The 144,179-nt window shown below is 43.9% G+C and overlaps 1 protein-coding gene across 3 annotated transcripts; it reads left to right on the top strand.

Annotated features, from left to right (window-relative positions):
* The first annotated feature begins 48,188 nt into the window (after positions 1 to 48,188).
* MARCHF11 (membrane associated ring-CH-type finger 11) lies at positions 48,189 to 134,869 on the top strand. Of its 3 annotated transcripts, XM_088459627.1 has the most exons (5): positions 48,189 to 48,272; positions 48,598 to 48,938; positions 90,732 to 90,887; positions 121,474 to 121,666; positions 134,398 to 134,869. In XM_088459627.1, the coding sequence occupies exons 2-5, from the start codon at positions 48,729 to 48,731 to the stop codon at positions 134,721 to 134,723; spliced, it is 885 nt and encodes a 294-aa protein (XP_088315753.1). In that variant the 5' UTR covers positions 48,189 to 48,272; positions 48,598 to 48,728; the 3' UTR covers positions 134,724 to 134,869. The 3 variants fall into 3 exon arrangements, with proteins under 3 accessions (XP_088315753.1, XP_088315752.1, XP_088315754.1); XM_088459626.1 differs by lacking the exon at positions 48,189 to 48,272 and having other exon boundaries at positions 48,525 to 48,938; XM_088459628.1 differs by lacking the exons at positions 48,189 to 48,272; positions 90,732 to 90,887 and having other exon boundaries at positions 48,525 to 48,938.
* Positions 134,870 to 144,179: the final 9,310 nt, after the last annotated feature.

The raw sequence follows: 144,179 nt of genomic DNA, 5'->3' as shown, positions 1-144,179 counted from the left end.
ATCAGGGGACTGACCCTATCCTTTACATTCCTTAATGAGGGCTACTGGTACTGTGTCGTTGGTAAATATAATGCTGAATTGCTAATTGCTAAAGAAATATTTAAATTCAGGCACACGCTCGTATTTTCGTTCGCATCAAAACATCCACCCCAAACTCAGGCAACCCCTCCTCTAACTAACGAGCGTGCCAAATAGCGAGCGTACATCCCCGAAGTGGTTTGAAGGGAACGCACGCACTAGTACTACCCGGAAGTTGGCCTGAGACATTTCGATTAACTGCTCGTTTATTCTGCCTACCTCCCTCAATCGTAACATGCCAATCAATATATCAATTAGCTTAATTGTTTTTTTTTTTTTTTTTACACAATGCAATAAACTTTATTTATGTCCGTGTTTGTGTTTACCCGCAGAATACGTACGGCTTAAGCATTCGCTTTTATTTGTCAAAATACATGTTAACCCCTATTAAATAATTGGTCTATTTGTTTTTAGCCCCGCATATTTCATGGAGTTCATTTTTTAATGTAAATTTGCTTACGCATGTCACTGCATTAAGCCTATCATAAGTCTCCTCAGATTTCTGGCCCTGTCGAACACATGACTCATACACTAAACAATAGAATTGCTCTTGTTAATATCCTAAATACATTAGACAATCAGAAAATTTTGGAGCACTATCAAAAATGATTTTTTGGAAAAACTCCATTGCCATCATGAGAGCCTCCGCATTCACCAGGCGCGAGCTGCTGGTGCTTACGGAGGTGATGGATCGGCGGATAACCAGCCAGCCTCCACCCATCACCAACCGGGAGAAGCGATCCGCATATGCGGAGGTTCGGGCCCGCCTGCGCTCCTTCGGCTCACGCCGCCATATCGGGCAGCTGGAGCGCAGGTGGTCGGACCTGCAACGGCGGACGCCCCGCTTGCTGGCATGCTTTCGCATGCGGATCGCTGCGAGTAAGTTTAATGGATTGTGGTTTTCCTGTTTGTCTTTGTGGCCCTAACTGCATGGCCATGTTTTCCGTGTCTTTCATCTTTATTCATTCTCCTCCTATCTGCATGACCATGTTTTCCCTGTCTTTCATCTTTATTCATTCTCCTCATATCTGCATGGCCATGTTTTCCGTGTCTTTCAGATTTATTCCTTCTCCTCCTATCTGCATGGCCATGTTTTCCGTGTCTTTCATCTTTATTCCTTCTCCTCCTATCTGCATGGCCATGTTTTCCGTGTCTTTCATCTTTATTCATTCTCCTCATATCTGCATGGCCATGTTTTCCCTGTCTTTCAGATTTAATCCTTCTCCTCCTATCTGCATGGCCATGTTTTACGTGTCTTTCATCTTTATTCCTTCTCCTATCTGCATGGCCATGTTTTCCCTATCTTTCAGATTTATTCTTTCTATTTTTTTTTTTTTGTTTTGTTTGGGGGTGCATTTGAAATTGATTTTGTTTGCGGATTTGTGTTGGATCTAACCACAATTTGTTTACCATCTTTTAGGGGCCCAGCGAAGACTACGCCATCAGCGTCCCGCCAGACGGCGAGCACAGCCACTCTCCCCCACCCCCAGCCAACTCCACTCCTTCCCCTATTCCCCCCTCCTCCCCAGCCTTCCTACACCCTCAGCCAGATTTGTCTGGACTCCTTCCCCTCCATCCCAATTCCCCCTCTCCTCCAACCACCCCTCTTCGAATGACCCCCTCCCCAGAGTCGGTCATTACACCGCCCCGATCTTTGGGGAATGGACCCACCTCCGAGGAGGACGATGGAGGGCCTTCTGTAGCTGGCGTTGGGTCTTCCGGTATGTTTTTTTTTTGCTGTTTATTTTCGACACAAACTGTTTGTTTTTTGTTTATAATTTTATGTTTTTTGTTAGTTTAACCCAAAAATAAGTGGTTTTGGTCGATTGCCGTAACCTGTTACTGCTGTTTTCAACATACACATAGCACACCTGTCTGAATTTGGACATAGGCCTTGTATTTTTGCCCTACACCATTTTAGTGTGATGAATTGTAATGCAGTTTTTTTTTTGTTTTGTTTTTTTGTTTTTAATTGTTTTTTTATGTGGTTTCACTATTGTTGTATTCATCCCCAATTTTTTCTCACCCACAGAGGAACAGAGGCTTCGGGCAAATTTAGCCGGATGTGTGGCCCAGATGCACAGCCAAATCATCGGGGTGCTGGTGGTCCTTGACCGTATGTCGGTCCTCCTTAGGGAGTAGTTTTTTTTTTTTTAAACATTCTGTAAATAAATTGTTTTGTTTGAAGTTACGTTCTGGCTCATTCGTTTTGTCCCAACCACATATTGTTTACCCTGACATAAGTATAGTGTTCCTGCAAGGATTTCACATTTGGGCCAATAAGAGTGTGTGTTGTATTTTTGGCTCAAACAGCCACAAGAAACACCTAACAGTACAAATCTGATTTCCCTTTTTTGGTGTAGTCACAATTAGATATTTCAACATTTTCCAGGTTCCTAGTTGGTGTGCAAGCAGCTTAGGGCAATATTACGAAGCAAAAGGATTGTACAGGCTTCCTTTTGGTGTTGGTTTGGACCCAGAATAAAGGAATCATTTTTGCTCAAATGGCGTCAGTACTGGATTACCCCTTAGTCAAATGTTACGTGTGTGAACCTGGTTACACTTGGTGGTAACATTACAAAAAAGGGACAACATTTCACTCTAAAAACATTTATTACCAACATAACAGAAATTTCAAAGTGGTCACTCACAAACAAAACACACAGTGATAATCTCAAATACAACACATACCAAAAAACAAACACCCAAAAAAAACAATCAAGAACTGGTTGACGAAGGACCATGCCAACATGATTCCACATATATGGCGTGGCAATAAGTGTTCCAGAATATAGCCACAAAATATCCACATACAGGTTTTGTAAGGGTAGCAGGAAGTAGTCATCGTTGGAGTGCCAAAGATTAAGTCAAAAAACAGAAGAGGGAGAAACAAATTAGCAAAAAATTAGATGCTCTCAAACAAACCCAACCACATTAGGTATCAACACTGGTTTTTGGCAAATAATTACCTAAAAAATCTGGCCACCAGATCATCGCGTATGGCCCCCCCACATACTGACCTCCGACCAACCTCGGGGGGGCCATCCTCAGGTAAGGCATCCTCTGGCTGCATTGGGACCCCACTCCTTATGGCGATGTTGTGAAATATCCCACACAGGACCACAATTTTCGAAACCATATCCGGCAAATACATGAGTTCGCCACCAGAGCGGTGGAGGCATCTGAATCGGCCTTTTAAAAGGCCGATACAGCGCTCCACCACTTGCCTGGTGGCAGTAAGTGTGGAATTATACTCACTTTGTGGCCCTGGTGTGGGAGCCAAATAAGGAGTGAGCAGCCAGGGCGTGCAAGGGTAGCCACTGTCTCCTGTGAAAATGAAAAGACAACATCAGGCTCACTCTGTATGAAGCTTAACATTGTTATGTACTAAAGGTCTCCACTTACCCAGAAGCCACGCATCACCAGCTTGTAGGTTGGTTAATTTGTGCCATATCCCTGATTGCCGGATGACGAAGGAGTCATGTGCACTTCCTGGTAATTTAGCATTCAGGGATAGGATCTGGAGGGAGGCATCACATACCACCATTACATTCAGGGAGTGATAGTGTTTACGGTAATTAAAAATATTGCCTCCAGCCGTGCTGGAGGCTGAAGTGGTATGTGAGTACCATCCACAACCCCTATTATGTGTGGGAAGCCAGCTATTTGGTAAAAATTGGCCTTGGCCACACTAAGGGCACCCATATCCAAAGGCATTTGAATAAAATGATGGAGGTGCTTGAAAAGTGCCTCCATCACTGCCCTCAGGATCCGGGAAAAGGAGGATTGTGAGATGCCCGCCACTATTCCCACCGTTGTTTGGAACGATCCTGAGGCACAGAAATGTAACACCGCCATTAATTGCGTAAGTGGTGGAATTGCTGTAGGACTGTCAATTTGCCGCTCAAGATCACTCTCTATTAATGAGAGAGTGTCTATAATGATTTTTGGAGGAAGACGGTATCGTCTTAAATCCTCATCATCTGGCATTCCAAAAAGGGTGACACGTGTTCGAAATATCTGGGGCCTTGCACGCCTACGATGCCTACGCCCGGGACGAGATTGAGGTTGGTCGGCTTCCGGGAGCAGGGCCAGAACAATCCGACCCAAATCAACCTGAAATGACAACATTGGAAGGTCAGCCTTTTTACAACACCCAATAAAAATACATGTAACTTTGCTTTCAAATACCATCCAGTGATGCTTACATGCCGGGGTATTGTCATGATATGTTGTACCTGCAAATAATAACATCAAAAATATACATCATTTTATGCTGGCCATGTCATTATCACAAATTTAAGCAACACAAAACATAAAAGGGGACACACACACATTTGGCCCAAGAGCAAAACGACGTTACGCACACTACGCCAAATAGAGGCCAAATGTAATCAACCAATGCTCCAGGCGACAAAAAACATTATTAAGGGAAGAATACACATTTCACAATGCGCTAATTAGTTCGCAAATACAGGGCACAATAGCAAGTAGTAAAAATGCGCTAATTAGTTCGCAAATACAGGGCACAATAGCAAGTAGTAAAAATGCGCTAATTAGTTCGCCAATACAGGGCACAATAGCAAGTAGTAAAAATGCGCTAATTAGTTTGCCAATACAGGGCACAATAGCAAGTAGTAAAAATGCGCTAATTAGTTCGCAAATACAGGGCACAATAACGCCGCAAAACAAAATTAACAAAAAACACAGAGTTCCATTAGGCCAAAAACAACGTCACATGTGGAAGGCCAACCAAAGTTGCGTACAGACAAACAAGAACATTCCCTAAACAATTTAACACATGAACTTACCAAGAGCTAATATCTAAGAAACCGGACCAAAATGTCTTTGGGGCAGAGCCAAAAAAAAACCTAAGAGAGATGAAATGACGGAAAAAAAATATTAGAAAAATCAACACCACAATGAGCGACAAATTGCCCCGAAGTTATACTTCCCCAAACTTACCAAAACTGGAAACGAGCCAAAAAACCAAAAGTGAAAAAAAAGGAACTGAAAACCAAGAAAAACCGCTAACCCCCCCAAAAAAACAATAAACGCAATCTCCTAAACCAGCCAACAATCAACTCCAACCAACGTAACCTCCAACATTCAATAAACGCCACCTCGAGTCGAAACGCCACAACCCATAAATAGTGTTTAGTTTCCCGCACAAATTAAGGAAGGATCAGAGGAACGCACAATCAATGATGCGCCCGCAAAATAAGGACGCATGTATAAATACGTCACGAGACAAAAACACAATTCTGGTGTATTTCTAGTTGGAACAACACACATGGATACAGACCAGGAAAACAATGGACAACAGTCCCGCGGTAAGTATTTCATGCATTTTGACTCAATGATTAATTTAAAACATATTATTGTGCAAGTTGGGAAGTTGAAATTTCTTCAAATTACCCCAAATAGGTGAGGAGGATGACATGGAAGAGGCTGCTGGGCCCAGTAATCCGGGCAAAGCTGCCAAAAAGAAAAGGCAGCCACAATTCACAAGAAAGGAGATGGAAGTTTTGATTCAGAAGTGTGTGGACATCCTGCCACAGGTAGACAGGAATATGAGTGCAAGTCAGAAGTGGAGAATGTGGGAAGAGGTAGCCGTGGAGGTCAATAGGGTGGGGGATTATGTCCGTCTAGCCCGGGATGTCAAACGGCGGTAAGTAAACACTTGACCACCATAAAACCAACAACCCAATCAAATAAAAAGTAATGCTTCCAATTTAACCCACAGATGGCAAGACTTCAAATATCGGCTGAAACAAAAAATGGCACACAGGGCTAGGCATGCAAGGGGGACAGGTGGAGGTCCCACCCCTGTGTCATTGGAGTTTACAGATTTAGAAGAGCTGGCACAGGGGTGTGTGCAGCCTGTGGAGGTGTTTGGCGTGTCCAACATGGATACGGACATGCCAGACTTTGCGGCTCCTCATGTTGTCCCAGGTAAATGTTGTGATGTCACCAACTGTGAAATGTTATTGTGCCAATATGTAGATTCTAATGTGAGTCTTTTCTCATTTTTCCAACAGAGACACAGGCGGATGAGTCTGCTCCAGAGGGGAGCCTTGGCCGCAGAATTTCTGCTGGCTCTGCAGGGGAGGAACCAGTACATCCGGCTGAGGACCCTGCAGAAGCCAGTCCAGGGCAATCCCCCTCGCAGGCAGTGTCCCTCCTCACAGAACTCAATTTAAAATCGGATTTCCATACGGAGATTCTGCAGAGGATGGATGCCAGTCTGGAACGGGTGGCTGAGGCCCTGGAGCAAAATGCTGCGGCCAACGTGACCATAGGGCAGGCCCTGGCGGAAAATACCAGGGCCAACATCCACATCGCCACTGCCCTGGAGCAGCTCGTTCGCCAGCACATGGTGGAGCCGACCTCCCTTCCTGCCGGAACATCAGGATCCTCCACCTCTGGCACAACATCAGCCAATCCTCCAAATGTGCCTAGCCCTGTGCCTAGTCCAGAGGCCACAACATCTGCCTCTGGACAGGCCAGCCCGATGACATCCCGGACCCGGTCTGGCGCCCTCCCTCCCCCAGCCAAACGGGCGAAAAAACGGTGACACCATTGGCTACTTTTCCCATACTCCTTCTGTGCTTGCCTCATATTCCTTTCTGGACAAAACTTCCCTCTCCTTTCTTGTGAATTGTTTTTAATTTTTACATTTACGTTTAATCAAAAATTATTGTTTGCACAATTAATAAATATTGTGGAACACTGCCCAAAATGTTGTAGTTCAATATGGTTTTTTTTTATGGGTGGGTACAAATAAATTTTGCAGAAATGTACGACTTTGTATTCTGACATTCTTTACAAAATGGGTTACTTTTAATCCGGGCCCACAAGCCAACAACATTCAAAAATAAAAATTACACATTGTAAAAAAAGTGCTCGTTAAGGAACGTTTTAAACATTACCTAAGGAGTAAAAAACACCTTGCAAACACAAAATGAGGGACCAAACCTAAACATGATGACATTATTGTTACAATAGTCCAAAAACGAACACATTGCGGGCAAAATACACCCCCACAAATGTACGCTAATTGATTGTGTAATCCTGACATTAGCAGCTATGATTTCCACCTGCGTTCGGTTTTGTGCTATCCAAAAAAACTGCTTTCCAAACACATACCAAGCCGGTTTTCAATCCAACACTAATTGAGTTTCTGACAAGCCGTGATTAATCGATGCAACATCGTGGAGTGCCGGAACGGAGGAGAAGGCCATCGCCACTGTGGTCGAGTTATCCAGCCCCTAAGCTGTGCGAGCATTTTGAAGGGAAAGAGGATCATCCAGTGAAGTATGAGTTTGTACGAACACATTTGACGTTCGCATTTGTTAATGTATGTACGCCCCAAAAACGCCTCGCCACGCCTGCGTTTTTCCATCTCCACCCCCGTCAACGCCCAAAAACGGCCTGTTCTGTCAATCACATTTGACATGTCACTTCCTGTACGCTATTTGACGAACGAGACAAAAAAAACTCGCAATCAGCCATACGCACATGCGCAGTGTAACACCGGCGCATGCGCGGTTAGTCAACATCGGAACGCAATGAGCGTACTGCCTCTAACGAACGGCTCTGAATCAGGGCCTAAATGTTCTATTAAAGCTGACTGCTGCAGAGTGAGGTAGTGATGATTGATGCTATTGCTCTCATTTACAGACCTCTCCTGTAGTACCAGATCTGATCGTGTGAGAAGCCTGTCAGTGATGTCACTGCTTCCTACAGTCTCTTCCTGTGAGGTAAGGGTCCCAGTGCCGGTCCAGTCTTCTTCATCACCACCTCAGGACTGCCCAACTATCAGCTGGGCAGCTCCTTTTATAACCTCCCTCTGGGTCACATGCTGTACTGCTGTTCCCCAAAGACAGTTGGCCATTAACTCCAGTTCAGACAGGGCTCCCCCATAATGTCCAGTGGGAGAGTCCTTGTCTCACACATCCCTTTTAAAAGCAGTTCAGACCAAGTGGGGAATACCATAACACTCCATGACAATGGGATACAGTCTTTTACATGAAGTAAATCCAATATATTACAACCAAGGCACAGTATAGCATACATGAAATTATCTAATTCAACACCTATACAATAAAGTAAAAATATGACTATCTCAAAGCAATGCAAATGTATTTTAACAGAAAGAATACTAATAAAGGGGTACTCCCAGGCCTGGGGGTATCACAGTAACTACCACTTTTTTGGCACCCGTGCCTTCAGCGCATGCATACAGTGTGTGTGTGTGTGGGGGGGAGCTCCATTTTTCATCTTGTCCTGGCCAAAGACCCTAGTTATGTCACTGCTAGGTATAGATTGTAAGCTTACCTCTTTGTCTGTCTGTTATTACCCAGTCTTGTTTTATTACTATTTTGTTCCCAATTCTAATGCACAACAGAATATGCTGGTACATACATGAGTAACTGTTAATAAATAAATCAATTATAGTACCTAGCATAATTGATTTTAATTTTAATTAGAAAAAAAAATATTTTTAAATGACATTACACTTTAACTACCCAGAGAGGGAACCTTAAGTTCTGGTTTTTGGTGGACTACATACACCGATCAGCCATAAAACCACTGACAGGGCAAGTGAATAACATTAATTTACTCATTACAATGGCACTTGTCAAGGCATATATTAGGCAGCAAGTGAACACTCAGTTCTTGAAGATGATGTGCTGGAAGCAGGAAAATGGGCAAGCGTAAGGATCTGAGCGACTTTGACAAGGGCCAAATTGTGATGGCTAGACAACTGGGTTATAGCATCTCCAAAATTGCAGTTATGCAGTGTTTAGTACCTACCAAAAATGGTCCACTATATATAAGGTACAGGAGTATCAGTCTCTGTGCTCAATTCTTGTAAGTAAATATAAACACATGCATTAACAGACATTCACCCTTTCTATGTATTTGGCCCAAGTGCGCAGCCACCAAAGTAATAGTAGATATACACTATATAAATATATATATATATATATATATATATATATATATATATATATATATATATGCAGTCCAGCGCCCCATATTGCCCATTCTGACAGGGTCTGCTGTACAGGGAATTGCTGTGGTCTTTACACAGTGACTGCTGTTTGTGCAGAACTGTGCTTCTAATAGTTTCCGACTGTACCTGAGTGCTGTGGTGGGTGTGCTTCCTACACACTGAAGTTAGAATTTCCAATAAGTTTGATGCCAAATAAACAGGTAGAATATAAACCCCCAGTTAATGTGATGTCCAGCACTACTATGCAGTAGTGTAGAAGTCTCCTGTACCAACGTCTGTATCCTCAATGCATTCCTCTGCACTGGGCCGCTTTTTAAAGAGGCAGATAAAATCAGTGTTTCGGATGCACCCCCTCAAGAAGCTGCATCTGCAGCACTCAGGTACAGCCAGGAGCTATTAGAGGCCGGCCCACAGATGTCTGATAGCTATTGTCCATGGTGCTTAATGCTGTAGACCAAGTCTATTGCAGCTATAGTCACACTCTATGTTGATGGTTTCATCCTGTTTCAGAAGACCTAATTCACATAAAGTCTCCTTTGGGTGCAAGGCTTCCTTGGTTGATTCTACAGTATCTACAAAGATTTGCAAGATTCTTAATAACAGGTGATATGCAGGCCCTAAGTCTTTTAACTTGAATCTCTGCTCAAGCAGATGCTTGACACTGGCTTTGTTTTTCTCCTGACCTGCTAGCAACAAGCCACCCACATATAGAACAATGATGAACAGTCTCTGCTTTATTGTGTTGTGGTATAGACAGTGATCAGTCTCTGAATATAAGAGATTGTCCATTTGCAAAGGTACTGCATTTAATTTATCATACCAGCAGAGGCTGCTCTGCTTCAGACAGGAGGTACCATAGAAATGTCTTCATTTAAATCTCCATTCAGGAAAGTTGAATCAAAATCTAACTGGTACAGCAATAAATCATACATGGCAGAAATGGAATGGGATTGAAAAGCCAGTAGCTGTTTAATCCTGACAGCATCTGGCCGAAGGGAGGACGTCCTGACAGCGGCAGCAAAGTATTCTAACCCTCCCCTCTCCCCCCCCTAACCCACCCTTAGGGGTGCCTAACCCTAACCTCCCCTCCTAGTGCCTAACCCTAACTCCCCCCAGACATGCCTAAACCTAACCCCCCCACCCCGCACCTTAAACCTAACCCTACCGGGGGCGTGCCTAACACTAACCTCCACCCGAGGGTGCCTAACCCTAGCCCCCCCTTTCCCTAGCCTAATCTTAACTCTCCCTGGGGGGTGCCTAACCCTAAGTCCTCCCTGGGTGCCCTAAACCTAACCCTCCCCCCTCCCGCGCTGCCGCCGGTCACATATCTACATACCGGCAGAAATGGCTATGGCTAAATGCAGTGTACTGTACTGTACAGTACCTTGCAGCAGAAGTCTTCACTGTAGTCAATCTTAGATTTCTGCTTATGTAATTCAGCAAAAAGACAGGCTTTGTTCAGGGCAACAGTTCTGTCTGCATTTAACTTCTTACCATGGGAGTAACTACTATAGGTGCAAGGGTTGCAGCTGCTATGGGGCCCAGAGCTGAGGTGGGCCCATCATCCTTGTCAAATTTACATGTTATATAAATTTTTCACCATTGTATGGAACATAGGGGCCCTTGCAAACTTTTGCTATGGGGCCTTCAAATACCTAGTTACACCCCTGCTTCTTATAGAAGATCCACTTGTTCTTGATTGTCATGCGTTAATTCAGCCTGTTTACAAGAGTAACGGGAATAGGACTGAAATACTGGCAGCTAACGCCGGTTCAAATCCAGACAGTGGAAGCCCAACAGGAGGAGATCCCGACTGGGGCAGGTAAGTACCCTAACCCTCCCCTGCCCCCCTAACCCTCCCTTAGTGGTGCCTAACCCTAAGCTCTCCCCCTAATGCCTAACCCTAACCTCCCCCGGGGGTGCCTAACCCTAACCCCCTCCCTTACTGCTCCCTAAACCTAACCCTCCCAGGGGGGGTGCCTAACCATAATCTCCCTGGGGGTGCCTAACCCTCCCCCCTAGGGTTGCCAAACTCTTATCTCCCCCTCCAAAATCTAACCCCGCTAGACTCCCTAATCCTAACCTTCCCCCCCACGGCTAACGCTAAGGGCTCTCCAGACTTACCTTCATTCGGGCTGACGTCCTCGGCGTTCCACCATCGGGATTAACATAGGCGTCGGTATTTTTCGAAGACTATGTTAAATCTCTTACCGGGATTCTGCTGTCAGGATTGAGACCGATTGCAACACAATGATGCCATTTCTGTATCTAATTTTTTCCAGTGACTGTTTAATTTTGCCTCTTGGATATTTTTTGGTTCACAGTAAGCAATATTTGCAAACTCATCATGATATCTCTTGGGGGGGGGCTTTTCTTTGTTTGTTCTTACAGAAATCCTGTTCACCAATTGGGTATCCACACTGACATTCTCCAACTCAGACACGCTTTCAGCTGTAGGCATATCCAATTAAACAAACTTATGCTGTGAATCTTATTCCAGCCTCAGGTTAGATGGCGCTGTTTCTTAAAACACTGCATCCCTGGACTGTTTTTTTTATTTGTAATGTCCCACATTCTGTATCCTTTGCTTTCTTAACATTATCCAAGCAAGGCACTCCACTGACATTTGATCCAGCTTGTGTCTCTTTTCTTTTGGAATGTGCGCATAAGCTTTGCATCCAAACACTCTAAGATGATTGACATTTGGCTTGTTTCCAGACCACACCTTCAGCAATGTTTTGCCTTTTACAGTAACTGTGGATGAATGATTATTTAAGTATACTGTTGTAGACATTGCTACTGCCTGAAAACACTTTCTAGGCCCACACCACTCAGCATTGTCCATTTGCACACTCACTGACAACAGTTTGCTTTGGCATGTATGCAATGGTTAACTGGTGCTGGATCCCATATTTTTTTTTAGGAAGACAGTTAATTTCTTGTTTTCGTACTTCCCTGCCATTATCTCTATCTCAAGAATTTTTATTTCTGACCTGTTTGAGTGCAGCAATGCTAATGGGTGCACAGCTCTTGTTGCTGATGTTGGGAAGGAACAGAGGGTCTACTTACCCATTATACAGCTCTCACATGCTGGTCTCTCAGTATCACGCATGGCTAGTTCCATCACCATTCCATCAAGAAGCTTTTGGACGTTATTATACCCCTTGAAGGAGACACCCAGTGTCTCGAAATGCATCGGCTAGCTACACCTGTAATCACTTCCAAGGACTCTGGACTTTTTCTACAGGATCTGACTTCAGTTTGGGTAAAGCATAAGGAGCCTTGCATGGCAACCCGGGTACCCTGCAATTCAACACCCGCTGGCTACCCATCACCCACCGGGTATGATATCCTGTACTTTTTTGCTTACCAAGTGTACAATTATAATTATTTATTTGAACATTGCACGATAGTGCTTATTTTAACCACAGGAGTCACATTTCCTGCTTTAATCAGATCCCACCAGACCTGACATTATGTTTCATGTCTTTATTCATCCACAACTTTTTTTATTGAGTAAATTTACATAAATATATGTCATTCACCTATTGCATATGTCTAATGTTCACGGCAGATACCATTTTTCTGCATCATCCAGTATTTGACAACCGATCCTGTGGATTGTCATCCTTTTTGAATCTACAGCACATTTTTACTGTATGCATTTATATTTCATGCATTACCCTGTATTCATGATTACATTTCATTTTATGTCTACACTGACCTATGACATCTATACAGTCGACAACATCACAGCATTTATGTTGAGGAGCGCCTAAGCACATGGTAATACCTACCTTTAGACATTATTATACCCCAGTTGGCCTAGCCACCTGTGCTACAGTTCCATAGACTGAAGTGTCTCAGAGGCTGTCATTGTACAACACTCTTCTGTGTCTAGGACATATAGTTGTTGGGACTAGCTTGGTGTTGCTATCACAGTCTCTCCTATATTATGGACAACACACTTGCCCTCTGTGAAGTTGTCCTTGAAGACTTTATTTTCTAGGGTGCTTATGCAATGAGTTTTGTACCAAAATTTGGTACAATTAACACATCTTGGAAGTCTATGACTATGGTTTCAGCTTTTATTTTCAGGTACACTGTGATTGTTTTGACTTTTGTGTCTGTAAGGTCTCCAATCACTCTGACTGTCATAGTATCACACTGAAATGCCATGCTACGTTCATATACCAGCAATCCTTCCTGCATCTGTCTATCACACTTAAAGCAGACTTGTTTCTTTTGTCAAACTTCTTTTGCTGTGTACCACTTGCATCTCTCAGTCTGCAATCAGAGGCTTTATTTCCCACCTTGTGACATAGGAAACACTTGTACTTAGGCTTTTTAGACTTGGGGTAAATTTATGAAAGGTTGATATTAATCGATTAAAATCTAAATCAATCAAATTGATGTTGTGTTTCAGGGGCTAAAGCACACATTAACTAACAGTTTCTGATATTCATTATTAAGTGTTACTAAATGAGCAATTTAGTCTCTGAACCATATCATTGATGTTGATCGATTTAGATTGTTTTTATTCTATTTTGATCTATTAAAAATCTATCTTTAGTAAATTTTCCCCTTGGTGTCAATTGTAAATAATGCAGAACTCACAGCATTGGTCTCAACTGGTATGCATTCCTGGAATTGCAGCAGTTTAAACCTCACAATCTTCGTTGATAGCTTAATCACAGTGAGTTTTAAAACCACTACTAAGAAGTCATGTTCAGTCATCAGATTCTGCAGCATTGCAATCGCAACCTCTTGTCCACCTTCACTCCTACAGATTTAAATTGCTGAGATATGGCTAACATCTTGTCAAGGTACTCAGTCATGATTCTGCATGCACTCAGTTTGGTACCATACAGTATATGCTTTAGGTTCATTCTCCTCATGAGACAATTATCTTCAAACATTGCCTGCAGGGCTATCCATGTCATGTGCTGACACTTTTATGTGAATTATGGAATACATGTGTTGCTCCACAGCTAGGCCTGTTGTCCTCATGTCCCTATCCACTTCATCAGGATTTGGATTGTCAACTGGATCATTTGTGATTTTTTTTTTACAGATTCTCTGCTTTAGCTGCATCTACATAGTAACTTCCATATGGCATAGTTTTCTGAACCTCTCAGTTTGGTGGATGCCATCCTTGCAATTGCAAGACCTTTTTTTATGCTTCACATGGCCTGAACTCATAAACTTTTGATATATTCTATTAGGGTGGTGGTCACAATAGGTGTCAGGCGGATTGTGAAAGTGACTATAAGGCCACACATAGAGGACCTCATTCAGAGTCGGTCGTTGCGGCCGCACGGTCTTAAGGGAAAAGGGTCCGGATATGCAAATGATGCACTCGCAAGTTGCGCCCTTAAGATCGGACCGATAGCTGGCCGACGCATTACACGTCATCTCCGGCCATATAAGGATTAATCGAGACCATCAGTAACCATCGGAACTGGTCGTAGAGCTTAAGGTTGACCATACCCTCTCTTAAGCACTACGATCAGGCCAGTGTACAAACCACCCATGTCACGTGTGCCATGACACTACTTTGTTAATTATGCACTCCCATAAAACGCTGTTTGCATAGTTAGGCACGCCTGCGTTCGGATCTCCACTCCGCCGTTTTTAAGCACCTTCCCCTGTTACCACCCACAAACGCCTCATTCTGTCACTCAAACTACCGACCTGACTGTGTTCAAGGAGAGAGAAATTTCCAATCATAGCAGCTAGTTTGCGCACGCGCATTGCGAACTTTACGCATGCGCAGTTTAGCGAACATCGGTGGCGTACGACCGTGCGGCCGCAACGACCGACTCTGAATGAGGTCCAGAGTCCTTAACCAGGATGGTTATTGATATTAACAGTTAATAGGGGTAACACAGCAGTATCAGTGTTAATGCAGAGTTAATAATGGTATTTAGAAGTCTCACCTCAAAAACTAAGTACTTTACAGTACATCCGCACAGTACTGTAACACACTACACAGTAAAGTTGGCAACAGCTGCACATGTGCAGCAGCCCAGCAGTCACATCTACAGGTCAGAGGTTGCGCCTCCCTCTGACTCTGTGTCCTAGTACCCAGCATGTATAGTAGAGAGCGCACTGCTCTCTAGCAGGTCTATCTTAATATGGAGTGGAGGGGACCCACACATAGGCTGCACACGGGCCCCTTCCTCTCTTAAAACACCCCTGAATTTATATATATATATATATATATATATATATATATATATATGTATATATACAGTATAATAAGATTCTCCTTACAAAGAACACACTTGACAGCAGTTGTCCTTGTCAGGTGACTTTTACTGATGCAAAATGTTATGTCAGCACATTTACATCCAGCATGTTGCTCCCTGACACTAAGCAAACAATAGCAGCTCACTATCTCCTTGCCGACTAATTCAGCATCAGGCGCACCATCCCCCTGAATCCCACAATGCTTTATGATTTACTAGACCCACACCAATCAGGCCCATGTAGAGCAGCTGTGTTTTAAAGCTAACCAGCAGGAAACAACATCTTTACCCAGGGAATGAGTCATGTTCTTTATAGCAGAACATGGCAATGTACCCTCTTTGCCACATACCCTTCCCCTTAGCTTCACTATGCTTGGTGAAGCAGACCCTTTAACGGAAAAGGATTTTCCCTTTCCTAACTCCCACTCACTTAGCATCACAAACTTTGGTGACTCAGCTACCCTGTGCAGTGAAAACCTACATGACCGGCAACAAACATTATTTTGGGGAGCCCCAGTTTTGATTTTCCAGTCACATTCACTGTAATCTGTTGAGGTGGGGGTTGAGGATGGAAGGGTCTACGGAAACCTACCACTTCACAAGGGCCTGGAGCATATGGACAACATTTGCCCTTTTGGGTGAGCACTTGGTCAAACCTCTTGTCACCTGAATTATAGGAGCATATGGAGGCTTGGGCATCAGAACCACTCTTTTGCTGCTCCTGTGCCCTCTTTAAGTGTTGCTTTACTCTTGCATCTGGGATTGTAGTAAGGGGCACCGAGGGACACTATAATTAGGTATGGTCTGTTGGAAGACTGTGCAAGCTTTGCATTTTCTCCTAACTGCCATGTGGATGCCTGGCCAGTAAAACCTCTGTAGTAGCCAATTGAGAGTTTTCTCCTCTCCCAAATGGGGTGTACATGGGTTGCTGCCAATATCAAGGGAACATGTACCAGTGGCACCAAGAGCTGTTTAACTAATTTCCCTTGAACCACCACTACTCTACAGAACAGGTCCCCTTCTATTTTAAAGTATGGCTCCCTTTTAGCCAGTCTCCCAGCCTTCCATACTTCATTCATCTCCACAACATTTTTATAGGCATTCACCAATAGACAATCCTTTAATTGGTCTCTAGTAAAGTCTTGTAGTGTTACAGTCCTGGACACAGGAGTGCAGTCCTCTCCACCAGCTGGCCACCATCTGCTTTGTCCATCCTTTTCCGAGCAGGCCTCCTTCTTCATGTCTTCTGGTAGGTGACGCTGGTCTGACTGCAGCCAAAGCCAGGCACCCAGGCTCCAGGTTTTGCTGCTTTCTAGCTTCTCTCTGTTCTTAGGGAGATTATCCCCGTGTGGCATGTGTGTACCAAACAGCACTCGTACACACATGCCACACGGGGATAATCTCCCTAAGATCAGTTCATTACATACCCACACTGAGATACCGATACCTGATGACACACTGATCCTGCTGGATGTCAGGTCCCTGACTGTAGCAATTGTAGGACCTGCGTAATATCATCTCCATTTTTATAGATATAGGATTGTATTACCATATAAGAGGATTTCAATCCATACGGATGACCGTTTATTAATGGTGGTATAAGGGTAATATCACTCGTGATATCAGTGTAGAACACCATTTTATTAGGTGTTCATATTAAGGATAACAGAATGCCACTGTGATACTAGCTATTGGATACAATGAACATCGTGCAGGTGTAACAATACAAATACACTCAGCAACTTACGTGACTATTTTATCACAGCAGTCATAGGAGGAATTTCTGTAACAATTATATCATTGGTCTATTACAAAGCAGCTGCACAAAACATACCAAGAACAGCATTATTTCAATCTGAATTAGTTGTAATTATATGGTGACAGCACAGAAACATTTGGGATGCTAATTTACATAAGCATCAGCGGAATCATATTTAAAAATTTTTTTTATTTCTTTACACATTCTTTTCTATTTCTGTGTTTATTTCGCTAGCTTTACATGTGCTAATTAAAATAAACTGAAATAAATTTTATGAAATGATTTAATAAAAGTTACATTTTAATATTTGATACATTACCTGAGTGCACCTAGGCTCTGATTCAGAGGCGCTCGCAAAAAGCGAGCGCTCGCTCTGAATCAGGGCGGGCGCTTGTTTTTTTAGTTGCGACCTCTCGGCCGCTCGCATAGCTGTGGGTTACCACCCACAGCTTATGCGAGCAGCCAGGTGATAGTTGCAATTGTGCCACCCAATCCTTTATTAGCTATTTAAGCTGAGTCGCCATCCTCTCAAAGGACAACAGATACCGCAACAGTTTGTTGCTCTACACCTGGGCCTCAGTGACTGCTAGCATCTGGACTTGCTGAGCCTGTTGTGCCATAGCTAGAATAATTAGGCTTGGAGATTTTCTGCCATCTTGTTGTCTGAGCTGACTTAGTAGTGAAATTGGACTTCTCTTATCATACACCGGCCAGCCAGTGCTTTGATGCAAATATAAACTAGCTGCCAGCGGACACTTCATATTACCTTCTAAAGAGGCACAACACACCAAAATAAAAAAATCTTCCCTTTTAAGTGGGTTCAGGCCCTCATTCAGCAGTGCACTGCTGAACGCATATTCCCAATGATCGGGAATCTGCTCAGACGCCAGACCTGTACTACGCACATGCAATACGGGTCCTGCATATATGTATACAGAGCGGCAGCAGACTGTCAGGGATTAACAGTCTACTACCATTTGTGGGTGGGAAGGGGGCAGCGATGGCCTCCGTTTCCCGAAATGGAGGTGTGTCGCCACCATTGGGGGGGGGGAGGGAAGAGGCCCGGATCTTCGTCGGCTGGTGGAGATTTCCTCATCTGCGGCGGCCGGCTGTGTAACCCCATGGGTCACCTTAGCCAGCAAATGTTTTGCAGAGTATCCGATGCTTCGTTGTACAACGCAGCTCAGATAAGTAATGCAGCAGGAGGCGTGATGCGTCCTGCTGCATTACAATATCTGCACTGATGGAATTGCAAAGCTGCTTGCGAGCAGCTTTGCAATTCCTTTCCAAAGCTGAATAAAGGCCCTTAAACAGTCTTGCAAATTAACAATTTGTTCACAATACAAATAGACATTAAACTACCTGGTTTAGCTGTACCACATTGGGCCTGATTCAGAGCTGAACGCTCTGACCAGAGCGCTCGCTCTGAATCAGGGCCCTCCTCCATGAACAGCATATGCGAGCGGCCATAAAGATGGTCGCGATGGTCTTGACCATCGCGACCATCGGACTTGCGATGGAGACCCTGCGGTAGGGTCTCCCTGCCGCAAGCCCTGGAGCGATTTTGGCTCTATCAGAGCCAAAATCACTCCCACTGACATCACTAGTGATGTCAGTGGGGTCGGCTTCAGACGGTAGGCGTTCCCATGGGAACGCCTCCATCTGGCAGGCACGCCCCCGGCACGCCCACCAAAGGGGGCGTGCTGTCAATCAACATCGACAGCACGCCCCCTTTGGTGCGAGACCCGGAGCGATGGTGAGCCCGTCGCTCGCTGGGTCTCGCGCATGCGCACGACGGAGCTCCCTCCGTCGTGCGCATGCGCAGTGGGGAACATCGACCCGCTTGCGAGCGTACTGCTGCTCGCGAGCGGGTCTGAATGCCCCATTGTGTTTTCAATAGTCAATATATTTCTCCATGTGGCACTACAATAACCAGCAATAATCAAAGCACTGTAGATTTAATTGGGCTTACACAGACCAACACAGATACCTTTGCTGAGCAGCCTCTGCTTAGAAGTCTATATCACACCCAAACTTAACAAGTGCAAGGAAAAACAAAAACACATTTGGGGGTATATTTATCAAAATTCAATTTTACTTTCGTTTTGATGTGTGATTTAGGTCACCTCAAACCTAATCAAATCGAAAGTTCAAATCCCTCTTCAAAACCCACATTTACTAACATTCGATTTTAGAAGCATTTTCTAAATCAAATTCGATTTGGTTCGGTTTTGAACAGTGAATTGCTGTTCGATCTGGCATGTTTATGTACAAATAGAACGGCAAATCCCACTTCAAAACGAACTGCAAATGCCCGACTGAACAGTACTGCTTCATTCTTTCACTTTCAGCATGAGCAGTTCGTTTTCACACAGATACATGCATACATCAATGGTATTTGAAGTTCGATCTTGTGTTCGAATTCAAATCGAATGATAGTGACTAAGGGATTTGTGTGTTTGTCTATGTAAAAGTACCGATGTTTTTCCGATGTTCAATTTGAGTTCGATTTGAGTACAATTTGGTTTTAATTCGATTTTATATCCGATTTGGCCTTTAGTAAATACCCAAATGCAAATCAAATGTCAAATCACTCAAATATCAAAATCGAACTTTAGTAAATTTACCCCTTGGTGCCTTTCAGCCAGATAAAGGCCTTTTTTTTCTGCTCCAACAAACCAAATAGTTGAGTTTGTTTGGAAATAATCACACTGTGTATACACTTGTTTCTTTTCACAAATAACACAGCATAAACTTTATACATTTGCACCCAGCACAATCTTTCCACACGTGCAAATAAAGCGATTTTTACAGGTCGATTAACATCATTCACCAACCCAAAAAAGCAACATCTGATCTATGCCACGCGAATTGCAGCTAGGAGAAATATCCGCAAATTATACCATTTTGTAAGTTGCATTCCCATGTGCTGTGGATAATAAACCTTTTATGCACCTGCAACTAGTTCTGTATCAGTCTTTGGGCTCTATTTACTGCAATCCGCATTTGTAATGCAGATTGTAGTGTGATATTAGGCAATATCACAGGGATTTACTACAAATCCTTTGCAGGGAAAGAGCTTTATCGCAAGCAAATCCCCTCCGGAACCATATCACGGTATTTTCGCAAAATATACTGTGACAAGTGCCCCGCGGATGCGCCGACCAGCTGCTGCTGCAACCCCCCGTCGCCAAGCCCTGCCCCGTTGCTAAGCCCTGCCCCCCGTGATCGCAGACCCCCAGAGACCCCCCCCGCGACCCCCCCCTCCCTTAAATACACTTACCTGCAGTTATCGGGCCTCCGGTGATGTCCTCTGTCACTCCGGTCAGGTGACATCCCACACTGCACTGGGACCCTGTCAGGTGACAACCGGGCCCCAGTGCACCATGGGAGACCAGCTGACCAGAGGGAGGACATCACCGCAGCCCCGAACTCCTGTCCCTGGACTCAAGTAAGTTTGGTTTTTTTTAACTTTATTTTTACTTTTTTTTTACAGTGAATCAGCGTGTGGTCTGTTTAGACCACACAGCTGATCACTGGTCCTGGCTCCGGGCTCTGCTCTGCCCGTTATAGTGGAGCAGGAGTCTGGTAACCGGGGGAGACCCTGGATAACGCCACCTCCAGGTGGCGTTATTATAACAGGGCTTTCCCCAGTATTTTTTCACATTTTATTTTAGTAACTTTGGCCAGATCACATTTCCCATTACAATTATGGGAAATGCGATCTGCTCAGTAAAATAAGTGATAATTAGGGGTTGGAGTAGAATTTTACGAATTCTACTCCAATTGCCCTGTAATAAATTTAGGTGATACTAAAATAATGTGAAAATAGTGTGAAAACACCCCTTTTCACTTTATTTTAGTAAAAATAATGTTAATAAATAGAGCCCTTTATGTTTATGCACACTGTGAAACCATTAAGTCGGATCATCCCTAAAAATCTTGCAGTCTTTGGCCAGCATTAGCAAACAAGAAAGGATCCAAGATATAATGGAATTTACTATATAAATTCACTGGTATAGGCAGCTCTTCTCTGGGTGCACCAGTGTGCTGCAACCATAGTCCTTTTTGCTTTATGGCCAGGATTAGTCATAAGGAAAGCTCTCTACTGTTCTTTATTTTAACCAATAAATATAAATAAGAATATTCTGCAACAGATGTTAGTGAACTAAATTGATATTTAAGTAGAAATCGTGTTATACAGCCATTATGAGCAATGAATAGTAATACACGGGAGGGTTACACGGTGTGCTCTTTTCATTAACTGAAGTGAAATTCAGCCTTCACTAAAGGGTCACCATAGATTGCAGATGGCAGTTAAGGCACCCTGACTGGCACTATATTTGTTTGTGAATAGAAAAATATACAAGCAATGGAAATGTTCCTGCTGATTACTCATTCTCTATTACTAGTTACAAAAGGCATTAAAGCATATTAAAGCAATCAAATATAACTTTATTTCATATTGAGATGTATTACACTGAGTTGGTTAGAGAAATTTAGAGTTTAAATTTTTCACTTTGCCAAAACCATGTTGAGATGCAGAGTTGGGGGTAAATTAAAATGCACATACAGATTCAGAGTTAGGAGAGGGGCACATCAAAGGCATAGCTCAAACCTAAATCTCAGTGTAAAAATAAAGTTACCTAGTATTTGTGCAGTAAATGTAAAATCATGCAGTATTTTCCTTGCATTCAAAAAAATTGCATTTCTGCCCCAACACATCATACACAGTTGATTCACATTATTGACCAACAGCTAATAGCCAGAGTAACCGCCATGTGCAGCATGGACAGCAACTAGACGGGCTGGGAGTGACTCAATAAGGTGCTGGTAGGCAGGCCCGCCAAGAGCCGCGGCTGGCCTGGGTAACAGGGGGCTTGGCCTAATTGCGGGAGGCGTGACCACGCCCCCTTTGGAGAAAAAATAAAGATTTTCAGCGGCGCCGCACGCTGGCAAGGGGGGCGCTCTGAGCCCCCTCAGCCCGCGCAGACAGGGAGGGCGCAATCAGTGTGATCTCTCCTCTCCACAGGCATAGGAGTCTGCTGTGGCTGCTGCTCAGCAGCCATGAGCAGTCTCCCACTGCAGCTCAGCACACGCTGTGTGCTGGGCTGCTGTGAGGGAGGGGGCGGCGTCCCCCCCTCTCGGTGCCCTGCTGGTAGGTTGGCACAGGTATCTGGAGCCATGCTGACTGCAGTGCATCCCACAGCTTCTTGAGGGTGTGTGGTGGAGTATCCATAGAGTGAACACAATGAACGAGGTGGTCCCACAGATGCTCAATTGGGTTCAAGTCCGGAGAATTAGGGGGCCAGGGAAGTACTTGGCAGGCTTGGTCGTGCTCGTCCAACCACTGTAGGACATTTCTAGCCATGTGACATGTTGCATTGTCTTGCTGGAAGACCCCATCCGCAACAGGGAAGACAATCAGCATGTATAGGTGTACATGCTCTACAAGGATGGATTCATAACCAAATCGGTTGAGGGTTCCTTCTACATGGATGAGTGGGCCCAGAGAATGCCATGAAAACATTCCCCGGATCATAACGCTGCCACCACCAGCTGGTGTTCTTCCAGCAATGGTTGCAGGGTGTTTTTTCACCGATGTTTCTCATCTGACACGCCAACATCCATCCGTTCGATGAAGCAGAAAACGTGACTCATCAGAGAAGGCAACCCTTTGCCAATCAGCGGAGGTCCAATTCCGATACAGGAGTGAAAATTGAAGCCTTCGTTACCATAGGTGCAGTAACCATCCATTTGCTTCGGAGCCCCATACACAGCAGGGTTCACTGAACTATCATTTTAGACACACGTCTGGTGGCCCCCAGGTTAATTTTTATGGTGACCTGCTCCGCTGTAGAGTGTCGGTAAGCCCTCACGCACCTTCGTAGCAGACGTTCTCCTCTCACATCAATGGCACGTGGTACTCTGCAGTTTCCACGTCGGTTATTTGCAGTTGTGCCATTTGTCCAGTCACGATACACCTTTACCACAGCAACATGCGAACAGTTCACAAACTGCACCGTTTCAGAAATACTGCCACCCTTGGCCCGAAAGCCAATAATCATCCCTTTTTGTAACTTGGATAAATTGTTCCTTTTACCCAAGACAGCAACGAGTGATATGTGTGCAGACAGCCTACTGCACACCTTGCACGTGACGTACTTCATGGGATACGCGCTGCCGACGTCAATTGTAGGATGCGGTCATAATAATGTGACTCAACTTTGTATATCAGAACATTTTTCTATGAAAATACTGTTTGAGCACAACTAACATCATTGTCTTAAAATGAGTCAAGGGACTAAGAAGACACTAGTATTTTTCTCATTATACTTGTCACTATTTAATATATTGTTTCATACATTTAAAATGTGCCTTTCCATATGAAAGGCACCTGATAACAGGGTTAATGCTCCTGTACTGCCACAATACCTGTATTGTAATGTATTGTAATCTGCAGATCAGGATAGCGTTACTACAGTAGATTTACAGTATGTCATTTGAAAAATCCTTGCATCTTTCAATAAAACATTTCTTTTAAAGAATGATGTTAGAAGCAGTGTGCTCCTGCACTGTCTCCTCACTGTGTGCATACATGCTGGGCACTACGACCCAGAGTCTACCGGCCAACCTGATACCTGATGTGACTGCAGCCACCAATACTGTGTAGAGTGACATGGTGAGAGACAGAAGTCTCCTACTCCTTTGAGAGACCAGGTGCAGATAAAGCTATTCTAGCATCCTGTACCGCTACCTGCAAGAAGCATACACTCACCAGCTCTACTCCATTACCAGTGTACTTGTAACAATGGGATGGGTACGGGATGCTTGCGTTCGTGATGCCGGCGGTCAGAATCCAGATGCCGGCATCCCGACAGGGTTAGGATAACTACACCTGTCGGTAGGTATCCTAAAGCTCCCCCTCTCCCTACCCTAACCAGGGCCGGATTACTAATGGGGCGGGTGGAGCTGCAGCTCCAAGCCCACCATGAAAATAGGCCCACAGTATCCCCTGCAGGCAGTGCGGACAGGAAAAAAAAATCCCTGTTAAAAGTACCTGCACTGTCTGTACTGGATCTGATAACACACTGTCTGCATTGCAGTGTGAGAATCCGTACTTCTTAAGCCCGGCCCCCAGGTCCTGCTTAAGCAACCCAGTCTTGGCCGTCCACAACCTGTGCAGTTCAAAGCTCCGCCCCGGATGCTCCGCCCCCAGGTCCTGCTTAAGCAACCCAGCCTGTGTCCCCTGGTTCACTAGAAGCTGGAATCTCCGCAGAAGCCCTGCCCTTTCACCCCCACCCTTCACCAGCCATCCCTGGAAACTGGCTTGGGAGCTGGCCCTGAAAATGAGATTAGGGTGGAACGCAGAGGCTGAGCTGACTTGCACAGGATGGAAGAGAGTTGTCACCAGCCGAAAACAGTATGCATAACCCGGTCAGTTCAATGTCTGCCATCTGTAATGTATGTGTTTATGTATGTATATGTGTGTGTGTGTTTGTATGTATGGGTATATATGTGTACATGTATGTACAGTATATACTGTGTGTATAATGTATGTTCATATATATATATATATATATAATATATATATTTATATAAATATATGTATATATATGCGGGAAGCAATCGGGAAGCCAACTGCCTATATACCGGCAGCCAGCTTCCCGACTGTCTTATCCTGGCAAGGGTGAAATGCCGGGCGTCTAGATGTAGACGCCCGCATTTCCCCGATGCCGGGCGCCGCGAGCGGACAGCCGCGGGGAGGGAGGGTTAGATTTAGGGCTCCCGGTGGGGACTTAGGGTTAGGCACCCCCCTGGGAGGGTTAGGCTAGGGGGAGGGAGGGTTAGGGTTAGGCACCCCCGGGGGGGACTTAGGGTTAGGCACCCCCCCTGGGGACTTAGGTTTAGGCAGCGGGGAAGGGGGTGGTTAGGGTTAGGCACTTAGAGGGGGGATTAGGGTTAGGCATGTGGGGGGGAAGTTAGGGTTAGGCACCCCTAAGGAGGGTTAGGGGGGTTAGGTTAGGTTAGTGGATACTTACCTATCCACGATCGGGATTTCCAGCGCTGTCGGGCTTCCGCTGCGTCGCACTCTGCTCCTGTCGGGCCATGCGGCCGGCGGTATTTCATACCCATTCCATATATGCAGCTGCTGCCAGGGTTGCCAAGAGTCGGGCCCGGGTGAAGGGGGTGTGACCTAATAGCAGTAGGCATGGCCATGCCCCATTAAGAAAAAGAAGAGAAAAAAACAATGTTGGTGCTGCGCGTTGGGGACGCAGTGAGCCCCTCAGCCCAGCGCATATACCACAGGCAGAGGAGACTGCTGCAGCGGCAAGCAATCTTCCTTTGCAGCCCAGGACACAGCAGCGTGTGCTGGGCTGCTCAGCTGACAGGAAGGAGGGGGAGGGTGTCATACCTGGGTATTTAGTACCCCCCTCCCCCCCCTTGGCACCCCTGGCTGCTGCATCACCTTCAGGCAGCTTTGTTGGCCTCCTGCTCTGGCTCTGCTTCACTATAGGAGTGTATATCTGTGTTGACATGCTGGCTGCGGTGCACACAGTACAAAGCAGGGGCGTTTCTAGAGAGGAGAGGGCCCATGTGCAGTCTCCGACATGGGCCCCCTCCTCTCTGTCCGACAGCCGGCTGCACACTGAGCGGTGCGCAGCCAGCGCCGCACTTAAAGACTCTGGGCACTAGAATGTGCCCAGAGTCTATAGTGCATACACAGGTCACTGGGAAAATGGCCACGGCGGCCATTTTACAGTCGTTTTTACAGGCACAGACACCAGAGCCGACGTGGGACTCCGGAGAGGTAAGTTTTATGGGTGCAGGGTGTCCGTGTGCACCCATTAAAGATGCGCCCCTTGTATGGAGGAGGTAGGAGTGAAGGATGGGGGAGATAGGAGGATGCAGGGATGTGCTGTATAATAGATATAGGGCCTGATTCATGGTTAGATGCAGCTGAGGGATCCCACACAGTTTTTCAATTATCAGAAAACTGCGGATGCACAGGATCCATTCTGCACATGTGCAGAACAGGTTCTGCGATATCGCTCACAGATCCCCCAAGAGATCTGAGTGAAATGCTGCGGCATTTGGGAAGGTGGAGAGTGGGCATGCCTGAGCAGCATTTCTGGAAACGGGGGCGTTTCACCCCCATTTTCCAGGCGTGCCGAGGTCAGGGTCTGTGTTGGTGGATGCAGATTTCCTGAATCTTACTTGCTGCCACCATCGAGACCGATGGTTGCAATGGTGATACGAGGCAAATTCTACGGATGCTGTACTCAGATCGGTATTGCTGTCAGGAGGCGTCTGCTTCCTATAGACACCTCCAGCAGTATTTAAATATTTACTATATGGCATTGCACAGCTGCTTCCTTATGGCTGTGCAATACCATCTGACCATGATCATGCCCATAGAACTGCCAGCAGCTTGCTATCTAATTAATCCCATTTTAGTCTGTGGGTGTGACATCTTCTGTATTTTGTGGTATTTTTGTAGTTCTCCATATTATATGGCACTCATTGCAATGTTCTTTGTAGTATATGGTGGCCACGTGGATGCTTAGTGTATTATATGGTGGGCACTGATGGTCTTTATTATATGGCACATACTACTCTTTGTATTAAATGATGGTTGCTTAATGCTCTCTGAATTACAGTATATGCTATCACTTCGACACTCTCTCTATTATATTGCACACACTGCAATGCTCTCTCTATTATATGGCACTTAGGACCTCATTCAGAGCCGCTCGCTATTTGCGGTCGTTCGTTTAAAAAAAAAGGGGTGGCTATTCAAATGAACCGTTCTCACTTTGCGGTCTGTTCATGCCTCTAAGTCTGAACGAGCGAGCAAAACTTGCGGCCGCTATTTTGATAAAAACGCCCCCTGGCCGCTCGCATCATACGTCATGTCTGCTATTTATTAGATTAATCGAGTACATCGAACAGCGTATGAACTGCTCGCTATTCTTGTCGTTGGTTTTTTCAACCGCTATTTTGCGAGTAGTTCTGACTAAAAAAATGGTCCATCACTGCCATTATTTTTTTTAAAACAACAGCTAAATAAACAGTTCATTTATTAATTTACTGCAGTAGTTAGGAATATGGGATGGACACTTGTAGAAGTATGCCAATATCAGTGAACAATTTAGATATTTTTTCTTTTCTTATTAATCTAAACTATTGTATCAGTCAAGGAAAGGTAGACCATACAGTTCACACTCTTTCACAATTTTTTTTTCTTGTTATAGTTCCACTATTAAGTGGGTGAAGGTAGATGCCACCTATGCCCTTCATGGAGATAGTCACACACACTGTGTAGACCAAATCCACACACTATGCATGCCCCCACATCATTAGTCACACCGCCACAGAGCTTGTCGCAGCGGCACACATTAGGCCCTTCATAAATTTCAGCTCCAGGCCCATGTGGACCTTAATCTGGCACTGACCCTAACCCTCCCTCCCCGGTGCATGAAATTAACCTCCCCCATATAGTAATATGCAGTGCATAGCACATGGTGCAGAGAAAATTTCTTCCATTTTATTTCTTCCTCTTTTAGCTATTTCTTACTCTGTTTCATAATCCCCATTATAATTACTTACCTCACTTTATCTTCCTTCCTTCCTTCCTTCCTTCCTTCCTTCCTTCCTTTTTCATTTTGTCTGTTTATTCTCTTTTCTTTTGTTTTCTGTAGTGTAGTGGCGCAACCGTGATCTAACAAGTCTGTTCTTGTGGAGATCTTGGGCAGCCTGCAATTCAGCTTACTCAGAAAGCTGACAGCTTTGTAAGTTTGCCTGCACTCACAGCCACAATGTGAGGCAGGAGGGAAGGATGGACACAGGACAGCATTGCATATCCAAGTGCTACGTCTGAAGATGCAGCATCGGATCATCTGCGAGACCATCAGCCATCTGCGTAACCCTTAAATTACTCAGATTGGCCCTTGCATCTCCGTAGTTGAATCTAGTCTGTATCAAAGGCGCACACTCTGGCTTCGGCACTCCTCCGGAATGGAGGCTATCACTGCCCTCACCCTGCCCGCAAATGGCCGCAGATAGTCTGTAACTAGCGCTCTGCTCCCGCCCCTTTGCACATGTCATGACATCGCACATAGGGGCAGAGCCCCGTTGGTGCCCAGAACACCAGCAGCAGTGCATGGAGAGTCTTCAAGGCTCTTTGGGCAGCTAACAGGACAGGGTGCCTGCCTGTAGCGTCCAATGGATGATATGGGCGGCACTACTGCATTGATTCTGGCTGCAGGGTACCATTCCAGACACCCTGCAAGCTATAAGCAAGGGCCGTGAGGTGGCGACGGTGCCACCCACAGAGCCTCTGCACTCTGTGCGGTGGTACCGGTAACACACAGCTAGTTATGGCCCTGGTAGGACCCTTTCTGCACATGCGCTGAACGGGTCTTGCACATGCACAGGCACCTTACCATCAGGTTTGCATACATCTCTAACTGAGGCCCCTTAGTTCACGCTTTGTATCCCCCTGCTATGGCATTAGCCCCCCAGGCAGGGGCGTATCTATAATGGGTGCACCGCACACCCTGCACCCATATTATCTAAAACCTACCTCTCCAAGGTCCCACGTCGGGTCTCTCAGTGCTGCTAAAAAGGCGGGAAAATGGTCGCCGAAGCCATTTTTCAGCATTTTGCGCATGCGCTGTGAGGAAATCACCTGGAAAATGGCGGCCGCGCCATTTCCCCGGCCATCTGCGCATGCACAGTAGACTCTGCACACACTCTAGTGCCCAGAGTCAACTGATTCTGTGGTGGCCGGCCAGCCACGTCAGGCAGCTGCCGGTCGCCGGGGTGAGAGGAGGGAGCCCATGATGGGGGATGCACACAGGCCACCTCCTCTCTAAAGACACCCCTGCCCCCAGGGTTCCGTCTGGTGATGGTCATAGGAAAATAGGGGGAACCCTGCATCGTTGTTTCCCCCTATTTTCACATACCAGCCCACGATGAAAGGTCATGGGCTGGTTACTGATTTGGGGGGACCCCACATATTTTTTTTCAATTTTAACTCTTTCTTTACAGTTTACTGTAACGAAGCCTGCTCAGATCATACTGATCTGTGCAGTGCTTCTGTTTAAACAGGTTTGCCATAGTTAGTTTACTTCTAACTGTCATAGGTTTTGAACTGAAAGATAAAAACCGATGCCATTTAGAAATGCTAAATTTGACTGACATCCACGTCTAATTTCAATTGAAGCTGAAATTCAACAGATGATAGTCAAATTTCTTACAGTAATCCGATGTCGCTCATGGTCGATTTTGGTTTAGAACCAAAACCAACTTTTTGTAAATGTACCCCTATGAGTGAAATGGTCATTTATGGACAGTAAGTGGATGGTGACCATGCAAGCGTAGGAAACTATTCTTTGTCTTGGCAGTGTCATAAGATAGTCAAGGCTGTTTTTGCCAGGTTCTGTGCTTGATCGTAGGATGCAGAAGTAAATAGGACACCTGTTTTGCACTCAGCATGGGGTGGCTGTATGCCTAGACACTACTGGTGAGAGTGGCTGCTTCAAAAGTAAAAACAGTGATGGCACAGGCTAAAGGCTCTATGGCAATGGCAAACAGGGCTGGAGATAACGGACAACCTTGATGGGTATCATGACTCAGAACAAAGGAATCCATGATAAACCCATTCACGTGAACCTGAGCTGTGGGACAAGAGTATAAAGTTTAATCCAGCCAATAATCCCCTCTCCCATCCCAAACCTAGAAAGCACAGCCCATAGAAACAGCCATTCTACTGAATAAATGCCTTGGCAGCATCCAAAGACATCACCAAGGCATCATCTCAGCCCTCAACATGCAATTATAGATAAGAATAAAGGCGTCTGAGATTAGTCGAGGTTGACTTCTGTGGTATAAAACCGGTTTGGTCAGGATGAATAATCTCCAAGATTACAGTACTTTATTCAAACATATAGCTAAATTTCTTTGACAGAATCTATAGATAATACATAAATAGGTCTATGGGAGTTCTGATAAACAGGATCCTTTCCAGGCTTGGGGAGGACCACAATCAAGGCTTCCTCCATGGAAGGTGGCAGGAACCAACCTTTGACAAAACAATAAATGTCTCTAACAATTTGGGAACAAAATCACTGAGATGAGTTTTATAAAGCTCAAAAGGAAGTCCATTATTACCCTTCAGGAAAGGAGATAATAGCATCCTCTAACTCCCCAAGGGAAATAGAAGAGTCCAAATACTCTTGAGTACTAGGAGTAAGGGTAGGCAAAGGAATCTGATCCAAGTAAGAATCCAAATCAGTAGGGAATAGCAAACCTGAGAAGCATAAACACCCACAAAATAATCATGAAATCCTCCAGTAACAGACTGCAGAGTAGTATAGTTAACAGCATCTGCACCAATCAACGCATGCACAGTGGGAAAGGTGGACTCATCTCAAGCCATGAAAGCCATAAACCTACTAGCCTTATAATGGTCATGTATGGAGAAGAGGAGTCTGCATCTATCAAGAAGGAAATTGGTCATTAAGAAGGTCCTTATGAACAACAAGCCATTTCAACCTACTCTCTAATTCCACCTCTTTTTTCCTATGAAAAATATTAATATGAGACACCCAAGAAATTAAAGTGCTCCAGAGAAAGGCCTTAAAGGTATCCCAAAATAATAGGCAATTAGTTAAACTGGAGTTATCTGCAAAGAAACCAACCCTTGCATCCAGCAGTTTGGAGGCCACTCCCATCTGTATCAGCCAAAAGAGACCATGGGCAGATACGCCATACCTATGTGAGAGAAAGTATGAGGAGAGGAAGAAAAGTAGGAGCAGCACCGCACCTCAGGATATCTGTCAAGCATCCACCAAACCCATCTCAGAAACAACATGGGAAAAAAAATCACAGTTCTTAGCTACAAATGTGTCCATATACATCTAGCCTCCTTGCACATTAAACAGCCCTTCTAGTCGCGCCATACCAAAGCGTGTTTTGGTAGCGCTGAGCATCTTTTTAAATGACTTTTTACCTTCAAATGCGTCTTATTTACACAACCGCTGACACTGTAATTTCGCATGCACATACAGCCATGGCCAAAAGTTTTGAGAATGACACAAATATTGTTTTTCACAAAGTTTGCTTCTTCAGTGTTTTTAGACCTATTTGTCAGATGTTACTATGGTATACTGAAGTAAAATTACAATCATTTCATAAGTGTCAAAGGTTTTTATTGACAATTACATTAAGTTTATGCAAAGAGTCAATATTTGCATTGTTGACCCTTCTTTTTCAAGACCTCTGCAACTCGCCCTGGCATGCAGTCAATCAACTTCTGGACCACATACTGACTGATGGCCTCCCATTCTTGCCTAATCAATGCTTGGAGTTTGTCAGAATTTGTGGGGTTTTGTTTGTCTACCCGTCTCTTGAGGATTAACCACAAGTTCTCAATGGGATTAAGGTGTCAAAACCCTGGCTAATTTTTCACCTTTTGCCTTGAGACTTACCTCTGTCAGCTGTCCCATGAATCTGTGTGCGCAATTCGCTTGGGAGATCTGCTCTAGATCATGCTGGCAGTGACACTCCTGTGATTGCATTTGGACTGAGCTCTTTTCCACATTGATTATTCACCTGGGCTCTCCTCTGTCTGTGAACACTGCTAGGCTTGATTGGAATTGCAGGTGTAGTTCTGACTCTCAGTGCTGCAGATAAGTTTGCCCTCCACTACTCTGAATGCTACTGCCAGACCACCTGACTGTATCCACCAATTCCTGCTAGACCCAGAGTATAAAGATCCTCCTCTGACAGCACTCAGTGCCTGAACATCTTGTTACTCCCGTGGTGTATAGTTCGTGCTACTTCTGAGTACAAGGGTATCCCAGGCTCCTGCTGGTTCCTAGACCAGTTCATTCGGAAATCCTGCTTACAGCAATACCTGGTATATCCATAAATCCTGCTTACAGCAATACCTGGTATATCCAGAAATCCTGCTACAGCAATACCTGGCATATTCGGAAATCCTGCTAACAGCATGACCTGTGTTCCTGAGTTCCTAGTGTGAAACCTTTGCTTCTAAGTTACACGTTCATTCCACTCTACTCCAGTGCGGAGTCAGTTCCAAGTGCCAAGTTACCCATTCCACTCTACTCCAGTCCGGAGCCAGATCTAAGTTACCCATTCCGTCCTACTCCAGTCCGGAGCCAGATCCAAGTTCCAAGTTACCCATTCCGCTCTACTCCAGTCCGGAGTCAGATCCAAGTTCCAAGTTACCCATTCTGCTCTACTCCAGTCCGGAGTCAGATCCAAGTTCCAAGTTACCCATTCCACCCTACTCTAGTCCGGAGCCAGATCCAAGTTCCAAGTTACCCATTCTGTTCTACTCCAGTCCAGAGTTAGAACAAAGTTCCAAGTTACCCATTCCGCTCTACTCCAGTCCGGAGTCAGATCCAAGTTCCAAGTTATCCATTCCACTTTACTCCAGTCCGGAGTCAGATCCAAGTTCCAAGCTATCCATTCCACTCTACTCCAGTCCGGAGTCAAAGCCCAAGTTCTTCAGTTCAATCCATGTTATTCCAGTCCAGAGTCAAGTTCCGAGTTCACCAGTTCAATTCAGCAAGTCTTCCTGCCGGTCCCAGTCTGGTTCCTCCAAGTTTTCTACTGGTTCCAAGTTCCTGTCATTTATCATCAAAGGCAGTTCTCACTGCCACATGTGTCTTATGCAATAGAGCTATTTACCTCATCTATGGTTCCAGTCATGCCGTTCTCCGCTGAATCCAGTTCATCACCTGAGTCAGGTAACTCTCAGACACCAACCATGACATAAGGTTTGGGGAGTTTCCTGGCCATGGACTCAATATTTCAATGTTTTGTTTCCCTAGCCACTTAGTTATCACTTTTGCCTTTGACACTTATGAAATGCTTGGAATTTTACTTCAGTATACCATAGTAACATCTGACAAAAATGGCTAAAAACACTGAAGCAGCAAACTTTGTGAAAACCAATACTTGTGTCATTTTCAAAACTTTTGACCATGGCTGTACACCTTCAGTCGCACACATAGGCATGCCACATATCATTTTAATCAGCAGAAGCTGCTTGTACGTTCTATCTTCACCACTGTGTGAATAAGATGCATTTGAAGGATGCTCGGGGCTACCGAGTAACACGGCACTCACACGTTATGTGTAACGTGACTTATAGTTCACGGAGGATAGATGTATGTGGACACATCTGTATAAAGTGGTGGAATATAGATCACCAATAAGACAAAAGAAGAGACATGGACTGAACCATTAAGAGAATTCACCCTAAGGGCTCTACTGCACCTTGCGGCAGCCAAATCTCAATGATTTACTAATAAGAACAGATACCCACCAGGAATGGGGATGAAAAGTGTAGTGAAAAGGCCACCCACCCACAGGGGCCTATTCATCATACCTAAACTCTCTCTGGAGGTAATTAAGTTTAGTGAACTCGCATGGAGTTCTACCTAATTACCGGAGGAATTCATCATTCTTCCTCACCATAACTATCTATTTCGGAAAGCTGTAATTTTTGCGATGACAGCTTTTCAGGAAACAGATCGTTATCCCTATCTACTCTACCTTACCGCAGCTGTAATCAGTGCTGCGAATGCGCCGTTACATCCATAAAACCAGCACATGCGCAGCACTGCCTACAGCATCACAGCAAGCCCAGTCATCATAAACTGAAACAACATATGCAGCAAATGTCCAAGCCAGAAAATTAAACAACAAGCCAGGAGTAAAATATGAATACATCAAGTAGATAAGATAACAGTAAAAATTTACAAGAATGGTATTGAAATGTAAACTTGCCCACTCTTTCTCAACACATATGTAGTACAGCAAGATCACTTATTCTTGTTATAAGGAGATTACGTAGTGAGATGTGCCAACTTAACCTTACTTCTTTATTTTTAGATATTTAGTTCTCCATAAGCCCTGAAAGGCCATGACCTGATATTTTTTTCTTAGAATACGGCTGACTGTATGATATACTGTATCTTGTGTATCTGATGCTGTTGTTAATATGGATGAGCTGTATGCTGGATTTGTTTCTATGGGCCTATTCATCATCACTTAATTTTTACAAAAGCAGGTGAAAATTAACATTTTCACATGCAATTGTAAAAATTAAGTGTTCGGGCCATTCATCAAGAAGGTAAAGCAGTAGATGTCACAGATATCTCCTGCTTACCTTCCTTTTGCGGAATGGCCCGCTGTTCTCATACACTAGTAAGGGGATAGAATTCATCAAGCTCTGAAAATATAATATTTTGGGAGCTTGAATGTGGGAGCATTCGCCATCTTCAGGTGGCGAGTTCTCCTGCTCTGGGTTCTATGGGAAGGATTCCCGAGTTGTGAAGAGGGGTCCTTTCAGATCCCTCCGCCCCTGTCTGGTATCTTCCGCTGTACATCGGGGCAAGTGCGTGACCTGTAGGTCAAGCATGCGGACTAGCATCACTGCTCCAAAATGAGCAGTGAAGCCGCTCGCTGGGACAGCTGTCTCCACACTGGAGCAATGATGAATTGCTCCAGCTACGTGGGAAGTTACAATGTTAAAATGTTCATTACCCCGATAATTAACAGCACGAATAGGCCCCTATGTGTTTTCTACTTCTACAAATCTCCAATAAAAAAAAAAGAATTGAAAAACAAAAACATATTATTATGTTTATGTTAGACCTTTGTCAAAGATTATCATTTTGTTTAAATGATGTGACTGGTTTTCTCCTTTGCTTTCCTGATGTCAGTGGTATTCTATGCACAACAGATTCAGCATTAAACCTATTAGTCACAGTGACTTTACAGAAAATAATGAAAATGTAATTGTAGTTTCATTAGTTTCTTTTAGCACAAGTAGACAAATCCTATTTTATTTTTACATACACTAATGAAAGTTAATACGGGAATGACAGGTTAATGTTTACAACTACAATGCATTCATGGATTTTACAGTCTGTTTAATGTATAAGCTGATTGACATGTGGACGGCAGTTAGAGATGGCTGCTCTTTAAATAAATTGCATGTCCTTTATCCTCTTCTCACAAATATAAAACATTATAACATTTGTAAAGCAGTGTGAAACTACAGGGTAGAGATGAGGATTGTCCTCATACAAAGGACAAGGGACCTAATTCATTACGGATTGCAACTGCGAATGCAATAGCGATTACGCACGCAGTTCAACTGCGATAGCTTGCTAATTTGTTGAGATCGCTATGTCGCCGCAGCACTACACAAGGACGCCCACTTTACCTTACACACATTCGTAATGTTTATCAACACTCAAAAACCATCGGTACAATCGAGTATCATCGCAGCCTCACGCTCACATGCACAAGCTCTGACCTTACTTAGAAATTACTAACTTCAGCGCACGCTATCAGGCCTCAGGCTGTGTAGGGCATCACAGGGGACGCCCATACAACACCTGCGTTTCCGCACCCCCAGGACCCAAAGATCTACTGGATACTATTGGAGTTCAGCCTCACTGGGTCTTTAAAATGATTGGTGCTTTAAAAATACGGGGAGACTCACATAAATCCCCTCAGCGGCTGATGATCGCAACCTATTATATTTAGCCCATCATCTCTGTTCCACCTCTGGAGATCTCTGCAGCCTACACTACTGCTTTAACTTATGCAAACACGAGAAACAAATGTCCTGGCTCTTTCCGTCAGTGAGCATGATGCCAAAGACAAACACCAGGTACACAGCTACTCTTTAGGTGCCCACACACATAGCGACATTTTACACGATTTGGCCGATTTCGACGAATCGTGACAACGAATCGGTTAAAAAAAAGTACAAATCGTGAGTTTATACTCACGAGCACGATGCCGATGTGCATCCCCGCTCTTCGTATATTGCATCTTCTGATTTGCCGTGCTGTAGGGCAGATTAGCCAACCATGAACACGATGGAAGCCGATCGTGAGGGTTTTTTTCCTCACGATGAATCGTACGATTCATCACACAATGCGGAATTTGACTGACAGAAGCCTGGACACGCCCCATCGCCATCTTGTGCAGCATCGTGTATGGAGCAAGACAGTCACACATTGAGGAGCCTGCACACTGGATTCTTGTTTTTCACAAGTTTTGGTGAGTATTGGTACAGTTTAAATACAACCACACTGACCACCAATATGTGCTCCCCACTGCCCACCAATGTGTGCCCCCAGGTAATAAATGCATGACCCAGCCACCGCCCGCCGTATTGAGGCGGGCGGTGGCTGGGTCATGCATTTAAGTTCCCACTGCCCACCAATGTGTGCCCCCAGGTAATAAATGCATGACCCAGCCACCGCTCGCCGATTTGAGGTGGGCGGTGGCTGGGTCATGCATTAAGCTCCCACTGCCCACCAATGTGTGCCCCCAGGTAATAAATGCATGACCCAGCCACCGGCCACCGTATTGAGGCGGGCGGTGGCTGGGTCATGCATTAAGCTCCCCCACTGCCCAGCAATGTGTGCCCCCAGGTAATAAATGCATGACCCAGCCACTGCCCACCGTATTGAGGTGGGTGGTAGCTGGGTCATGCATTAAGCTCCCCCACTGCCCACCAATGTGTGCCCCCAGTTAATAAATGCATGACCCAGCCACCGCTCGCCGTATTGAGGCGGGCGGTGGCTGGGTCATGCATTAAGGTCCCACTGCCCACCAATGTGTGCCCCCAGGTAATAAATGTATGACCCAGCCACTGCCCGCCGTATTGAGGTGGGCGGTGGCTGGGTCATGCATTAAGCTCCCCCACTGCCCACCAATGTGTGTAATAAATCAAACAAATAAATAAATAAACACGTATTTTACAAAAAAATCACCATACATTACATTTAAAAACACACATTATTTAAAGCTGGGGGTCTTCTACCTTTCGGTCTCCAGCTGTTGTGGAACTACAGATCCCAGGATGACCTGCCACCCACCTTTGAAACTGTTTTTAGGGCATCCTGAGATCTGTAGTTCTACCACAACGACAGACCCAAAGGTGGAAAACCCATACTTTCAAACAAAGAAAAACATTATATTACCAAGCAATAAACACATAACATTCCTGTAAAAGAAAACATGATTAGAATACCATAACAAACCTTTAAAAACCTGTAAAAAAGAAAATATTAAAACATTAAAAATGTGAAATATAACAACATTACATTTAACAAAACTATATACACAAATATTTAAATGTCCTTTTTTTTCTTATTCATAGATAATGTCCATGGATTCTGAACGTGAATTCGTTACAGGATTCATTGAAATCTTGCACTCGAAAGAGTGTCTGTGGAAGATCAGTTCTCGGAAGTACCACAATAAGTCGCACAAGTTGGCCGCACTAGAGGAACTTTTGGTGTATACGAAAAAATACATATCTGATGCAGACCTGAAAACTGTACGGCAAAAGATTCAAAATCTCAGGACAGTGTACATAAAAAAAAAAAGAAGGTGGATGACTCCAAACAATCAGGAGCGGCTACAGATGAAATATATACTCCTGCGCTCTTGTTCACTGATGTCATTCATCAGTGAACAAGAGCCTCAAAGGGAATCAATCATCTTGATGTCTGATGAGGAGGTTGCAGAAGTCTTGGTAAGTAGTGACACAGTTTAAACCAAAATCCTTAATGTTTTTGTTGTTAAATCCCAAATGTCCAATTTAGTCAGTAGTTCACAGACAGTCCTCCTGCCATGGTACAGCACCTGGTCCATTGAAATAGGTCATGTACTCCTCCCTCACTTCTTTGGCACGTGCGATGGATGTTGTTGTAGTTGGTGGTGCAGACACAGATGTCAAATGTTCAATGTCCTCCAGGAGTCCTACATCTTCTGGTCTAGCTGGGACTGGTCCTCGTTGAGTAGATTTTCTTTGCAGAAAGTTGTGCAGCACACAGCACGCCATCACGACCCAGTCTATCTTCTCCACATGTAGATTGATGGTGGTGTGGAAAATGCGGAAGCGGTTGCTCATTATTCCAAACGCATTTTCCACAATGCGCCGTGCCCGGGATAGACGGTAGTTGTATATCCTTTTCTCTCTGGTCAGGCCCCTGTGTGCAAATGGCTTCATCACATGTTCGTGTAATGCAAAAGCCTCGTCTGCAACGAAAACGTAATTTAGGCCGTGCTTTGTCTGGTCCAGTGAGGGCAAGTTGACAGTTTTGTTGGCGAGTCTCTGGTAGAAAGCCGTCTTTTTGAAGGACCCACCATCCGAAGCACGCCCATTCTTGCCGACATCCACAAACAGAAATTCGTAGTTGGCATTCACCACTGCCATGAGAACGATGCTGAAGAATCCTTTGTAGTTGTAGTAGTATGATCCGGTGTTGGCAGGTGTTGATGCGGATGTGTTTCCCATTGATGGCTCCTCCGCAGTTAGGGAAATTCCAACGCTGCTCAAAATCTTCCGCGATGCTGGTCCACTCCTCCACGGTGTTAGGAAACTGTAAAAATAGTAAAAAAGGGGTTAAAACATGACCAATATTTTTTATATCTTTTTTTCCCTATATAGACTCCCACACCGGACCTCAGTCTGCTCGGTGGTGACAGTGATCCAGAGAATAGCACACAAGTGGAAACTCAACTTCCACCTGGACCCTCATCTTCTCAACAACTCCAAAAAAAGAAAAAAAAACAAGGGAGAAAGGAGAATCTTACTGAACGTGAGGACTATTTTTTACAAAACGCAGAATGGCTGCTGCAGAAACCCCCAGATGCAATAGATGATTTCACAGCTCATGTGAACAGCACATTGAGAAATATGGATACAGATATCCAAAGAAATTTTTTAAGGTTAAACTACGACCTATTGAGTCGCTGTATGAGCAAAAATGTCTCAAATTCTACATACATTGCAGATCCAATGCTATTTTCCCCTGCCCCAAATAGGTATGTCCGCCTCCCCCCTGCCCAGTTAGATATTACTCCCCCACCAAGCACCCCAAGCACCAGCACCACCTTGTATAATGCTCTGCTGGATGCAGCAAATGAATCGCCCCAATATACAGAGATGTAAATTTTTTCTTGCTTTTAATATCACCAAAGTTTATGATTTGTAATAGGTGCTTGCTGCATGGGATAGGGTGGTGATGACGCCATTTGGACAAGGTCACTATGCACATGGCACAAGTAGACATTGCTGGAAGCCGGGGCCACAATGTATACTCGTGCCATGTGTGTATTGGCCTGTTCAAACTGGCGTCTGACCCTCCCTATCACATACAGCCAGCTACCTATTGGGATTCATAAAGTTTGGTGATATTTAATTTGGTTGTTTTTTTGTCTTGCTTTTAATGTCACCAAATTTTATGAATTCTAATAGGTGCTTGCTGCATGGGATAGGGTGGTGATGACGCCATTTGGACAAGGTCACTACACACATGGCACAAGTACACATTGCTGGAAGCTGGGGCCACAATGTATACTTGTGCCATATGTGTATTGGCCTGTTCAAACTGGCGTCTGACCCAGCCTATCACATACAGCCGGCTACCTATTGGGATTCATAAAATTTGGTGATAATGTTCTTTTGTAAAATTGTTATAAAAAAAGGATATTGCACACAGTTTAGTGCACAATTTCAGTTGCCTGCAGGTCAGTGCACATTGTACTAAAAGAAGGCAATTTTTTGCTTTATGTTGAGTAAAAAATAAAGATAAAATTTTTTCTTTGCACAAGAAAACAATGTGTGGTGTTTTTTTTTAACTTGCATGCTCTCATCCTTCTTCGCTGGGCCCTCTTCCTAATCTCCCGGACCCCAGCTTCAGCGACCAACACTCTATACTGATAGGGACGCATCAGTACAGAATTCAGGAACAGGATAGAATGCAGGTAGGTAGCACACACTTGCAGGTAGAATAAACTTTGTATAAGGCAAGCCAAATACAAAGATCACAGTAGCAATGTACAGGATTCAGCAGGAATACACCTAGCCTCATCTAGTAACAGAGCAGAATGTACACAGAGTTTAAAGGGTGCCTGCTTTTTATACTCCCTAGATAGCCCCTCCCATTGTTATGGCTATTTAAATTTCCCACCAATAGTCAAGAGCCTATTTTATTTTTTTTTAAACTCACGATTTGTTATGGCCAATCTCATGATGCGTACGATCCGATAGATCGTGAGATCGTAAGACAGATTGGGTGTCTTTTTTCCAAAAACGTGATCATGACGGCAAGGGAGCTCCCGTGAAAGTTCATGAGGAAATTGGCCATAAAATTGTATCGTGAGGACATCGGTATGTGTGTGGGCACCTTAATACCCATTTTCCACTGGCCAAAATACCAGGGTTTTTGCTGTGTCAACTCGGGTAGCGGCTCGTGGAAGAGAGTCCTAAGAGAAAATCCCGGGTAAAACCCTGGTGAGGCTCAATGGAAACGGGTAACCCAGGTCTTCCGACCCGGGACCTTCCACTCAGGTTTCCAGCACGGTGATTGTGTGCAATTCGGAAGTTATCTGTGATAGCTGTCACCGGGGAGGGAGAGATCACAGCCTCCCCGTATAGTCCGGACCATTCCGTTTTTACCCCATCCCCGTTTCATATGAGGAGGCTGTAATCTCTCCCTCCCCGGTATGCCCAGAGTCTATAACGCATACACAGATCACCGGGAAAATGGCCACGCCAGCCATTTTCCCTGTACTGCACATGCGCAAACGATGGGAAAATGTCCACGGTAGCCATTTTCCAGCCGTTTTTACAGGCGCAGACACCGTAGCCGACGTGGGACTCTGTAGAGGTAAGTTTTATGGGTGCAGGGTGTGTGGTGCCGGACCCTCCTGGACCCAGGGGCCCGTGTGTCCCGCACACCCTGCACTCATTATAAATACGCCCCTGCTTATCATCTGTAGCTTTACAGAAATGTGTCATCAATTACTTCAGTTTTGCGGCTAGTAATGCACCTGCATTGCAGAAGCCACATGCGCTTTCCGCACCATCAACTACAACTGTTATTCTGCTACCATATGCCTCAATTATACCAAACCTCTTTGACTGTAAAACTCATCTGGGCAGAGTCATCTCTACCATCTGATCCCCTCAATGTATACTGTATAGTGTTGTACTGTAATATGTTGGCTCTTAATAAACAATATTAAGCCAACAGTCTACACACTTCTCAGCTGGAATTAAAATTCTAATAAATGCTATATCTAGCTGAGTATAGCAACTGTATAAACTTGTCTAGGTAACCGTGATCAATAATTTTGTAACTACTCTCCGCTCACGCTAGAGGATTAGTTGATTTAATCCTATTTTCTACTGAATGACAAATAGCTGTGATTAACCTTTGAGGACCAAAACTAGATAATCATGTCCATTGAAGGTACAAATAACTGCTTTCCCTGGCCTCTGACACCTCTTCCATTAGTCCTGCTGTTTTTTTGTTCTTCTTTCCAGTATTTAATTTGTAAAGATTTTTTTAACATCCTATGGGGTCTATTCATGTAGATCTGTGGTGGTGAATTGTTACTTATCACTATAGATCGCATCAGTACGATGTGATCTATAGCTTAGATAAGGAGCCATTCACGTATACTTACTTGTCTGGAGAAGCAATCCGAAAAACTGGCCCCATTGCGATCCTTTGGTGATGTGCTGCGCAGCTACATAGCTTGGTCTTTGGAAGCTGGACGCCTCTGCGCATGCGCCAGCCAGAGCCACCAACAGAGAGAATCGTGGGGCTTTAGGACTCAGCATGGCAGTTAAGAGCTGTCCCTGGTGAAGGGGATGTGGCCTAATCACGGGAGGCATTATCATGCCCCCTTGGGGAAAAACTGCACGCTGGGGAGAGGGGCACTTTGAGCCCTTCAGCCCAGTGCAAATCCAGGGGGTGCGCGATCAGGATGATCCCACAGGCAGAGTGGAGATTGCTGCTGCTCTGTATCATTAAGCGGTCTGGGCTGCCCAGCAGACAGGTAAGGGGGAGGGGGGAGTGGCGTCAGACCCAGGACGCCAGCGGGCCCCTCCAGCAAGCCCGGGCCAGTAGTAGCACTTTTACGATGGCTTTGCAGGTTCCTGCTGGGTCAGTCCCATGAACCCCCCTGCCGGGCCGGCTGACACTGCCTGCCGGGCTGACTGACATCATCTGTCGGGCCAGGACAATTTCTATGTGCTGGGCTGCTGAGCTTCCTGGATTTGCGTTTCACTAGATTGCAAACAGGAAGCTGTCTTCTGCTCCGGTAGCGGGCACTTCATAGTGACGTTAGCCTGGAGCAGTGCTGCAGAGGAGTGTATGGAGCGCTTGTGCTCCAGCCAGGGAACCACTGCAGGGGGCCAGGGCAGTGTGGCAGTCAGGACTCAGGAGCGGGTCATGATTGCGGATTTAGCCGGGGATGGGATGCCTCCTCATCCTCCTCAGCTCCCCTGCCCCGTTTAGTCTGCTTTAGTAATGTTATATACTGTGTGTGTATATATGTATATATATATTATATACAGGTCGTGTCTCCCATATCCAAAATGCTTGGGACCAGGGTATTTTGGATATCGGAATACTCCGTATTTTGGAATACTTGTATACCATTTTGAAATGTCTTAGGAATAGAACCCAAATCTAAACACATAATGCATTTATGATTCATATACACCTTATACACACAGCCTGAAAGTAATTTTATACAATATTTTCAATAATTTTGTGGTTCAAACAAACTTTGTGTACATACATGAAATTAATTTATGTTTCATATACACATTATACACAAAGCCTATAGGTCATTTTATACTTTATTTTTTAATAATTTTGTGCCTTAAGCAAAGTTTGTGTACATTGAACCATCAAAAAGCAAAGGTTTCACTATCTCAGTCATGCTAAAAATATTCCGTATTTCAGAATATTCCGTATTTTGGAATATTTAGATATGGGAGACTCAACCTATATATATATATATTAATATAAACACATATACTGTATATTTCCTAGAGCTGTGATAATCATTAATGGTATTATAAAATGAAGAGTCCCTTGGTGAAAATTGGTAGAACAAAGGAGAATGAACATATACTGTATGGGATATGTATATATGTATATGCGGGCTGCGGAAAGTAAAGAGATTTCCTAGATATCCCTGTTAGATTTAAAGCAGATTTTTCCTTTTAAGAAAAAAAACTATTTTTGCCAAACAAAATATGTCAGCTTTAAAATTTTTGGCTAAATTGCAGAAATCTCCGCACCTTCCGCATGCCGTAGGCTATTACATTTGGATCATAGTGTAAAATACTAATACTCGGGGTCTATTTACTAAGCAGTGTTAGGAGACAGAGTGAAAAGTGATAAGGTGCCAGCCAATCAGCTCCTAACTGCCATCTCACAGGCTGTGTTTGAAAAATGACAGTTGGGAGCTGATTGGCTGGCACCTTATCACTTTTCACTCTGTCTCCTAACACTGCTTAGTAAATAGACCCCAGTACTGTAACTTAGTAATTGTCAAATCTGCGATTTAAAGTGAATGCTCCCCTATTTAAGTTGAGAAATGAATAATAATAATTTTATTCCTGTAGTGCTTTTCTTCTCTCCGTAAGACTCAAAGAACTTAGAATAAAAACATGACAAAAAAATATATTAAAGATTAATAGAATACAGAAAAGGGAGCTAAGCAATGGGTATTATGAAAGGAGAGGCAAGTCTGGAGTATGATTTTGAAGTTTTCTAGCGAGGAGGCCTCATGGACTGTGCAATGCATTGAGATTTAAAGAGTAGGGACTGCAAAGCTAAAAGATCAGGCCCCATATGTAGTATAGGAGGTTCAAGGTAGGGATGGTTCCATCGTTGATCATCGTCAATGGCACAAAACCATCAATGATGAACCATCAATGCAATGCACCCCTTGATGGCCACTGATGGTGGGGGAGCTCATGCCAATCAGCAGGGGGGGGGGGGCAGAGCTTAGTGGGCCACTGGGGGTGGGGCTTAGCCCTGTGACGACGTGTACAAGAAAAAAAACATTGGGTCCCAGTTTGCCATCGATGGCAGAGAACCATTGGATTCCTGAAATTCATGGCAAAACCATCAGCCTTCAACAGTTAACCATCAATGGTTCTTAATTATCGATGGTCAATGCCATCCTGTCACGTCTGGGTATTTTGTAGATCTGGCTTGGGACCCTTAGGTCTGACTGTTATGCATAGGAAACGAGGTGGCTTTATAAAACTCTGGCTCATGGGTATGAACAGGAGGTAGGTATACTAGTGACAGTGTATGAACCACAGACTTGTGATATGCAAGGATACTGGACTAGAACTGGGGTGAACAGACCAGGTCCACTGGGCAACCATTCATCTAGTGACCTGTGAAGGCCAGCAAGACCAGGAATATACTCCAGCGACAAGGGTGACCCCCAGAACTCAGGATAGTATAGTACTGGTAGATAGAACTCAAGCCAGGAATCGGAAACTTATGTAGTTAGAGTACAACTTACGAAAACTGCAACTCTGTTACAGCTCTGACGCAAGACCTGGAAATCGAACCAGTGAAGAACTCAGTAATAAGAGTCAGGATAGGTAAAAGAGCTACTGGACACCTCAGTGCACAGACTGTATACTGCACTCTGAACCCTAGTTTTACTAACGGCTTCGGGCTCGTGTACATTTGGATGTAAGTAAATTTTATGACAAGCCTCTCCCTGTAGGTGGTGCTTTCAAAATCTCCCTGAAATGCTTTTTCAAAAGTAGGCAAGTATGACCTACTCTTTCAGAGGTGCTGGGGGAGGGCTAAGAGACAGATCACTCACAGCCAATCAGCGGCCTGTTGCCATGGTAGCTGCCGCTTATTGGCTCACAGCCATAGTAGTGAAGGAACTCACATGGATTTCGTCACTTTTGGGAGAAGAGCTATATGTATACAGGGTATATCAGGGTACCGTTTTTTATTTTCACGCTCACAAGGATGTCACTGGAGAAGTGGACCGACCAGTGTCTAGGATGCCTAAAGGAGAAGAGGACCCACTGGCTCCAGAGAGTAGGTAAGTATGTAGTATGAGTGGGGGTGAGTGTGAGTGTGGGTGAGTGAATGTGTAATAAAATAATAAAACATTCCATGCGTATGTACTGTCATTATTTTAATATTTCCTTTACAGGGGGACTATAGGTACCAGCAGGCATTTAATGCCTGGGTTTGCTTGCACGTCTGGTACTCCAAGTACCAGCAAGCGGGGCAGGCTTGCTTGGACCAGCTTAAAGAGCCCAGTGCTTGTTATGCTTTTGACATGAGGACATGCATGCGCAAAAAGCCACCTGGGAGTCAGTGAGGAGGCGGCAGAGGGATCCACTCGGATCCCTCTTCGCATCCCCGAGACAAAATCTGAAGATGGCGCTTGTTATCGCAGGCAAACACCGAATACTTTCAGTTTTCGGAGTTTGCTGAATATCAGGTGGTCCATCTGGGACCCCTGATGATGAATGGCTCAGAAACCTAAATATGCGGAAACTAGCATTTCTGCATGGTTAACGGGCCATTTATCGTAAGATAAATAGGCCCCTCAGAGAGGCGGAGCAGGTGGCAGAGAGGTTGTGCAAACATTGGCCAAGTACAGTAAATGTGTCTCATGCAGACCACAACAAAGATACACCTGCGCCTGTCAGGAAGTGTGTAGCTCAACCTCGGGTTCAAAATACGCACTGATCATGATCAGCTACAGGTCTTGATTGACTTAGAACATCTTGACCCCTCCCAAGCTGCATTTAATTTGCATAATTGATATATTTGCAACTGGTCCAAGGTATGAAAGATTTTCAATTTTTTTAAAATATTTGCAGTTAATAGAACCTAATTAGTATTTATTTTGCATTTTCTATCTGTATTTAATTGTACAGATGTGTCCTCGAACACCTAGGGTCTATACGCTATATGGCATAATATACCTGGAGCGACAGAGACACTAAGAGAGGAGTAGCATACCGTATATTTAATTACATTTTGCATTTTACAAACATCACAAAATCTGCAAAAAGCCGTACATTGGGCCTGAATCAGAGGCGCATGCTATATGCGTGCGCTCACTCTGAATCAGTGCGTCCCTATTTTTTTAAATTCTGGCCTCCAGGCCGCTCGCACAGCTGTGGGTGACAGCCGCCCCGTTTTGCTGCAAACTCCGGAGTAAGTGAAGGTCTCACTCGCTACGGGGCTCGCGCATGTCGCGCGTGCGTACTGGGCCAAAATCGATCCACTTGTGAGCGGGTCTAAATCAGGCCCAGTGTACTAGAGAGTCTGGACCTCATTCAGAGTCGGTCGAAGCGGCCGCACGGTCGTACGCCACCGATGTTCGCTATACTGAGCATGCGTAAAGTTCGCAATGCGCGTGCGCAAACTGGCCGCTACGTTCAGAAATTTCTCTCTCCTTGAACACAGCCAGGTCGGTAGTTTGAGTGACATATTGAGTCGTTTGTGGGTGGTAACAGGGGAAGGTGCTTAAAAACGGCGGAGTGGAGATCCGAACGCAGACGTGCCTAATTATGCGAACGGCGTTTTATGGGAGTGCATACGGTTTATGGGAGTGCTTAATTAACAAAGTAGCGTCATGGCACATGTGACATGGGAGGTTTTTACACTGACATGATCGTAGAGCTTAAGAGAGGGTATGGTCAACCTTAAGCTCTACGACCAGTTCCGATGGTTCCCGATGGTCTCGATTAATCCTTATACGCCCGGAGACGGGCGATTGCTGCTTTCTGCGCATGCATCACAGTGTGTGCGCATGTGAACTCTTCACTGTGATCGGACTGCAATCGCAGTGATCACGCAGACCCACCGCAATGTGATTGAGAGGAAGTGAGTGTTTGGGGTGGTGACGGGGGGTGGCTGGTGAAACGCAGGCGTCAGTGCGTTTGAATGCTGTTACAGGGGCGTGCACATATTACCCACTGCGATGGCATACGCAGCTTGAGCTATCACTGCATGCGATGAGATTAGCAAATTCTGAGTAAGGCCAGACTTGTAGCAATTGTGTGAGAGGCTCCGATGTTACTCGATGTTAACGATGGTTTCTCAGACTTACAAAGTACTATGGATGTGAGTAAGGAGAAGTGGGCATCCTTTTGTTGTGCTGCGATGGCATAGTGATTGCAAACATTAGCATATTTTCGCAGTGGGTCTGTGTGCGTAATCGCAGCTGCAATCGCAGTTGAGATCCATAATGAATCAGGCCCTAAGTGTTCAGGGTATTCATCAAGAAGGTAAAGCAGGAGATATCACAGATATCTCCTGCTTACCTTTCTCTCCCGATGTGGCCCGCTGTCCCCATACAGATGGTGCTCGTTCCCGCTCACAACTCACTCCTTCCCTATGGGTAGGAGTCCTGGGTTTCAAAGAGGGATTCTTTCGGATCCCTCCGCCCCTGTCCGGCTCCTTCCACCAGACGTCGGAGCTCTTGTGTGCATGCATGACCTGTCTCGCAGTGAGCGAGTTTGTATGTTCGGACCCTAATAATTAAATTAACATAATAAATAGACCCAGGGGCAGAACTATGGGAGACAATAGAGGCGCCTGCCGCCGGGCGCCAGCTCTGAAGTTGTACCTGCTCCATTGCCCACAATATATTCACCCCAATTAGGGCTGTAAATATGTACCCGGAGTGTACTGTCACAGTTGCCCAATATGTAGCACCTCTTTCCGGAACTTGAGAAGCTACCAAAACCATATACTAGTGGAGATCTCCATGTCAGACCATCAGATGCCGCTTCCGTCTATCTATAGCCTGTCCTGTTTTTTTAGGGGGAGGGGCACCAAATTATAACTTGTCTTCGGGCGTCTGAGATGAATTTACGCCACTGAATAGACCCCAGAGAGAGACAGCTATATGTTGATATTTATAAAGATAGATATTATTTATATAATGTATCTATCCGTAATGATTAATTTGTATTATTTAATACAGTTTGTATATATTTGGGCCGTTCAATAAATACGATTAAATACACAGGCGCAGCACCGGACAGCTGAGATCCTCTCACGGGATTGGTCGGTGCAGCGGGTGACGGTTATCATCGCTTACATCAGTTGCGGAGCTGTTTGTACTGGTGACAGTGACCGCGAGCGGCCGGGCCCCCGTGTATGGCACTGCCCGGCAGGAGGGGCCACAGACAGCGGAATCGGGCCAAACATACAGATCGAGACCGTGTAGTGACAGTCATTGTACCTGAGGAAGAAAACTTACCAGGCAGGTGCGTGCTGGCACTACGTATACAGGGTCCCTAACACATCTAGTATCAGCACAGTCACGTCATCACAGCTAGGGGGGTACACATGCCAGGCACTGGGATTATTAGTGCCATACACATGCCGCATGGCTCCTCGTGTGTGCATGAACATGTATGTGTGTGTGTACCACTGTACATATACATACTGTAGGAGAGGTGTGGGGTGGGGGGAGACATGTTATGCCACAGAGCAGGCACGGTGGGTGCAGGCGGTGAGCGCCCATTAGTGTGTGGCTGCTGGGTGTCAGTCAGTCTCCTCCTCCTCATGTCTCCATATGATGATTTGCAGCCTCCGCCAGTGATGGAGCCGGACACACAGTGACCCCGCACCGCTGCCGCTGCTGTCACACAGGCACATCCGCACACCCGCAGCGCACACACCCTCTCTGGAGCCCAGCTCACGGCGGCCGGCCGGGCGGGATGCAGGAGGAGCGTGGGGATGATAAGCCTGCAGACGAGCCGGGGGATGAGAAACAAGAGCCGGGGAAGAAGGAGGAAGAGGATGGGGATCAGCCAGCGCTTGCCGGAACAGCCTCTCCCCGGGACAGCAGGAGTGACTCGGACAGCGTGGAGAGCAGCGACACCCCGAACCCACCGACCTGCAAGATCTGCTTCCAGGGCTCCGAGCAGGTGAGCTGCCTCCACTCTCCGGGCACCAGTATAATGTGTGACTCCTGCTTAGCAGGTCGGATGACTGAGCAATTAGTTGTCAATATTTACAAAATACACCAGATCAAGCTAAGCCATCAATTCATACAGGGCATTCAGAGCATCCCTTCCATATAACCTGATCCGTCACATCCATCAGCCATAGTCTGTGCACATATATGCACACACCTCACTGCACACATGTCATGAGCTATAGCTTGTACACTTTATTTCAGCCATAGTAGCACCACCAGCCTCTGTGCATTTCCTATTACACTTTTTGTAATATATTAATAATATATCACATTTCCAATACATTACAAACAATTCTATGTCTCTTCTCTATCAATGTCTCCTAACACTCACCCCTAGCAATACTCTCCCTACATATATCTCTGCATTCTCTGTCTATACCCACCTGTACAGTATACCTTACAGACTGAGTGTTGTCCCCACACACCCTTCTGCGCCTACCTGCCCATGAGAGTCTTCCTTCCACGACCATCACTTCAAATACCTTTTAATGCTCGTGGACTACAGCATTCCATCAATGACGTACATAATCCAGAGTTTCCCTTTATTATAAAGCATGATTGCAATAATAGTCAAACCTTAAAAATAAACTTTAAATGAGGAAGTTTGTACCATGTAATGTTTATATCTATTAGCTAATAATTGTTCAGGCCTTGTCTTACTTGAAACCTTAGTACTGTTAAGGGACTCTCCATGTTCAACTGGTAAATTGACTCCCATTACACTGTCTGTATTGCTAACAATATTGAATATTAACTATTGTCTTCTGTGCCTATTTTAGTTTGTGTTGTTCGGTATAATATTGTAAATATTACGTATTACAAGCAGCCTAATTTGTATATACTTAAAGGCATGTTAAACAATAGTATGCATATGTGAAAATTGACCTATGGTAGGAGCATAGTGGCTTCCATTGCCTTGGGGATAATGGGACACTGACATGCACTAGTGACTGTGATGCTTGATTGGTTTATATAAATAGTATTGCTGTGGACTGTGCTTTGAGTTCCTTTAATGATGTTGGCATGTCCACAGACTTATGTAGAAATGTACTGGAAATGAATTGAGCTGTATTAGAATCATGGGTATCATCTATAGATGTGTTAAAAATGCTCTAGTTTTAGATTTTTATGTTGGTTATGTGAAAAAATAAACGTGGTCATAGGAAGCTGATTGTAATCAGGACCAAGAACAGCTCCCTAAAGAACCAGAGTTAATCTACATGCTGTAGCTAACGTCTTCTACTATCATAAGATTATGGTAGAGTAAAATAGAAGATACATTTCAGACCAGTCCTTGAGATATCCATATGTAATCAAATGCATTGTAGCTTTTATTTCACAATAAAATAAATATCATGAATTTATTTGCTTTCCACGACAAAAGAAAATGATCATTAATTTATGAAGTATTGTACCTTTCTTATTTAAATATGACATAAGACCAGCTTCATTATAACAGATTATTGTTTTGATTGTGCATTTCTTCAGTTTCCTGAACTTCACGCTAAGGGGTCTATTCAGCAATAGGGACGATGTTGCCCAGAATATTATCAGGCAACATCGTCACAAGTTTTTATCAATTATGATAACATATGGCTGCTATTCAGCAATATTTTCTGCAGGGACAGCGATTGCAGTAACTTGCTGTCCCTGCAATGTCACAGAAGGCATTGTTTTCGGGTTTCCGAAAACAATCCCTTATGTTTGTTCCACTGCGTATGCTCAGTCATGCGCTCGGGAACAGTCTCCCCCCCTGCTTGCGGTGACCGCCAGCGGGGTAAGTACAGCTCCAGCCTGCCGAAATTGATTGACATGTGTATACAGGCTTTATACATGTATATTTAGTGATTTTATATTTAACATTTATATCTAAATGTTAAATATAATCGCACATAAATATACATGTATACAGGATAGTATAAAGCCTGTATACACATGTCAATTAATTTCGGCAGGTTTAAAAGGCTCTACGTGGACTTCGCCGATCACCAGGAAGCAGGCACGGAGACTGGGCGGGCTTACAAGATGTTGCAGGGACTTATAGGAAAATTTCCCTCTGTCCCTGCAGTTTTCGGGATATTTAAGTAATTTCTTCATATAACGCCATTCTGAAATGGTGTTATGTAAAGGAAATATTTTAGGAGTGATTTAACACTTTTTGCTTTGCTGAATAGCAAAAAGCGTTAAAGCACTGTAGAGATCAATGGCTGATCTCTACAGTGCGGAACTCTGCGAATTAGGAAAATATGGAGAAGTTAACGTAATTATCTTCTCCATATACACATTGCGGAATAGGGCAAAAGCTTAAATAATGCAGAAATTAGTGTTTCCGCATTGTTTATGTCAATTATATCATGCTGAATATACCCCTGAATACTATAAATATATTTAACTAGGATAAAGGTTGCACAACTGAGATGAAAGCAACAGATAACTCTGTTATATTACTTATCACTTACAATAGAAATCAGGCAGCTTGAAATACCTGAACTACTAGAGTATACAATAGCTCAAAAATGTGGCAGGCCATACAGATGTATGCTCAGTTTTGTGAGTATTCAGAGCAGCATTGTCTACACATTTCTATCAAGAAAGCCACATACATATGTATTATTAACATAGCTTTGTGGGACCAATACTATTAAAAACCTAGTTCATAAATTAGGCTCTATGGAGGTTTTCAGGGAAGGTTGGGGCCAATATAACACTTAGAGAGCCAAATCTAACTTTAGGCAATCAGTCCCAATGTAGAGTATTTCATCTGTACTGTGTGTGACATGAATCTTTGTATAATCTTACTGTCTCTCTGTTGGTGCATTTATCTATAGACTGAGTTGGTTTTATTGCTGGGAGACCCAGATATACCTCTTTAGCACATAACGTTTGCTCTCCTAAACCCTTACACTTTAACAATCCACATCCTTCTCCATTTCATAGTCATAGTTGTCCTGTAACAGAGCAAAATATAGTTACTATATACAACTTATTTTTATGCATGAACCTAACCCATGTAAGTTGATTCTGTTTTTTTTAATGTATATTCATGACCAAAAAAAATCATAACACTTGTGTTCAGAGCTTCCTTTCAGACCAAGCTGCTCCTAAGAAGAGACCTAATTATGCTTAATACCACCCAGGCTTGGTTGCAATGATATGTACACTATGGCTAAAGATTAAGTGGAAATTCTGACATATTTGTGATTAGTTTGGATGTGAATAGCTTGAGATATCTAAGTTAATTGCTTAAAATGATATGTATATAAGTAGGCTTTAGCTTTGCCTTAATGATTTAAAGTGATTTCAGTATGTTTACTAAAGATCATTTTTTAATTGATTTTTTAATCGATTTAAAGTTGAAGAAAATCGAATATCGGTGTTGCAACAATTTTAGATTTTTTAAGTATTAGTAATAGTGTGATGTAGCCCAAGAAACGCAAAATCAATGTTGACCAAGTTTCATCAAATTTAAAATAGATTAAAATCGACCTTTACTAAAAATACCCCTTAGGGGCATATTCAAATGGGGGCGAGAATAGCAAAAATCCCTGACCTGTGAGGTTTTTCCTGCAGGTGCAGGATTTTTGCTATTCAACTAGGTGCAGGGTTTTTTAGATTTTGAGCACTGGGAGGTTTTTTTCCTCGCATCTCCAGAGCAAGTCTGATTTTCCTAAAATCGTTAATTTTAGGAAAAATCAGCGGGACTTGCTCTGGGACCGCGGCGTCCCCCCCCAAAAAGGCCCCCCCCACCGCAGCCTAATTAAGCAATTGGAAGTTTCCAATTAGCTTAATTAGTCTTTAATTGCTTACCTCTTGCAGTGCTGTCTTCTTCCTCCAGCGTCGGAACCGGTCTCCTGCAGCAGTGGTGAGTATGTCAGTGTGTGTGAGTGTTTGTAAGTGTGTATGAGTGAGTGTGTGTGTGAGTAAGTGTCCCCCGGTGTGTGTGATCCTCCGAGTGTGTGTCACCCCTCCCTGTAATGGGCGCTGGGAGAACTACATCTCCCAGCAGCCCTTGCTCCTCACACCAGCTCCAGGGCCTCCTAGCAGACCCCGGGACTCCCAGCATCCCCCTCCCCAGTGACAGGAAGGAGGGGAGACCACTGTGAGCTGTGGAGACCACCGGAGTACTCCGGGCAGGTAAGTGTCATTTTATTTATTTTATTTTTTAATGCGGCACGAGGTTTTCAGTGCTGAAAACCCTGCGACCATTTTTTTTATTGGATAATACAGGTATCGGCAGTGCGCATACCTGCGATAATCCAAAAGTGCGTGCAAGGTTTTTTAATTCTCTAAACCTAGCCCCAATTGAATATGCCCCTTAGTATACAAAGCATCCTAGAAGGCAAAAAGTGCAGAAGTAGGGAATGTGTAAAGGCGGGTACACACGATACGATGTGTACCCACCGATGCGACAGACGATCCGAGGACCGACATATTGGGTGGTCCCTACACACGGGGCGATTTGGTGCCCGACCGCCCAATATGCCGCACCCCCATAGCGCTGCTTGGGATCGTCAGATGATTCGCCAGATCTTTTGAACATGCAGAAAGATCAGGCGAAGCAACGCACGACCCCACGGGAGTGCGCAATGCACAATATCGTGCATAAATACAGAACGATATCGCTGTTTTATCGTTCCAATGCATCGGATCGTCGGCTATATCGTTCCGCGTGTAAGGGCCTTAAGTATTATGATAACATCAATACTTGCTTCTGAATTACATTGTTGCCTAAAAGACTGGATGTGTGATCTTATGTGTAGAAATCACAGAATATCTATTTATTACTACGGTATATATTTTTAAGGTGGTTAAGTTTAGACTCCTGAATTGTGAAACTTGCATAGTATTCAAGAAAAAAATGTGTACTACAGTTTCTGTTCTCTCAGTAAAATCTTATTGTGTACTGCACACATACAATATGTTGGATTTTCTCTATTCATTGGCTGCAGCTATAAAAACCAGGGTAAATCCCCCCCCTAAAAAGTAGAATATCCTATAACTTGTATGAGGAATCTATGCTAGTTTGAATTTTCAGTCAGTAAGTACTTGATTTATTTTTCTTGTCATTTTCATTTTATAGAAGGGTCCAGATCTTAATTTCTTCCTAAGAAGTGAATAGCTTGAGATATTATAGGAAATCATTCTGTGCCATGGTGCACTATATGTGGTAATAAACTACACTCTGGAGAATATGTTCCAGTGCTCAAAATGCTGGGAAAACTATCATTAAATGCTAGAGGTCCCTAAGCTTTGCCACTATAGCAAATGGTTACTATCAGAAAATGAATGGCATGCTTAGAAGTAGAAGCTGAATTTTTTATTTCGACACTGACACATTGTTTATAAACACGGATTTTCTGACTTTTTATCAGCTTCAGTTATTACATCACTGGGTACCTTTACTGGTAAATTATGTTTTACAAGAGCAGACAAACTAGATTCTTGGCTCTCTAATAAAGTAAAATAAATTTGAAGACTCAAACACAGGTAATGATTAGACATTAGCTTAATGCATTTTTCAGTCTGCTAAGATTTATCCTTTTGAAATTAGATTTGTACTCTGGAGTGTTTCCCAATGTCTTTGGTGAAGTCAATCACAATGACTGGGCATTTTTTTTGCTGCTTCTAATAGTTTGAAATGCTTGCCACTTGAGAAACATAATGGATAAAATCAGGATCTGAGACTTTCTATAGAAGGTGTATTTATGAATGTATCATCTGCGGGACAAACAATGACAATATAGAACACATTTGTAATATATGGTGTGACAGGTTGAGAGTATTGTAATATACTGTATAAAATCATTGATTTTATTTGTTGTGTATGACTACATAGATTACTGGACAGCAACAAGCTCTTGTTCTATCTACTGTTATTCACCTTCTCACTTATAGGGGTAAATTTATTAAGCGTCAGTTTTGGGTTTTTGAGCGATTCCGTCACTTTTGAACACCAACCATCTACTAAAGGCAAAAATGACATAAAACTCACCAAATGACTGACTTTAGGCTTTCAGCCCAGAGCTGGTTGTCCCATTTTTTGGGGGGTCCCGACTTTCCGAGGGATTCCGGTCCTAGGTTGACCAGTTTATGGCTGGTTAATATTACGGCACTGGGAACCCACGCTGTATGTCTCCCTGCCGTAGTGTTAACCCCCCCCCCCGGGCTAGTTCAGCCCCGTGCTGGTTATTGGAAAATAGGGGGAACCCCACGCCAGTTTTTTTCACCCTGATTTTCTGATACCTGATTAGCTCAGAGGTCCAGGGCTGGTTATTGATTTTGGGGGGTGACCCCAAGCACCGTTTAATTTTTTTAAAACTATTTCTATCCTTTTAAACTTAACAGCCTGATCATAGTGTTAAACTTAACAGATCATAGTGTTCACAGCGGATGTATTTCACCTAAAAGAAGTGTTCATTGTGTATTTTTATCCATATGCAGAGCTACAGTATATGCATCTGGTTATGCAGCCACCTCTGCATGTATAACATATGCGCCTGGGTAGCTACTGGTCATCATCATCAGTGAGTACTTGCACATGCCCTGTTCTAGGAGTACATCAGTAGTATATTCCCTTACATGCAGATTTGCATTTGCACAACTCACTCTCACTAATTTTTACCTACGCAAGATCTCTCCGTCACGCCCTTGTTCTGCCTCTATGGCTGGAAATCTTGATGCAATCAATATGACTATGACTGCATTGTCTATAATTATGTGTGATGAGTTTCTGAACATACACAGTTTGAATTGATGCAAGATACGCTCCTCAAACTGCCCTGGTGTATATTCAAATCTGCATGAGCCCCATTATGTTTACAATAATAATAAGGGCAGTCCTAGAGTCATCTTAGGTCGGATTTTACCCTGTTACTGTTTCCAACCTGAGCATTTTCCAGAGCATCCTACCAGCCTGCAAAACTGGATGCAGATTGCTTTTATAGGGGTGTTTCAAAGACAGTGAAATGCCGTAAAAGATAATTGCCTTGACATGCTGAAATGCCTTGTAATGCTATTGACAAACAAGTAGGCACATTTGCACACATAAAGAAGCATTGCAGATCTGTAGCTTTTGTGTGATACAGTGCTGATCGTCTAGTGCCCCCTCATACAATTACTGATAGGAGCATTACTAATCTATTTAATGATAATTAGAATGCCATAGTGGTGTGGCAGTAGATTTTATGTAGCATAGTATATTTAGGCTTACAGTTATAAAAATAAACTATGAAAAACTTCAGCATTTTGTACAATAGATCACATGTGTGGATTTTTTCTTTTTTCTTTTTACATAATACCCCTATATATCATCTAATGGTTTCTATTAATATCAACGAGGGCAATTGTTAATAGTTTAAGCTGACCTGTATAGAAGAAATTGGACTCTATATGTACCAATGTACAAAGAGCCTTGAGTAGCTGCAATGCTCTGGTTTTGGAACAGAGGGCCTGATTCAGACCCACTCGCGATGGTCCCTCACTGCGCATGCGCGAGACTCAGCCAGTGACAGGCGCTCCATCGCTACGGGTCTCGCACCAAAACGGGGCTGCTGTTGATTTTGATTGACAGCTCACCCCGTTTTGGAGGCAGGCAGGGGGGGGGGGGGGTCTGGCCAAACGGAGGCGTTCCCGGAGGAACGCCTTCCATTTGGGAGCGGCCTCAGTAGTGAGCTTCCGACTCTATTAGAGCCAGAAGCTCACTGGGGCTTACGATGGACGAGACCCTACCACAAGGGTCTCGTCGCAAGCTCGATGGTCGCGACCATCGCAACCATCACCTGGCCGCTCGCAAAAGCTGTGGGTTGTCACCCACAGCTTATCGAGCGGCCAGGAGGCCGGCTCACATAAAAAAAAAATTGCCGCCCTGATTCAGAGCGAGCGGTCTGAAAGAGCGTCCCGCTCTGAATCAGGCCCTGAGTGTACAGTAAGTATTGTTCTCTGATGCAGTAGAGGATTTTGCTGCAGAGAGGTGGTGGGGAGGTGGCGCATACACCATATTGTAATGTTGCCCTGCATGGGTGGTGTAGCTCCTCCTTTCATTTTTTCCCCCAGAGGAGGGATGTGCAAAAAAACAGAAAGTAAGCAAATTTGGAGCAATGTAACTCTCTCACCAGTATATTTGCCCTTTGTACTCTCTTTAGTACTGCTCACATAGCTTATAGCTATGTATTATAAGGTTTATTTCTCATGTAATATGTGAGCAGTATTCCCCAGTGTGTTTAGTTTTTGAGGTAAAACTTTGTTACCCTGCACAGGGGATACAGTCAAAATGCAGATGCGGTACTGATGCGGGACTAAAGAGAGGCATCGAAACACCGTCGCCCGTCTATATCCGGATGCCGGAATCTAGACAGACGACTTCCCAAACGAAGGTAAGCCAGGGAGTGGTAGTGCTTAGCCTCGCGCAAGCGCGCGTGGGGGGGGGGTTAGGTTTAGGGACCCCCGGGTGGACTTAGGTTTAGGCACCCCGGGAGGGTTAGGTTTAGGGTGCGAGGAGGGGGGTTAGGTTTAGGCACCCCTGGGGGGAGGTTAAGGTTAGACACCACCCCGGGAGGGTTAGATTTAGGGTGCAGGGAATGGGGGTTAGGTTTAGGCACAACCCTGGGAGGGTTAGGATTAGGGTGCAGGGAGGGGAGGTTAGGTTTAGGCACCACCTGAGGGGGAGGTTAGGGTTAGGCACCACCGGAGGGGAGGTTAGGATTAGGCACCCCTAATAGAGGGTTAGGGTTAGAGGGGGGGAGAGGGGAGGGTTAGGGTACTTACCAAGACCAGTCGGGACTTTCAGCGTTCAGGCTTGCGGCATCAGGATTTAGTTAGACGGCTTCCTGGCCGTCAATATTTTATATCCAACCCCTTCACAGATGTATGTGTCAGCTAGAAGAAAATAATGTGTGACCACAAATTAATAGGTGTAGGAAAAAGACATAGGACCTGACTCAGAGGCGCATGACATTCGCACACAATGCCGATGATCACGTAGTTGAGTGATTATTTGCAACTGCGTATGTGCAGACATTTCAGAATACCCATGTGCAGACATTTCAGAATACCCCTATGGCGCATGCATTACACTGAGTGTATTCCACAATATGCTGATGCAATCGGTACAGACGGTATCAGAAATGGGGCGGCAAAGTGATAGGCATTCCTGGGCAATGACTGGGAGGTGGCTAGAAGTGAACGCAAAAAAATCTTTCTCATGGGTGTGTTATGGGAGTGCCGCGGGCGTGTTAGTGAAAGCGTTGTGTGTTTCCAAATGAATAGCCGCAGCCACAGAGGCAGTATTACAGCGCGCAGAAACGCTGAAAGTGGCCATCTCAGTCCTTTCACTTTCAGATGCAGGCTACTACACTAGGGGAAGGCTGATAGTAGCATTTGCATATTATTGCAGCTACAACTCCGGTAACTGACGCAAGTTTGAATGCAGCAACGTCCACCTTTGAATCAGGTCCAAAGCCTTCTGTGAAGCCCTGGTATACATAAACAAGCTTCGCTGATGACCCTAAACACTTTAAAGTATAACACAGTTTGAAATATGTTTATGTGGCAGAAAATCCACTGATTTTGGGCCTCATTTATCAATGAGTTTTATCAAATACAATGAGTGATAAAACTCGTTGCGTATGATAATGGTGCTCCAGCCAATCAGCTCCCAACTGTCATCTGTTTGAAAAATGATAGTTGGGAGCTGATTGGCTAGAGCACTATTTATCATACACAAGTTTTATCACTCATTGTGAACGATAAAACTTGTTGATAAATGAGGCCATTTATTAGAAAATGTATTGTTAAATGTAAAAACTGCAGAGTTTATTAACCCCAGCCGCAGTGCAGTAGTCTCCTCCACCTCCTCCATTGCCCTTTCCAATCAATTACCCTAGCCAACCCACATTCTATTCCTTTCGCATCTCTTCAACATGTATCTATTAAATATACTTTCGCTATTGTTTTTCCTTCACTAATCTTCACCCCCTCACTAGTCTGCACCCATGAACCGCTTAGTTTTCTGCACCCACCAAATTCACCAGCCTACATAGGCAGAAACAAACATCATATCCACAAATCTTCCTTGCATGTCCTATTTCTTTCCCTGCACCTACTCAGCGCTGTTTGCATCATCTCACCGAATCCTAGGCCCCATGCAATACCCAATATCTGCTCATGCTTCTCATTCCACTTCAAAACATTCCTTTGACATCATACTTCTAATCCCTTCAACCAAATCCACCTATCTCCACTACCCACACTTCTCTTTTCCTGTGCACTTTGCGATACGTAGCCTGCGTATAACAAAACTGCATGCTGTCAGTATTTGATAGATAATGTAACCATGGAAACAGTTATTGTAGTAGACAGTTTGCTTCCTAGTAGGCATTTAGCAAGGAACTCCGCCTTCTCTAGCAGACATGTTGGGATGGAAATCCATGCTCTTCACTGTGAAACCAGGTGTACTACTTGCACAAAAGTTGGTGCATACGCCACAAAAGAACACTTTTGTGAATTATAAGTGACCATTAATAATTAGGTAACACATAGGCTGTTGCCTTAATAGTATTATTAATTTAACTTGATTACTGTGGGTAACAAAATTAGAAACAAAATTGGCTTAATGTCTCCCAGTAAACTGTATGAGATGGCGCTCATAGTAGTACAAAGAAGTCATGTAATGCCTAGGAGCAGACTGTAATCATGGTCAGGTCAGAAGCCAAGGATCTGGTAAACCAGTTAGTTAGGACATATACAGTAACTTTGGTAACTTCATTAGTTTCAGAACAAGTAATTACTGGATAGAAGATCTTTCTATTGCGCACACACTGTGTTAATGGTATAAGTGCAGAACGAGTGGAAGTAGGGACTACCAGGCCTCATGGTCTGGAACAACTTGAAGGTCTTGTACACAGCACAGCATCCAAAGCATGTAGTATTGCTAGACACCAGTGACAGGCCCAGAATAATTTTGCTACCTGGCTCTCATTGTGTCAGATTAAAGTAGCATCTGAGGAATGCCCGGCACAAATAATGATGAGTACAAGAGACTTTCCCTGTGTCTAGGCGCTGTTTACATGTAGAAGTCAGATATGGAAATGTCACCATTCTCTGGCTCCCGGAACACTTCATCGACCTACCGCATCCCAGTCCACAAGCGAAATGCCAATATGTATTTGTCATATATGTAGTGGCAAGATGGTTATAGTAATAAGCCTTTATGGGAGGGATGCAGTCATCACATTGACATTTACAGGGTCGACAAATCATAAAGTGCACACCACAATGTCGACATCAGAAATGTTGACATGTAAAATGCAGACATTCTCAGAATGCCAACAGTTAGGGTGAGGATGCGGGAGGGGAGGTTTGGATTAGGCTGCGAGAGGGGGGGTGGGTTATGGGTAAACTGCGGGGAAGGGTTAGCATTAGGGTTAGGGATTAGCATTACGCCAGAACTACCACAGCATCAGCCAGGACCCACTGTCAGATGAGTGCCTGACTTGGAGAACACCACTGGAGTCGCCCAATCCGCCGAATAAGGTAAGTCACCGTTTGACCATCAGGAACGTTTTGTCGACATTATAATCATGTCAACATTTCATCAGTGTTGACAGGATGATTGTCGATGTGGTTAATGTTGACAGCCCAAGCATAACAATATTACGACCCAATGTCAGCATGATTAAAGGTAACAAAATATACCCAAGCCTTGATGGCACGCCTCACATTGCTGCATTTGCCTGGAAATTACACCAGGTTTGGTGAGGTGTGTGGCAGACCTGTAAATTGTTATTTGTACAACCCCCATGGTCATTTTCATTGGAGAGCATTATTAATAAAAAGCTGGATTACTTTTTGATGAACTTTTGCAAGAGAAATGTACCTAACTTTTTAATTACTTATTACTAAATAATACTTTGTAAATGTTCAAACACAGGACACTTTCTGAATTTACTGTACACCTGGTTTTTGAATATAAGCTCACCTTCTTGTCTGAATCACACATTCAAGTTGTTAATGTTTCTGGGAACTGTACCTAGAAAGGCTCTCTGCTACTCAGTTTTTAGATTGTGTATTTCTTAAGTATGGACATGGTGGAAAGAGAGAAGTGTCAATTAAAATTCTACTCTTTACACCCTTTTATTATCTCTTTTGTCACTTCTGTGTTGAACAAGTTTTATAACAGTGGTCAAAGTATGCTTAGTACCTGTAATGTGCTTCTCTGTAGAAGTCACAGTATGAAATGAGACCCAATTTCTGGCACCTGGAGTGATGCAAAAATTAAGTCCTTTTGCTGGGAGACAGACCTACAGTATGTGCCATCATCCACAATGGAGGGCATTCCTATAAATGCACCTTCTCCACCCTTTTACCTCATTAAATAACATAGTCCCACAAAACAAAATATATATAGATGCATTAAAAGGTAGATATCAAGGAACCTGCCCCTATTGTCTCATTGGTGGTACAAAGTTTTGGGTCAGAATCTTGGTTCTGAATCCATGCTGTTTCCTGTAAAAACTGGTTGTGTGTTCGCTGAGAGATTGCATCTTTGCATGCTCGCTAGTGACCCTTAAGGACAGATTTTCTAAACAGGGTTTTAAAGCGCTGATTATAGGCAGTAGCAATAAATGCAAAACAAGCCTGGTTTAGCATTCATTACTACTGCCGTTTTAAATTCAGTAATATAGTAAATAAATATACCCCTTCTCTTATCAGTTGTGACATTATAACAGTATGTGCAGAGTTAAAAGAACACCACATAATAAATGAATAATATATTACGGAAACTTGAAAGGAAACCTATGGTATTCAGTAGCTTTGTTATTCATCAGTTAAAACTGTTATGTAGTCCCTTTAAAAGAGATCACCTTTAAACAGGTATCAAATATAGAGTATCGACTTCTGTGCAATCAGCCTCCAGAGCCAAAGTGATCATTTTTCCTTAACCTTTATTCCTACTGCCTGAAGGAGCAGATACTGTGTGTACATTTCATAAGGAAAAAAAGAAGTAGAGTGACAGATTTATGATGTGACAGAAATATGTGGATGCTCTCTGCTAGTCTTTCAAAACCTTACGTAAAGGAACATTTGTTGATTACTGTAGTATTGATGGTTATTTTGGGCAAACATTTAAAAAAAATTGATGAATGAAAAGTCAGCTTGTCTACAGAAAATGATTTACTAGTTTAAATAACAAATGATCACTATAAACTATTGTATGTAATTTGTTTTATTTGCTACTAATGGACGAATGTGACACCCATTTCAGTGATTGACTATTACAAATAATCTTGTATTTCTTTACACAATATTATACTATATTATATATATATATTATACAATATTAGGATGATTAATATGCAGTGGTACACAATGGTTTCTTGGCTATAATTGCTTACTTTCAGCTACATAATGTGCTGCCTCAGAGGGATATTTAAGTAGAAAATATTTAGATTTTACTTGCACGAAAATGTGTTGGAATTTGATTGTGCTGCTAGTTTGTTCAGACGGATAAACAAACAAGTCCATGCTAATCATAAGAGAATATTAACCTGCATTTACTTTCAGACTCTCTGATCCACCCAACTTCTTCAATCAGTATATGAGCCCCTACGCAGACACTGCCATCAGTGCACGCGTGGGAGCATTTGTACAAAGCAATCACAGACATGACATAAACTAAACTTCTGTCTGGCAATATTTTCCATGAGAACAGGAACTACAGCAGGGACCATCAGTTGGTGGACATGGGAGGTCCACTCATAAATACAAAACAAATTGTTTAGTGTCTAAATTACAAAATGCAATTAACCCATCTTCAATTTCTATTACCAACAACAATTCATTTTACCCCCATGATGTCATCTCCAAGCGCTACTGAAGCCAGCCAATCCGCTCGTTTGAGGCATGAACCGGGTCATCGTGACACAAATCACGCTGTTTACACTGCACCGTTACCCGGGTCCTTTTCGGTTTCAATCCGGGTAGCGACCAGGGTCGGATTCCCGAGTCATTTGACCTGTTTTTTTTTTCAAGCACCCTTTTACACCGAGCCACGACCCGGTTTAACCCAGCAATAACCCGGGTTATTGCGGCAGTGGGAAAGGGGTAACTTGTGATAGAAGACAGAGCTATTCATGTTTACTTAAACATCCTTCAAATGACAGTGCCGAAATGTTCAGAGACCGAAGAAGAAATGGGGCTCATACTAGGCTGGATGCATGTGCGTTAAATATAATATTTAAGTGCGTTAAATATAGTATTATGCATATACATATTATACATGTAAAAATAGCATATTTCCGCCTATACCTTGAGTCAATGGCATCTCAAGATGTGTCCACCAGTCACACATGCACCAGGTTTATGTCAGGCCTATTTACACCTGGACACATTTACATCTATGCAGGTAATATTCACAAGAATGTTTGATATGATTTACATTATAAACCTCTTTAACACAGCTGGTATAATCTTCCCTATTTTCTATGACAAGTTGAAGTAGCAAAAGTGTATTGTAAAATCCACCCACCAAGTGATATAATTTAGGCACAAGCAACAAAGAGAGGTTTAGATGTGAACTATAGTTAAATTGTCAAAGTGCTTGAGAGAGGTGTTACCAGATGGATAAATATCCAACAGCAGCAACTAAGAAAAAGGGGAATTGCTAACCCTACAAAGAAACAATAAATAAACAAGGTGCTCCATCATGCTGGAAAAGGCATTGTTCGTCACCAAACTGTTCTTGGATGGTTGGGAGAAGTTGCTCTTGGAGGATGTTTTGGGACCATTCTTTATTCATGGCTGTGTTCTTAGGCAAAATTATGAGTGAGCCAACTCCCTTGGCTGAGAAGCAACCCCACACATGAATGGTCTCAGGATGCTTTACTGTTGACATGACACAGGACGAAGACTTTTGGAGGATGGCCTGGTGTCAACAGCAGCAAAGAAGCCACCTCTCCAGGAAAAACATCAGGGACAGACTGATATTCTGCCAAAGGTACAGGGATTGGACTGCTGAGGACTGGGGTAAAGTTGTTTTCTCTGATGTATCCCCTTTCAGATTGTTTGGGGCATCTGGAAAAATGCTTGTCCATAAAAGTAAAGGTGAGCGCTACCATCAGTCCTGTGTCATGCCAACAGTAAAGCATTCTGAGACCATTCATGTGTGGGGTTGCTTCTCAGCCAAGGGAGTGGGCTCACTCAAAAATTTGTTATTAGTCAATATAGGAGATTGTATTATATATTCTGATCAATTAAGTTAAATTGACAGAATAGATGTGCAAAAGAGAAATTCCACAAGGTTCACAGCTTATTACTGCAATTACTGGCCCAAGCAGCTTTCACTGGAATGGGAACACCTATGGGAAGCTCCCTTCTCAGCTATGCTCCTACTTAGCAAATATACATTGCACCTATAGTATATTGTGAATTTATATATATGTGAGTACTAGTACTAACCATGTCATGTTCTGTCTACCACCATTATTATTTCAGGTCTCCTAATATTTATTAAAATACCTTTCAAATAACACTTTGTGGTCATTCCTGGGAACAACTCATAGCAAAGCAATTACTTGTTTTAATATCATAACTTATAATTTAATCTTAGGACTTTACCTCAGATGTGTCACTGTTAAGTCCATTGAAGCACAATGAATGAATGAGGAGAGAAGGAGGGAGGGGATCAAAGAGGACAAGGGAGAGGAAAGTGTGACAGAAGCCAATAAGAAAAGGATAGTAGAGGGGTAATGACAGAAGCCAATAAGAAAGGAGAGGGGAGGGACAATGCCAATCAGAGAGGGGCAGTGACAGAAGCTAATAAGAAAGGAGAGGGGAGGGACAAAGAGCCGATCAGAGAGGAGTGATGACAGAAGCCAATAAGAAAGGAGTGGACAGGGGCAAAGAGGCGATCACAGGGTAGAGAGTGGAGGGAATTAAAGAGGAGAGAAGTGAATGTAATCAATCTGACAGCAAAGAGGAGGTGACAGAAGATATTTATAGAGGGAAGGTAGTCTGGGCAATTTGAGGGAGCAGGAAATGTAGAAACGGATCTCATATCCATAACTTATTTAGGATATTGGGCCTGATTCAGAGCCGGACGCTCTGACCAGAGCGCTCGCTCTGAATCAGGGCCCTCCAACAAGATGGTCGCGATGGTCTTGACCATCGCTACCATCGGACTTGCGAAGGAAACCCTGCGGTCGGGTTTCCCAGCCACAAGCCCTGGAGTGATTTTGGCTCTATCAGAGCCAAAATCACTCCCACTGACATCACTATGGAGACAATTTATTTTTTTTGCGGACCTTGCACAGGCTCCAAAGTTCAAAATTGCTATATATATATATATATATATATATGGAGAAAGTGAAGCTGATAAAAAGCGACCAATGTGCTAATACATACTATGATACAGTGCTGAATGAACCATTTAAATAAATAAATAAATGTGCAAATATGCAAGACTGTGATAATATGTGCAATAAACGCAAGTAACAGCTAACCCTAACACACGGCAGTACAACAAATAACTTTGTTTAAAAAAGAAATGCAAATAAAAAAAATAAAAAAATGGGGATAACGGATGAAGGGCTTATCTGGATCAAGGATAGGTAAGTTCATGTGAGGCTGGAACCAGGAGTCTCCAACGCGTTTCATCCGTGTGGTGGACTTCTTCAAGTTAGTTATCACTTCTGCCTTATGGCAAGGTGCTCCATAATGCTGGAAAAGGCATTGTTCATCACCAAACTGTTCTTGGATGGCTGGGAGAAGTTGCTCTTGGAGGATGTTTTGGTACCATTCTTTATTCATGGCTGTGTTCTTAGGCAAAATTGTGAGTGATCCCACTCCCTTGGCTGAGAAGCAACCCCACACATGAATGGTCTCAGGATGCTTTACTGTAATTTATGCACGCCCATGAAACAGCATCTAACCATCCCCCGCTACCACCCCCAAACGCTGACTACCTGCCACTCACTTTGCGACTGATTCCTATGTACCTAGAGCACATGTTCTTAAACTCGGTCCTCAATGCATGTTTTCCAGGTCTCCTTACAGAATCACTAGTAAAATAATTAGTCCCATCTGTGAATCTTTTAAAATGTGTTAGTCCGTAATGAATACACCTCTGCATCTGCTGGGTGACCTGGAAAACGTGAACTGTGTGGGGTCCTGAGGACAGCGTTTGAGAACCACTGTACTAGAGTAATCACAATGCAATCGCTATGCGTGTGCAGTGCAGCTTTTGCCTGTCTCTGAATCAGGCCCTGTGTATATACAGTATATCCATATGTGTATACATTTGTTCATTCACATAAATGTGTTACATTTGTATCCAAATAAACACTTATTAATATGTGTAACTCACACATTTACTGGTTAGGTCTATTAGACGATGATGTATTATTATCACATCATATTATCACAGCATTTCCTATTCATGTTAAAGAGCAGATGCCCAACAAATGTAACTTACTATAAATGTAATGGTTTTTAGAGTACTCTAGCTGTGTCTCTAATTTCCCTAGGGCACCAGCATGCGAGAAAGTACACTTATATATACAACATAGCTGGTATTTTCTGCTATTTGTTTTAATTAGTGGTTGTAAACAGCTTCTCTTCATTTTAACTTGTTAAATATATAACTTGCAGTGCGTAAAAATTTCCATATTTGACAGATAATACTTGGCATGAATATGTCTTGTGGCTTCCATCCAGGTATACAGTTTATTACACAGCTTCTGATTATATTATATAGCCTGTTTTTTATACCAACATTTCTTGTGCTCAGAGATTCAGTTTCACATAAACACATGCTATAAAATGTAAGGCGCATCGCCCACATTTCAGCACAAATAGAATTAAGAGAATAACACAAAACATTGAAAATAACAGAAATCAATCCCAGCTCATTTTTTTTTAACTATCTAATTGGTCTCATTGCCGATTACAGCCCTATAAATACCAAGAGGTCCATTGTAAACATTAATATACTATGTTGGTAAAAAGAAGTATTAACTATTTCATTTCAATTTTATTTTCTTCCTGAGCACAAACACTCAGTGCTGGAGCTACTTCTGGGCCTTATAAATCACTGGTGATGAAGGCCACTGGCGTTTCTCTGTATTAAAGAGTGTCTCTTGGTTCACAGAAGCTCTCCCACAGCACCCCTTAGGGGCTGATTTCTGAGTTGCACGGATCTGTTTTCACCAATGCAAATGGCGAGTTTTGTATAAAGCACATGCGCAGATGCGACTTGGCATTCTCACCCTATTCAACTTGGCCGCATCTGTCTTTCCGTGAAATAATTCGGGGTGGGAACTTGATGGTTGCAAGCGATAGCATGGAACCACCCATGAATTGTGGGGGTGTCTTGGGAGTATTGTGGGTACGAATCAAAAGGTCTGTGTGATTTGTGAGTCGCATGTGGATCAGTTGGATTAGTTGTACAGATTCTTGCATGAGTAGTATTCAATCCAGGATATAATTAAGACAGGGTGCCGATACCGAGATAGGGCACATCTGCGGTGCACACCCCCAAAAAGGGATGTGGTCTCTCTGGGATAGGGTGTGGTCTTATGGCACGCCCCCCATTACATCACTATAGGAAGCTTGCCCAGCAGTCAGGAGATGCTGGACTGCCCCCAAGCTCTCTCCGTCATGTGAACAGACTGGTGAGTGCTCATCCACAACTCCCCCCCCCCCACAGGACACTGTGGTCCGCCGAGGCAATGGTGGGACAGAAAGAGGCGTAGCAGCATGGCGTAAGGCGGGGCGCCGCAGGCCCACTGACGTTGCTGCATGATTAGCTGGGCGCCGGGCGCCTCCGTGAGTGGGTATGGCTCCACTGAAATGGCCTGGCGGTAATCCTAATTTGCATAACATAGTAAATTAACATTTCCCGGCTGCCCGCAACTACAGCCACTCAGAATCAGCCCCAAATGTTAGAGCATATGATCTAAAAAAAAATAAAGGGACAATGTTCAAGTAAAGAAATATATACTGCTGATAAAAAGCTTTAGAACACCCCCATTTGTGCAGTTTGTAAAAGTTTAAACAAAGACTGAAAAATAATGTAAATTTTGATTTGTGAGAAAGTTGGTGGTAAGTCCTGGGCACTAAGTAGGAATAAACTGAGAGAATGTGAACCGGAAAGGTGCTGAATAATATATGATACAGTATACAGTACTGTCCTATGAAATCTACAGGATTTCAAAGGGAAGTATATCATTTATTATTCAGCTTCTTCCTGGTTCACTCTCAGTTTATATAATTGCATCCCTACTTAGCGCCCAGGACTTACCACCATCTTCTTCAGAAATCCACATTCCCTCTGTGGTTCAGGGTACCCCTGTGTGATCTTGACCCGGGCTGGCCCATGAAGCACTAGTGGACTACTGAAGCCTGGAAGAAGTGGACCAATGAACCAAATGTACCAATGAATGAAAATGTAAAACATATGGTTCATCAAGTAGTTTATATGCACGCCATCGAGTAGGCGAAAAGGATGGTTCCTCAGTGTGTGGGGATTATTTACTATGCTTCTCAGTGTGTTTAAGCCTAACATTTTAAAAGAGTGATGCTTGTACTAGCAAAACACTCCATGCTTTGCTATTAAAAGTACTAGACAATTCCACCAGTAACGGAAACACCTTTTTACAGTGATAAACTTTATTCGCTATACAGGTTGACTCTCCCATATCGAAAATGCTCGGGACCGGGAGCATTTTGGATTTTGTATTATTCCGGTTTTCGGCGGGTGTCACAGGAGGCCCCGGCGTGTGCTGCGGTTGGGTCCGGAAGGTGTCGTGCTGGTGCTGTGGGTGTTGCGGTGGTCCGGCAGATACTACAGGTGTCCGACGGGTGTATTGAAGGGTCTGGGCGACTGAGGCGGAAGGGTCCGCCAGGTAAGGCGGAAGGGTCCGACGGGTGTTGCGGGTGTCACAATGAGTCTGGCAGCTGCCGCTGGGGGTCCGGCGGGTGTTGCGGGGGGGGGCCTGGCGTGTGACTGTGTTTTTGTTCCTACAGTATTAGTAACCTCAATAACATTTATTTCCACATGTTTCCAGTTAATTTTGACCATCTCACGGCTCACAATATTGATTTTTTCATCGAATTAAGGGCCAAAAAGGTTGCATCCAGATAGTTGGCTGTCACGATTCCTAGGTGGAATCAAAACTGAATGATAAATAGAGTTGAGGACTGTGCAAAGATGATGGTTGGGGTACCCCTTGAGGATTGAAGAATTGATAGTTGATAATTGATAGTCACTGACTGAAGGAGGTATTGATAGTTAATAATTGGTGCAGCCACTGGCTGAAGTAAGAATTGATAGTTGGCGCAGCCACTGGCTGAAGTAAGAATAGTTGATACTTGATAATTGGTGCAGCCACTGGCTGAAGTAAGAATTGATAGTTGGCGCAGCCACAGGCTGAAGTAAGAATTGATAGTTGATAGTTGGCGCAGCCACAGGCTGAAGTAAGAATTAATTAATTCTTGATGCAGCCTCCGGGCTGAGTAGTAGTGGAATACAGAGCTATGATTAGGAACCAGTCCTGCAACAGCCTTGAGGCCTGGAACTCTTGGCAAGTTGCAGCCATTACAACCTTGAGAGCTGGTGAGGAGTGACGACAGGTGGCCTTTGGGCAATGAAGCAGGATGCGGCCTTTTGGCCGTGTAGCAGGCTTGAGGGCTGAGAACTCTTGGCGGGATGTGGCCTTTGGGCCATGCAGCAGGATTCGGCCTTTGGGACGTGCAGCAGCCTTGAGGGCTGAGAACCCTTGGCTGAATGTCACTATTATGCTACTTGTGCCGACAGGTTGACACAAGCAGCAGTCCACTTGATTCTGCACACTTGATGCTGATGTGCGGTTTGTGCCTCCGGGTTGACACAAGCAGCATTATGCTGGCTTGCGTACACATGACGCTAATGTGCGGCTTGTGCCTCCAGGTTGACACAAGCAGCATTATGCTGGCTTGCGTACACTTGACACTAATGTGCGGCTTGTGCCACCTGGATGACACAAATGGCAAGTGACTGAAGTGCGGACCGTGCCGCGTGGATGACACAAACGGCAGGAGCAAAACTACACAGACTGGGGAACTGGATACTGGACTTGAACTGGAGACTCACAGCAGAACCAGAAACACATGTGAACGCTATCACCAACACCTGAGCAAAGCATCAGCAAGGTCGAAAAAGGAGGACGCACCAATCCTGTTCCAGCAGAGGTGATGTCAACCAGATGGCCATCCCATCAATTTGGTGGTTCAGAATTTTCTGTAAAAAAATGAAAGGGGCATGCAGGAGATGGTGTCTGTGGCCATTACAATTTCTGGACATTCATAAACCATAAAATAAAAAATATCAGGCAGCAATGCCCCAAGCAGCACATAATGTAAAGGAAAAAGGTGCAAGATGGAATTTTCCTTGGGCCGTCCCACCCACCCTTATGTTGTATATATAAAACAGGACATTCACAGTTTAACAAACCAATCACTTCAGCGACAGGGACTGCCACTTGTGGCAGAAATTATTGGTTTGTTTGGGCCCCCCACAAAACAAGCTTCCAATGCGCAGTGGACATTGGTGGCAATGATCCCATACACAAACTGGCTTTACAATACATTAGATTAGATGTTGTCATCATCCCCATCAGTGTGTGCATCCTCCTCTTCTTCACTCAATATGAATTCGTCTCCACTGGAATCCACCATTACAGAGTCAGATGCTAGTGTCTTTTTTGGACTTAAGTGCTGGTAAAGGTCTTCCTACGCCGATCACTGACAAGGTTCCCGGCTGCGCTGACAACTCTTTCAGAGTACACACTGGAGGGTGGGCAACTTAAGTAAAGCAAAGCCAGTTTGTGTAAGGGACTCCAAATTGCCTCTTTTTCCTGCCAGTAGTGAAACGGACTGCCTGACATGCCTATTTGGATGCTATCCCTAAAATAATCATCCACCATTCTCTGAATGGTGACCGTATCAGACAAAGTCAGGGTAGACATGTCACTCATTGTAGGCAGTTCTTTCAGACCCAATCAGATGTCATTAGGTTTTGCTGACTGATCTGTATCACCACCAGTATTAGGTCTCTTAGGAAAATTTTATTTTTTCCTGCCAGCCGCAGAAACTGAAAGAGGAGATGCTGCCGTGTCACCAGCTCTTTGCATCTTTTCAGATTTATGTCCGTCGGAAAGAAAGACACAAGGTATGACTTAAACCTAGGATCAAGTATGGTCGCCAAAATATAGTTATCTGATTTCAAGAGATTGACGACCCTTGGATCCTGTCATGGCGAATGAAGGGCTTGATCTACAAGTCCGACATACTTAGCGGAATCACTGTTTCAGCTCCTCCTTCAGTTTCTCCAGCTGCTTTTGCAAAAGTCTGATTAGGGGAATGACCTGACTCAAGCTGGCAGTGTCTGAACTAACTTCACGTGTGGCAAGTTGAAAGGGTTTGAGAAGCTTGCACAACACGGAACTTATTCTCCATTGCGCTTGACTAAGGTGCATTCCTGCTCCTTTCCCTATGTCCTAGGCTGTAGTGTAGCCTTGGATGGCCTTTTTCTGCTCCTCCATCTGCTGAAGCATATAGAGGGTAGAATTCCACCTAGTTACTACCTCTTGCTTCAGCTGAGGCCAGGGCAAATTCAACAGTACTTGCTGGTGCTGCAATCTTCGACACGCAGTTGCTGAATGTCGAAAATGTCCCATAATGTTTCGGGCCACCAAGAGCATCTCCTGCACGCCCCTGTCATTTAAAAAAAAAGTTGCACCACCAAATGAATTGTATGAGCAAAACACAGGATGTGTTCGAATTCGCCCATATGTAATGTTCGCACAATATTGCTGGCATTGTCAGAAATCACATATCCCAAGGAGAGTCCAAGTGGGGTAAGACATTTTGCAATGATTTCCCTGAGTTTTTCTAAGAGGTTCTCAGCGGTATGCCTCTTAGTGAAACCGGTGATACATAGAGTAGCCTGCCTCTGAATGAGCTGGCATTTGTTAGATGCTGCTGCTGCTGTTTGCACTGTTGGAGGCAATACACCTACCTAGTGGGCTGTCACAGTCATGTAATCTTTAGTTTGCCCTGTCCCACTTGTCCACATATCTGTGGTCAAGTGGACAGTGGGCGCAACGGCATTTAGGAGGACATTAATAAGGTTTTTTTGAATGTCCTTGTACAGATTGGGAATTGCTATTCTAGAGAAGTGGAATCTAGAAGGGACATGGTAGCGGGGACACAGGACCTCAATTAACTGTCTAAAACCCACTGCATTAATGGCGGATACTGGACGCACATCTAATACCAGTATGCTGTTATGGCATCAGTAATCCGCTTTGAAACTGGGTGTCTGCTGTCATACCTGCTCCCCAATGCAAAGGATTGTTTGACAGTCAATTGTTTGGTTAAACTAAAAGTAGTCTTCTTCCTGGTCCCCTTCTGGGATGAAGATCCACTCACAGCAACAGCAGGCGTAGCACTCAATGATCCTTCTGAGGAACCACGGATAGGAGAGGGGTCAGTATTCTTATGAAATTGGATGCAGGACTACTTCCGATCATGAATGAGGATGTTGATGATGATGTAGGTGTTGTTGGTGGAGATTGCAGGGGCTTGGATCAAGATAGAAGGGAGCAGCTAGGTGACACTGAACTGATTGTTGTTAGGTTTTTTTAGCCAATTGATGAATGCGCTGCAATTAACGTAACAGGAGGAGGTTCCTAAATGGTCTACTCACTGTTACTTGGCAACGGTTACAAATGGCTTGGCAAAGGTTGTCCGGATTTGGGTGTAAATAATTCTACACATGAGAAGTGGATTTTTTGGTCCTTTGCACAGGCATGGCAACAATGGGATTTTTCCCACCATGGGCAACAACTGTTGCCTGATTTACAGATTTTACACAAACATCCTTGGCATCAACAGCCTCATCATCATCAACATCCTCATCATCCTTGTTGTTATCGCCAACTACATAAATATCTTCATCCTCCTGGTACAATTCCACAGAAGCATCCTCGATTTCTACGTCAGCATCTTGACTTGTGCTGCTCATCCCCACATTTGCAGATGGCAGACAAATTATGGAAGGAGGATCCTATTCAAGTACAGTATTAGAAAGGTCAGGCTCACACATGGCAACCGCGGACACACTTGGACTCTCCTCGGGGATCTGTGACTTTTTGGAGCACACAGTTGGATCCGGTGTCTTACTCGTCTTAACAATCTTAGGGCCTGATTCAGACCCACTCGCGAGTGGCTGTCCGCTCGCAAGTGGGTCGATGTTCTGGACTGAGCATGCGCACGACGGAGGGAGCTCTGTCGTGCGCATGCGCCAGACGCGACGAGCGAAGGAAAGTCCTTCGCTCGTTGTGTCCGATCAAAGGGGGCGTGCTGTCAATATTGATTGACAGCACGCCCCCTTTGGTAGGCGTGCCGGGGGCGTGCCTCCCTGACGGGGGCGTTCCCACGGGAACGCCTCCCGTCAAAAGCCGGCCCACTGACATCACTAGTGATGTCAGTGGGAGTGATTTTGGCTCTGATAGAGCCAAAATCACTCCGGAGCTTGCGGTTGAAAACCTCAACCGCAGGCTCCGGCTCGCAATTTCGATGGTCGCGATGGTCACGACCATCGCGGCCATCACAATGCACTATCGTATAGCCTGCGGGTGGTAACCCAACAGCTATACGAGCGTCCAGGAGGACGCTCCATTTTCATGGAGCCCGGCCCTCATTCAGAGCGTGCGCTCTGCTCAGAGCGTACGGCTCTGAATGAGGGCCTTAATTTTTTTTGTACCTCTTCTACAAGCAGAAGGGCTTAAATCATCACTACTAGAACCACCAGTCATAAATAAAGGCCAAGGCCTTATCCTTTCCTTGCCGCTTTGTGTAGTGAATGGCATATTGCCAATTTTTTGTTTCTCGAAAGCTGACTTAGCTTTAGATTTTTTTTTCTTTAACAGGGTAAAAGTTGATTTTACATGGCCCTACTTAAGCCCTGGGGCATCGGCCTTCATAGGTGATGTTGACGGCCTTGCATCGTCATCATAACTGCTGCCAGCAGCTACAAGACTGGTATGTGGTTCCTGCTCTCCTGTCATGTGACTGTCCTCCATACTCACCGCGATCCTGCAACAGTGTCACCAATCAATTATAGCGCAGCTAAGTTGCATCTAACGCTCACAACCACACACAAAAAAAATAAAAAAGTTTAAACTGGGGAAGAACACCCCTGAACGAGGCAGCAACCCCTTGATAAACGACACAGGCAGCACTCCTGCTCTCCTGTCATGTGACTGTCCTCCATACTCACCACGATCTTGCAACAATGTCACCAAGCAATTATAGCGCAGCTAAGTTGCATCTAGCGCTCACAACCACACACAAAAAAATAAAAAAGTTTAAACTGGGGAAGAACACCCCTGAACGAGGCAGCAACCCCTTGATAAACAAGACAGGCAGCACCCCTGTGCAGCTACGTTGTTGATAAGTGCGGCTAACGGCGCCACACACACAGAAAAAAAAATACTTTTATTAATTTCTTTTTTTTTTTAAACTGGGGGGAGAGCACCCCTGAACGAGGCAGCAGCCAGTTTATAGATAACACAGGCAGCACCCCTGCGCAGCTACGTTGTTAAGTGCGGCTAACGCACGCACACTCACACACAGCTAAAAAAATTATTTTATTAATTTTTTTTCTTTCTTTTATTTTACACTAGGCGGGAGAGCACACCTGAATGATGCAGCAGCCCCTTGATAAACGACACAGGCAGCACTCCTGCGCAGCTACGTTGTTGATAAGTGCGGCTAATGTGTGCACACACACAGAAAAAAAGTACTTTTATTAATTTATTTTTATTTTTTTAAAGCTGAGGGGGAGAGCACCACTGAACGAGACAGCAACCCCTTGATAAATGACATGGGCATCACCCCTGCACAGCTACATTGTTGATAAGTGCGGCAATAGCGCTCTCACACACACACAGAAAAAAAATACTTTTATTAATTTTTAAACTGGGGTGGGGAGAGCACCCCTGAACAAGGCAGCAGCCCCTTGATAAATGACACAGGCAGCACCTCTGCGCAGCTACGTTGCTAATAAGTGTGGCTACCACACATACACATAGAAAAAAAACACTTTATTATTTTTATTTTTTTCACACTTGGGGTGAATTGTACCCCTGATAGACAGAGCACCTCCTGGACAACACAGCAGCACCCCTTTATGGACTGCAGTGAAACAGGAGCCTCTGAAGCCCCCCTCTTCTGTCTGCAGCACAGCTATAGAGTATAGACAACAACATAGCCCTTATGGACAGCAACGCAGCACAGCCCAGCCAGCCCCTATGGACATTAAGCAGCCAGCCCCTATGACAAGTGACAAGTCAACAGCAGCCAGCCCCTATGCACAGAAACAGCACAGCCACTATGGACAACAAGAGCACAGCCCCTCCCTTGCTTCCTCTTCACTCCACAGCCGGAATTAAAATGGCAGCAAGCGCGGGGAACCTTTTATACAATCCAAAACCCACGAGAATCCAACAGCGGGATGATGACGTTTTGCCTCACTTTGAGATCTGCAAGATTCGGGTGGGTTCGGTTCTCTGAAAACCGAACCCGCTCATCTCTACAAATCATAACCCAACTGCAACCAATAAACCCCATGTAAAATGTATCAAAATAGCTTAAGTGCTATCTTGTGTAAGTTATCCTTGATAAAATAGCCTACTTTCACAGTCAGTACCGGAATCACCATTCATGAGACATGTTACTATGGGCTCTATATATTAACATTATTTTTACTAAAATAAAGTGAAAAAGGGTGTTTTCACACCCTTTTCACATTATTTTAGTTTCGCCTGTAGTTATTACAGGGCAATTGGAGTAGAATTAGTAAAATTCTACTCCAACCCCTAGTATCACTTATTTTTATTAAAGCAGATCGCATTTCACATAAATGTAATGGGAAATGTGATCCGACCAGAGTTACTAAAAATAAATACCGGGGGAAGCCCTGTGATAATAATGCCTGGAGGTGGCGTTATCCAGGGTCTTCCCCGGTTACTGGGCTCCCACTCTGCTCTAACGGGGAGAGCAGAGGCGGGAGCTGGTACCAGTAATCAGCTATGTGTTCTAAACAGACCGCAAGCTGATTGCTGTAAAAAAAAGAAAAAAACGAAAGAATCATTTTTTTTTACTTGCCTGAATCCAGGGACTGGTGATCGGGCCTCCGGTGATGGCTCCTCTCCGGTCAGCTGGTCTTCCATAGTGCACTGCGGCCCGGTCATCAGGTGATCGGGTCCCAGTGCAGTATGGGAGATCACCTGATCGGGAAGCCCGGAGAAGATCACCGGAGGCCAGGAGGATGCAGGTAAGTGTAATGAAGGGAGGGTGGGGTCGCAGGGGTCCACGATCGCGGGGGCGGGGCTTAGCATTGGTGGGGGTAGCAGCGACGGTGGGTCGGCGCATGCGCGGGCTCTTAGTCGCGGTATTTTTTCCAAAAATACCGCGACTAGAGTGCGGATGGGATCCGCAGGGACAGAGCTTTATCACAAGCTCTGTCCCTGCAAGGGATTTATAGTAAATCCCTGTGATATTGCCTGAATTCGCAATGCGAATTCACTCGGTAATATCACACTACAATCCGCATTCAATATGCGGATTGTAGTAAATAGAGCCCTATGTGTGTGCACACAAAATGGATAAATTCAGCTCCAGAATGTCACAATTTTATTGCAAGATGGGGACTTCCAGGGAATATGTCTACATAAATTTGGTAAAAGTATGACAATTTGTGTAACGTGGTCACATTTTTTTTTATAAAGTAGCAGACTCACCATGCTGTAGTAACGCAATCACCAAGAAGGTAATGAGCATAATGAAATGTGCTGGCTACAATATGTTTGCTACCTACTAAAGCACAGGTTCTCAAACTCGGTCCTCAGAACCCCAAACAGGTCATATTTTCCAGGTCTCCTCACAGAATCGCAAGTGAAATAATTAGATTCACCTGTGGGTCTTTTAAAATGTGTCAGTGAGTAATGATTACATCTGTGCAACTGCTGGTGACCTTGAAAACGTGACCTGTGTGGGGTCCTGAGGACCGAGTTTGAGAAACTCTGTACTAAAGCAGCTACTACTACTTATATTTCCTACTATGTTTTACAAAATATTTAATTACTAAATTCCACAATTTGGAACACATCAATATGGCTCATACTTGGAATACTTGTGAATAAAAGTTGACATAAACATACAAACATATATTCAGACACATGGAAGCAGTGGCGGTACTGGGGTTGGTGACACCCAGTGCGGCAAATAAGACCACTGCCAAAAGGAGGCATGGCCCCTCCTGTAGGTGGAGTGGCCTTGCCCCCACCCCTGGTTTCATCACTCTGGGGTTGTACCCAGCACTCCCAAATATGCGTGCTGCCCACAGAGACTATCCGTGCACTGCCAGCTCCTACTCAGTGACCTGTAATGTTAGTGTGCAGCGCCTGGCTCTCTGTCAACGGGGAGGAGCCAGCATTTTGGTGTTACCCCCTCGGAGGGTAACACCCAGTGGTGTCACACCTCCCGCAAACCCTTAGTGATCCCACTGCATAGAAGTGCAAACCAAAATTATCAACTGCAAATAGGTACATTCAAAACTACATAAAGTCTAATCAAGTAGTACAGGTTGAGTCTCCCATATCCAAAATGCTTGGGACCAAGGGTATTTTGGATATCGGAATATTCTGTATTTTGGAATAATTGCATACCATTTTGAAATGTCTTAGGAATAGGGCCCAAATCTAAACACAGAATGCATTTTATATACACATCCTGTAGGTTATTTTATACAATATTTTCAATAATTTTGTGGCTCAAACAAAGTTTGTGTAGATACATGAAATTCATTTATATGTCATATACACCTTATACACACAGCCTATAGGTAATTTTATACTTTATTTTTAATAATTTTGTGCCTTAAATAAAGTTTGTGAACATTGAACCATCAAAAATCAAAGGTTTCACTATTTCAGTCATGCTAAAAATATTCCGTATTTCGGAATATTCCGTATTTCGGAATATTTGGATATGGGAGACTCAACCTGTACATTCATAAAATATAGCCTTTACTGTAGTATAATTTATTATGGTTTATTTTATATAGTCCCACCATATTTCATAGCTATGCACAGAGAATATTTGTTGTTCACCTCTGCCTCATTGGGGCTTACATTATAAATTCCCTAGCATGCATACTAGGTTCAATTATAGCTAGTGGCAAATTAATTTGGCAATATATTTCGGGGGTTGGGGGGATAAATTGTAGCACCAAGAGGAAAACCACAAATGGCCCTGGTTGGGAATTGCACCAATGACCCCAGTACACTATTGTTGCAACAACCTTAACACTTGTGTTTTATCAACCCAACATTTGTCCTCTTTGTGGGAAAAGTAAACACTTCCTGCAGTTTCTTGCTTCCTAAGGAATTAAACTTCAAGTTCATTATAAGCACCTATGCAATGCTCTTGATCAGATTTATTGTTCAGATGCCGACAGTCTCAGGCTCTGAAAGTCCGACACGGGACTTAAGATAGGCGTCTAAATACCGACGCCTATCTTAATACCGATGCCGGAATCCAGAAGGACGGCTTCTTGAACGAAGGTAAGCCGGGGCGCCCTTAGTGTTAGCCGCGGGGGGGAGGGTTAGGTTTATATAGCATAGCGAGGTTTGCATTAGGTTTTAGGGGGGGAGGTTAGGGTTAGGCACCACTGGGAGGGTTAGGGTAAGGCACTAAGGGGGGAGGGTTAGGTTTAGGCACGAGTTTAGGGAAATAACAGGGAGGGTTAGAGTGCGGGGTGGGGAGGGTTAGGGTTAGGCTACAAGAATGGAGGGTTAGTGGAAGAAGGGGGGGGAGGGTAAATATAGTTACCCGACCCCTGTCGGGATACCAAAGATCGCCAGCTATACATACCAACAGTCAGCTTTACCAATTTCCATCATCAGTGACTGAGATGGTGGCACTTCCTCTTTTGATCTACTTCCTGATCAAAGACGCAACCTACAGTCATGTGATCCCGTTACAAAAAATACGGTGATTTTGTTACCACAAATTACAGCCTGGCAAATTGTTAGGACCATCTCCCTTTAAAAATGAGCTTGTATTTAGAAACATTATTATAAAACTAAATATTGAGGTCATATCTCAAATTCTGAATAATCAAACTTTTTTACCTTTTCGCAAACGGATTCACCTTTATTTTTACTTTTTAATTTAACATGGAGAGAGAATAATTTATGGCCGTTAAATTGCCTAATTTCTATTATATTAACCCTGATATTGAGATAATCTGATAATTTAATCAAACACATACAGTATGTTTTCATTGCTTTATGAATAAAAGCCTGTCCATAAAATTTCTTCATACAGTGAACACTGATAGTTTAACCACTTAACTGACAAATTCTTATTGTCAAAACCGCACAGAAATTGTCATATTTTTTTTCAATTTAATTAAGTTTAAATAGTAATTAAAAATATATTTAAATATTTTATTTAAAAAAATGTATGCTGGGGCATGGTTTAACTGTCTTGGAGAGAAGACGTGGGTTCCCTTAGCTCCCACTGATATAGGGGTTAAACATCACCCCCTAGGTCACCTCCTGCCCTCATCCACCTTGCTGGCAGCTGCCCACCTGTAGTGACCCTGCAGGTCTCCACATCAAGAGGCTCCATCTTCCGCGATTGGCTCCCGCAGCCTACACCACTTCCTGCAGCAGCGGACCCGCGTTCTGCTGGGCGCCCCCTGCCCTACTCCGTCTCACACCTCGGGGCACTAGAACTCCCAGAAAGCAACCGGGGGCACTTACTTATCACCCGGAGGCCTGATTGGGTGTGCCGTTCCTCGCTTGAGGAAGTCTCAGTGCCCCTGCAGTGTACCGGTGACCGTCTTGGCTACTCCCGCTGCTGGCTCTCTGGCGTGGCCCGTACTGCTCTCCCTGCAGCTGGATAACCTCACACTCTGCTGTGCCCCACAGTGAAGACTGACTTGGCCTGGGTAAGACCTGTGCTGACTTTTTCCTGTGATTGTCAGTGTGGAGTGCTGCTGGTCAGACTCCACAAACCTACCTGCTCCCCTGGTCCTTAAGTATAACAAGGGGGCCTGCAGACCAGCGTTAATCTGCTTCGATCTTGGAAGGGGCCCTGTTTCACACTCCCTCAGACCTGCCCACTGCTTCTCCCCGAGCCTGAGGGACTGATACAAGCCTGGGTGCTGCTGCAGCTGATCAGAACCTATTTTGCCTGCCTGCAGAAGATCTCTCTTCAACCTGCTGACTTTCGGGGCTTCTTTGGGAGCTGGTTTGTGGAGCCTGGGAAATGCAGCCCTCCATGGACAGCGAATTAACAGACAGCCTCCATCCAGCCTTCTTCTGTAGTGTGGTTCCCTATCCACCTGTAACTCCTCCGGCAGTTCCCTGTTTGCCTACACAGTTATGTTTACTTGCTCTCCCCACATCCCGTAGGTGTCCCGAATTCACCACCACTCAGTGTTGGATGCAATCTTCTTTACTTCCCCCTTCAGCTACATATCTGACCTTCTGGTTCACTGGTGCTCTTTCTTAGCTTTAAAGATGTGCTATTTATATATAACGTGTCTCTTTTGGCTCTCTCCACATGCGAAACTCCACTGCCAAAACTCCTAAACAAGGGGGCCCGATATATACCATGCATTAAAGCTACTCAACAAGAGAGTCCTCCCTCCCCTTCTCCTGACACCCTGGATAAGAGTAGCACTCCATCCCCTTTACTTTCAGGACATCTTGCCTCTTCGTTCCACAGAATTCATGGACTCGCATGAAACTAAATTGGATAAAGCGGTCTCATCCATTAAATTGGATATCTCGTCTCTGGCTGCAAGGACCTCCAAGCCGAAGTCTCACCATGATGGTCTTCAAAAGGTGATGAATGGCACTAGCAGAGATATGGATTATATCATTTCTGAACTGACCGACCTCCATACTAAAAATTAAGATCTTGAAAACTGGGAACACATAAACAACCTCCTCATCTGTAATATACCGGAATCCATTTCTTGATCCCTGATATTGGTTCTCGGAAGCTACCATCGCACACCGTGCTCTCCAACCTAAACCTTGTGATGGGGTTCCCTCTCAGGACTTGTCATACGTTTTCTAAGCTTTAAGGATAAAGAACTTGTTCTCACTTCTACCAAGGGCAAACCTTACATAGCCTATGACTCTGATAGACTTCAATTCTACCAAGATCTCTCCTCTCATGATAGCTAAACAACGAGAATTTTGTGGATCTCACCACAGCACTTTGAGAAGAAGGTATCCGGTACCACTGGGCTTCCCTTTTAAACTCATTGTTGACCTCAATAGTAAGACCATCCTCATTAGAGATCAGCATGAGTAGGACTTGCTTACCAATCTACAAGAGTCCGGTCCCCCTCTGGTGGAGCCTCATCATCATCATAAGTGACTGTCCACCTTGATCTAAAGCCCTGTTCCAGCTCTATCTGCTCTGACCTTGGACGGGGGTAACACTATCGATTACCGGTTTCTCCTTTATTACATATCAGTTATTAGTCTTGTTTTTTTTTTCTTCTCTTGCCCATTTGCTGAGAGCCCTGTCTTATGTGAATATTATGTCTTTGCTGACAATGTAAGTTCCGGTTTATTGTACTCCTTTACTGTTGCCCATTATATCAGTTGTACCTGATCTTCATGGTTATGGTTATAATTTTTTTGTTATATTGTCCTGCAAGTCGTCAGCGATGGGCCCCAAAACGCTCAGCCTTTGGGGCAATGCCTCATCTCATCCGCTAATTTAGCGGCCCTTTGTGTTGCCTGTGCCGGGACCCATGGTGGCTCCTCATCTTATAGTGAGGCTGTCTCGACCTGGCCCTTGAGGTTTCCAGTCAGAAGACTGGGAGTCGGGGTGACTAGGTGGGGAGGCAGCAGTAAACGAGGAGGAAGTACATACGACTTCCTCATCAGCTAATTCCAGATGTTGACGAGACCTGACCAGAGACGCGGAGTCTAACTCATTGGTGGTTTTCTCCAGTGACCCCTCCAATTGAGATATGGGTTTAACTGTGCCCAATGAGCAGGTCGTGGCCCCCTGATCAGGGACACAGGAATTACCAACTGACAGATAAAAAAGACAACTTAGTGGCTGGAGGTTTCAATGGTGATTATCGGTAATCACTGATGTCGTAACACTGAAGTATATGGGTAGAGACCGATGTAGATTATCGCTGGAGAGTATTGGTAGTGACCGATGTTGAATACCACAGGTAGTGACCGATGTTGAATTTCACTGAAGTGACTGATGTTGAATATCACTGAAGAATGTTGGTAGTGACCGATGTTGAAAATCACTGGTGGTGACTGATGTTGAATATCACTGAAGTGACTGATGTTGAATATCACTGAAGAATATTGGTAGTGACCGATGTTGAATATCACTGGTGAACAACAGTAGTGACTGAAATTAATATCACAGAGACTGGTGAAGCGTACTGAGGATACAACATCATGGAGCCTGGAAAAGCTATCTGAAGCAAGCAGCTACGAGAAATTGTTCAGGTGACTTCCTGTTTCCTGGAGTCCTGCTTTATACCCTTAGGTAACCGCCCATTGGAAGAGAGAGTCAGCTGAGAGGTTACCAGGCTGCCATTGGTGGAGGGTCAGGTCAGGTGAGACAGACAACATGGCTGCGCCTATGCGCCACCACGGGAACTCCAATATGGAGGATTTTGTGGAAGTCAACAGGGCCCTGAGGATAATACTCAGCGTGTCACCTGCTGCACATGGCATCTGACCACACGGCTAATAAGGGGAAGCCAGTGCCACAGTGAGGAATGGCCGATCCCAGGCTGAATCCTGATAGAGGCTCTCTGCTTCCCTCTAGTGTCTCTATTATAAGTGAATAGCCCTCATGATGCCTACCTTTGTAGATTCCTGTTTATTGTACTCTTTTACTGTTGACCATTATATTAGATGTCTATGATCCCCTAATCTTTTTGTTATACTGTATTGTGCATCAGCGGCAGTAGACCCCAGCATTCTCAGGTTTTGGGGCACTGCCCTCTCTACATTTCACCCGCTAACTTAGCGTTTACTTGTGTTGTTTGTGCCGGGACCCCCCTAGGCCTATAGTGGGGCTCTCTCCTCTCCTCAGCATCTCTTTTATAAATTAATATTCCTCCTGATGTCTCCCCCTCTTTTTTTTTTGTTTCTCCTTTTTCCTCTCTTCATACTCCCTCTATCTTGTATTTTCTTTTTCGCTTCTTCTTTCCCTCCTTACACCCAGGGGATGTGTATGCATCTTGCTATTTTTCACCTGTTTCCTACCCCACTAACATAAGTCTTAACCACACAACTATCTCCTCGAGATGTTTTATTGGCGATGTGGCCGTCACCTCATTGGACGAACCAGACCTAACTACCGTGGAGGGAAGTACCTTCCCCTCCATTCTCACCTTCAGTTCTTCTTTTATACCCTACTGCCTCAGTTTCTTGGGGTCACGTACCCAGTTCACTTCCCCCACACCTTATCTGCCCTTCCCACAATTTCTGCTCTCTTATCTCCCAGATTTTTCCCACTCCTTTCACGGAGTCAGGTCTTTTTCCCTCTCTCACTCTTTTTTCCCATCTTCTCTCTATTTTAAGCAAGCATGGTGATCACGAAAACTTCTATGAATATTCGGGGCCTCAATACCCCTCAGAAATGGCCACACCTACAGTATTTTGTTCAGTTCAAAATTTGAAAGCAGACATAGTTTTGCTACAAGAGACTTGACCCAACTTTAGAGAAATCTGCCTCACCGGCTTATCCCCGTGCAGACTTTCTTTCTAAATCACTTTCTAATCACGTCAAAGAAGCTCATCTCTTTGACACTTGGCATGCTCTCAAACTCTCCTCGATAGAGTATACTTTTTACTCCGCTCCCCATCGCTCTTACTCCAGGATTGATTTAATCCTCTGTAGCCCTCTGGCTTCCATACATCTGATTGACTCCACTATACCGCCAAATTCTTGGGCTGATCAATCTTATCTCACCTCCACTTTAAGTACCAACCACTCTGCCGTCATGGCGTCTTAATGAAACACTCTTGAAGATTCCCCAATTCCACTCCAGGATCACAGAGATCCTGACAGACTACATTTCTCTTAACTCCCCCATCACTGGATGTACCCCTCTTGTCTGGGAAGCACATAAATCAGTCACATCATTAGCTATGCTTTCCACAGGAATGGGGAACAGAAACAAGCCTTAGGTCTCCTGGGATACGTTCGGAATCGCAGTGGTCAGGATGCCAACGCTTACATTACCAGAATCCCAGAAGCCCGTCGCTGTTCAAAATCCCAGTGCCGGCATCCCTACCGCCGGGAAACCGAATGTAAGTAGCATGGTTGGGATGAGGGTTAGGTTTAGGGTGTGGGGAGAGGGAGGTTTGGTTTAGGCACTAGAGGGGGGGGATTAGGGTCAGGCACCGGGAAGGAAGGGTTAGGGTAGGGAGAGGGTTAGCATACCGATCAACAAGTGTCGGTATGCTTACCGCGTGGGGATGCCAGAATCAGAATTCTGACCATCGGAATCCCGTGCATAATGCCATACCCAACCCAGTCTCCTCCCTGGACTCTCTTCATAAACGCACCCCCACAGATGAGAACTACAAATAGCTGGCTGCTGCAAAATCATCTCACAACGTGATTCTCTACGAAAAAAATAAAAAATCACTCCACTGACTGAATCAGCATTTTTACGTAAAAAGTAACAAGGCTGATTCTTTACTTGCAAACCGTTTGAAGGCATGCAAAGCCCTTTCAGCCATTCCATCACTCAAGGAATCCACATGTAATATCTGTTACAACCCAAAATATATTAATTTATATTTAAAGAATATTATGATCATCTTTATAACGCTTCTGACTCCTCTTCGTCCGCCCCAACGACTTCTACTTCTGAATATTTGTCCTATTGTGCCCTCCCTGAGATTGACTCCTCTACTTCCATTGTGCTCTGCCTCCCCACTCCCCACTACTCTCAAAGACATCATAAACGCTCTCAAAAGCCAGAAACCCTCCAAAACACCAGGTCGGAATGGACTTCCCTTCTCATTATAAAACCTTCTAAAACACTCTCATTCCCCACATTTCGTCTACTTTTAATCTAATTCTTGATGGTGAATTTTTTCTCCTGGGCACCACTAGAGCAGTAATTACTGTTATTCCAAAACCTGGTAAAAATCCTCAATAGGTCTCTAACTACCGTCCAATATCACTTATTAATACTGATCTGAAACTTTTTGCTAAAATTCTTGCAAACAGGCTGAATCCTCTTAACCCCATGCTTATTCACCCACATCCGACTAGCCAAGCCTTAGGCAACACCAGGTGAACGGTAAACCTGATCCACCATTACAATGCTCAAACTCCCCTCCCTACTACTGTACTGGCCTGCAGAGAAAGCCTTCGACAGGGTCTCTTGGCCCTTTCTAACTCGTACACTGCACATATTTGGCTTTCAAGGGATATTTCTTCAGGCTATACAGGCGCTATATCATAACCCTTTCACCTCGGTCCTAGCAGGTGGTATTATTTCTAATACTTTTAGTATCTCAAATGGTACCAGGCAGGGATGCCCTTTATTTCCGCTTGTTTTCGCCTTGGTTATCGAGTTACTCGCTAGCCGAATTAGATCTAACCCTGACATTTCGGGCATTCCTGTTGAGAACTCTCAATATTAACTCTCCCTCTTTGCAGAACGTCCTCCTTACTCTTACTAACCCTTCCATTTCTATTCCCAATATTTTTCAGGAATTCTCCTTATATGGGAGTCTATCATGTTATAAAGTTAACCATGATAAATTGGAAGCTCTTAGTTACTGTAGGTGGGCGCCTTTAATTGGCATCCTCCTAAGTCCTATACCCGTCTATACAAAGTTAAGGGCCATTGAACAGGCTATCTCAAGCTGGCAAAAATACGTCCTATCTTGGATAGGGCACATAAACGCAATAAAAAAATTAATGTTCTCCCCAAACTACTATATCTCTTCCACATTCTTTCCATAGTGGTTCCCGCTCATGTCCTTGCCTCCTTACAATACTTTTAGTGCAAGTTTATCTGGAACAATAGAAACCCCGTCTGTGTAGGTTCAAGGTTCCACTCACAGGGGGCCTGGGTCTTCCATCGATATCTAAATATTGTCAAGCCTCTAGACTCAGCCAATTAGTTGCCTGGCATTCACCCAGGGGCACTAAACGGTGGTTGGACTTGAAATCTGATTTGGGCGAAATAGCTTCTATTTCCCATCTGCCCATCAACATAGGCCATTCACCATGCTGTCATTGCCTACAGTAGCTCTTACCCTATCAGTCTGGGACTCTCTCACTACCAAATTTTCTCTTTTTACCAACCCATCGCCTCAATCCCCCTTGTGGCACCATCCCTCCTTTCCTCCTGGTCAATCATCTAATGTTACAGCTACTTGGTCACTCAATTTCGGCATATCTTTGGTAGTCTTGCTCTGCAATCCTTTGCGGATCTCCAGGAGGGAGAAGCATCTACTCCTTCACTCTCTTTTTTACCAATACCTCCAATTACGTAATTTTGTCACTTCTTCACTTGACGACCCTCTGTAACCCCACGGCCATTGAATGATTATGTATTTACCGTCCCATGGACAAAAGTATTATCTCCTAACTATATCACTCCATTCTAATGCTAAATTCCCCTCCCTTGGAAGATCATGCAAAAGCCTGGGAAACAGATCTCGGGAAACCACTAGGTTAGAACATTTATGATGATTTTTGTTTGAACATTTTCAAATGCTTTATCAGTGTCTCCGTCAAGGAGATTTCATATAAAGTCTATATCCAATGGTATCTAGTCCCGACATGCCTGCAATAAGATGTACCCTTCCACCTGCAATGCGACCAGGTAGGTTCATTTTTCCATGTCTGGTGGACTTGCCCTCACATTGCATCCTTCTGGGCAATGGTTCAATCAATTTTACTGTCTATACTGCCTTCCTGTCCGGAATGTGGCAGCTGCTAATATAGTACTGTTGTCTGCTGTAAATTGTCAGTCAGGTTTGTGCTGTCTGTATTCCCTTGGCGGCAAAGTACTGGGGCTGGCAATTGCTTAATAACAATTCAGCAGTATGCCCTTGAATGCGTTGCCAGTGTTGTCCTCTCGTGCTGTAATGTGGGAGTGTAGCCGTGGTAGACGCAATGAGAACGGACCGCGCAGACCCGTTGGTACTCACCTTGCCTCCCCGAGCGGGCTGTATTGGAAAGTCAGTCAGAGTCTGCGGCAGCTTCCTGCTTGTGTTCAGCGTGCAGCTGATCGCGGCTGTCTGTGGCTGTGACTTCTCCGTGTGTCTCCTTACCAAGTATGTCCAGAGGACTTGCGGGTGATAATTGGTGAACACATATTCTGTCCGCACAGTCCATTCTCATTGTGTCTATCACGGTCACACTTCCGCATTACAGCACGGGAGGACAACACCGACGATGCATTCAAAGGCATACTGCTGAATTGTTATTAAGCATTTGCCGGCCCCAGTACCTTGCCACCAAGGGAATGCTACAATACAGTATTACAGCCGCTGACACTGTAACATAGCGTTTCGCATGCAGATACACCCACAGTCACTCACAAAATATAGGCATGTTGCATATCATTTTAATCAGTAGAAGCTGCATGTGCTAACTATTCGCAACGCTGTGCAAATAATATGCATTTGAAGGTAAAAAGTTGCACGAAAAGACGCTCTGCACTACTAAGTCATGCCATGGCATGGCGCGAGTAGAAGAGCTGTTTAGCGTGCAAAGAGGCTAGATGTATGAGGACACATTTGTACTTGCGCTGCTAAGTTACAGATTGCTAAAGCTTGGAAGCAGCCCTCTCCACCATCACGTCAAGAGTTATTTAATCGAATCTGGTTTATATCTAAAATGGAATACATTATCAGCCGTCAAAATAACATAGTTGCCAAGTTTCATGCGGTGTGGGCACCTTGGTAGGCTGCACACCACACAATCCTTCCTGGCCTTGCTTAAACTAGAAACCCCTCTGCTCTCTTTTTTTTACTTATCACTCTTTATTCCTCCTTACTCCTTTTGTATCTTGATTCCACTCTTTAGCACAAGCTGTTTTTCCTACTCTCATTTACATATTTTTGTCTGCTGGACTTTTTTCTAAAAGTTGATTTCCTCTCCACCCATCTCTCAAATGTTATGTCCTTTGTTTACTATTTAATACCCAGAACAGGCTCCCTGGGTCAAAGTCCTGCCCGGCACACTCTGTTGTAAGGTCAGACCAGGACCCCAACCACTCCATTAGGCATCCCTGACCACTTGCCACCCCCCTGTGATGTTTTCATCCAAATCCATCCAGTGGAAGGCCCAGAAAAGGCTCCCCAGGTCAAAGTTCTGCCCAACATCCCCGGGTCAAAGTTCTGCCCAGTGTACACCAATAGGAGGTCCGACCAGGACCTCAACCACCTAGTGTCTTCTGGGATCCAATGTTACCACTCTGTGAAATTTTCATCCAAATCCATCCAGTTGAGGGACCCCTGACTATATGAATTTATGTGAGTCAATCACAATTTGGCGGGCTCTGTACTAATCAGTACAGTTTTGCCCATTTAAATAGTTGGGAGGTTACTGCTATTCCCTGCTGTTCTGTATAGTTTCCTCAAGCACCAGCCACTGTTACAATCTATGGACCTCATTCAGAGTCTCTCACAAGCGGCCGCTCGCTCGCATCCAGCGTATGCAAATTCTTCAAAGTGACGCCATGGGAAGTGATCGCTCGCCAAGGCATAAGCACACCCACTTTGGCTGGTCGAGCGATCACTCTGTGTATGCTGACACCCATTAGCCTATGTTGAGACGCCCACTTGCACACGTCATCTCCAGGAAGTGTATTAAAACATTGGTACATCGAGCATCATCGGTAGCGATCGCAGCGCTTGTGGTTGCCTTACCCTGCCGCAAAGCACTGCGAGGACTTCAGTGTAAAAAACAAGCATGTGATGTGTACTATGACGCTGCCTGTTAATTATGCATGCCTTAAAAACGGTGTTGAAACACTCAGGCATGCCTGTGTTCACACCTCCACTCCCCCGTTATTAGTGTCCTGCCCCTGTTACCACCCAGAAACGGCCTCTCCTGTCACTCATTTCACTGGGCTGTCTTTGCTGGGCGAGCAGGCTGCGAAGCATGTGCATGCGCGTTCACAAACCATCGGGCCACTTGCAAGAGCACAGCGCTTGCGAGAGACTCTGAATGAGGTCCTATGTTCCCTACCAGATGCTCACAACCATACAAACCATAGTCAATTTTGTGGGGAGCCAATTAACCTACCAGTATATTTTTGGAGTGTGGGAGGAAACCGGAGTACCCGGAAGAAACCCAAGCAAGCACAGGGAGAATATACAAACTCCACACATGGCCGTAGTTGGAATCGAACCCATGACCTCAGTGCTGTAAGGCAGTAACGCTAATCATTACACTGTCTGTGCTGCCCTATGGTATGAGGCAGCCTAGCACATCAAAAGAACTAGACACATACTGTAGCCCCCGTTGCTGTCCCCTATGAAGAAGCAGTCGGCAGATATGGTTATCAGTGTGTACCAATTTCTTTAAATTAGTTTAAAGGGCATTAAAAAGTGCAAATTTGCTAGGGTCCATTTGCTGCATGTAGAGCATAGGATCATTTCACTTGTGCTGAATATCTTGCATGCATGTTGGTCACTAATATGAGAACAAATAAGAAAATTTAGAAAACAAATAGATACATGCACATTTCAGAACTTTAATCCATTATCTCCCAGAGGCCAGAAACCCTTACAGTGATTGTATTAGCCATATGAGGAGAGTGGATAATAGGATGGTCTAATAGATATGACTTTGCACTTTCCACTTCTCTTTAACAGTAATCAGAGGCCTCTGCCTCACTAACCAAGACCACACAAAGCTTATTGGCACTTGTCTGCATGAAATATGCTCATTATATTTCATGGTGCTCATGTTTAGACAGGTTTTATCAGCTGGCTAATACTTTTTTCCTCTTGAATTTACTCTTGGTAAGAATTAACGTTGCAATCAATTGTTGCTGTTTGTATTATTTACTTGGATAAGCAATAAAATACATGACAAGTACATGTAAATACTCCACTGTGGAAGACTTTCCGAGTGATGTTGTCCTGAAAGCTGGTGGCGCCTGCTTTGTGTATGGAAAGACAGATGAATGAATCAAGCAACTGCGACAGTTTGTTTTGACATACTATAGGCTACTTAGAATGTGCTCTTAACACTGAAGTCCAGACTCTTGGTGAATCACACTGACCTTTGCTTTTCAAAATTTAACTTGGAATTATTTTTTTCGGATAAGAAGTATTATTTATTTTATAATAAAATAAAATATATAAGAAAATATTTTACAACTCTTATTTAAATATTTGTTGGAACATATAATAAAGAACTTTAATTCATACCAGGAATAATGTATTGATACCCATTGTGTACAATATATCAGATTCAACATAAAACATAACATTGTTGATTTGAGCAGAGACCAGGCCACTCAACCAAAATTCATTTTTTTGTCTTTGTGCAAAGATTTTTTTCTTTTAATTTGTACAAATAAGCCAAAATAGTATGTAAATATTCCATTTAGCATCCTTTCTGTTCATTCCAGGGAGAGTTACTCAACCCATGTCGCTGTGATGGATCTGTGAGGTACACACATCAGCTCTGCTTATTAAAGTGGATTAGTGAAAGAGGATCATGGACCTGTGAACTATGTTGCTATAGATATCATGTCATAGCAATTAAAATGAAGAAACCATGTCAGGTAAGAAGCATTTACACATTTCAATATACAGTCAAAATCCATAAACATTCCATGGGTCTACATTGCATGGGTCTACATTGCACTTTATTTTATTACACTTCTACTAATTGTTCATCCTGCCACTGTAACCTGTATAGTGTGTCCAAGATGGCTGCCTTGCTTAGTACTATCATGGGAATGATGAACAACATGTAGAACTATATCTTGTTAGTTGCCTTTAACTTTTTCCTTGTATGTATTATGTCTTGTGTATAGCTTATCACACATATTGCAACTTAAATACTACACCCAAGATGGCTGCTTCACCTGGTACTCTCATAGGATGAACAATGCATGGATCTGAAATTGTAAGAATCATGTAATTCGCTTTTGGATTCTATATCTCACCATTTTGTGTCATCTTTCCCAGGCATTGCCTATTCCGCACAGTTTAACCTATGTATTGTCCCGAAAATGACTGCCTTACCTTTGTTCTATGTTCATGGTTTCTGTATTTTCTGCAACTCTAAATCTCAGTATAATGGTTTCTGTACAGTGCCTTGAGGCCTATTGTAGAAAAGTGTTCTATAAAAAAATTATTATTATTATTTTTGTAGTTTTCATAATTCTTGACTTTTGTTGTCAGCTAAAGTCAGTTCTGTGTGTTAAATTGCTAGTGTCTCCACAGTGTGTTAATTTGCTAGTGTCTCCACAGTGTGTTAATTTGCTAGTGTCTCCACAGAAAGTGCAAACGAGTAAAGGAGGCATCTGGTAAAATGTCATAAAATTCCATAATCAGCAAGTCAGTGTGGGGCTTGATGATACGATTCGGTAATCATAGCCCTCCACCCTATCCCACCCTGCTGCAAATCACGCCATTGCTAAGTGGGAGTGTGGCCAAAGTGACACAAATCGCATGGACACATACCCCAAGCTTGTAATTTGGACCTCTCCCAATACAGATGTCTATAAAATAGGCAAGTATACCAAAGAGGCTTGTGAGAGCACTACGCTCTAAAAAAATAAAGTAAACACTGGACCTCAGTGGTGCATGCAGTTGTAGTCCTTGTTAAAGTGTCCAAGATATGGCACCACTGGTGGAATAAAAGGTGTAGACTAACTGTGGCCATTTTAATCAGTGAACAAAGAGCTAGTTGCCTGGCTGTATCAGAGGCACACTGACGTCTAAATCCCCCCTATACTTCTAGCAACTACTATGTTTTTGCTACTAGCAACTGGAAGCAGGTTCACTGTACAGATCTGGTGCTGCATTTGTTCCCTTTTCTTTAAGCTGGGTACAAACAAAGCAATGTTGTTAGCGATTTCCCCTGATCTCCCTGGAAGTCCTGGACAAACGTTGAAGTCAATGGAGAGCCGCAGGTTACTAAAGTTAATTCTGCGGTTCCCACCTTTGACTTCAATGGAGGAGCCGTCCATTGGCTGAGGGAGGCGGGGGCTCATCTCTCTATGCCAATGAATGCTCAGATACGGCTCTATAAAGGCAGAAGCCACGTCTAAGTGTTTCATTCGGGAGATATCAACCATCCTGGTTGGTATCTGTTGCGTGGATCACAATTTTTTTTTTTAGTTTTAAGAAGTCCTTGGATGCCTACTTTGGACAAGGGGACCACTCCTGGTAATGTAGGTGAGTATGTGTGTGTATGTATGAAATAAAACTGTACTTTCATGGTGTGTGTGTGTGTTGTGTGTTTTTTTACACATTTCTTTACAGGTGAACTACAGGTACCAGGGGCCCTTAATGCCCCGCATGCTGATACTTGTGGTTCTCCAAGTACCAGCATGCGGGGGAGGCTTGCTGGGACCTGTAGTTCCACTGTAAAGACAATGTTGTTAATTCTATTTTTTACACACTACATACAGTATTAACCAGCCACCCACCGCCCCAGGGTGGTGGTGATAGCCCCGGGCTATCAGCCTAGGCAAGGGGTGCCCTGGAGAGGGGCTGACTAGCGGTCAGGACTGATGCTGCAGCTGGGGGCCCGGTGAAAGGGCTCCCTTGGCTGTGGCATAAGCCCCCCGCTAGAAAAGGTCCAGTGCTGGTTTTAATTATAGGGGGACCCCTACGCAAGTTTTTTCCCCCTATAATTAAAATCAGGACTGGCCCTGCAGCTAGGTGCTGGTACCTAAGTTATGGTCTAACCCTACACAACAAAAAAAAACAACAGTCTGCACACATTTCACTGATATGTGCAGCCTGCTTGTTCGGGAGACAAATTCGAGCGGTGAAATCGGGAATTCACAATGGACAGGATCGACCAAATACATCAATCAAAAGGATCCTGTCAAAACCGGGACCTTGGTAAATTCACGATTTTTTAAGTGAAAAAAAGGGTCCGTTTTTGATCGATCCTATCCGAGTTGAAAAACGTGACAAATCAGGACCAAATCAAAGCTTAGTAAATTTACCCCTTGGTGTCTACCTGCTGAACACTGTACATTGCTTTAGTGCTCTGGTTTGTTTTACCTGGCTTAACAAACTTTTTGCAATCTGCATTCTGTAGTGATGGATCCTTATCGTCATTAGGTGATGGTAGCATGTGCTGGGGCTGCGGTGTTAACTGAAGAGGAGAGGGCCCGGCAAAGGAGTGGGCCCGGCAAAGGAGGAGGCTGAGATCATGCTGGACAAAGGAGTGGCTGCTGCAGAGGGATACCGCTGCTAATGGAGATTCAGGAGAACAATCCGGATGACGCCGCTTTCCAGGAGTTGCTTCATCTGGTGACTCTCTGAGGAGAGGCTGGTGGCCACCCTGAGGTTTCTGGCTACTGGAAGATCCCTGGCTGATCTAAAGTTTGGCTCCCTCATCTCCCCTCAAGCATTGGGCCTCATCATCCCAGAGACCTGCAAAGCTGTTGTTACCGTGCTGAAGTACCAGTACTGTAAGGTAAGAAAACACCACACATTTTTATGTCTTGTGCAAGAATTTTTGTATTTTTTATTAATGTACAAATTGTACATCCTGAACATGACTGCATTTTTTTAAGTAAAACTTTCTATAAAACTGTACATATTAAATAAAATAAAACTTTACAGGTGTTTATACTAAATATGTGCCCAGCAAAATATGGGCCGAAAACGTGAAATTTTTAGAACAGCTTTTAACGTGTATATCAACAAGTTTTATCAGTCCCAATAACTTTAGTGTTCTATGATATTTGGTGCGATTTGAATAGGTCAATAAACAGGTGCCATAAGTGCAGATTGCAGCTCCATCAATCTGCCCCTTGCTGCATGTATTTATTGACCCAGTACAATCTGCGGCAGAAGCACCATATATCATAGAGCAGCTATTGGGAATGACAAAACTTGTTTATATTTGTGGTTCAAAATAACATATTTTTGATTTAGTTTAAATATTAGAGAATTGAGGAGGGTCCTCCTCTGCCTCCAGAAAGGCACTTTAAATGGCTTTGAATAATGTGGAGGCATAGGTGGCTGGGGTAGTACAGATTGATGGGGTGGGACCCATCAATCTAGTGCAGTGGTTCTCAAACTCGGTCCTCAGGACCCCACACAGTTCACATTTTCCAGGTCACTCAGCAGGTGCAAAGGTGTATTCATTACTCTGACACATTTTAAAAGATCCACAGGTGGAGCTAATTATTTCACTTGTGATCCTGTGAGGAGACCTGGAAAACATGCACTGTTTGGGGTCCTGAGGACCGAGTTCGAGAACCTGTGTTCTAGTGGGAAGGGCAGTTGGCAGTTGCTGAGGCCTTGATAACAGGTTTCTGGCATAAGTTTGCCTGTTTTCCCCAGGATCACCAGGTTATATACCAGCCTCTCAAACTGGATCTAATGATCCGAGACCATTTGTCGTATTGAGCTACCTAGATGTGAGGCTGGGTAGTCAAACTGGTCCAGAGTTTTCTGCAGAACATTTTCTGTCTTTTTAAGAAAATGTTCTGCAGCATTCGTTTCTTGGTGGCCACGCGGTGCTGTCTTTTGGGGGGTGGTGGGCGAGGTGGGTTAGAGGATTTCCCCTCACTCCTCACTCTCAAAGATGCCACAGAGGTCTGGGGTGGCATCCATGTCCAGGTCTTGAGTGAAAGTTTGTTGAAAAAAACAAAAAATAACATAAAGGTCATGTTTTAATCAATTTTGTTTCTAGTTCCCTACAACCGTTGAATGGAAAACCATTGCTAAGAAATTTGAACAGCGGAGGAACTTCACTAACTTCGGGGGAGCCATCGATGGGAAACATGTGCGCATAACCCCACCTGCCAACACCGGATCCTATTATTATAATTATAAGGGTTCTTCAGTATAGTTCTCATGGCTGTAGTGAATGGCAAGTATGAATTTCTTTTTGTGAATGTTGTCAAGAATGGCCATGCTTTGGATGGTGGGTCTTTCAAACAGACGGCTTTCTACGAGAGGCTCAACTCTAAAACCTTAACTTGCCATTTGTTGAGGAAACCAAGCTCGGCCTAAATTTTGTGTTTGTGGCAGACGAGGCCTTCGCACTACACGAGCACATTATGAAGCCATATGTGCAAAAGGGACTGACCAAGGAGAAGCGGATCTACAATTACAGGCTTTCAAGGGCACGCCGGATTGTGGAGAACGACTTTGGCATCCTTAGCAATCGCTCCTGCATTTTCCACACAGCCATCAACCTGCGCGTGAATGAGATCGACCGGGTTGTCTTGGCAGCTGTGTCCTGCATAATTTTCTAAGGCAGACAACCACCCAGCAAAGGACAACAGGCACATCTTTGCCAGATGACCCAGAACAGCCAGAGGACATGGATCGATGGTCGTCTGTGGCAGCATCAGGGGTTTCTGAAACTGGCACCACACGCACAAAACAGATCATTGAGCAATACCTGGTTTATTTTAATGGAGTGGGGGCAGTGCCATGGCAGGAAGACTGTCTCCAAAGAGTGGACAATTGGGGACTTTCTATATTTTTAAACATTTAGCATGGTGTGTATGCACTTTGGCTCTGATTCAGGCACGTTCGCTAGATGTGGCCTCTCGCTCCCAGCAAGTCATAATACCACAGGTTAAAGTGATATATGTCATCTGCTCCCGCTCCAGAGGACTTGGACACCTGGCTTTTCTTGTGTTCCTTCAGTATCTTCTTGTGGACCCACTGTACGGAGGCTTCACTGTGGTGGCTCTTTCTGAAGTCCACAAGTTCCTGAAGGGCTGCATTTTTTTTCTCTTTTTTTAATGATAATTCTTGCACTTTACCCTCCACAAACATTGCCTTTCTCTGATTAGTTCGAGAAAGCCTTTTAAAAACTCACGGTCTCTTTCCATAGTTATATCTATCAGAAAAGAATAAAAAATGTTATAGTGTTTATGGGAGCTAATTACAAAAAACATTTCACTTAAATTAAACACGGACCACAAATTGATATCTGCCTACCTCCAGTAAGGGGGTGGCCAGCTTTTTGGACATTCGGTGTGGCCCCCCCCCCAATGTTGTTAAAAGAAAAAACTATTTATGCTGTATCTATATATTTTTAAAGGTGAGTTGTTAATGATTTAAAAAAAAATAATTAAAACAAAGTTTAATTCGTTTACCTGTGTCTACATTTTTTGATAAGGCTATAATGGCATTTTAATGTTTAGGTAAACAAAAATATTAAATAATGCCAAAATTAACAAAACAAGATTCATTCACACAAAAGTAAACAAAAAAAATGTAAATAAAAGAGCAATGAGCTTTGGACCTGATTCAGACCCGCTCGCAGGCGCTATGCGCTCACAAGCACTATGCGCTCGCAAGCGGGTCGATGGTGGGGCACTGCGCACATGCCGCGCATGTGTGCAAGCCCCGTAGCGAGTGAGAAATTCACTTGCTCCGGGGCTCGCTACAAACGGGGCGGCTGTCGATGTTGATCTGGATGTGGCTGGACAAACGGAAGCGTTCCTGAAGGAATGCCTGCCGTTTGTGGGCGGCTCTACTGACATCACTCATGCTATCAGGAGTGAGCTTCCTGCTCTATTTGAGCAGGAAGCTCACTGGGCCTTGCAGCAGACGAGACCGTACAACAAGGGTCTCGTTGCAAGCCCGATGGTCGCGATAATCGCGACCATCACCTGGCCGCTCGCAAAAGCTGTGGGTGGTCACCCACAGCTTAGCGAGCGGCCAGGAGGCGGGTTAAAAAAAAAAAGCGGGCACCCTGATTCAGAGCGAGCGCTTGCTTTTTGCGAGCGTCTCTGAATGAGGTCCATTGTGTGAATTAAACTTATTAGTCTACATTACACCTGGTTCTACAAGGTGCAATATATACGTGTTTTACCCAAAGTAGATTAGGGGTGTATGTGTGGACACAACATACTGAGACTAGGTCTTTTTGTTTTGGAAAAAATCAATCTGAGAAGGCCGGAAAGCCAGAAAAGAACTACTGTACAAAAGAATGGGTGTATTAGAAAAAAAGAACATCACGGGGTAACCTGGGTATTCAACAGGGTCATTGGTAGTAACATTGGGGTCTACGCCATATAACACACATTGGTGGCCAGTGACATATAATACACATTTGTGGTCTGCAGCATATAACATTGGTTGTCAGTGACATATAATACACATTGGTGGTCAGTGGCAAATTAAAAACATTGTTGGTCTATAGTGTTTTACACAAAGTATATTAGGGGTGTATACGTGGACATAACATACCCTTGACAAGGTATCTTTGATTTTGAATAGACACAGATGCATGCACAGATCAGTGATTATGGGCTGTGATCTGGTTCTGGATGCTGCTGTTCCTATACGATACTGGAATAAAATGGAGGAAGGGAGTGTCATCGGAATGCCAAGTAATAGACGCCCGCATTGTCCAGGTCGGAACGACATATCGTTTGTCGTTCAGTAGTGCGTACATACTGCACTATCAGAGGGGAATCGTTGACATTGACAGATCATCCTGCATGTACAAAAGATCTGAAGATCCGACCAACGACCGGCGGGAGCGCGCTTCGTGATCGTGATAGTGCGTAGACACTGGATGATATGAACGATTTGTCGTACAGGAATCGGCCAAATTGCTTACGATATCGTCTAGTGTGTAGGGGCCTTTAGAGGTTGAAGACAATCAAGGTCCAGATTTAATGTAAAATGTTCACTCAAAGTTCTGAATACTATAACAGTGATTTGCAATCAATCATCCAACTAATCAGCACATAGCAGGAAAGTGTTCAGCTTTCTTATTTGACATGGCTTGCACAGATACTTGTATAGCATAAAAATGACCTTTCTTCTCACTCCACTGTAATGTGCTCATATGGTAATAGAAACAATCCATACCTTGCTTTAATGAAGTTATCACACAGCTCTGTCCCACAGAGGGAAGTGGGAGACAGGTTTAGACTGCGTGTCCCTCCTCCTCCAATCTCAGATGTGCTTAGGGATGGCCATCGACCATCGATGATTAACAAACATTGATGGTTAACCACAGATAGTTTTGCCATCGATGGCGGCAATCCAATGGTTCACTGCCATGGAATGGCAGAGCCAAACAATGTTTCTTTCTTTCCCCTCCATGTGCCGGGACATGGCCTGCGAAACCCCGCTCCCACTTCCTGATTGGCCCGCTGCCTGTCCAGCATTAAAACAGGGATGACCATCTGTGGATGAAACCATCGATGGTTCACAGCTGATGGTTCATACCATCGATGTCATCCACAAATGGTACTATCAATGGCGACCATCGATTGGTAACCTGCCGATGGCCATCCCTAGATGTGCTGCTGATGGTGTATGAGAGGCCACAGGTAACAGCCTTTCCTGCTTGTTGGACACACCTCTTTCACAGCTTCTAGATCTCACTGCACATTTTAATTCTGGCCCGCCAGCAGTGCAACATGGTTTTTCCAAGGTGCAAATTGCTAAATTATTATGCTCAGTTTTTTATTTGCTTCTGTGAGCCAGGCCCTTTATGTAAACTATTGGCTCACATCCCTCAAGTCGAATATTGAATGTTCTGTTTAGTGATAGGTTGGGGTCCTTTAGACACAATGGGCCTGATTCAGAGATGGATGCAATGGCGATTACATACGCAGATCGATCGATTGTTTGCCATCGTGCATGCATATAAGCCTCACTGCGCATGCGCAGCGATCACATTGCAATTACAGACGCACAGAGAAGTCCATCACTAAGGGAGTGACAGGTTGTCAGCATTTGGGGGTGGTAACGGGGGTGGTCAGAAAAATGTGTCTGACCATTTAAATGCCATTACATGGGCGTGCATAAATTAACCCTTGTGATCTTTTACACAGCATGAGAGTTCTCTGCGTGTCAGGAGACCTGCCAACTCTGCGGCTGGTCAGACCTGCCACAGGGGCAAGATGGTCGCTCGATGTGCATAGTTGTTACTGATATTTACACAAGTAGGTGACGTTGTACGCACATGAGAAGGTAGCGGTGGGTGTCCGTATACTCAGGTAAGCTTTGTAACTATTAGCATATTTTCGCAGTTGCGTTGCGTACGAAATTGCAGCTGTGATTGCATTAGTGTCCATTTCTGAATCAGGCCCATTCTCCTTCTCTTTGTGCATGTACACATATGGACTGATTCAGTGATGGGCTCTCTCCAATGTGTTCCTAATGGCACTGGGGCTGCCTTGTGCATGTGCTGCGATACTGCTGCGGCTCTGGATGCAGTGTGGTGGAAGCCACAGCCTGATTGACAGGCTGCAGTCATTTGGGGAGGTGTGACGGCATCTATTGTTATTTGCTATCCAACAGGCAAATATTATACTCAAGGATACCCCATTGTAGGAGTTAAGCTGATTAATACCCCTTTTTCACTGCCGTAATAACTGAGGCTCAGTGGAAAAGGGTCCCAAAAAATAGCCTGAGTCCAGCGATCCGGAAATCCAACCCAGGTAATGAACAGGGTTTGACACTTGAAGGACTTGGGTTAAGGGGCAGTGTAAACGAGTAACCCGGGTCGAACAACCCAGGTCCCGTTTGGAGATGATGTTGGGTCGGCTCCACAGTGTGAAAGTTCTGGGTCATGTTCCAAGTCTCGGGTCAGACCCGGGATTTTGGTGGGAAAGGGATATGACATACTACCTTCACGTACATGAGCAAGCAGGGGCTACACTTACATTTATGTCCATTACATTTAGATTTTAACCTGCCCCTATAGATGTTAGTATACTCTATTTTCTCTAAATTATTGAATTTGATTCATCCCTTCTGGGGTTATAAATCGTTGTGTCACCTGCAAAAATACATACATTTCCTTTCAGGCCACAAGTAAGTTCACTGGCCAGCATATTGTACAGAACAGAACCTCCAGTATTTCTGAACCTTCAGGGACTGGTTACATTCCTTTCCTCTGTATTTTGGCTGTAGCCTACAGCCAAAGTGTTATCCATTTCACCTTCTCTGAGTCAAATCCTAAGCAGCTTCTCGGTTAATCTATTCCTAAATTCAGTAAACAATATTCATTCATTCATCTATGCATTTTTTCTGTAGTCAAATGCACCATGGGCTGTTACTTAAGTATTTATTACAGTTCCAAATGGCTTAGAGACTGTCTGTAAGTTGAACAGCTACTGCACAGTTTTTTCTGTTCTTTAAGGCTTTATGGTATTTGTAATTGTGTATAGTAAACTATATTATCTTATAAGCTATTTATTGAAGTTTGCCAATATGTGTGTATGCATGTCAAGAATATAATATAAAAGTGATTCATTTTCTTATAAGCTATTTATTGAAGTTTGCCAATATGTGTGTATGCATGTGAAGAATATAATATAAAGTGATTCATTTTATAACAAGTTGCAGGTTTCCCTCTTGTTTGTTAGGAGGTATTGGAAATCATCATGTTTTTCCACCATGTAAACTTCTGTTTCTGCCTATTAGGGACTGTGGGCCTGATTCAGCATGGATCGCAATTACAACCACGTACACAGATCGGCTGATGGTGCGTACCGCGCATGCGTAAGATAGCATTGCGATCGCACCATGATCATGCACGCAAATAGAAAGCCATCGCAGAGTGACAGGACGTCAGCGTTTGGTGGTGGTGACGGGGGAGTGGTCAGAGAAACGCAGAAGACCCTTTCTGTTTGAACGTCGTTGCATGAGCATGCATATATTAGCCACTGCGACGGCATATGCAGCTTGAGTACTCACTGCGTGCGATGAGACTTGCAATTTCTGAGACAGGTCAGAGAATGTGCATGAGGGTCCGATGTTACTCGATGTTACCAATGTGTACGTAGGACTGCGAGGTATTACGGATTACGTGAGAAAGCGGTAGTGGGCATCTCTATGCTGGCTGAGCGATTGCAAACATTAGCATATTTTCGCAGCAGAACTGCGTGTGTAATCCGTGCTGAATCAGGCCCTGTGTGTCCCATTTCTCTAGTAAATATATAGTTCAATTTTAACCACAGTACCGCAATACATTGCACATTATATTGTATCTATCTAAATTTGAGGACTTCTGCTAAGATTTGTACAACTTACTGGTACATGGACGAGGCTAAATAAATACAAAATGAAAGAGAATAGTGAATCAGATTAATGATGAAAGGTTCCCCTCATAGCCTGTGCTTTGTGAGCGGCACTTGTGTTACAGAGGTGGTGCACGGAGGAGCTGAGGGTAACAGCTGGTGACATGCTTATTATTTAGCAGGGGTCAGCTTAACTACCTGTAGCATATTGACATTAAAATTAGATTTTCATTACATTAAGTAATTACAATATTATTATTTAAAAGTTGTATTATATATAAGGGAATCTGGGCCTGATTCAGCAAGGATCGCTATTCTGCTAATACGCACTCAACGCAGTTGCTAATATCAGCAGTGATATGCAAATAATTACTTTGCAATCGCAGCCTAACATAAGGATGCCCACCTCCCCTTACATCAGTACACTTTAGCAACATAGCGAAATAATCAGTAACATCGAGTAACATCGGACCCATACGCACAGCTAAGGCAGGTCAGACCTCACTCAGGAACTGTTAACTTCAGCGCACGCTATAAGGCCTAAGGCTGCGTATGGTATCGCAGTGGTTAATTTATGCATTCCCCTGCAACGCCTGCTTTCGCCCCGACCATCCCCCGTATCCACCCACAAACAGCACTTCTTGTCAATCACTCTGCGATGGGTCTGCATCGCCACTGCGCTCGCAGTTCAGAGCACAGAGTCTGGTTTGTGTATGAGTATGCATGCGCAGTGCGAAACAATTAACCGATTGCGTGCATATTAGCAACTGCGATCCATGCTGAATCAGGCCCTCTGCTCTGTCAGACTCGGCCAATTCTCTCCAAAACTTCAAACAGGCTCTCACAGTTCACTTCTTTATTAAAGCTTACTAACTCTCATCCTAACCCACTGCTATATCCTCCTCACCAGAGGTTAAAGTGGTCAGGAACGGGGTGGAACTGAGTTCCGTCACCTCTAATGGTAGGTGGAACTAGTTTCCCATCCTCCACTTCCCTGCAAAGAAGTCCTACAGACAGAGAACCACCATCCTTGGTTTCTGACCTCGTGTTCCTCCTCCGCCCGCGGCCTGCCCCTGCTGTCACTCATTTTGTGGTCCTTCGGCTCCTTTTGCTGCACAGCATATGTGACGTCATGCCATCACCACGGCTACATAGTGCACTGAGGAGCTGTGAAGAGGAGCAAGGGCCAGGGCAGGCACGAAGGTGAGCTGCTGCTAGAGGGACATGGGGGGGATAAGCTGCTGGTGGGAGAGGAGACACAGGGGCAGGTAGCTGCTGCTAGAGGGATATAGGGGGTATAAGCTGCTGGTGGGAGAGGAAACTTAGGGGCAGGAAGCTGCTGCTAGAGGGACATGGGGGGTGAGTTCTGGGTGGGAGAGGAGACATGGGCAGAGAGCTGCTGGTGGGGGACACGGGCAGGGAGCTGATGGTGAGGGACACCGGGGCAGGGAGCTGATGGTGAGGAACACAGGGGCAGGGAGCTGCTTGATGGACACAAGAGGGCAAGCTGGAGACACACAGGGGGATGGTGTTGGAGTGAAGACATGGGCATGGCGCTGGTGAGATGCAGGGGGGGCTGATGCTTGTGAAACACAGGAAAATTGTGCTGAAGAGACAGTCGGATTTAGATTTTTTTTTCTTTTTATGTGACCTAACGTAGACTCAGCTGATGGCAGGAGTGCTAAAAAGCATCTAAAATGTATTTCACACTGTCATAACTCCCAAAGCTTATCGGGGCCTAGGCGACCCCCCGGCCCCCAGCTATTCACTTTAAAGTTTCCAATACACAACAGTGTGTGTGTGTGTGTTAGTAGCTCCACCTAGCGTGGGGGGAGAGTAGGTGGGGGAAAGATGAGTTCCACCACCTCTCCAGGACCACTTTTAAGCCCTGCTCCTCACTCACTGTCTCTCTCCTCTATGTCACCCCTGTCTGTCTGCCCCTCCCCTTTAGATTGTAAACTCTCACAAGCAGGGCCCTCTTCCCTCATGTTCTTTTCCTTCACTCACTTATAGCACCATCTCCTCCCCTTTGCCAACAGTTGTACTGACCCTTTGGTTCCATTCTGCACTGCTTTTGTGGATATGCAGAAGTGTTTACAGTGGCGTGAAAAAGTTTTGTCCCCTTCCTGATTTCTTGTATTTTTGCATAATTGTCACCCTTTTAGATTTGCAAACAAAATTGAATGTAAGACAAAATGATTGTTTTATTTATTGAAGGAAAAAAGTTATCCAACAACAGCTGGTCCTGTGTGAAATAGTAAATGCCCCACTTAGTTACTCATTCATCCAAATTGAATTGATAATTGGATTCAATTAGATTAGCAATAAGGCTTGAGTACTGCCAGCCATGTAAACAGAACCTTTCCAGCAATATGAGGTTGGAACAAACAGCACAGTATGCTGCGATCAAAAGAAATTTCAGAAGAGATGAGGTAGAAAGTTATTGAAATATATCAGTCTGGAAAGGATTACAAATCCATTTCTAAGGCTCTGGGACTCTAGAGAACAGTGAGAGCTATTGTCTCCAAATGGAGGAAACTTGGAACAGTGCTGTATATAAGTGGCCAGGCCTACCAAAATTTCTCCAAGAAAGACTCATCCAGTAAGTAACGTAAGATCCCAGATGAACATCTAAGGAACTACAGGTCTCGATCGCCTCAGTTAATGCCAGCGTTCATGATTTCACCATAAGACAAAGACTTGGCAAAATTGGTATCCATGGTATAGTTGCAAGGTGAAAATCACTACTAACCTAGAGGAACATAAAGGCGTGTCTCACATTTCTCATAAAACATATTGATAAAACCTAAGTCTTTTGGGCTAATGTTCTGTGGACTGATGAGTCAACAGTGGAACTTCTTGGAAGATATGGATACATCCGGCCTAGTTCTAGACCAACCCTCCCTTAACCTCCACGTCTAACAGCAACACCATGTGCCTGCTAGTTTCGGAGAGTTCATTAGAATCTGCACCTCGATATTGCCAACATAAGTCCACTTGCTGACCGTATGCTTTGGCCATTAGTCATTCTGCTCTCTGACCTTATGCCAAAGATTTATTCCAGCACCTTATTACTCATCTTGACAACCATTACTCCTTGATGCTTGCCTGGCGCAGGTAATCCTGAAGTGTCAGTTGCTTTACCTTCAGACCAGCTGTAGTTCTTAGAGCATGCATTTGATTCAACAATCACATGCATTTGATTCAACAATCAGTGTTCATACACTATGCGTTGCTTCTGTGTCATTTTGTCTCTGAAAAGAGCAAGGTAGAATTCATTACTTCTCTATTGTCTAGTGAGCCTCTCCTCTGTCACAAATGATCAGTTCTTTTGGACACTTTCCAGAAAACTTTCGATGAGCCTGGCTGGCTATCTTTTGCAGCTTTTAGTCTATGCACTTTCTTCAGACGTCTAACTCTGTTTGACAAAATACAGCACTGTGCTATTCTGTACTAATGTCAGAACTGAGGCAGAATAAGAAGGTTTTAGAGACTACCTACTGGCTGACAACTACCTTCGATGTAATGTACTCTTTACATTGATGTCTGGTTCTGGGAACATTTAGAAGAAAGAACGTTAGCGGGATACCTACTTATAGTTTGTCCCCTTAGTTCTGTGCACCAACTCTTCAACCTGACAAACATGTGCAACTTGTCAGGTCTAAGCTATCTCCTGAAGAAGAGGAAAAGTGATTGAAAACTCTTCTCACATCAAGCAAGTGTGTCTTTGAGAAAATCACGTTTTAGAAAATAGAAAAATGTCTGTTTGAACAAGCCTCTGGGCCTGATTCAGAGATGTACGTCCATCTGAGGATGAACATACATCTACGATGGTTAGTGGTCTGCACCTGCGCAGGACCCATTCTGCACATTGTCAGAACAGTTCCTGCAATTTCACTCGCAGACCCACTAAGCTGAAGCATGATTGACATTCTGCAGTGTTTAGGGGCAGAGTGGGGGCGTACCTGGTCACTTTTCCTGGAAACAGGGGCAGGCCGCTTCCATTTTCCAGGAGGGATGAGACGATTAATGGCCTCTTGAGTGACTAGGCACCAGCCAGGAAGCGGGAAGCTTCAGCTCCCGCAGCCTGACCAAAGGTGCAACCATCAAGACCATCGGTTGCAATGGTCATTATGATCCCAGCCTACGACGTTGGTCACTGTTCCTGGATTGCAAATGCAGCAAGGAGGTGTCTTGACACCTCCTTCTGCATTTGTATCTGAGATGGATGGATTTGCACAGCCGCTTGAGTGCGGCTCTGCAAATCCATCCATCTCTGAATCAGGTCCCCTTCTTGTGGTATATTCTGTCTGTAACAGTTCTACAAAGGGATCCCAAGAAGTTGACAGCAATAGAAATTAGTCCTTAGCCATTGGAGTTGAAAGCTTCCAAACAATTTCTGTACCTTCAAATTATTATACGTGATCTGCCGGACTGCAGTCCTCACTTACTGAGTCCAGATGGTGTTTGGCTCCCCTATTCTGTCTTTCAGAGTTCATTGGGCTGCAGTCTCAGCGTTCCATGCAGCATTGACGCTCCTTGGACAGCTCCATCTTAGATCTCCCTCAATCTCCAGTCAGCCTTTCCAGAACCAGGATTCATCATAACATGAGCGTCACTGATTGGTCAGATTAAATCTATGATTGTGCTGTCTATTTAAACCCTCCTGGTCTCATCTCTTAGTCTGCTGACTGCTGGTGAAGGCTCCTGGTGATTCTGCTGCTCTGAATCTCCTGTTACTGCTCACTTGAACTGCAGCATGCCTCTAGTCATTGCTCCTGCAGTTCATCTCCAGTTGCTGTTTTATCAGGCTGCAGCATCTCACCTGCTGCTGCATTTACTGTTTCTGCCAGTTCATCTCCAGTTGCTGTGGCTGTAGCATTTTACCTGTTCTTGCATTTACTGCTTCCTGCAAGTTCATCTCCAGTTGCTTATTCTGATTGCAGTATTACTCCAGTCCCTGCATTTACTGCTTATGATAGTACTTCTCCAATTGCTACAAATTCAGACAGCAGTACAACTTTGATTCCAGCATACTCTATCCTGTAGAGTTTCCCTTCCTACACTATATGCTGTTTCTGCACCTTTCATATGTCTCAAGGTACATCACTCTGAGTGGCTGCGAGCTCTGGCAAAAACCATCCTGCCTTGTGACAGTTCTTGGCAAATACCAGAGTTTTTATAGACCATTGCACCCGTAGGTCAGCCATGTCAAACAGATTAGGATACGGCACAATTCCGGAAGACATCCCTGTGCTGTGATAATAGATAGTTCATCAAAGGCTAGTCTGCAGTTTTTGTTCCAATCAATGCAGCAGAAAACAAATATGGAATTGGAGATAAATAATTAATTGCAATAAAACTAGTCCTGGAGGAATGGAGAAATCTTATAGAAACATTCATCTTTCGAGCAGCCATATTTAATAACCACAAAAACTTTCTTTACCTCAACGTCTTATCCCCATCAAGATAGATGGTCTCTTTTCTTCTCATGGTTTAATCTAGTAATCACCTTCTGTCCTGGTTCTCAGAATACCAAAGCTGACACTTTGGACCTTATTCAGAGGCGGACGTACGGTCTACGACCGCACGGCCGCCTCGATGTTTGGCCAGTGCGCATGCGCACAAGGGAGCCGGCTCCCTCATGCGCATGCGTGAGACCCGCTACGACCGACAGCGCTGGTCGTAGCGGGCCTCTTTCCAAAGGGGGCGAGCTGTCGATGTTGATTGACAGCTTGCCCCGTTTGGAAGGCGGGCCAAGGGGGTGGCAGCCCAAACGGAGGCGTTCCCATGGGAACACCTACCATTTGGGGGAGGCCCCACTGACATCACAAGTGATGTCAGTGGAGAGCTTCCGGCTCTGACAGAGCCAGAAGCTCTCCGGGGCTTACGACAAGTGAGACCCTACCCTAGGGTCACGTTGTAAGCCCCGATGGCCGCGGTGGTCTCTGACCATCACGACCATCACCCGAGCGGTCGTTAGAGCTGTGGGTGTAAACCCACAGCCTAACAACCGAAACAGAGGCGGGCGGTCAGGATGCAAGCGGCCGCCCAGTTTCTGAGCGACCGCTTGCATCCTCCGACCGCCTCTGAATTAGGTCCTTTGTCCCAATCATTTGACTTAGCGGATAGAGAAAATCCAAGTGAGCCCAAAAAATCTTTGATACTAGTTGAAAAATGGTAGAGGCTGCCTCATCCTCAACTCCCACTCCACCTCCTGGGAAATCCTACTGTATGTTCTTCCAGCACATCAACCCAAACTCGTCTTCTGGACACATATCTCTCAGCTTCCAGGCCATCCTGGGGCCAAAAAGACTTACAGCCTGTTATCTAGGAATTATTTGTTCGATAATGTGTTCCAAGATATTTCAGATTTTGTGACTGCTTACTCACTATGCACTCAACATAAGACATTGGGCCTGATTTAAAGATGCACACAGTTGCACTCGTAACTACAGTTTCAGACTTGCGAAAATATGCTAATTACTCAGTCACTGTCTTGTGTACAGAGAAGCTTATGTATAAAAGTCGCAACATTGGGAACATCAGTTGCACCATCGGAATTCTGAACGACACTATAGTGTATACGGGAAAGATTTCTGGACTGCACACCCTGTAATATATAATGGGAGGTGCTACCTGATGAGACTAATTGCAGGCACAAAAACAGACAAATCTCAGGTGCACAACTCCAAATTATTAATAAGTTGGAGTTGTGCACCTGAGATTTGTCTGTTTTTGTGCCTGCAATTAGTCTCATCATGTAGCACCTCCCATTATATATATATTACAGGGTGTGCAGTCCAGAAATCTTTCCCGTATACTCCATTTAATGTGCTTTATTGCACTTCTGAGGGAAAGGAGACGACCTCAGTCTGGATTAGCACCCCTACCTTATTGGTTTAAAAGCAAGGAGTCTGGTAATAGATATGCACACTGGTATTAGGCACAATTCTAGGTAAGTCCTACAAGTTTTATATACTGTAGTGCAACTTTGGTTCATTTTTGGGGCGTGGGTCCCCCTGGATTGCCTTGGTTGATCTGTTTCAGGGCACCGCATTATAACACATTTTTCTTTTATAACACATTTTAACCCTTCACTGTTTGTTTATTATACATGTACCTCACTTTTTTATTTTCATTCCTTATATGCAGCTGTGGCTGCTCTTAACTATCTCTTTTACACTGCACTTTTCTTACTATGGCTTAGCTGGGCCAGTTTGGGGGTGTCCTGCGCTCTGGATTTGAATCCTAGTATGTTAGGGACCTACCCTAAAGAGGTTACCTGGATATGGTGGGTAGGCCCATAACCTTGGCCAAGATTATGCTAAAAACCTCTATTGATTGCGACACTATAGTGTCTCAGAATGTCCTTCTCCACTAAGAAGCAGGGGACAGTCCAACAGCGAATGAATTTGCAATGGCTGACTAGGACATGCCAAGAAAACTGTGGCGACATGCCAGCATTTTTGTAGCCACACCCCCTTACGTCCCCCAAACGGCTGTGACCTATGCGCAGTGGGAAAAATCGATCCACTGCATCCAATTGACATTGCAATCAACCTCTGAATCAGGCCCATTGTCCTGTAATTCTTTTGGTCTTCTGATTCCTCTTCCTGTCTCCATGAAGCCTTGGTCAAACGTGTTGATGGATTTCATAACTGACCTTCCATCCTACCAAGGCCATAAGACTATTTGGTTGGTAGTCAGTGACTTCTCAAAAAGCCACGCTTTATTCCACTCAAAAGTGCACCATTGGCTCCCACTTTAGCTGTTTTTTTTTTGATCCAACACATCTACTGCGCCCTATGCAAACACATGAAATTTAAACAAAAATTCTTGAAAGTGTATCATCCCTAAACCAATGTGCAGCCAGAGAGGATCGTTCAAGATCATTTCTGAGAATCTATGTTTCTACGTAGCCATTATTATTAATATTCTATAATGTCTACCTTTTTATTGTTTGTAGTGATCTTCTGCAACTGGCATTCTTGTCTTCGTCACCTCAGACTTTCCTGCTGTTGATCCACTTATATGGAACTTTACTAACAATTGAACTTAGATCAAGGGCAACCTTTTTAAAGCATCTGTTACAAATATTCTGCGGATAAAAAGGGATGAAATATTCCAAAAGTGTCTGGTTATCCACACGTTACAGTATCTCAGACTTTAAAGGGGCGATTAATTTGCTTGAGCCGGTGGCTCTCAGTGGCGGAGCCCGGCAGAGCAATTCAGTTGCTCCGTTCAGATGTGAACAACTGCCGGCGTCGACATGTCTGTTCACCCACTACTGAGGAGCTAAGTAGAAATATGTAAAAAGTCCTAGGTTTGGACACCGTAACCAGGATTTTAGACAGGTTTAGCCGCTGTATGCGCGATAATTAATGGGCATCCAAAACAATTGAATTGCTACACTGGGCGCCCATTAATTATTGGGGTGCCCAAAATAATTTAATCACCCCCCTATGTGTCCAGCTTGAAATTTGCTCCACATTTTAGTGATCCTTTCGAGATGCATCCAAAATTAGTTCTATGTGTCTCTTCTGAAACTTTTCATATTGAATCAATTTTCTGTTCCTCTGCCTTCGCCTGCTCCTGTCCTGGTCCAGCAGCAAGAAGAATATGAAGTAAATTAAATCATTCACTCCAAGATATCCAAAGGGGTTCTCTACTTCTTGTTAGATTGGAAAGGATTTGTTCCAGAAGATCATGCCTGGGTTAGGGCATCTGATGTTTGTTATCCAGATGGAATATCTACAGTGTCTAGATAGACAGTCAATAGGTCGACACCAGATGGTTGACAGGCAATAGGTTGACAAATGGGCAACAGTTTTAAGATCGATATGGACTTAGATCGACAGGGTCAAATGGTCAATGTTATCAAAAGGTCGACACACAATGGTTGACACATTTTTCATGTTTTTTTAGGGTTAGGATGATGGTTAGGTTTAGGCACTTGGCGGAGAGTTAGGGTTAGGCTGTAGGGTTAGGTACTAGGGGGAGGGTTAGGCATCATGTGTCAACCTTTTCTGTGTCCACCGTGTGTAAGTCAACCTTTTGACCTTGTTGACCATTCGATTCTGTTGACCTTAGTCCATGTCGACCTTTTAACTGTCGACCATTTGACCCTGATGACTTTTTGACCCTGTGAACCTATTGCCTGTCAACCATCTGGTGCCGACCTATTGATTATCTATATACTGTCAATCTTTTATACCACACCCCTGATGTTCATTCCCCATGTCTTCTTAAGAAGTACTATCTCATGTTTCCTGGCAAGCCTTTTATGTGTTGTTCTGTGCCCACCCTTAAAGGAGGATACTGTCAAGAATCAGAACTCATTGCCTATAGTAAGCTGCTAGCACATCATTCTGGGCGGGGGCAGTCATCTGGAATCAGTCAGAACTGATGTCTCAGGGCACAAAATTCAAAGATTGCTTTGTCTATTTAAACCACATACAGGCTGCAGCAAAGTGCCAGTGTATTACTGTAGCTTACTTCGGTCCAGCATTTCAGTTACTATTAGATTGCCTTCTTGTGTAACAGTTCCTGCTCATCCCCTAACTTTGCAGCTTAGCTATTGCCCTGACCTTTCTGCTTGAATCTCAAGACCTGAACCTATACCTGTTAACCTGATCTTTAGTGCGTTTCACTATACTTTGGATACCGATTCTGTGGATTGGGATTGAAAAGCCGGCAGCTGTTGCTCGACAGGAGCAAGATCCCGACAGAGGCAGCTGATGCCTAACCCTAACCTCCCCCTTAGTGCCTAACCCTAACCTACCCTTACCACTCCCTAATCAACCTTCCTGGGTGGGGTGCCTGACCCTATCCTCTCCCTGGGGTGCCTAACCCTGCCCCCTAGGGATGCCTAACCCTAATCTCCCCCCCCCAAATTTAACCCCGCTAGACTCCCTAATCCTAACCCCCCCTGTGCAGCTAACACTAAGGGTGCCCCGGACTTACCTTCATTCAGGATGTCGTCCTCTGTGTTCCGGCATTGGGATTATGTTAGGCGTTGGTATTTCAATGCCTATCATAACTCCCTAGCTGGCATGCCGCTGTTGGGTTTGTGTCACATAACTACATCCCTGATTCTGTACTTCATTTCTGGTTTACCTGTCTTTTCTCCCTGCTAGTCATGTTTTGGGGGCAGTTAAAGGGCAGTGACCTGTGTACTCCCCTCAACTAGGAAGTACTTGATGCATCTCAGGAATTTACCAAGAATTGAGATTACAATCTCGGGTGAGATTGTAGCAAACTCGCTGTGAAACTGAAGTTTAAAACACTCCACCTCCTGAGCTGCGACTTTGCCAGAAACATACACAGATCAGTGTGATTTGTGTATGTTTCTGTCTGTATACCTAATCTAATTTTTTTTTTTTTTAAATGACGTAGGTTCTCCCCATAAAGCATAACCAGCAGGTCCTGGTTCCTAAAATTACAGGGAGAAATACCAGTAGGGTACCCCCATAATTTAGGAACCAACACCTGGCTGCAGGGCCAGTCCTGGTTTTAAATATAGGGGGAAAAATGCGTAGGGGTCCCCCTATATTTAAAATCAGCACGGACCCAAACCGACCAGGGTGTAATGCCACAGCCAGGAGATCATATCACCTGGTCTCCATGGCCAAAGCCTTAACACCCCAAGCCAGTCAGCCCAACCTGGGGATCTCAGGGAAGAAGGGGTCTTCCCTCTACCAAAACCCCAGGCTTATTCTGAAGTCTGGGGCTCTTCCCCGCACCCCTGGGCTGTGGGTATGGGGTAATACTGGGGGAAATAGTTCAAAACTATTGTATTTTACAGTGGAACTACAGGTGCCAGCATGCCTGCCCTTTTACACTTGTGGAACTACAAGTGCCAGCAGGCGGCCGGCACCCGTATCCCAACTGTAAGATGAATAGTTAAAATTACCACAGTACACACACAACGTGTACAGTATAACTTTAACACATACACCTATCCCACTCACACATACTTACCTGCTGCAAGCTGGTCTGTCCCCTTGTTCCATAGAATCCACTGGGAGTATCTGCAAAAAAAACAATACTCACCCAGATCCTGGTGCCGGTCTCTGCAGCAGCCCCGTGTCTTGGCAAAAAAACAAACTGAGTGACCCGGACCAGATACTTACATTAGCGGTGTATGTGTGTGACCACATACACCACTGGTTCCTGACTGCTCAGTGTGAACTGTCAGGAGCTGGCAGCCAATCAGCGGATGCTAACTAGAGCGGCTGCTGAAAGGTTCCCACGTGGGCTTGTCAGTCAGGAGCCGGAGCCAATCAGCGGCTGCTCTACAGTTAGCTTGGGGTAGAGTTACTTCTAAACTAGCAGTATTTGCTATATCTGTATGTAGAAAGAAGTAGGATAAAGCTGGGTACACATTAAACAATGTGTGTACCTGGCCATCCCACGATGCGTCGAACGACATATCGTGCGGTCGTTTGACACCGCACAATCTGGTGAATGACCGCACTATATGTGGTTCACCAGCTGCTTCAACAACCATGGGGTCGTTCATCAAATTGACAGATTGAGCAGCATGTATGCTCGCTCAATCTGTTGATGCAGGGAATGACCCTGCGGGAGCATGCTTAGTCGCTCATAGTGGGCACACACTTGTCGATGTGGATGATATGTCAGCCTGATCCGCTGGATCGGGCAACATATCATCTAGTGTGTACCCATCATAACAGTGCTGAAGGATGAGAAATTGCCCATGTTATTGGTTGGCCTGAAAGTCAATCGTACTGTGCTGCTGTCAATTGTGTATATTACTTCATATATTAGTCCATGGTACTCGGACTGGTAGTGTTGTGGGGCGCATAAAGCAAGTGGCCTTTATAGAATGTGAATCTTTGTCTACCAGTGGTGAGATTGTATCAGCACTTTAGCTTCTGTGGTTATTGATACTTTATGCTTGAAGAAGCTAAACTGTAGGTGTTAAGAGATGCTAACTCCATTCCCTTTAGCATAGTCTCTGATGTTGCAGAGATAGATGAAGCAATAATTCCCTTTTTCTCAGTCCAGCATTGATGGCTGCATTTAGTTCTCAAGCTAGCCTTGCTGATCATATCACTGAGCTTGTACTGTATGTGCATTGTGGTGTAGGCTGCAATCCACAGGCACCACCTTCTTATTATAGTGACTTTCAGCTTTCCATTTCCCTTTTCTGTAATGACTGAAATAAGTAAACTACCTGGGCACATTTGTGTAGGTTACACAGTGATCAATAAGTGTGTCAGCCATTACTCAGGTGACAAATTAATAATTCTTCTGGTACACCAAATAAATATAAAATGTCTGAATTTCAGCTACTGTAGTGCAGCTGTTTCTATGCTGTCCTGAACTGGCAGACTGCAGATACCCATTTATAAGATTGAGAAAAACAATTACCAAATGCAACAGGACAAACTCAGAGCAATTATCATGCAGTGATCCTTACCCGTGTTAGCCACTATAAGCCAATGAGTAAAACCAGGGCCGGCTCCAGGTGGAGCTGCGCCCTGTGCCAACAGTGGTTGGCGCCCCCCTTGAAAAGGGGATGTGGCCAATTTTCCATAAACCACGCCCTATATGACAACATTTGGGGGTGTCCACAAGTCTCTCGTTTTACATCATGCTGGGGGCGAGCCCAGCACTCCATCAGCAGCTGAGCTGCCCCAGCTGTCTTACTGTATGCATGCGGCATCCATTCAGCTTCACCAGCACCGCTGTTCTCTAACAAAGCAGAGCTGCGGTGGTGCATGTCCCCAATCTCCCGCCCGCTGCTGGACACTTCGGCCCGAGGGTGGAACAGCAGGACAGTGCCCGAAAATCAGGGCTGTACCGCTAAAATCGGGACGGTTGGGAGGACTGCGCCCTCTATGGGGTGGCGCCCTTGTTCGTACGCCCCAAGAGCTGGCCCTGAGTAAAACAAATGACCATTATCCTTATTAATTGTAGTACACTAAATAAAGCTCATTGTATAAATTTTAGCTTCTGTATTTATTTAGTACTTTTGCAGTACTTTGCTGAGCTATTTCTATCCTGCTCCAACCCTGCCACAGAAGGAACAGATTATTTTCATACCAGATAGTATGTATATTTTGGAGTTTAAATTACATTATCAAAACTTGCATCAATTATGCTCATCGCTAATTTATATTTTGCATAAAGGTCAGCAAAGAATGACTAGCATAAGAACAGGAATTAGATGATTGAATATTTGGTTACAAGCTAGCTACCACCACTTACATATTTATCTATTAATTAGTGAATTGAAAGCAAGCTCACAAATATGGATTACACTTTATAGTACTGGTAAGAGATGAGCATACCCCCCTGTAAATTAGATCTGATTTTCTCTTTATATCCAAAGCACATATTTCATCATCATCTTTGTTTATTTGTAAAGTGCAGAAAACTCTTCAGCGCAGACAATTAGAATTACTTAGAATTACAGATCATACAAAGTATAGTTGAAAATAAAAACACACTTACATATGAGTTTGATGAAGGAGATACAGATGTGAGATAGGGATCAGATGGCCATGCTAATGAGAGCTAACGCTTGGCATACATTATACAATCATCAACCCAATCTGCAGATCATCGATGGATCGGGCCATTAATTGCATATTCATGGCTGCGACCAATCACCAATGGTGAGGCATGCTGAAATAATCCAACTTGCCCGACTGATGCCATCATTGGTCGGCCACATCTGGCAGTGTCTGCACTGCCACTGCCAAAAGCCCAACATTTCCCCTGTTCACAGGAGAGGAACGGGGGAAATGTTTCCTCCCCAGAAAAAGAAAGCATATATAATGGGCCATACACTGAAATATCTTAGTGTATGGCCACGATATCTGCTGGGGTTCTGGCTGTCAGATAAAATGTCAGTCGGTTAGTGGGGAAATAAACCATAGTACATAAATATTAAAAAAACTTCCCACAGCATTAGTTTTTAAAATTTCCGTCTGTTATATAAGTACCATGAAAAGGTCCCGATAAATAAAATTATTAAACACACAATTTTAACAAAAATCTATAAAGATAAAACAATAATAATGGTGTTCAAGTCTGGCACCATTAATTATGTAATGTTAGTAGCACATGATTTTATTAGTGCCATTCTAATTTCTATTACTTAAATAATCACCATCAGTACGGGGAATCCCATTCTGCCATTTAGGCCGGTATTCAATTTTTGCACATGCGATACTTTTTTGCATGCCAGACTTTTCGCCTACATCGCGTGTTTTGCATGCGGAAATGTATCGGGCATGCTCCCGCTATTCGCCGGTTTCAATTAGAAAGGACGCAAAAACGGCACTCGGGGAGAATCTGAAACAGGCGAAAAGTCCTGTAAAAAATGGGGTACTCAGCCTGATACCCCCAAAAGATGCACTAACATTGGGGATCACTATAGATGCCCCTGATTAGTCCTAATGAAGGTATTTGGGGTACTTAAGTTGTGACAATTGGTGTCAATTAGCGCATTGGTGAAGAATGGCATTAAGCAGTATTTTTTGGTGAAAATAACTACTCCCAGCAAATTTGGGGTACATGAAAATGGGTGCTAGCATATTTTTAAGTTGCTAAAGTGAAGTTTTAATTGACGTAAAACATCCACCTGCCTCAAGCACCTGCAAATAAAAAAACACCTGCCCCGTACTTGGGGACCCCCCAGAAGTCTATTTTGCTAGTTTTTAAGTTTGTCCCCCAACTTTGAACTTTTTCACCCCCAAAATGAAAGTACTTTTTTGGGCTGTTCTAAAGTATTTTTTAAAGTTTTCTTGACACAGTTTATCTTTGGGGACTGTCCCAAGGGTGCAGGGGGGTTTTCTGAAGTTTGCACCCCAAAACCGCAATTGTGCACTTTTTTCCGCCTACTATTCATAGGCAAAACTTTTCTGCTGATTATATTGCATTGACTTTTCATGTTCGCAAAAGTCTTTGGAATTGAATACGGCGAAAACTTTCCACCTGGTGAAATTACGTCATCCGCGATACTTTTCTGCGGATTTGGACTTTTCGCCTCTAATTAAATATGGCCCTTAGTATTTAAATCCACATGCTTAACAATTTACAGTCCTATAAATAATTCACATTCCCATAAACATACCGATGAATGTGGCTCCAAATAGCTTTGGTGTATGAGATTAACAAAGAGCTCCTACTTTCCTGCATACAGTAGCTACTGCTGGCTCCAATACTGTAACTGATCATCCTCGTTCCAGGAAACTTTCCCCATATGCAAAGGTGTCACTCAGGGTTGGTCGGAAAACAAGTTCCCCCTTCAGTAGAGCCGATCTTCGGGCTTGAACACCAGTAGCTGCCCCTATGTTGATGCTTTTCCAACACTAAATGGTACACTTTTTTAAGTCCTTTGGTCTTGGAAAAGTGCAGTTTAATGTACGAAAGATGTGTACAATTTTGCATGCAAGCAAATATCTGCATTTAAATTCCATGCACACATTGTAGTAATTGTGAGTATAATTGTGGCCAACTTGCATTCAACTTTGAATTAGCCCTTGTAATGCACTATGAAAAATTTGTAAAGGTTGAAAAGTCAGGTGAAAACACTGCTTATTTCCACATTGGTGGTAGGGGACAATTCAATTAAATGCGATGTTGAATAGTGCCGGAAATTAGTTCCAAGAGCTATTCAATTGTCCCCATTGAGCCTTCCACTTAAGTCAGGAGATGCAAGTTTCGGTGCCTAAAGCCAGGTGTTTAGTCACGGTAACCTGCAATCTCTGTCTTATGTGCCATTCGCAATGCCGTTAGTGCACACGCCAAGTCCGAAACTAACATCGGGGCCCTAGTTTAGTTGGATTTATGCTCGCACCTCGGGATGGTGCGAGCAGAAATTTTTTAGTCGCGGATTAACAGTACAACCAATTGAATAGCTTCGTGAACTCATTCCCAGCACTATTCAACATTGCATTTAATTGAATCAATTAATTGTATCTTTCTACTTTCCCACTGTGTTGTGGATGATAGGGGGTGAGCATTTGCTCTTTCATCTGTAACACATGAATCTTATTAATCCATAGCTACATACAAATTCATAGAGGTGGGGAAGATGTAAAATGTGCAGTGATATTTATAGTTGGGAGGGGCATGTCTTAGCTGAACTCTAAATTACAGTGTAAAAAGTAAACTATCCAGTATATGTGTGTTGCATGAAAAACAGCCAATATTTTCTCTAAATGCATTTGCATTGCACATGGTTGGTCCAGGAGCAGAGTTACTCCTTTTTTAGCTTTGCTCCTAACTAAGCATCAGCCATTATGATTAAATTAATTAATATTCTGATATAATCTGCATTTACTATCCCTTTGTTTGTAATTTTTTTTCATGTTTTTTTTTATTGTTGTTTAAAGCATTGTCAGCTATTCTGTTTGTTGATCATTAATGACTATGCCTGCACCACTTTATGCTTGCGTATGAAATGTACAGAATAGGATTAATAGTGAATGTCTTGCCTGCGCTGCAGATTTTTATGATGGAATCTCCTAATTTACAAATTTCCATTCAATCTTTTGACGAGCATTTAGGCTTCTATTTTACTTATTGAGTGATTGTTTTGGACTTTATAGTGCTACTTTAATTACCATTGTATGTATGTCACAAACACATTTTTATTGTGCATTTCATCAAAGACATACTGTCCATCTTTCACAATATCGGCTGATTACATTGACTTTCAAATGCAATTATGATTGTGGCCTAACAGGACAGTCTTGCCTCAAGCAAATTTTGGTTTGGTTGGGAAGTTATGTTATGGGTCCCATTTTGCCCTGATTTTGCACTTTTAAATGGTGATTAATTATGCAACTTTATTGGTTCATATGCACCTATATTGCATGTGTTTTGTAAAATATTTTGATATTAAAAAGAGTTAAACTGCCACCCCTTATATTTCCTTACTGAAGAGTCCTGTCAGATCAACAAACTAAATTAATAGTACCATATAGTATCATATCACAACATGTTGCTCATATGTGATGTATGTAAATTTTAATTAACAGGTAACATTTCATTAGCTCAGAATTCAGGTGATCACATGCATAGCATTATTTTCTATGTAGATGGATTCATACATTATCAAGCTTGGCATAAACTTTCCAGATGAAATAATCTGCTGCAGTAATCCATGTGCATATATTTTGTTTTGGGGATAATCCGCCACCTGTCTGTTTCTGTTTATTGCAGCGCACAGAATATTAATATAATGTGCTTATTGGATTTAAAGCAAGTTAGCTAATTTCCAGTACAAAGCATCTATATAGCTGTTGGAGCTGTATGCAAAGAGTGTACATGTACATTGTTGTTGTATACTTTGTGGGCCTGTGGGATAGGATATAGCCTATCTGTGTTGCAGTGCCATCTTCTGAAAACTGTTAAGCACAATTGTTTTTGTTTCACATGAACGTGTGTAGATGTCAAGTTGGTGTTTGTACCTCTGTGTCCCTCTGTAATTTTGCTGATTTTTTTTTTTTTTTTAAGATACAGGAAAATTTAATAGCATACTAAGTATAGAAGAATGCACACAAATCACTGAAATTGATGTAGGCAATATAAAATATTGCAATGGTTTGTCAGGAGCTGAAAAAGGGTGTATTGCCTTTATTTTGATCCATAACCTTTAGTGCATGCATTGACTGAACGTTGTGTTTTTACTGATCACCAGTTTTTCTTGTGAGGACAAAATGTGACATTTATTTTTACTACTGTTACTAAATGTAACATTAGTTGATAAGTTTGGCTCCTGTAAATCATTACTTATGATCTATTCTGATGCAATTTCTCATCCTACATCATTTTAATACCATACAGCAGTGGTTCCTAAACTTTTTTGAATCACGGTGCCCTAGTGTATCAGCATTGTTTTCATGGCACCCCTAGGCCAAAAGTTTGTTAATGAGAAATTCAGAAGAAAAAAAAAATGTGGTAAATTGTGCTTATCTGTAATCCTTAGGGTAAGTTATGTGTGGCAGACAGGTTTGCGCTTCTGTTTGTCCACATATTTACATTACATTGACTATAAATAATTTGCCTTGTTGCTGTACCACAAAGCTGAGGCACCCTGCAAGTGTCCTGGGACACCCCAGGGTGTCACGGCACACAGTTTGGGAACCACTGCCATACAGAAAGCAATAAGATGATATAATGAAATCTCTCACTTAGGGGTCTATTCAGCAATGATTTGTTTACATGAAAAATACGGAAACTATGATTTTCTTATTTTTTATGTAAATCTCCTATTCAGCAATGGTATAATGGAGAAAATAACGCAGTTATCTTCTCCATTAATTCCCTGCCTGCAGAGTACCGCAATGTTCGGCAAAGCAAAAACTGTTAAATCACTCGAAAAATATTTACTTTATATAACGCCATCTCAGAATGGCGTTATTTGAAGAAAATACTTAAATATCCCAAAAACTGCAGGGACAGAGGGAAATTTATCCATAAGTCCCTGCAGCATCTTGTAAGTCCGCCCAGTCTCTGTGACTGCTTTCCGGTGACCGCCGACAGGTAAGTCCACCTAGAGCATGTTAAACCTGCCTAAATTGATTGACATGTGTATACAGGCTTTACACTTGCCTGTATACATTTATATTTAAATGTTAAATATAAAAGCACATAAATATACATGTATACAGGCCAGTATAAAACCTGTATACACATGTCAATCAATTTAGTCAGGCTGGAGCTGTACTTACCCCGTTGGTGGTCACCGCAAGCAGGGATGGAGATTATTCCCGAAAGCATGACTGAGCATGTGCAGAAGAACAAACAAGGTATTGTTTTCGGAATCCCAAAAACAATGCCTTCTGTGACATCGCAGGGACAGCGTGTTACCGCAACTGAATAGCAGCAATAAATTATCATAATTGATTAAAGAGACGGTGTTGCCCGATAATATTCTGGGCAACATCGTCACTCTTGCTGAATAGACCCCTCTGTGTGGTTACATTACAACATCTAGCCATATGGAAATGTATGAATAAACAAACACAATTTAAATGGAATATACAGTTTCATTTTAACATTAAGTAATTAGCTGTAACATTGTATTAAGTTGTCACCTGCTTAGATTTTCACTATAAAATAAATGCATAACCCTAATTAAACATCTGTTGTTTTTCCCTTTAAAAATCAAATGAAATGACAATTTAATAATGAGTACATAGATTGTTGCAATTTCATATAATATTGTTGCAATGCAAATGTTTTAAGTACTAGTGGGGTCATGATGCAGCCTGTCAGAACCAGTTCTGCTGATAGCATGCTTCCCAACAGTTCAAATTTCAGCAGGATTTTCCTGATCTGTTGCTATTGCCTCACTGTCCCGTGGTCGACTTGTACGTCACGATTTGTGGGAAATTGGGGCGCATGTCGATCATGAGCTGGTGCAGTACACACCGAAGCAGGTGTTGTATTAAGTTTGTGGCAAACCGAGAATGTTTTAGGAGAAGGAGAGGGAGTTTGGAGTGGAATCATCTTCAAAAGTGCTAAGCCACACCCCATGCCCTGATTTGTACATTCATAATGTTGTGAGGTATTATGATAATCATCATCCTCATTGTGCATCATTGCATTAGCACTCCTACAGGTGCATCTGTGGCTGTGTCCACGTCTTTGTTAAAATAACATTGCATGTGCTTACAGCATGTTTATGCATTCCCATGCCTTACCACCCTGCTGCTCTTGCCTAGGTGTACAGAGATGCAAGTGAACAATTTGCAAAAATATTTATGGATATATGCATATGTTATTCTTGGAAAAATGCACAGAACAGAAATCCATATTCTAGCTCTAAATGAGCCCTATAGTCTAAATACAACAGTTCCTGTATTGGAAATATAATTTCAGGATAGCAAAATACTTAATTTTAATTTGATAGGTGCATATTTACCTAGGCCACATCAACTAATCAGATTATTGCTTTCAGTCTAACTTGCTTAGGAAAGCTTAAATCTAATAATTGATTGTTGTGGAGTACAAATTTTGTCCTTAGATGCAGTGTTGGCCCTAGCTCTTGTCTGTTACATATTGACACTGTAACCTAGACAGTTGTATAAAAACTGGTTAATAATAAACAATGTTTTATATTTAATGAGCAAATGAACTAGTTGTTAAACTATTCTTTTTGTCTTAGTGGCAGCGCATTACAGTGACGCTGGTGGAAAAGGTTCAGATGATTGCTGTAATCCTTGGATCATTATTCCTAGTATCTAGTGTGACGTGGCTTCTGTGGTCAGCATTTAGCCCTTTCGCAGTTTGGCAAAGAAGGGACATCCTTTTTCAAGTATGCTACGGCATGTATGGCTTCATGGATCTAGTGTGTATAGGTAAGTTTTTCAAATGATTTTTGTGTCATTGGGTGATTTGAGTGAACTGTATTTATTCTTGCACATTTAGCATCCACTGTCTCCCATATGTTTTCATGTTGATTGTGATCACAAGTTTAGCGTACTACAATTAATTTCTGCACACATAAGGGCTAATGCACAGTTACATCTACACTGTAAGTCCATTTTGCTGATGGATATTGCATGTCTTCACACTGAGCATACTCCGTAGCAGACTGCACGCTTGTATGGGCAATTTATAGTCGTGTGCAACACAGATGCATCTCCACTTGCATCTGAAGGGGTGTAACTGGTTGGTGATGGAGCGATCACATGCATGCTTAGTTTAGTGAGGGCACATCATCAAGGGCGTGTAGACAGAATTGCGTGCCGCCATCAGGGGGGATTGCTGGGACTCTAATCCAAGGCCTGGACACTCAGATAGAGAGGGTGGGGGGGACTCACCCATATCTACCACCCACTGTGCCACAAAGTTAGAGGTGGTGGCCTACCCGCTCTTACCACTTGCCCTCCCATCATGCTGCTGAAAGGGGGAGGAGCTGCGGCATGTGAGCCTGAAGAGAAGAATTCAAGTGTCATGTCATGCGGGGGCTGGCGGGTGGAGACAGAAGGGGAGCTTGTTGGCATAGACATAAGAGGGGCTGGCTTGCATAGACAGAAGGGCAGCTGGCTGGCATAGACATAAGGGGAACTGGCTGGCATAGACAGAAGGGGGGCTGGCAGGCAGAGACATAAGGGTGGCTGACTGGCAGAGACACATAAGGGGGGATGGCCGGCATAGACAGAAGGGGAGCTGGCTGGTATAGACAGAAGGGGTCATGGCTGGCAGGCAGAGACAGAAGGGGGGCTGGCTTTTACTGTAGAGACTGTGGGGCTGGAGTTGCAGAAACACTGACTGTTTGTCAGACCTGTGATCCACAATTTCTGATGGCAGCCCTGCCCTCTAGTTAGGGCCCTTCTGTGCACGTAACAGAAACTCAGGACCTCATTCAGAGGCGGTCACTCGGGACGATCGGTAGCACCCAAAGTGATCGAGAATATGCAAAATGAGCGCTCAGTCGCAACGCACATCGTAAGCGCGGAAACACCCACAACAATGAAAGCACACCTCCTATCTCTACGGCCTAATTCAGAGTCGGTCGCAGGTGGCAACCTACGTCAGCACGATTAACACCTATTACAGTGTTAATTGCCTAGAGACATTGGTTGAGGCAGAAACCATCGCCTGCACTCGCAATGCTTAAGGTAGACCCTGGGCTACCCTTAGCTCTGCGAGCAGTAGCGTCGTTATTGCAATGAGATGACATGTGTGATGACTCGCTCAGTAATATATGCACGCCCTTAAAACGCCCTTTTTAAGGTCAACCACGCCTGCTTCCACACCAATACTCCCCCGTTCATAAGCACCTTCCCCTGTAACCACCCACAAACGGCACGAAATGTCAATCTCAGCTACGACCTCGTAGTGACTAAAGAAAGACAGGCTTGCGCATGCGCACTGCCATGTACACGCATGCGCAGTTGAAAAAAACATCGCTCGCTACGACCAATCGCTCCGTGCGACCGCCTCTGAATGAGGTCCTCAGTCTTCTGACTTCAAACAAAAAAAAGAAAAATAATTATTTTAATATATTTGTAATAATGAAATAACCATAATAAGGCACTTCTTCTTGTTTATCGTGTCTGTTCTGTCATGCTCCTGAGATAGCTATAGCATAGGATGATAGCCAGCAGTACAAGTATTGCCACTGTCCCTAGTAAATATGCGATAACCAGCTTCCCTATGCTTTACCATCGCTGGCTGTGTGCTTGATCAATTGAGAAAGCCATTTAGGACTTTTTTCCCATTGATAAATAGGCTCCTTAGAATTTCCCTACTGGAAAGCAGACCAGGGAAGGATGGAGAAAAAGCATGAAAGGAGATTCATTTAACTGATATTTTTGCCTAATTGTACATTAACCCACTGAGTTTGCAATTTCAATTAGTTGGTTGACAATCTAGATGCTTCAGTTAGTGCTGGATGTCCAAAAGCTCCAACCCACTATAAAAGTAAGAATAATTTACCATAGCATTGGGATTTACCTGTTAGTGAGAACCAGCCACAAAGTAGGTTCCAGGTGATTCTTGATGTGTTGATAAACTTTGGAGAAGTAATCAGCAAAGTTTGTTGGAAAAGATTAAATGTGCTATATGGGTGTTTTAAGAGCTGGTGGGGCCATGTGCATCACCCCTCCACGTACTGCAGCCCCTCTCAAACCTGTTCCCAGCAGTCAATCTTTCAGGTGATACATTTAGGAACATGCAGCATGTGCAAGAGAGCAAAGATTCTGGCACAGTGCCAGTCCCCTGGCTACTGTAGCTCCTGTGAGGAGCCATCTTCTCCACAAATCACCCCTGCACTAGTATAGGGAGGTAGGCACCACGCAGGCAGCCGCAGTTGCAACTGGTCAGTCATACACTCATGAAAGGTATGTCACTTAGTACAGACGTTTGTGGGCCCCTTAGCAAAATTCTGAAGGCCCCCAAAGCTTCAGGAGACACCTCTCAGCTGCGCTCCCTAGATTGCCTAGTGCTGCAAAGAGGGCATGCTTACTGCCACCAATCATTTTTAATACAAGCATAAAACCAGACCTACTTGAAACTGAATAACCCCATTAGTTGATGCATATAGCTTATTACACCCCAAGCACTCACCTCCCCCCTCCCAGAACTCACCAACCACCTCACAGATGCAACAACCACCTCCCAGCATGCACTGACCTCCTTCCAAAACACACTGACCCCCTCCCAGCACTCATTAACCCCTTGGAGGCTGTACGGTCCCCATAGCAACTGAATACACGGTAGTTACACCTTTAACCCTATGTGTAGATTATAGGCCTGATGCAGAGATGGCAGTACAGTTAATTGAGCATATATTGCTACAAAGAAACTTGAATGGAAAAAATGTGTATATTCACCCATATGCACAGTTGTAACCAAAATGGAATTTTCATTTCCAAATATAATTCTAAATCACATCAATCCATCATAAAGAACAATTTTGCCATTCTGCAACAAGATCCTATTATAAAATCTATTTTGGATGACTACCTTAGATGTATCCTAACTTCCAGTCAATCGAAAAAGCCGCCAGCTCCCATGCTACTCTGCTAGAATGGAGTTCAAATCCCGATGCTGGAAAACCGGCAGTGAAGATCCCGACAGGTAAGTATTTTTAGTATTCACTAACCTAACCCCCCCTAACCCTAACCCTCCCTTAGGGGTACCTAACCCTAAACTCCCCCCAACTGCCTAACCCTAACTTCCCCTGTAAGTGCCTAACCCTAACCCCCCTTCCCCTAGTTTAACCCTCCCGGCGGGGTGCCTAACCCTAATTCCCCCCGGGAGCCCCTAACCTAACCCCCCCCACGCAGCTGCCCGCACCTACCGCCCGGCTTGTCTTCGATCGGTATGTCGGGCGTCGGGCTCCCGGCGTGGGTAAAATGACAGGCGTCAGGATTTCGACGCCTGTCATTAGACCCCTGCCGGGATTAGACAGTCGGGAAGCTGACCATCGACTTCCTGACTGCATCCCTTGTTAGCGTCGGGCGTCTTTTTTGCCGAAAATGCAACGCACCAACAGACTGTCCTGATTAATTTGACATGTGACCCTTGTATATTTCTGTGCACCTGAGTCTATATATGAACCATAACGGAACTTGGAATGAAAAAAGCTGTGGTCGCTACATTGTAGCTCTTCGTATACAAATTCAAAGACTCAGTCAAACACAGCTATACAAGTGTCACACGTCAGATTAATCAGCACAGTTTGCTGCTGCGTCCTAGTTGCTTCACAATGCAACGTGACGCATTTTCAGCAAAAAAAGATGCCCAACACTAGCAGAGACTCCCACGGGACCTGGCGCACCAATAGTGACTGTAACAAAGATGTGTAAGAAGAACACATCAGTACATAAGGAAGCTTTTGCCTGGAGATATAAATTTTCCCTCTGTAGTAAATAGACCCTAATGTGTTTTCACATAGTCTTGTATAACCAACCTCATTCATCATGGACAGCAGGAAGGAGAATAATGGATTTACCTGTGCACTTGCATGCTCACATCAGATCATATACCTAATGTACATGCACATCCACCACACTAGCTAGTCACCATGCAGTCTGTTTATGTATTGTATGTATGTAATAGCAGTCACTGCCATTTTGCTTGGATAAAGGTCCTGCAACCAATGCTTTCTTCTTCAGAGCTCAAACTAAACTGTCAATTTGAAATTTTTCTAATAAAGTGCAGATACTGGTTTCATACATACAGTATTTAGTACTGAGAAACAGTGATGATGTAAGGTGCATTCAGTGAGAATAAAAACCACATTGATTACAATTAATTAAGATGAAGCCTGGAAAAGGCAACGTGTGACATTTATTGACATTTCCACAGCAGTGCATACATCATTAAATCTCCTAGATTATCATTATTAATTACAAAGCAAGCTGACCAAAAATTCATCATGAGAAGGGCATGAGTTACTGCAGGCCATTCAAGTAGTGGCTCACTTATAATGCCGAAAGAGTCAATAAATAGCTATAGCCAAAGGAATTAACAGGAGAACTCATAAGCAAGAGGATTTTCTCATTCCTGTATTCATTATCAACATATAATTTTATTTTATCACTGAACATATAATATTAAAAAACAAGTACTGTATATTATTTTGTATTATAAGATTATGAACATATGATTTGTAAATGTTTATTATAGTCCTTAAGCACTGACTAAGACCCAAAAAGAAAAGACATATATAGGCTATCACAGAGTGAGTACTATGCACATACACAAAATAAAGACAACAAACGCATAAGTACCTATACGTGTGATTCTGACACCAGGGCCAGTGCAAGGTTTTAACACGCCCTAGGCAAAGCTACACCATTCCGCCCCTGCTCCCCCTTACTGCACTCCCCCTTGTGTACGTTTCAATGTCCACTACAGACCCTGACCCAGTCATACACAGTGCCAAGTCAGATTTGCGCCAGCGAAAAGAAGCGCATGCAGAGTAAAAAAAAAATACAGGTTGTGGCTGGGAAAATCTGTACATTTTGGGGGTAAAGTGCATCTTTTTCTTTTATTTACATTTATTTGTATTGATATTATGTACATGTGAATACTGTTTTCCTTATATGTATTTGTTTTTCTTACATTTTAATTCAACCTACATTATTTTATTTTTTTATCAAACACAATTGCTGTTTAAAATTATTATTGGGAGATAAACCATTAATTAATTATGCAGACAGCAGAGAGCAGCTGCACTTTCTGTAAACTTGCTTACTTACTTTGTGTAATTTGACATGACACTGGCCAGCCATTATTCTCAGCCCCGGCTAGGTTTGCACCTCATCTTCTCCAAAAGAAAAGGGAGGAGGAGAAAAAAGGGGAAAAGAGATCCGAGGGCGGGCGATTTGCTTTTACATAGCATTCATCAGTGTTGCAGCTGACAGCCTGACCCACCCCGGGCAGTTGCGGGCCGCGGCATAGAGACCTGAAGCTGCTGGCCTAGAACTGTGTTAGAACAGTGACTGTCACAGTGGGGTCCGGACACATAGCGGCTATGGATGCTTAGAAACATAGATGTCACCAGCCCAATGAGATAGAAGGATGTCTCTTTTGGAGACATCCTTCCGTTTGTTTGGTGGTCTCAGCTGCACCCTCCAGGGGCGTTAGGCAGCTGCCTAATGGAAGTGCCGGCCCTGTCTTGACACTTACGTACACTGAGTATAGGCTGGTGAGCATTTGGTGTTAGAGCTCGCACAGGATATATAGAAGTTGTACCATCTCTGAGTTGTCTATGGTGATTAGAAATAGAGATGGTTGAAAAATATTCAAAGACCAACTTGATCAGGAATTGACGCTGGATATTGCGTACATTTTAATATTCTGGTGGTGCTCTCCAGAGTCAGAAAAAGGTGCAATGTAGGGGAAGAAAAAAGAAGACTCTTTGCTGGGGGCACTCTTATCAAAATGTGAAAGATTCTGAAGTATGTTAAAATTGTACTTTTATTCTTATACCTTTAAAATAAAGGGGTATCATAAACCATATAGTATACACACCAAACAATACACAAGATATATAAAATTTACAAAAAACTAATTTTGCATAAGTTAGTGTGCAAACTCATATATTGAATATAAGTGAAAAATTCACATATATCAAAAGAATGATGAAATAATTATATGTTCCAATCTGGTCATAGAAGGGAAAATATCCTCTCTGTGTGAACAATGATAATTAAATCTTGGTGAGTTATATGAACAATCTTAAACTGATAAATGCACCCTTGTAATTTAAGTCTTAAGAATATAGGTACAGGTACTACAGTTGACACGATTAATAACTTTAAGGGTGCTAAACATCGTTAGCCCTATGTCGTCCACCCTGTATCACATTTGACATCCAGTATCCGAACAGCGTCCTGTGTGAGTCTAGGAGTGTCCAAAATAGTTCGGAGTAAGCATATATTTAAAAATTCATAAATGAATAAATTATTGCATAAGCATATTTTCAAAAATTCATAAATGAATAAAGCATTGCAAAACATTTATGCAGTATTGCCAGTGCGTTAATAAAAACTTCAAAGAAATGTATATATAAATAGATAGTAAACACTTTCTTAGTCCTCTAATAGAATAATTGAAAACGTTGCACCCCTCTGCAATAGGGTTATTTTGTCTAATATCCACCATATGTCGTCATAACATATATTTTTGTGTACTTCAAGTAGGGAAGAGCTGGATAAAATATATCATAGCATCAGTAACAATTATGACTGAAAGGGTCTCCTATTTTGATAAACGACATAAATTCCAAGCATACACTCAGATAATCCTTTGCATCAAAACATGTTATATATTCAACAATGTCACCTAAAGAAAAGCGTTAATGCAATAGTGTCACAAACAAATGTAATATGTGACCAATAGAGAATATATGAAGCTGGCCAGACTTAGTCCCCCCGCTTCTACAGTACTGTCTCTCTGTCATGCTGTAAAGCAGAGGACAAAGAATGAGAGAGCGGAAAAGCAGCTGGTGAGAAGAAAGTATAGAGGCACTTCTGTTCAGGGGCGGATCTAGACTGTTCTTTTAGGGGGGGGGTGATTTCATGATTAAACTCCTCCTCTTTCTGGTCCCAGCTCCTCCCCTTCACAGGTTTTTTTTGCCACATTGATTATTACAATTTATATATGTTATTGTATTCACTATGTGTGAATACACAGTTTTAGTACCAGCAGCCATCTCCCTGCTTCCCCATCCAGGGCCAGATTAAGACTTGTGGGAGCCACGGGGAAACTAAGTTGTGGGGGCCCCAACCAATCAAATTGATACTAACCGCCTGTTGCCACTCCTACGCAAAATTGCAATGCAAGGTTGCTGGCTGGAGCTCCCCATCACAGCCGCAATGGGCAGTGGAGGGCATAATGCACACACACACATACAAGTAGAGGGCCAGGAACCGGTGCGTTACCTGTCAGGATGCCGGTGGCCGCGAATGGTGTGCATTGTGCCATCGAGTGCCATCTTCCTTCTAATGGAGCCTGGGCTGGTAGAGCGGGGAACCAGGCAAGAGAGCAGAGCGTCGAGGAACATATCCACTGAGGAAAAGCCAGACTGGACCCTGGACTGGAAGGTGAGTAGGGGGAGGGCCTGACTTTGCAGTGTGCGACTCGAGTCAGCTATGCTTGCGGAAGCCAGACAGGCAAGGGAGGTGGCAGAGTGGGACGGGTAGGGGCAATGTGTGGGGCCCCAGTGTGTGGGAGCCCCTGGATGACCGCCCCGTTCACCCCGCCTATAATCCGGCCCTGTCCCCCTCCCCCAGCCATTTCCCTGCCCCCCCCCCCCGTTTGAGGGCAGCAGAAGTCATCCCTTCCTCTCTGTGCTGGGGCAGCAGTAGCCACCTTTCTGCTCCCCCCTCCATCTCTCCGATAACAGCAGAAGTCACTCCCCCAGAAGCAGCCATCACTCTGCTCCCACCTCCCCCAGTCATCTCCCTGCTCCCCACTCCCTCTGTTCAGGGGCAGCAGAGGCCATGGTCATGCCCTCCAGTGCTTAAGCAGCGGGCTAGGACAGAGGCTGTAACATCTCCCTGTACAGTGTCAGTAGCGCACAGAGGGCCTGATTCAGCTTTGGAAATAGAGTGAGATTTAGCACTTAACTGATCATCTTGGTGAAACCATGCTGCACTACAGGTGGGGCAGATTTAAAATGTGCAGAGACATTTAGATTTGTAAGGGAGGTGTCCTAACTGACATCTAAAGTGCAGTGTAATAATAAAGCTGTGCAGTATTTGTGGGCTACATACAAAAGCAGGCCCAGAGAGCACCACTGTGCAGGGATGACAGTCTCTAGGCAGTCCTGCAGCAGCAGGATGCGATCGAGGAGCCGGCTGTGATCTCTTCCTTCTCAGCTTCCGGGTGACAGCCTGTCACTGACACACCTCCCTGACTAGGAGCGCGCTTACACAGCTCCGATTACAGGCAGCTGAGTGATGCAGAGGAGAGAGATGATAAAGAACGGACTGTGCTAGGGGGGGCGATCGCCACTGCTTCTGCCAAACTGCAAGAGTTTGTCTGGTGTCAGGAGACGTAGTAGGACAGAGCATAAACGACAGGCCGATGAGAGAGTGCTAAAAGGTTTTTTCTGAGGTAAAAGAGGGTTTAAGAGTCATATGGTGAAAACAGGTATAAAAACATGGCACTTGTGCTTGATATGCACCAAGTACTATATATGCAGAGAGGAAAGGGGATACTTCCGGTGTCCTGATCCCATGCATGTGAGGGACAGGGCGTCTGGGTGGACGGTGAACGGCGGGCGGCTTAGATGCAGGGCTGTAATCAGTGACTTAGAACTGTGCGGGGATTCCAGTACACAGTCTAATGAGTGGGTGCCCAGCCAGCTGCATCACATGTCCCTGTGTGATGACGATGTCTCGCCTGGGAGGGAGGCTTGTTCACATCAGTTCACTGAGTATAGTAAGGGCGTGTTTGTGTAATTTCAAACCACGTTGACCTGACACAGTTGCATATATGCCTGAGAAAGCCATTTTATTTGCTGGTTGTCAGGGCCAGTTACAAATACTGGAAGACAATAATGAACATTGCCAGTACTAGCAAACTGCTTGTGTTTTACTGGTTGCAAAAACACTGCTGATGCTATTACACAGCTTTCCTTATTGCTCAGTCATATATTATTCTTTTATTTTCTAATTATTATTACAAACACAAGATTGAGTGTTTTTTCTGCTTTATTAGAAAGGGTTTTGATGTTTCTTTGATGCTTGATAGTAAATGCATATTTTGCAAGCTAAAGAAATGGTTAAAACATGGGCCTAAGGGGGCGATTCAGACCCGGACACAACACTGCGTTCGCACGCAGCTGCAAGGGGGCCGGGTATGCAAATCTCGCGATCGCACAGCAAGATATAAGGACGCCCTCTATGTCTTAGCATGCGGCTGCAATGTCCTCGCAAGCCAGTGTAATGACTCCCACTTGCCCTTTGTTACGCACGTCATCTCCAGGAAGTGTATATAACAATCGGTAACGTCGGAAACCATTGGAGGCATACGCAGTGCTTGTGGTAGACCCTACCCTACCGCAAGCACTGCGAGTGCTTCAGTCAAAAAATAAAGCCAGGTGACGTGTACAATGACACAGCCTTGTAATTATGGACGCCCATAAAACGCAGTTTTGCCGCTCAGACACGCCTACGTTCACACCACCACTCCCCCGTTTTCCAGGACCTTCCTCTGTCACCACCCACAAACGGCACATTCTGTCAGTCAAACTAGCGGACCTTCTGTGTTATCCGTGCGATCGCTTCCCGATCGCTATGACTGGCTCGCGCATGCGCATTTTGATGCATACACATGCGCAGACAGGCAACAATCGCCCATAGCATGCGAGCGCAGCATTGTGTCCGGGTCTGAGTCGGGCCCTAAGTGTATGTGACATATGCCTGGTATAAGCCAGTTGCATACACTGCCAATGTGGAACCATATACCATATCTAGAGATGAGCACAGTTCAGTTTACGGGCAGATATCTGCTATATTTGCATGTTTTATTTAGAATAAATAACGCCCATTTTGTGGCTAACTCTGAATCAGCAGCTTAGTGTGTGTTGAACAGTAAATTAGTTCACAGGAATCTATAATCTGCAAACTCTATATGTTCTTGTGAACAAACGATTGCCACCTACAGTAGCAACAGCTAGCTTGTGGTGACAGCCTCTTAAATAACATGCTGTCATTATGTTACAAGTAGCATACAGCTCTAAGCACAGGGGTCACATGATCAGCTAAACTGAGATTCCTCCTGCCGAGCCTGTCAAATTTTATGGAAGGCTGAAGTTGGCAATTGACCTAGAACAGAAATAAACTACAGTCTAGAATAGATGATGTGGAGTTGTTTTATTTGTATGAACATTAAGGCACATGTATTGCTGACACTGGGATAGGTGGTAACATACTAGCAACAATAAAAGGACTTTCTGCAATGAGTGCTTATTCCAAGGGAGAACACTAGAATGGTGTGTTAACTTATGCAGGGCCAGATTAACAATGGGGCAGATGGAGCTACAGCTCCAGGCCTCCACATAAAAATAGGCCCATCATCATGACAGCATGATGTTGACTGGCCATTTGCTGTCCACAAGGTCAGCCATAAATCATAAGTAGTAAAATTGTATTTCTAGTTACCTCACAAAATGAAGCTTTTTTTTCTATTACATATTTAGGAAGACATTGGGGCTGATAGTGTAGGATGTGTACACTCCCACATGGCACTGGCTACACCTAGACAGTAATGGTCACACCTCCTCTACTTCTCAAAATAGGCCCTTGATCATTTTCAGCTCCAGGCCCATGTTCTCCTCAATCCGGCCCTGAACTTATGGAATAGGTGGGCTGTAGTTAGTATTCGGCCGACGGGATGCCCAAACTGGTGAGTAGACTAATAACTGAATATAAGTACAAGGTACAGCTCCCTATTCTATTTCCTTAGATAGTGCAAGGAATGGAGTAGACAGTTTGAAGCAAGTAATATCAAGAGCAGACAACTGGCAAATTGTCTGGTGAGGACAGGAGAGACACTGTTACTAGGTGGCAATCCTTTATTCCATAAAACAAACAGAATTTGAAGAGCATAGATTTCAGTAAACTCCTGCTTTCAGGACTAGCTTTTGCTGCCTAGCAACAGCTAGTGGGTAGAATAGCTGGTAGCAATGGTTGCTCTGAAGAATTATAGTCTGTATGTCTCAGGTGGTCTACAGTAGTCCTTAATGATGTATGCCAACTGCACTGTAAATGGTGAGAGAATGCCTTTCACCATGGCCTTTATCTTGGCCTTTAACTTGAAAAGTGTCAATCCAAGAAATCAACAGCTCTGTAGTGAGTAGTTAGGTATGCGTGTGCCTGTGTGTGGCTGTGAGCTATAAATAAGCAGATAAAATTGGCACTATGCACAACAATTCTAACTGCTAAACTTACATGGTCATCTGTAGTACGCTGATTTTACCTCTCTGTCAGTGGATGCCAAAGATCTGGTGACCATTTCTGATTTCCAGTCATCAGTTTGACTGGGAATATCTCGAACATCCTTCTCTTGAGAAGAATAACTATCACCTTTCTCCTAGGTTTGGCTTAACAGTGAGAGAAAATTATACCGGAAGACCACAACTGGCTCGTTTCTGATACCCACAATTGGGCAGAGATATCAACACCACTGATGGCAAATGCAGCACTCCCGCTACTGGCCATGCAGGGGAATGTTGTTTTGCTCATATCAGGATCCTTTTTTGCCTGCTTACACCCTTTCTTGCTGGAACCAGTGGTGGGTGCCTCTGTAGCATCCATTAATATCCATTGGAGGGAATATGGTGTTTCTTGTTCTAACGGGCTCTGAGTCAAATAATAAAGAGCACATCCTGAGTCCTTGCCAGCATTTCCCTGGGATTTTTATATGGAGAGCCTCTGATGGTAATATGTACTTTGTGACTTTATATTTCTTATTTGAAGCGGCTAGAGGAGAAAATGCTATAATCAGACGCATTTTTTGACAAAGCTCGCTCCATCTTCCTCGCTGACAGAAATTGTGACAGGGTCAGCTTGGGTTACTCAGCTGATCATGTGCCCCATGTTTACAGCTCTATACTAAATAAAATATACATATTTTTTTTATGTCATTTTATAGAAATGCAAAGCAGCTTGCATTGATACTTATACCTCCTTATACCTGGGAGTATATTTACTAAAGTGAGAGTATTTAGAAGTGGAGATGTTGCCCATAGCAACCAATCAGATTCTAGGTATTATCTTACAGAAGGTGCTAGTTATATGTTAAGTAGAATCTGATTGGTTGCTATGGGCAACATCTCCATTTCTAAAAACTTCCACTTTAGTAAATATACCCCCTAGAGAGGCGGAATAGGGTGACCATCAGCATGGTCCTTTGTAGGGTTTAAAATAAAGGTAATATAAGTATTGAAAAGAAAAACAGCCCTCCCACAAATATGAATAAAATGTTGCCAGTACCTTACTGTTTCAGCTTCTAATGAGGTTTTTTTTTAAATTTAATTATCAGCACTTTTAATTGTTTATTCAATCAAATAAAACATATTTCAAAGACTTATTAAAATGTAACTTTCATGTGGTTATAGGTTTAATTATCCATGAAGGAGCTGCTGTGTATAAGGTCTTCAGGAGATGGAGAGCTGTGAACTTGCATTGGGATGTGTTGAACTATGACAAAGCAACAGACATAGAGGAGAGCAGCCGTGCAGTGCCTTCAACCAGTAGGACATTGTGGCTACCCCTGACAGCATTGCGATCCAGGACCTTGGTTAATCCTACACAGTTAAGCTCTCCCCGATTGCAGTGTGGATATGTCCTGCTACATCTGTTCAATAGAATGAGGCCTACTCCAGAGGACTCCATAGAGGACAATAATTCTGGTGAGGTTGTTATGAGAGTGACTTCAGTATAAGGAGGAAAACGGTTCTTCAGTGACGGCAACTACAAACATTCCCCCAGCTGTGGACACTGATTTTGAATGTTGGTGCAATGAACCCAAAGCACTTTTAAAGTATTTAAATATATAATAAAACATTTTTTTACTTTATTCTTTTTTATAGAAGCTGTTATATTAAAAATACAGTTTTCAGATTCAAATATTTTTTGCAGTGTTTGGCTGTTTGCATTTTTTATACAGTATGGCAGTATGAGTTTATTTATTTATTAACAGTTTCTTATATAGCACAGCATATTCCATTGCGCTTTACAATTGGAGTTAACCTAAGGTATGATTATCAAAGGCAGGGCCGGACAGGGACTACAAATAGGTCCTGGCATTTAAAGAGCACACAGGCCCACCTCGCGTCAGCATCTGTCTCCTGGCATAGACTCCTCCCCTAACTATTCCTGACCCCTCCCACTTTAGTCTATGCTCTTACAAATGTAATTAATATTAGAACAACAGACAAGTACACATAATTAGCTATTAAAATACATACAACAGAGCACAACCTGCATGGGAGTCAAACATTTGGTATTGTGTTGGTTCTGTTAAGTTGTGCAGACACCTATAGATATATCTGTCCAATTCGTGTGGTGGGACAGAAAATCTGGCAATGTGTGGGAGCAAATAACAATAGAAATTTGCTCCCAGAAGCTGGAAAATGGACCAGATTATTTTTTCCCACCAGACAGATTGGACAGATATCTATGGGTAAAGCTGGCACTTCACTGGTGTAGGTCATGCACAAGAAAGGGGAAAGCATTTTCCCAAGCGATAGTTTAGCAGTTGTAGAAGATTAGATAGTGTTCACTGTAGGACTTTTTTAGGGCAGGGGTGCTGAATGCAGAGGACACCTCTATGCACACCAAAGCAGAGCCACAACTACACATTTTAACAAAAGAGCGTTTGTGCCGCCAACTATAGGGGAAGCAGGGAGAGCGCGTGCCGAAGGCATGCACAAGAAAATTTCAGGCATAGTTTTGCTGGGAAGGGGCGTAGCCACCTAATATTTCACGTTACATCACACAGTAGTGTCCCTTTTTCACATTACGCCACACGGTAGTGCCCAATAGTCACGTTACGTCACACAGTAGTGTCCCTTTTTCACGTTATGTCACACAATAGTGTCCCTTATTCACATACACATATATGAATATTTGCACATATTATAAAATAGAAATATAATAAACAATATATTGTATACAATATTAATACTACATGGATCTGCAGGTTTGAAATAGCAGCATACTAAAAGGAATAAAGAGACAGGAAAAAGAGAGGAGGAAAGGGGGGAGCCAGGAGAAAAAGAGAGGAGGAAAGGGGGGAGCCAATAGAAAAAGAGGAGGAAAGGGGGGAGCCAGGAGAAAAAGAGAGGAGGAATTTGGGCAGCTGGGGAGAGAGAAGGAAAGAGGGGACCCAACATAGGAGAATTAGGGAAAGCCAGGAGAGAGAGAGGAGGAATAGGAGGAACTGGGGTAGAGAGAGAATATGGGGAGCCAGGAGAGACATAGGAGAAATATGGGGAGTAGGAAGAGAGAGAAGAAATAGAGAGAGCCACGAGAGAGTGAAGGAACAGAGTCGAGAGAAAGGGAGGAGGAACTGGGGAAACTAGAGAGACATAGGAGAAATAGGGTGAGCTGGGAGAGAGAAGGAATAGGGGAAGCTGGGAGAGAGAGAGAGAAGGAATTGGGGAGGCCGGGAAAGACATAGGAGAAGGGAGCTGGGTGAGAGTATGAAGGAATAGGGAAAGACGAGAGAGCGAGAAGGAATAGGGGAGACAGGAGAGACATAGAAGAAAGGGAAAGACAAGAGAGAGAAGAGGAATAGGGGGAAGACAGGAGAGACATAGAAGAAAGGGGAAGCTGGGAGAGAGAAGAGGAATAGGGGAAGACAGGAGAGACATAGAAGAAAGGGGAAGCTGGGAGAGAGAAGAGGAATAGGGAGAGATGAGAGAGACATAGAAGAAAGGGGAAGCTGGGAGAGAAGAGGAATAGGGAGAGACATAGAAGAAAGGGGAAGCTGGGAGAGAGAAGAGGAATAGGGAGAGACAGGAGAGACATAGAAGAAAGGGGAAGCTGGGAGAGAGGAGGAATAGGGGGAGATGAGAGAGACAGAAGAAAGGGGAAGCTGGGAGAGAGAAGAGGAGTAGAGGGAGATGAGAGAGACATAGAAGAAAGGGGAAGCTGGGAGAGAGAAGAGAAATAGGGGGAGATGAGAGAGACATAGAAGAAAGGGGAAGCTGGGAGAGAGAAGAGGAATAGGGTGAGATGAGAGAGACATAGAAGAAAGGGGAAGCTGGGAGAGAGAAGAGGAATAGGGGGAGATGAGAGAGACATAGAAGAAAGGGGAAGCTGGGAGAGAGAAGAGGAATAGGGGGAGACAGGAGAGGGGGAGACAGGAGAGATGGAGGGGGATGGGAGAGATGGAGAGGGAGACAGACGGAAGAGGGAAAGGGGGAGACAGAGATGGGAGAGGAAGGGGGAGACAGAGACGGGAGAGGGGGAGACAGACTGAAGGGGGGAGAGGCGGAGAGGGAGATGGAAGGGGGAGAGGGAGACAGATACTAGAGGGCGAGAGTGAGGGGGAGAGGGAGACAGATAGGAGAGGGGTACAGAGATAGGAGACGGGAAGGGGAAGAGGGAGTCAGAGATAGGAGAGGGGGAGAGGGAGACGGGAGGGGCATACATAGGAGAAAGAGGGGAACCTGGGAAAGAGAGAGAAGGAATAGGGGGAGACAGGAGAGACATTGGGCTCGATTAAATTCAACGCAAATTCAATAGCACCGGAAATGAGCTCCCAGAGCTATTTAATCCATTGCGCTACTAAGCCCGACTAAGGATTTCTTCTCGCATCCCTCCTGGGATGCAAGCAAAAATCCAACAAAAGTCCAGGCGCAATGCTGTTTTCTGCCCTTAGCGCGGCAGAAACAGCATCGTGCCGGGAAGTTTAGTCAGAGAATGCCCGTTCTCGCGACTAAATACCTTGTTTAAGGCGCGAGGCACAGGGGAAGGGCATTCTCCAACCTAACAACATGCAGAATTGAATTGAGCCCATGGGAGAAAGAGGGGGAGCTGGGCGAGAGAGGAGGAATAGGGGGAGATGGGAGATAGAGGGTAAGAATAGGGGGAGAATTGAGACAGGAGGAATAAGGGCAGGCAGCAGAGTTTAGGAATAGGGGGAGATGAGAAGGGAATAGGGGGAAACAAAAAAAAGAGAAGAAATCAGGGAAGATAGAAGAGAGACTAAGAGGAGGAGGAATAAGGTGAGATGAGAGAGAGACAGAAGGAAATTAATGGCGGAGATGGCAGAGATACCTGATGTAGTTTTGGTGTGCAGAGGTTTTACCTACTCACCATAGGCAGTCCCCCGTGAAGCAGCGTCCTGCTGTACTGTAGCTGATGCCCGGAAACCCGGAAGTGCGGCTCCTCTGAATGGCATGTACTCCTCGTGCGGCTCCGTTTCCCGGGCAGCAGACTGTCTGCATAGCGCTGCCCCAGATTCCTTCCCACTGACCCCAATCCCATGGGGCTTGGTCGCGGCCAGGGCAGTTTCTAGGGTCTGAGGCTCCCAGTGCGAGCAGTCAAAATACGCCCCCCCCCTCCCAAGAAGCGGTAATATTGCCTCATCGTGAGGGAGTGTGGTATCACAGTAAGGGAGCATGGTCTCGAAAGAAGACAGAATGTCAGCCGCTGTACACCCCCCAACTGACATAGCACACGCTGCACACCCCCAACTGACATAGCACATGCTGCACACCCCCAATTGACATAGCACACGCTGCACACCCCCAACCGTTCATTGGCTGAGAGGCGGGGCCTGACCTCTGTCAGCCAATGAACGCTCAGACACGGACCTTCAAAGGAGGAAGCCACATCTGAGCCTCTACACTAGCGCCAGCAGCAGCCTGCCTGACGCGACACTGCTGAGGAAGAGGGGAGGTAAAGAAGGCGGAGTTGCTTGGCAGTTCCGATTGTCTTCTAAGTGTAACAAATGCAGGCCAGCCCCACCATGTTTCTGCAACTTCAGCCCTGCAATGTCTCCCCAGTTACCTTCTGTGTCCCCAGCCAGCCCCCTACTCTGTCCCCAGCCAGTCCCCCTTTTCTGTCCCCAGCCATCCCCCCCTTATCTGTCCCCAGCCAGCCCCCCTGCTATCTCTCCAGCCAGCTCCCCTTCTTTGTCCCCAGCTAGCCCCCTTCTCTGTCCCCAGCTTGCCCCCTTCTGTGTCCTAGCCCCAGCAGCCCCTTCCCCAGCAGCCCCCTTCTGTGCCTCCATCTTCAGTAAGAGATCATGTGGGAAAAAAATGCATACAATAGAATACAGTGAGTAAAATGATAACATATAAACCTGATCTATAACAGAATACACAGGACATAACATATTTCCCTTAACTACAAAATATTATAGTATGGAGCAAATAATAAATGTAGAAGTGACACTGATCTTGTTCATGCAAAATATGAGCAAAAGCATTTATAATTTTGTCAGTTATGTATACTGTGATGAGGGTATAAGGGTCATTTGATACTGTACATGTACAGTCGGAAGGACCAAATATATTTCAGAGAACAAAAGGCACAGAGGTGACAGACACAACCTCATATTGTATTCATAGTCTGCACAAAAGACAACATAAAAGTATTTGTAGTGTATACAGTCCACTGTCCCAAATAAGCCAATACAAATTTTGAGGTTACAATTAATTTGCTACAACATAGCCTAAGCACAAAAATAATCATCAGTTTTAATGGATACACTGTATTAGTATCATGGTGGCTGTTCTGCAGAAATAAACAGCAGCTAATATTCATCTCTTTGCGGGCTGTGGCAATTAAATGAAAACTTGCATAGCTTATAAATACTAATACATGCTTATGGTTTCAGCCAAGTTTTCCGTAGTTACAGTATTACTCCATGTGTCCTCTTTGCTACTAATGCTTGACTCAAATTGTTTACTTCCTCAGTAACCAGACTCCTTATATTCTTTAACTAATAGGAAACAGTAAGTTAGGATATTTTTGATGGCTCTTTCCGATGGACTGTTCCAAAAGGGCATATAGTTTGCAAGCTCCACTAACCCAAGGAGTACATGTCTTTTAATTTAGTGCTACATGAATTAATTTGGAATGGTAAGCTTCATTCAACCAACAAACAAGCTCGTTAAAATTCATGATGTAGTAATTTTATATGAAACCCACACATACATTTTTTATTTCCTAATACCTAAAGCTCCAAATTGTACAGTACTGTATGTGTTTTTAGCTATTTCACATTTCTGTTTTTGTCCATTAAATAATATGTTTTCTAAAACATTGTTTGACAAATGTTATGTACATATATAAGTAATCAATTCAGAATTTACAGGTATAATGATGTAGTTAAATGTAATTTAATTTCAGGATTTGACAAAATGATGCTGATACACAATTTTTACAGCGCATATCTTGCATGAATTAACACTGCACATACTCATTAAATGGGCACATAAAGGTACGCATATTAATTACTAGTGGCCACTCCAAGGTTAGTATCTTTACTTACCTTTGTGCTATGCTTCACTATACCATCTTCTTCCTTTTCTCTGACCGTAGTTTCCTCTCTTATAGGGGTATTCAATATGGGTGCGATAACATAGTTTTTTGCGTTAATATCGCACTTTTTAACGTTTTTGCGTTAATATCACTTGTTTTACTTTTACACCCTATTCAATTTCAAAGACTTATCGCAGTTTTGAAAAGTCTTTGATAAAAAACGGGGATAACTTTTCACCATTGAATAAGTGTCGAAAAAAAGTGCAGAATTGGGGTTTAGGGGTGCAGGCTTAAAAAAAATAGCCTGCACCCCTGAGATTGACATTTAAAAAAGAACTGTGTCAAAAAAAGTTTAAAAAAAAAATAGGGACACCCCAAAAAATTTATTTCAAAATTGGGGTGCAAAAAGAAAAATGGGAAAAAATTGTTAAACAATAGGGAAATAGGTTCAGGGCTATTCTGCAAGTATGCGGCAGATGTTTTCTAGAATAGAATTATAGCGGCAGGTGCACAAATGCAGAATTTTTAAAAAATTACTTTAGGGACACCAAAATATGCTAGTACCCATTTTCATGTACCCCAAATTTGATGGGACCACTTAAAAACCGAAAAAAATAACCTAAGTGCTCTTCTGCATCACTTCTTCAATGTCGGGAAAAAAGCACCTGCTGCGGCTATTTAAATCCCCGACTTTCAATTAAAGGCTAAAACGGGGGTACCCATAGTGATCCCCCATGTTTTTACAACTTTAGGGGGTCTTACAATTATTTTAAGGAAAAATTTGTAACTTTACGCAAATCCAACTTCGGAGTTTCCCGTTTTCGTTAATTTGATATTGAATACGGGGATAAGCAGGAGCGCGCACCATACCTTTACGCAGAAAAAAACTCCGATATGAAACGTTAACTTCGCCAGGGAAGTTAACCTTTCATATTGAATACCCCTGTTAGTGCGTCATCATACCACCACCTATCCCCTTGCCTACCCTTACCAAGCACACGTTTAACTCCCTCGATGCTGCCATATTTTCCTCTTTACCATATGCATTTCTCTCATGTATCACCACCCATTTCATGCCCTTCCCAAGCTGTCTACCACTACAACTGCACCCTTTCCTCTGCTTAGCCTTCTGCTCTAGCTGTCTCTCATATGGGGCATACACACTAGACGATAAAAGTGAATGATATGAATGATAACGATATCGTTCAACGATATATCGTTCATATAGTCCAGTGTGTATGCACCAAACGACCAATGATGCGCACTCCCACATGTTTGCTGTTGTGCAAATATGCAGGCCAATCTGACGATATCATCAGAAAGTGCCTGTTCAGGGATGTGGCAGGATGACATCAGTGAATGAAAATTGTTCAGTGTGTACACCTAATATCTTTCACCAATATCTTTAATCAATATCTTTCAGCACATCGTCTGGTGTGTATGCCCCATTAGTCTTCAAAGGTCCAACCTCAACATAACTGTGGCACTCCAAAGTCACATTCTGCCTGCACTCGTGAACATCTGTGGAGAAAATCTGTGACTTCCTCCACTTCAAAATAATTATCTTCCCCTACAGTTCTGCCCTAAATCTCTAAACAGTATCCTGTATCTCTAAACAGTTCTCTAATTTCCTTTGAACCCCAGTCATCACTTTGTCACCTTCAACTTCCTACTCTGTGCTATGTAATTTCCTACCATCCTTCTCACCCCAGTCTCCACTTCTAGCCTACAATCTTTGTTCTCACCCTCATTTCTGAGGATGAAGTCCTCACCCTTCTTTCCTCTTTTCCTCATTCAGCTTATCCCATCTCACCTCTTCTGCTCCCTCTTCTGATGACCTTTTTAACCTGTACTATTACTCTTGTGCTTTCTCTTCCTCTTCCAAACACACCTTTGTCTCAAATCCTCAACAAAATGTCCCCTCCAGTGCCAACCTGGCTGCCTTTTCAACCCGCCCCTCTCCTCTATTACTTTGCCTTCCTAATAAAGACACACCTTTATGTCATCCATCCCCCAAAAAGTCCATTATTTCTGCCTCTATTTCTAGAATTAACCTCCCCCCATCTTCACCTGCTGTTTGAGTGACAACTGCCTCATCACATTTCTCTTCCCCCTCCCTCATTGTCTCACTTCAGCCAGGCTTTTGCTCCCATCTCTTCACTGAAACTGCCCTTACCAATGTCACTAAATATTTTCTCACATGCCAAAACTAAGTGTCATTACTCCTTACTCTTTCTTCTGAACCTTTTTACTGTTGACCAGCCTCTCTTTCTGCATCATCGACTTTATCGACCTCTGTGACATTGTCTTCTCCTGGTTTACCTCCTACCTTTCCACTCTCTACTTCTATATCTCCACTTCTGACTACACTTTATTTTCTCTACCTCTACATGTTGGCATAGCCCAGGGGTCTGTTCATGGCTCCCTGGTCTGTTCCTTGCACAATTCCTACCTTGGTGAATTTATCAGCTCATTTGGCCTCCAATACTGTTTCTATGCTCACAATACCCAAATTGACTTCACCCCACAATACAGTACCTCTCCTCTCTGAGAAGTGCCTTCTTTTTCTTGTTTTGCTTTTAAGGCATCCTATCTACCTCCAAACTCTTGACAAGCACCTTCTGTCTTGTTCAAAGTCTTCATCCTCATCATCTCTAACCCTGCATGTTGTACCACTGCTGCTGGGCACAGGCTTGCTGTACATTGGTGTGATTTCTGCTTTATCCCTGCTGCTTCTCTGGTGGTTTTACAGTTTACAATGTAATTTATTATTTGTCATAACTAGCCAATGGTTCAAAATATAACATTTTCTGAGTGCAAACATTACAATACATAGAAATAGAAAGTATTCAGTTTGTCTAGCTGAAAATAAAAAAATCCACATGGTGATATAAGCATTCTAAATATTGACTCATTAAATACAAGTGTTGTAACAAGATTCGGGCATTTACATTCTGGTCTAAATTTAACTGAAGAACTTCATTCTTAGGGCTTTTGTCAAAAGGTCTTGGTTGGTAGAAATCCTGTACTCTGCTTTTCTTCCTGCCCAGCAACACCAAAGATTATCACCTGTTAAGGGCCTATGTGCTATTAGGCATTCTGCAATGGACACAGGGCCTGATTCAGATCTACACACGAATGCCATCACAACTGTGATTTCTCATGGAAAATAATTGCAAAAATATGCTAATGATCCATGGGCCGTTCATGGCCAAGACTGAAAGCATATCACATCTGCCGCTCACACACTGAAAACATTGGAAACATTGAACATAGATCTGGCTGCCATCAGCCTTCGGAGTAAGTCTAAGCTGTTGCAGACATGGGGGCATATCCAATTACCCGCGGGACTTCTCCCGCGAGTAATTGAGGCTTGAATGTCCTGCGGCGCGGGGTTAAGCTATTCAATAAAATAGCTTTTTCCCTGCGCCGTTCAATCGGCTCTCGCGCGCGGGAACACACTGTTTACGCGAGAAACGCGGAAACTGTGTTATTGCCTCTAGCGTGAGGCCGATTAGGGTGGCTTCACGCAGATTTTACCTCGCACTACATGAGGTGCGAGGTAAAGCCCGACAGCGGTGTCTCGGGGACACCCGCGCGTGCATTCCTCGCTAATTGAATTCCGACAAGCGCGATAATTAGCCGCGGGGTAAACTCTGCAGCTAATTGGATATGCCCCATAGCGTTTCTCCAGACTAGCAGAGGGTTCTCCCGCTGCGGGCAAGGACACCGTGGATAATTTATGGATGTCCATAAACAGTGTTTAAACAGTCCGTTACGCCTGCGTTTCTCTTGCCACCTCCCCCCTTATTACCTCCCCCAAGTGGTGACTACCTGTAACTTACTTTGCAAGTGATTCTTCTTTGTGTGCAAAACAATTGCTGTGCATGCGCAATTG

The sequence above is a fragment of the Taudactylus pleione genome, unplaced genomic scaffold (genome assembly GCF_031769625.1).
Source record: "Taudactylus pleione unplaced genomic scaffold, aTauple2 ptg000917l, whole genome shotgun sequence".
Lineage (NCBI taxonomy): Eukaryota > Metazoa > Chordata > Amphibia > Anura > Myobatrachidae > Taudactylus > Taudactylus pleione.
The sequence above is the reverse complement of the archived record's forward strand: the minus strand, read 5'-3'. Positions and strand labels throughout refer to the sequence as shown.

Coding starts and splice junctions, on each gene's coding strand:
- MARCHF11 (XM_088459627.1), top strand. CDS start 48,729: ATGCAGGAGGAGCGTGGGGATGATAAGCCTGCAGACGAGCCGGGGGAT. Junction 48,939..90,731: donor GCTTCCAGGGCTCCGAGCAG/GTGAGCTGCCTC, acceptor TGTTCATTCCAG/GGAGAGTTACTCAACCCATG. Junction 121,667..134,397: donor CATGGATCTAGTGTGTATAG/GTAAGTTTTTCA, acceptor ATGTGGTTATAG/GTTTAATTATCCATGAAGGA.